Below are 144,179 nucleotides of genomic sequence, written 5' to 3'. Positions count from 1 at the left end.
CTGTTGCACAAAGTATGACAAATTGGATGGCTTAGAAAAATATATCTATTGCCTCATGGTTCTGTGAGCTAGAAGTCCAAAATAAAGGTGTCAGCAGTGCCATACTTCATCTGAAACTTGTAGGGAAGGATCTTTCCTTGCTTCTTCCATCTTACATTTTTTCGTCAGTGATCCTTATGTTCCTTGACAGGTAGATGTATCACTCTAACGTCTGTGTCCTCCATATCTACATAGTCTTCTTCCCAGTGTCTGCTTGTGCCTGTGTCCAAACTTCCTCTTCTTTAAAAGGACATGAGTCATATTATATACAAGGCGTAGTTTACTTCAATATGTCCTTATTTTAACTTAGCAAATCCCATATAAAATGACTATATTTCCAAATAAGTTATGAGGTTATGGGGATCAGGACTTCAATATATCTATATGGGGGGAGAGAGGGTACAATTCATACCAGAACAACCTCCTAATAAGCCAGGCATGAGACCTCATAGATTGGGAAGAGTTGGTGTAATATAAATTAACTTCTGTTAAGCATTTTCCTTAAGTAGATTGTCCTTTATATATGATAGTGAATAATGATTCCCAAGAACAGGTAATGATATCTTCTATTTTTAGTAAATTTCATAGTTTATAAAGGACTTCCATATATATTTTGTCAACCAAACACTCCAAGGCCCTTGCCAAATTTACATGGAAGAGATTTTGATCCATATTTTTGGAAGAAGATAATTAAAATCAGAGAATTTAAATTATTTATTCAGGATCAATTAGCTTGTCAACAGGAGTTAAAATTAGCACAGAACTTCTATTTTTCCCCGCTACACATCTCACATTCCCTTATGGAATTACTTCTTGAGAAATCTCCTCATGATATGTATCTTTATAAAATGATTTCAAATTCATGGACAAAATAAAAATATGCACATATAAGAGAATTTCATTGCTCAGTTGCACTTTGCTCTTTTCAACTAAACTCACTGTCCCAGACTTTACTATTGTTCATTAAAAATTTTTTTTTAATTTGATTTGCATGTTCCGGGAATCAAACCTGGGTCTCCCACAGGGAAGGCAAGTCTTCTACCACGGAACCACCCATGCACCCTGTGTTGTTCATTTTTAGATGGTCATTTCACAATAGCTTCTGGACTAGCTTGAGAAATTAAAGGCTAACTTATTCAAGTACTACCTAGGACACTTATTAGATAAAGCCTGTAACACTAAGCACTTAAAAAAAGGAAAGAGCTTATTATGAAATGGCTGATGATGTTGGAACCCTTCTTGGGCCATGAATTGACTGTTGCTGCACTTCCCAATTTCCATGTCTTTACACAGGCAATTTTACAATGATATTTTATGAGTATTAAAACAAATGAAATAGCTGCTGTGGAACACAGTTTCAATCATTCTGCCCTCTCGCATCTTACAGCTCCTCAGGAGCAATCTGCTCGGATTCTTCTCTCACAGGGACTCAACAGTTTTCTAGTACATTGAGAAACAGATTTTAGTAATATTTTAGGAATCAAAATATTTTTCTAATTATATATTTTATTATGCTACACACCCTTGATTCATTGTACATTAAACAAAAAATGTTTACTACACACTTATTTTTGAGTCATTTTATATATATATATATATATATATATATATATATATATATATATTTTTTGTAGGCTGTATAGTGGGGTCACATGTCATTATTTTTCCTTGTGAATATCCTGCTATTGCAGCACCATTTTTGTTGAATTTTTGTTTGTTTGTTTTGCTTGTTTGTTTGTTTTTTAGGAAGTGCATGGACTGGGACTCGAACCAAGGTCTCCTGCATAGCAGGCACAAATTCTACCATTGAACAACCCTTGCACCCCCAAGTCATTGTATATTTTAAACAGAAGATGTTTTCATAGCCAATATGACCCCTACTGCTCTTTCTTGCAAGGGCAGATAACCATAATAGTATTTTATAGAAAAATCTTCACAAACACAGGTGTACCTACATCCCTTTTCTTACCTTGAATTTGAGATCACAACAAAATTGAACTTAATGAATCTTGGACATAAGTGTTTGTTTTTTAATATGCACATGAATGATCATATACATCTGTCAATTATCATAGTGATTTTAAAATTTATTACTCAACTTTATTGAGGTACAATTAATAAATCATAAAATTCACCCATTTAAAGTGTACATTGCAATGGTGTTTATTATGTTTTTAGCATTGCGCAACCATCACGACAATTTAAGTTTAAAACATTTCATCAACCTCAAAAAAATTCAGAACTCAATAGCAGTCACTCCGTTTCCCCTCCCAAATCCCCAGCTCTAAGCAACTAGTAATCTGTTTGCCTGTTCTGGACTTTTCGTATAAATGAAATCATAGGACATGTGGCCCTTTGTGATTGATTTCTTTTACTTTGTATAATGTTTTTAAGGTTCATTCAAGTTATAGCGTGAATCACCTTTGTTTTCTTTTTTTTTATTAATTAAAAAAAAGAAAAGAAATTAACACAACATTTAGAAATCATTCCATTCTACATATGCACTCAGTAATTCTTAGTATCATCACATAGATGTATGATCATTATTTCTTAGTACATTTGCATCGATTTAGGAAAAGAACTAGCAAAACAGCAGAAAAAGATATAGAATGTTAATATAGAGAAGAAAATTAAAATAATAATAATAAAAAATATATATATATAAAAAGGAAAAGAAAAAAACAAAAACAAAAGATACAAACAAACAAACAAACAAAAAACTATAGTTCAGGTGCAGCTTCATTCAGTGTTTTAACATAGTTACATTACAATTAGGTATTATTGTGCTGTCCATTTTTGAGTTTTTGTATCTAGTCCTGTTGCACAGTCTGTATCCCTTCCGCTCCAATTACCCATTATCTTACCCTGTTTCTAACTCCTGCTGGTCTCTGTTACCAATGATATATTCCAAGTTGATTCTCGAATGTCGGTTCACATCAGTGGGACCATACAGTATTTGTCCTTTAGTTTTTGGCTAGACTCACTCAGCATAATTTTCTCTAGGTTCATCCATGTTATTACATGCTTCATAAGTTTAGTTTGTCTTAAAGCTGCATAATATTCCATCATAGGTATACACCACAGTTTGTTTAGCCACTCGTCTGTTGATGGACATTTTGGCTGTTTCCATCTCTTTGCAATTGTAAATAACGCTGCTATAAACATTGGTGTGCAAATGTCCGTTTGTGTCTTTGCCCTTAAGTCCTTTGAGTAGATACCTAGCAGTGGTATTGCTGGGTTGTAATCCATTCTGCTAGTCTCTGTCTTTTGATTGGGGAATTCAGTCCATTAACTTTTAGGGTTATTACTGTTTGGGTAATACTTTCCTCTACCATTTTGGCTTTTGTATTATATATATCATATCTGATTTTCCTTCTTTCTACACTTTACTCCATACCTCTCTCTTCTGTCTTTTCGTATCTGACTCTAGTGCTCCCTTTAGTATTTCTTGCAGAGCTGGTCTCTTGGTCACAAATTCTCTCAGTGACTTTTTGTCTATAAATGTTTTAATTTCTCCTTCATTTTTGGAGGACAATTTTGCTGGATATAGAAGTTTTGGCTGGCAGTTTTTCTCTTTTAGTAATTTAAATATATCATCCCACTGTCTTCTAGCTTCCATGGTTTCTGCTGAGAAATCTACACATAGTCTTACTGGGTTTCCCTTGTATGTGACAGATTGTTTTTCTCTTGCTGCTTTCAAGATCCTCTCTTTCTCTTTGACCTCCGACATTCTAACTAGTAAGTGTCTTGGAGAACGCCTATTTGGGTCTATTCTCTTTGGGGTGCGCTGCACTTCTTGGATCTGTAAATTTAGGTCTTTCATAAGAGTTGGGAAATTTTCAGTGATAATTTCTTCCATTAGTTTTTCTCCTCCTTTTCCCTTCTCTTCTCCTTCTGGGACACCCACAACACGTATATTTGTGCGCTTCATATTGTCATTCAGTTCCCTGATCCCCTGCTCAAGTTTTTCCATTGTGCGCTTCATATTGTCATTCAGTTCCCTGATCCCCTGCTCAAGTTTTTCCATTCTTTTCCCTATAGTTTCTGTTTCTTTTTGGAATTCAGATGTTCCATCCTCCAGTTCACTAATTGTAGCTTCTGTCTCTTTAAATCTACCATTGTAGGTATCCATTGTTTTTTCCATCTTTTCTACTTTGTCCTTCACTCCCATAAGTTCTGTGATTTGTTTTTTCAGATTTTCTATTTCTTCTTTTTGTTCAGCCCATGTCTTCTTCATGTCCTCCCTCAATTTATTGATTTGGTTTTTGAAGAGGTTTTCCATTTCTGTTCGTATATTCAGCATTAGTTGTCTCAGCTCCTGTATCTCATTTGAACTATTGGTTTGTTCCTTTGACTGGGCCATATCTTCAATTTTCCGAGCGTGATCCGTTATTTTCTGCTGGTGTCTGGGCATTTGATCAGATTTCCCTGGGTGTGGGACCGGGCTGGTTGAAAGGTTTTTCTGTGAAATCTCTGGGCTCTGTTTTTCTTTTCCTGCCCAGTAGGTGGCGCTCGTGGTGCTTGTCTGTCTGCAGGTCCCACCAGTAAAAGATGCTGTGGCTCCTTTAACTTGCCAATCCGAATCTCGCAGTTGGCCTGGGAAACCGCGTGTGGAGGGGGGGGGTCGCCGGCCACCGCGGTTTGGGGGAGTGCCGGTCCAAATTGCCCAGCTGGCCCGAGACACCAAGCGTGGCGGGAGGGCCCTGCTATCCAACGTTCCCAGTCGGACTGGGAAGCCACGTGTGTGGAAGGGACCCCGGTTGCCAGCCGCCCCGGCTGGGGAAAGCGCTCGCCCCTCGGGTATCTCACCACAGCGGATTCTCCCTGCCCGTTCAGCCATTCCAGAATGGGGTACGCTGTCTTTTTGGTCTCTGTCGTGGCTCCGGGAGCTGTTTCGTATTGTTTCTGTTTCTTTAGTTGCTGTTCTGGAGGAGGAACTAAGACCCGCGCATCTTACTAAGCCGCCATCTTCTCCGGGAGGACCTTTGTTTTCTTTTGAGAAAATATATCACATTTTCCTTATTTGTTCATCCCTTGATGAGTGTGTAGGTTATGTACCTCCAAAACACATTTTCTTAGTCTTAATTTACATCCATGCAGGTGGGACCCCATTGTAAGGAGGCCCTCTTAAAGATGTTATTTTTAGTTAAGGTTTGACCCAACTGAATGAGGGTGGGATTTACTCTGGATTACTGAAAACCTTAACAACAGAAAGCCACAGGAAGGAGCTAGAAACCAGACATCAGCAGAAACCAGAGATGATCACCATGTGAAGGAAGGAAGAGAAGCAAGTCAAGGAACACCCCAAGGATTGCAACAAGCCGTCAATGAAGCCCAAGTTGTCTAGCCTCTGTAGCCATGAAACAATAAATCCCCATTGTTCAAGCCAACCCATTGTGTGGTATTTGGGCTAGCAGATCTCCAAACTAAGAGAATGGGCATTTGAGTGGTTTCCCCTTTTTATTTTTATGAAAAATGCTACATTTGTATATAAGGTTTTTTTGTGTGTATGGATTTATGTTTTCATTTCTCTTGAATGTATACTAGGAGTAGAATTGTTGGAACATAAGGTAACTCTATATATAACATTTTGAGGAACTTCTAAACTATTTCTCAAAGCATCTGCCCAAATTTACATTCCTACCAACAATGTATGTGGATTCCAACTCCTCCACATCCTCACCAATACTTGTCTTTTTGAGTATAGCTATCCTCGTGGATGGAAAGTAGTATCTCACTGAACTATTTTTTTTAAATCATTACAAAAGTACCTCTATTATAAAATCTTTTTTGAGATATATTTTCTTTATTAGAGAAGTTGTGGGCTTATAGAACAATCATGCATAAAATAGAGGATTCCCATACTATACCACCACTAACACCCTGCATTGGTATGGAATATTTGTAACTATTAATGAAAGCACATTTTTTATCATTGTACTATTAACTATAGTCCATGGTCTGACTTAGGGTTCACTGCTTGTAGATTGTAGTTCCATGGCTCAAAAAAATTTTTTTTATTGTTACCCTAGATGCAATCTAACATTTCCCCTTTTAGTCACATTCAGGTATGTATTTCAGTGCTGTTGTGTCTACCATGTTGTGCTACCATCACCACCATCCATCACCAAAACATTTCCATCATTCTAAAGAGGAACCCTGTATATTTAAAGCCTTAACTTTCCATTCCCTATCTCCTCTCCAACTCATAGTAATCTATATTCTAGATTCTGACTCTATGAGTTTGCTTATTCTAATTGTTTCAAAACTGTGAGATCATACAATGTTTGTCATTTTGTGCCTGGCTTATTTCACTTAACATGACGTCTTTACAGTTCATGTATGTTGTCACATGTATCAGGATTTCATTCCTTTTTACCTTGAATAATATTCCATTGTATGTATATTCCACATTTTATTTATCCATTCAATGGTTAATGGACACTTGGATTGCTTCCATCTTTTGGCAATTGTGAATAATGCCACTCTGAACATTGGTGTGCACTCTGTCAATGATTACTTATAAATTTATTCGATCTTTTGCATTGCACTATATTGAGTGCCTTCTCATTTCTATTTGGATTTTCTTCATCTATTTTCCTTGTGGTTACATGAGGTTAAAAATTTAACATCCTAAATATATAACAATCATTTGGTTTGATACAATTTAACTACAATTGCATGCACATATTATTTTCCTATACCTCTTTGACCCCCCCACCTTTATATTTATATTTGTTACCATTTATTGTTCTGTATATTATATATCAAAAAACATAGATTAATATTTACTTCTATGCATCTGTATTTTAGCACCTTTAGGAAGTAAGAAGTGGAGCACATCTGAGGAAGTGCAGCAGCTTCAGGTCTTCATTGCTGTTCCTCCATGTGCAGAGGGTTGAAGCAATGGTTGCCACCATCTTTGTCCAGGGCTGACAAACAATTGCCACCGTTTCAGTTTGTTAAAGCTTCTGGAATGCAATATACCAGTAATGGAACAGCTTTTAAAAAGGAAATTTATCAAGTTGCAAGTTTACAGTTTTAAGGCCATGAATATTGTCCAATTTAAGGCACCCACAAGTGGTCACCTTCGCTCAAGAAAGACCGATACCATTTGGAACACTTCTGTCAGCTGGGAAGGCATGTAGGTGATCTCTGCTGGGGTCTCTGGCTTCTGGACACTTCTCTTCATTGGGAAGGCACATGGGGACATCCACTAGTTTTCTCTCCTCATTTCAAAAGGTTTCTCTGGGAGTGTTTTCCTTCTGCATCTCCAAAGCTCTCTGGCTGTTGGGGCTCTGAAGCTTTTTCCAAAATACGTCCCTCTTAAAGGGTTACCGTAAGCAACCTGCCTTGAATGGGTGGAGCTACATCTCCATGGCAACCACCTAATTAAATGGTACCACCCACAATTGAGTGGGTCACATCTCCATGGAAACAATCAAAAGATCCCACCCAGCAATACTGAATGAGGATTAAAGAGCATGGCTTTTCTGAGGTACGCAACAGTTTCAAACTGGCACAACCACCCTCTAAGCCGGGCTTCAGTGACCTGAATTTGCTAATCAAAAGTTCTCATCAGTGATTAGCTGCACCCATCCCTGTTCTTGGGGATTAGTATTTTTATGTCCCTTTCTGTCACCAGCAGGCTAGGCAGGGTCTGAACCCCATGGCAGCCTGCTGTAAGTGTGAGGGATGTGCATGGGTACCCATCGCTTATGGCAGAGCAATTTACTGCTCTTACTGTAATTTATCAGCTCCTTCCTCCTGCTATTCCCTAGATGCTGTACAGTGTTATTTTATAACTCTGGAGTTATAAAGCCATTGTTTCCTGCCTGTTTGATATTTTGTTTTTGTGGAAGGACTGAGTCCTGAAGTTCCCTATTCTGCCATCTTCCCACAATTTTCTCTTTTTTATTTAAACCTTTGAAGTTTTGATTTGCATTTGCCTAGTGATTAACGATGTTAAGCATCATTTCATGTGTTTATTGGCCAATTTTATATCTTTTTTGAACCGTCTATACAAGTCCTGTGTTATTTTTAAATTAGGTTGTCTTTTTTATTATTGAGGTGTTAGTGTTCTTAATATGTTCTTAATGCCAGCCCCTTATCGTATTTACGTTTTTTCAAAAATTTTCATTGATTGTGTGGATTGTCTTTTCACTTACTTGATGGTATCATTTGCATGACAAAAGTTTTTAACTTTTAAATAAATTTTCTGCAAACAAGGACATTTATATACATAGCCATAATACAAACATCAAAATCAGGAAATTAACATTAATGTTAATTTTGATGTAGTCTAATTTATATATTTTTTCTTTTGTTATTTATGCTTTCAGTACCTTACCTAAGAAACCACTGACTAATTCAAGGTCACCCAGATTTGACCCTATATTTTTCTTCTAAGAGTTTTATGGTTTTAGCTCTTATATTTATATATAAGTTCCATTTTGAGTTATAATTTTTGTATGTTATAAAGTATGGGTCCAAATTCATTCTTTTGTATGTGGTTATCCAGTTGTCTTAGCAACATTTTTTGAAAAGACTATCTTTTCCCCTTTGTATTGTCTTGGCACCCTTGTTGAACATCAACTGGCCATAAATGTAAGGGACACTGCTCTCTCTCCGCCGGACCGCCGCGCGGCGCACGCGCCCCGCAGCAGCCGAGCCGCCCGACCTCCCTACCCCCTCTCTCTCTCCGCCGGACCGCCGCGCGGCGCACGCGCCCCGCAGCAGCCGAGCCGCCCGACCTCCCTACCCCCTCTCTCTCTCCGCCGGACCGCCGCGCGGCGCACGCGCCCCGCAGCAGCCGAGCCGCCCGACCTCCCTACCCCCTCTCTCTCTCCGCCGGACCGCCGCGCGGCGCACGCGCCCCGCAGCAGCCGAGCCGCCCGACCTCCCTACCCCCTCTCTCTCTCCGCCGGACCGCCGCGCGGCGCACGCGCCCCGCAGCAGCCGAGCCGCCCGACCTCCCTACCCCCTCTCTCTCTCCGCCGGACCGCCGCGCGGCGCACGCGCCCCGCAGCAGCCGAGCCGCCCGACCTCCCTACCCCCTCTCTCTCTCCGCCGGACCGCCGCGCGGCGCACGCGCCCCGCAGCAGCCGAGCCGCCCGACCTCCCTACCCCCTCTCTCTCTCCGCCGGACCCGCCGCGCGGCGCACGCGCCCCGCAGCAGCCGAGCCGCCCGACCTCCCTACCCCCTCTCTCTCTCCGCCGGACCGCCGCGCGGCGCACGCGCCCCGCAGCAGCCGAGCCGCCCGACCTCCCTACCCCCTCTCTCTCTCCGCCGGACCGCCGCGCGGCGCACGCGCCCCGCTGCAGCCGAGCCGCCCGACCTCCCTACCCCCTCTCTCTCTCCGCCGGACCGCCGCGCGGCGCACGCGCCCCGCAGCAGCCGAGCCGCCCGACCTCCCTACCCCCTCTCTCTCTCCGCCGGACCGCCGCGCGGCGCACGCGCCCCGCAGCAGCCGAGCCGCCCGACCTCCCTACCCCCTCTCTCTCTCCGCCGGACCGCCGCGCGGCGCACGCGCCCCGCAGCAGCCGAGCCGCCCGACCTCCCTACCCCCCTCCTCCCCCTCCTGCTCCGGCTGCTCTCCAACCAACACGGTGCCCTCTTCCCCCGCCTTCACCGTGCTCCTCCGCCACCAGCCTCGACAGCCTTGCCGCCCTCACCTTTCCTCCTCCAGAACAACTACTGGGGGAGTGGAGATAATACAGAGCAGCTTCCGGAGCCACGAGGGAAATCAAAGGGACAGCGTACCCCATCCTGGAACGGCTGACTATCTGGGAGAACCAGCTCCGGTGAGATCACCAAGGGGCACGGGCTTTCCTGGGTGGGACAGCAAGCGACCGGAGTCCCTCCCTTCCACCTTCCCAGGCCAGCTGGTAGAATTGGACAGGCGGTCCCCTTAGGCCGCGGCGGCTGGTGCCCCCACCACACGAGGCCCCCCGGAACAACTGAGATAGTTGGGTCGGAAATCCCCAGACTGCGGAGAACAGTGACCGGGGAATCCCTTCCAAACACGTGACTCCCCCGTCGGCTGGGAGCAGTGCACTCTCCCGGGCTGCGACAGCTGACGCCCTCCCGCCACGCTTGGTGCCCCGGGCCGACTAGCTAATTTGGCCGAACGCTCTCCTGTGCTGCGACAGCCGGCGACCCTCCCCGCGTTTGGAACCCCGGGCCGGCTGGCATTCTTCCAAGACGCTTCGGTTGCCGAACCTCCCCTACGGCGAGAGTTTTCCAGATTGAGGGACCCACAGCAACTTTCGCTGGTGGAACCCACAGACAGGCGTGTGCCACGTGTGCCACCTACTGGGCAGGATAGGAAGAACAGAACCCAGAGACTGCGCAGAAAAATCTTTCAACCTGTGGGGTCGAACACCCGGGGAAATCTGACTAAATGCCCAGACGCCAGCAGAAGATAACGGACCACGCTCAGAAAATTGAACATATGGCCCAGTCAAACGAAGAAACCAATAGTTCAAATGAGATACAGGAGCTGAAACAACTAATGCTGAATATACGAACAGAAATGGAAAACCTCTTCAAAAACGAAATCGATAAATTGAGGGAGGACATGAAGAAGACATGGGCTGAACATAAAGAAGAAATAGAAAAACTGAAAAAACAAATCACAGAACTTATGGAAGTGAAAGATAAAGTAGAAAAGATGGAAAAAACAATGGATACCTACAATGACAGATTTAAAGAAACAGAAGATAGAATTAGTGATTTGGAGGATGAAACATCTGAACTCCAAAAAGAAACAGAAACTATCCGGAAAAGAATGGAAAAATTTGAACAAGGTATCAGGGAACTCAAGGACAATGTGAACCGTACAAATATACGTGTAGTGGGTATCCCAGAAGGAGAAGAGAAGGGAAAAGGAGGAGAAAAACTAATGGAAGAAATTATCACTGAAAATTTCCCAACTCTTATGAAAGACCTAAAATTACAGATCCAAGAAGTGCAGCGCACCCCAAAGAGATTAGACACAAATAGGCGTTCCCCAAGACACTTACTAGTTAGAATGTCAGAGGTCAAAGAGAAAGAGAGGATCTTGAAGGCAGCGAGAGAAAAACAATCCGTCACATACAAGGGAAACCCAATAAGACTATGTGTAGATTTCTCAGCAGAAACCATGGAAGCTAGAAGACAGTGGGATGATATATTTAAGTTACTAAAAGAGAAAAACTGCCAGCCAAGACTCCTATATCCAGCAAAATTGTCCTTCAAAAATGAGGGAGAATTTAAAACATTCTCAGACAAAAAGTCACTAAGAGAATTTGTGACCAAGAGACCAGCTTTGCAAGAAATACTAAAGGAAGCACTAGAGTCAGATACAAAAAGACAGAAGAGAGAGACATGGAGAAAAGTGTAGAAAGAAGGAAAGACAGATATGATATATATAATACAAAAGGCAAAATGGTAGAGGAAAATATTATCCAAACAGTAATAACTCTAAATGTCAATGGACTGAATTCCCCAATTAAAAGACATAGACTGGCAGAATGGATTAAAAAACAGGATCCTTCTATATGCTGTCTACAGGAAACACATCTTAGACCCAAAGATAAATATAGGTTGAAAGTGAAAGGTTGGGAAAAGATATTTCATGCAAACAACAACCAGAAAAGAGCAGGAGTGGCTATACTAATATCCAACAAATTAGACTTCAAATGTAAAACAGTTAAAAGAGACAAAGAAGGACACTATATACTAATAAAAGGAACAATTAAACAAGAAGACATAACAATCATAAATATTTACGCACCGAACCAGAATGCCCCAAAATACGTGAGGAATACACTACAAACACTGAAAAGGGAAATAGACACATATACCATAATAGTTGGAGACTTCAATTCACCACTCTCATCAATGGACAGAACATCTACACAGAGGATCAATAAAGAAATAGAGAACCTGAATATTACTATAAATGAACTTGACTTAACAGACATTTATAGGACATTACATCCCACAACAGCAGGATACACCTTTTTTTCAAGTGCTCATGGATCATTCTCAAAGATAGACCATCTGCTGGGTCACAAAGCAAGTCTTAACAAATTTAAAAAGATTGAAATCATACACAACACTTTCTCGGATCATAAAGGAATGAAGTTGGAAATCAATAATAGGCGGAGTGCCAGAAAATTCATAAATACATGGAGGCTCAACAACACACTCTTAAACAACAAGTGGGTCAAAGAAGAAATTGCAAGAGAAATTAGTAAATACCTAGAGGCAAATGAAAATGAAGACACAACATATCAAAACTTATGGGACGCAGCAAAGGCAGTGCTAAGAGGGAAATTTATTGCCCTAAATGCCTTTATCAGAAAAGAAGAAAAGGCAAAAATGCAGGAATTAACTGTCCACTTGGAAGAACTGGAGAAAGAACAGCAAACTAATCCCAAAGCAAGCAAAAGGAAAGAAATAACAAAGATTAGAGCAGAAATAAATGAAATTGAAAACATGAAAACAATAGAGAAAATCAATAAGACCAGAAGTTGGTTCTATGAGAAAATCAACAAGATTGATGGGCCCTTAGCAAGATTGACAAAAAGAAGAAGAGAGAGGATGCAAATAAATAAGATTAGAAATGAAAGAGGAGACATAACTACTGACCTCACAGAAATAAAGGAGGTAATAACAGGATACTATGAACAACTTTACGCTAATAAATACAACAATTTAGAAGAAATGGACAGGTTCCTGGAAAGACATGAACAACCAACTTTGACTCAAGAAGAAATAGACGACCTCAACAAACCAATCACAAGTAAAGAGATTGAATTAGTTATTCAAAACCTCCCTAAAAAGAAAAGTCCAGGACCAGACGGCTTCACATGTGAATTCTATCAAACATTCCAGAAAGAATTAGTACCTACTCTCCTCAAACTCTTCAACATAATCGAAGTGGAGGGAAAACTACCTAATTCATTCTATGAAGCCAACATCACCCTCATACCAAAACCAGGCAAAGATATTACAAAAAAAGAAAACTACAGACCAATCTCTCTAATGAATACAGATGCAAAAATCCTCAATAAAATTCTAGCAAATCGTATCCAGCAACACATTAAAAGAATTATACATCATGACCAAGTAGGATTCATCCCAGGTATACAAGGATGGTTCAACATAAGAAAATCAATTAATGTAATACACCATATCAACAAATCAAAGCAGAAAAATCACATGATCATCTCAATTGATGCAGAGAAGGCATTTGACAAGATTCAACATCCTTTCCTGCTGAAAACACTTCAAAAGATAGGAATACAAGGGAACTTCCTTAAAATGATAGAGGGAATATATGAAAAACCCACAGCTAATATCATCCTCAATGGGGAAAAATTGAAAACTTTCCCCCTAAGATCAGGAACAAGACAAGGATGTCCACTATCACCACTATTATTCAACATTGTGTTGGAAGTTCTAGCCAGAGCAATTAGGCAAGAAAAAGAAATACAAGGCATCAAAATTGGAAAAGAAGAAGTAAAACTATCACTGTTTGCAGACGATATGATACTATATGTAGAAAACCCAGAAAAATCCACAACAAAATTACTAGAGCTAATAAATGAGTACAGCAAAGTAGCAGGCTACAAGATCAACATTCAAAAATCTGTAGCTTTTCTATACACTAGTAATGAACAAGCTGAGGTAGAAATCAAGAAACGAATCCCATTTACAATCGCAACCAAAAGAATAAAATACCTAGGAATAAATTTAACCAAAGAGACAAAAAACCTATATAAAGAAAACTACAAAAAACTGTTAAAAGAAATCACAGAAGACCTAAATAGATGGAAGGGCGTACCGTGTTCATGGATTGGAAGACTAAATATAGTTAAGATGTCAATCCTACCTAAATTGATTTACAGATTCAATGCAATACCAATCAAAATCCCAACAACATATTTTTCAGAAATAGAAAAACCAATAAGCAAATTTATCTGGAAGGGCAGGGTACCCCGAATTGCTAAAAACATCTTGAGGAAAAAAAACGAAGCTGGAGGTCTCGCGCTGCCTGACTTTAAGGCATATTATGAAGCCACAGTGGTCAAAACAGCATGGTATTGGCATAAAGATAGATATATCGACCAATGGAATCGAATAGAGTGCTCAGATATAGACCCTCTCATCTATGGACATTTGATCTTTGATAAGGCAGTCAAGCCAACTCACCTGGGACAGAACAGTCTCTTCAATAAATGGTGCCTAGAGAACTGGATAACCATATGCAAAAGAATGAAAGAAGACCCATCTCTCACACCCTATACAAAAGTTAACTCAAAATGGATCAAAGATCTAAACATTAGGTCTAAGACCATAAAACAGTTAGAGGAAAATGTTGGGAGATATCTTATGGATCTTACAACTGGAGGTGGTTTTATGGACCTTAAACCTAAAGCAAGAACACTGAAGAAGGAAATAAATAAATGGGAGCTTCTCAAAATTAAACACTTTTGTGCATCAGAGAACTTCATCAAGAAAGTAGAAAGACAGCCTACACAATGGGAGACAATATTTGGAAATGACATATCAGATAAGGGTCTAGTATCCAGAATTTATAAAGAGATTATTCAACTCAACAACAAAAAGACAGCCAACCCAATTACAAAATGGGAAAAAGACTTAAACAGACACCTACCAGAAGAAGAAATACGGATGGCCAAGAGGCACATGAAGAGATGCTCAATGTCCCTGGCCATTAGAGAAATGCAAATCAAAACCACAATGAGATATCATCTCACACCCACCAGAATGGCCATTATCAACAAAACAGAAAATGACAAGTGCTGGAGAGGATGCGGAGAAAGAGGCACACTTATTCACTGTTGGTGGGAATGTCAAAGGGTGCAACCACTGTGGAAGGCAGTTTGGCGGTTCCTCAAAAAGCTGAATATAGAATTGCCATATGACCCAGCAATACCATTGCTAGGTATCTACTCAAAGGACTTAAGGGCAAAGACACAAACGGACATTTGCACACCAATGTTTATAGCAGCGTTATTTACAATTGCAAAGAGATGGAAACAGCCAAAATCTCCATCAACAGAAGAGTGGCTAAACAAACTGTGGTATATACATACGATGGAATATTATGCAGCTTTAAGACAAGATAAACTTGTGAACCATGTAATAACATGGATGGACCTAGAGAATATTATGCTGAGTGAATCCAGCCAAAAACTAAAGGACAAATACTGTATGGTCCCACTGTTGTGAACGGACATTCGAGAATAAACTTGAAATATGTCATTGGTAACAGAGTTCAGCAGGAGTTAGAAACAGGGTAAGACAATGGGTAATTGAAGCTGAAGGGATACAGATTGTGCAACAGGACTAGATACAAAAACTCAAAAATGGACAGCACAATAATACCTAATTGTAAAGTAATCATGTTAAAATACTGAATGAAGCTGCATCTGAGCTATAGGGTTTTTTTTTGTTTTTGTTTGCTTGTTGGTTTGTTTGTTGTTGCTGTTTTTTACTATTACTACTACTTTTATTTCTTTTCTTTATATTGACATTTTATATCTTTTTCTGTTATGTTGCTAGTTCCTCTAAACTGATGCAAATGTACTAAGAAACAATGATCATGCATCTATGTGATGATGTTAAGAATTACTGAGTGCATATGTAGAATGGTATGATTTCTAAATGTTGTGTTAATTTCTTTTTTTTCTTTCCGTTAATAAAAAAAAAAAAAAAAAAAAAAAATGTAAGGGACACTCAATTCTATTCCATTTCTCTCTCTTCCCATGTGCCAATATTGCATTATGTTGACTACTACAGTTGTGTTGTGCATTTTGAAGTGGGGAAGTATGATTCCTCTGGCTTTACTTTTCAAGATTGTCCTGTCTATTCTTACATTTCCATATGAATTTTTATCAGCTTGTCAATTTTTGCTAAAAATCAACTAGTGATTGATAGGGATCACTAGTTGAATCTGAGGATAAGTTTGGAGAGGGTTGCTGTCTTAACATTGTTGTTTTCTGATTCATGGGTATGAGAGGTTTTTCTATTTTTTTAAGATCTTCTTTGATTACTTTCAACAATGCTTTGTATTTTTCAGTGTAAAAGTCTTGCACCTATTTTAAAATTAATTCTGAGGTATTTTACTCTTTTCAGTGATATTTTAAATGGATATTTAAAAATTTCATGTTTAGATTGTTCATTGCTAGTGTGAAGAAATACAATTGACTTCTGTACTTTGATCTTGAGTCCTGCAATCTCTCTGAGTGGATATATTAGTTATAATGGTTTTGTGGACTCCTTAGAATTTTCATGTTATCTACAAATAGAAAACTTTTATTTTCTCCTTTCTAAATTGGATGCCTATTTCTTTTTCGTGTCTGTTTTTTCTTGCCTTTTTCTTCAGTATGGTCTCTAATACAATGTTGAACGGAAATAATGAGAATAAACATCATTGCCTTATTCATAACCATAAGCACAAGGATTCCTTCTTTCACTATTAAGTATGGTTATCATTTGTGGCCTTTTTTGTAGATGCCCTCTTTTAGGTGGAGGAGATTAACTTATGCTTCTAGCTTGTTGAGAGTTTTTTATCATGGAAGGGTATTAGATCATGCCAAATGCTTTTTCTGTGTCTAATGAGATGACCAGAGTTTTTTTTTTGTTGTTGTTGTTGTTATGTTGACATTACATTAATTATTATTCATATGTTAAACAAACTTTGTATTCTTGGCTAAATCCCACTTGGTCATGATGTATAATCTTTTTTTTGTGTGTTGCTGGATTTGGTGCTAATTTTTTGTTGAAGATTTTTGTATCTAAACTAAAATGACATATTAGTGAATAGTTTAAGTATCAGGGCAATACTGGCTTCATAGAACGAGTTGAGAAAAGTTCCCTCCTTTTCTACTTTTTAGGTGATTTTATAAATGATAATATTAATTCCTTAAATGCTTGGTGGAATTCACCAGTGAAACCTAGGCTCTGTGTGTGGGTAGTTTTTACATGACTAATCTAATCTCTTGTTAGCTCTATTCAGATTTTCTATTTCTTGTTGTGTCGGTTTCGGTACTTTGTGTTTTTCTTGGAATTTGCTGATATCGGGTAAGTTATCTAATTTGTTGGCATATGGTTGTTCATACTATACACATAACCCTTTTTTTTTCTCCTAAGGTTTGTGGCCATGTCTCCTATTTCATTCTTGATTTTGATAACTGAATCTTATTTTCAACTCAGTCAATTTAGCTAAAAGCTTGCCAGTTTTGTTGATGCTGTCAAAGAACCAGTGTTCAGTTTTGCTGATTTTCACTATTTTCCTATTCTCTATTTCATTTTTTCACTCTAATCTTACTATTTTCTTCTTTTTACTGGTTTTGGTTGGCTAGCTATTTTAGTTTGCTTTTGTTTTATTAGTGTCTTAAGATGGAAAGTAAGGCTATTGATTTAAGTTCCTTTTTAAAAAATTAGATAAGCATTTACACATATACATTTCTTTCTAGAATTTCTTGGCTGTATCTTTTAGCATTTTTTTAAAAGTCCATCTTAAAGTATTTTCTAATTTTCTCTTGTGATTTTTTTTCCTTTGACCCATTAGTTATTTAAGGATGTCTTTTTAAATCTTCATAGCTTTGTGGAAATCCAAAATTCATTTTCATTATTAGTTTCCAATTCCCTTCCTTTGTAATTAGAGAACATATTTTGTGTGCTTTCTATCCCCTTACATTTTTTCAAACTTTTTTTATTGTGAAATAAAACATATACAAAAAAGCAGTAAATTTCCAAATCCATTTTAAGAAGTAGCTATAGAACAGATTTTAAAATTTGTTATGGATGCAGTTCCACAATTTTTCATATTCTAGCTGCTCCAAGACACTGGAGACCAGAAGAAATATCAATATAATGATTTAGCAGTCATCCTCAGTTGTTAAATCTTATCTTCTCTGTTATACTTTTATTTCTCTCTTTTTTTGTGTGAAAAATAGCATAAATACATAAAAGCAATACATTTCAAAGTACATCACAATAACTAGTTGTAGAACAGATTTCAGAGTTTGGTATGTGCGCTGGTTTGAAAGGATTGTGTGCCCTAAAAAAGCCATTTTTTAAAATCCTGATCCATCTTGTGGAAATAGCTATTTTTTTCAATATTATAGGTTGGAAACTTGATGAAATTATCTCCAAGGAGATGTGATGCACCCAGTGGTGGGTATTAGAGGAGATGTGACTCCACCCATTCCAGTGGGTCTTGATTAGTTTACAGGAATCTTTTAGAAGAGGAAACATTTTGGAGAAAGCTTCAGATCCACGAAAGCTGAGAACCCATGCAGCCAGAGACCTTTGGAATGATGTAGGAAAATGCCTCTGGTAAAGCTTCATGAAATAAGAAGTGTGGAGAGAAAGCTAGCAGATGTCACCATGGTCACATGTGCCTTTTCAGTTGAGAGAGAAATGCTGAACTTCATCGGCCTTTCTTGAATAAAGAATTAAGGCACTTGTTGGTGCTTTAATTTGGACATTTTTATAGATTTGTTTTAATTGGGACATTTTCATGGCCTTAGAACTGTAAACTTGCAACTTAACAAATTCTCCTTTTTAAAAAGCCATTCTGTTTCTGGTATATCGCATTCCTGTAGCAAGCAAACTGGAGACTAAGAAATATCAATATAATAATTCAGCAATCATATTCATGTTAAACCCTACCTTCTCTATATAACTCCACCATCACCTTTGATCTTTCTCCCACTCTTTAAGGGTATTTTGACTATGGCCATAACTTTTTCATGTTGGAAGGGGCTGTCAATAATATGGGATGAGGGATAGAACTAGTTGATGTTCTGGAGAGGCTAGCCAATCTGCATTTCAGGACTTATCTGGTCCAGGGACCCATCTGGAGGCTGTAGGTTTCTGGCAACTTACCCTTAGTGTACAGAACCTTTGTAGAATCTTATATAATAATCTAGGTGTTCTTTAGGATTGGCAGGAATGGTTTTTGTTAGGGTTTGGCAAGTTACGATAGGTAGCAATGTCTAACTGAAGCTTGCATAAGAGTGACCACCAGAGTAGCTTCTCCACTCTGTTGGAACTCTCTCAGCTACTGATACCTTATTTGTTATCCTTCTTTTCCCCCTTTTGGTCAGGATGGCATTCTTGATCCCATAGTGCTAAGGCCAGACCCATCCCTGGGGTTCATCTCCCATGCTATCAGGGAGACTTTCATTCCTGTTTATAACCTTACATTTGTTAAAGCTTGTTTTATGGCCTAGGCTGTGATTTATCTGGAGACTTCCATAAGCAGTTGAGAAGAATGTGTATTTTGCTGTCGTTGGGTGGAGTGTTCTGTATATCTGTGTTAGGTCTGTTTGACTTGTAGTATTGTTCAAGTCCTCAGTTTCCTTGTTGATATTCTGCCTAGTTGTTCTCTCCATTGTTGAAAATGGGGTATTGAAGTTACCAACTATTATTGTTGGATTGTCTATTGGTCACTTTTTTTGCTTCATGTATTTTGGAATGCTGTTGTTAGGTTATCTATATTGATTTTTCACCATATTTTTCCCTCTCACAATATTTTACTGCAGTTCCTCTGTCATGGTCAGCTTCATATGTCAACTTGGCCAATAGGTGTACCTGTTTGCTTGTTTGGGCAAATGCTGGCCTGTCTGTTGCAATGAGGATATTTCATAGAATTAGATCATGATCACGTCAGCAGCATCCACAGCTGATTCCATTTGTAATCAGCCAAGGGGCGTGTCTTCTGCAATGAGTGATGCTCAATCTAATCACCGAAAGCCTCTCAAGGAGAATTCAGAAGAGACAGACTCTCTTCTTGCTTCGACCAGCAAGCCTCTTCTGTGGAGTTCATCCAGACCCTCCATCGGAGTTATCGGCTTCACAGCCTGCCCTGCGGATTTTGGACTCTGCATTTCCATGGTCACGTGAGACACTTTTATAAATTTTATATTTGCGAGTGTTCCTTGTTGATTCTGTTTCTCTAGAGAACCCTAACTAATACATCCCCTAAACCTCTCTATTTATAGTTGATTTGCTCACAGGGAAAGCATGGCATAATGACAGTATTAAGATAAATAACACTTAGTAAGGGAAGTATTTTATTACAACCATTCATTTGTTATTTTATAACATTTTATTGCATACCACTATGATGAGCTAAAACCTAAAAAATGTGTATATGTGTCTAAGTATCTGTTTGTATGTCTAGTTATAGACAGATATGTGTGTATATGTGTGTGTATGGGTGTGGATCACCCATGTTCTAGTTTGCTAGCTGCCGGAATGCAATATACCAGGAATGGAATGGCTTTTCAAAAGGGGAATTTCATAAGTTGCTAGTTTACAGTTCTAAGGCCAAGAAAATGTCCCAATTAAAACAAGGCTATAGACATGTCCAATCAAAGGCATCCAGAGAAAGATACCTTGGTTCAAGAAGGCCGGTGACGTTCAGTGTTTCTCTCTCAAGTGGAAGGGCACATGGCAAACACAGTCAGTTTCTCTCTCGGCTGGAAGGGTACATGGCAAGCAAGGTGTCATCTGCTAGTTTCTTTCCTGGCTTCCTGTTTCATGAAGCTCCCTGGGAGGCAATTTCCTTCTTCATCTCCAAAAACATTGGCTGGTAGACTCTGCTTCTCATGGCCATGTCATTCTCTGCTCTCTCTCAGAGATCTCTCATTCTCCAAAATGTTTCTTCTTTTATAGGACTTTAGTAAACCAATCAAGACCCACCCAAATGGGTGGAGACACATCTCCCCTACTCCAGTTTAACAGCCACTCTTGATCGGGTTACATCTCCAGGGAGATGATCTAATTACAGATTCAAACATGCAGTATTGAATAAGGATTACTCTGCCTTTATGAAATGGGATTTTGATTAAAACATGGTTTTCTAGGGTCCATACATCCTTTCAAACCAGTACAACCCACAAATAAGTCACAGTAGTTTCCAGTAGGTAGTAGGTCATATGTCTAAAAGACTATGGAGAACTCGAATTTTTTTCTGATGTAGGGGAGAGGGGTATAGAAAATTGATTTCCTCTGAAACAGTCTTTAAATACATATCAGTGTATTGAAAACATTCATGTAGATAGTTTGGATTTGACTACATCAAAAAAAACATGGAGTAGCGTATTTGTCTTGAAAATTAAAGATAGTGATATATATCACCAGATTATTTATTTATATAAAAAAACTCACAGCTCTAAAATACAGAATTTTGTTAGTTCTCCTCACCCAAATAACTTGTCTTTGAAAATTCATGCTTCTCCCCTCCTCTTACTGCTTCTCTTCTCCCCTAGTCCTCCTACCCCTTCCAGGCCTACTCTCCACCAGCAGAAAAAATCTTGCTTTAGATACGGTATCTTCCTTCTTCCCTTTTCTCTTTATCAAGTTTTATTTATCTATGCCATGTTGTAGTTGCTCATGGTTCTTATCTCAATTACAAAATAGCTACCTTATCTGAAAAATTAATCTGGGCCAAGATTTATGTGCTACTCTTGTTATGGTTGTCTTTTACAATGTATCCCAAGTTCCGAGGCTTAAAACAATGATATCATTTATTAACAAATCTACAATTCAGATAGGGCTCCTGGGGATAGCTCATTTCCACTGCACTCAGCTAGAATCAGCTAGAGTGGTTTGGAGGTTGGTAGCTGGAGTCAGCTGAAGGTTCACTTACTCAAATGCCTGGCGTTAACACAGGGGTCAGCTGGACCTCAGCTAGGGCTGTGGCCAGACACTTACATGTGACCTCTCCCTATGGCTGCTTGGCTTCCTCATAGCATGGTGGCTGGTTTCAAGGGTGCACGCAAGAGAGGAAACGTGTCGGGAGGAAGCTCTATTGCCTCTTTTTTTAGCATGAGCAGGCACCGGAAATCAAACCCAGGTCTCTGGCATGGCAGGCGAGAACTCTGCCTGCTGAACCACTGTGGCCCGCCCTGTATTACCTTTTATAAACTAGTCTAGGAAGTCATAAGTGTCCCTTCTGTTGGCTTCTATCAGTCAAGGCAATCACAATAGCCTATCCTGGTTAAAGTACAGGGAAAACAGGCTCCATGTATTGATAGGAGATGTAAGGCTCTGAAAAAGCAGGTGGGACCAGAAATATCGTTATGACTATTTTTTAAATTATGGTCTCCCAAAACTCCCAATGATAATATGCAAATCTTCAAAAGGCAGCGTCAAAATCTAAAGAAATAATTGTCCACATAGGAATTTCAGGCAAAAGAACACACCTCTGGGGGAAATACAGACAGCTCTTTCAATAACTTCAATTACATTAGGAAGGAAACCACATATTCTACAATTCTTGGCTAGTTCTGTAAGGGAATACAATATACTTTTTCTAGGGATTAAGCCAAGCAAGGTTTCCAGGCATAACCGTGAAAAGTAGAATTTATTTTTGCAAAATCACTAATCTCAGGGTACGAAAAGAGTGTTCTAATAAGTTCTCTTTTCATTGCTGCTTAGACTTGTACAGAAATATGGCCATACAAAATGGTCAGGATGTTATCATCATGGGTTCTTTTTAAAGACTCTGAAACTACTTAATCACAAAATTTGTAAAGATTAGAAAGTTTGAAAGATGAATATTTTAAAACGTAATATGCCAAGGAAAGTGAAAAACAGAATTAATTTAAAGTTCACCTCTATGGAGAAAGACTAATCCTGTTGCAGTTGAGTGCTGAGAATATTATCAGTGCTTTATTTGTGCTGTTTCCAAGTCTAAAGGATAAGTGATTGACATTTGTGTAATCAGGTCTGATTATTTCCATGGCCAACACATGTCTGTTGAGACAGTTAATCCTATTTAACTGGGAAAGTTAGTTTCAGCTTTGGAACTACTCCAAAACTGCACTGTTTGTCACCTTGTCATCCGAAAGTTCTAAAATCTGACATATTTGATATTTTTATGCAAATGCCAGTTTAATTACTTGATCTAAATGTCAAAACTCACTGGAATAGAGCAGTAAGTGAATATTGGTTTGAGAGTTAGTTTCTATTCTGGTCTGAGAAAAAATAAGTGTTGTTTCATACTCTTTGTGTCTAGGCTGTTGCAAACAGTTGTTTAAGGGCCTCCGAATAATATCAGTTAACCAGAAGGTTCGACTCACTCTCCCTTACCATCCCATGGGACATGAGAGCATTTACTCTATGTGCAAGTTCAAGGCTATTGTGGTAGGTCCAGGGCATTCTTGTTAAGTGAGTGCTCATGGTTCAGTGACCCAGTGGGTCAGAACATGAACACAGTCACCACTGGACTAAACACTCACAAAAAGTCTCATCTCAAAGGTCCTTCCACTCTTTAGCACTTGTCTATCTAACCCTCCCGTCAGGTCAAGGTCTCTGTCAAACGGAGCATTTAATGTAAAGAGAATGCAGGTGGGTTGTAAATGAAACTGCAAACCTTGTAAAAGAATGACGGGACAGATGACTCAGCAGGGAATGATTTGAACAGTGGGTGATAAGGAGAGGCCCTTGGGAAAAACTGATGAAGTTCTAGAATATTTGGCAAAAATCTGAAAACCAGTTATGAAGGGAAAATGTCTGACATATGTTCTCGCATACAATTCTATCAAAAGAATCATGCCAAAAATGAAAGAAAATCTATCCTTAATTCTTTTTTTTGTTTGTTGTAAGAATTGGAACACAATTACAATTGCGCTTATAAAATACTTTTAGTATAACATATGCTTATTTCATATTGCATATTTTTCTTCTCAATGTGAGAGTCTTTCTAAAATCTTTTTCCCCACTATTTAATATGAAATTACAATCCCCTTCTAAGTAGATTTAATTTTTTTCTGTTATCGATTTTCCTCAGGCAGCCAGCACTTCCTAAACTGATACGCTTCAAATTGGTAGTTTCCAGAGGGCCTGGGGTTTCAGTGGGTGATATACAGAAACAGGAGGCACGATTTGATTAACAATTGGAACAATTTACTGATTAAAAAGGGTTTTCCTTGGATTTTCTGATTATTAATTCAAGAGGGTTATATAAAATAATACATGCTTTGACATAAACAAGTATAACAAACAAGCAAACATAAGACCCTTTTAAAGCTGGCTAGCACACTGTAAAAGTGAAAGCAAGAGAAATAGAGAAAGAGAAAGAGTCTCACCACACTGGGGAAAGTCCCCACATCTGATACTTCTGGCTGAGGAAGTCCTGGACTTCAGCCAATCAGAACCCTGGTCATCCACAGGGTCCCAGGCAGAGTGCCCCCTCCTGGGAGAGACTTCCAAAGTCCACCTGGGCAAAGACCAACATTTATATGGGCTATTTTAGGAGCTGGATTGCTCCTGTGCATGTGCCCAGGAGGGGCTAGTTCCTGGTTACTGGCACATGGTCTCCTCATTGATTAATGTATCATGAAACATTCCAGAGGAGGAAGCCACTCCCGCATGAAGACATCATGATGTCTGTAGCTTATCTTTAACCATGACCTGGGCCAAGGGGTCTAATTAGCCATTTGTGTCCGTACTTTGTCAGAGATAATGTTGTTTAACTGTAACTTCAGGTGGAGACGTCAGTGTCAATGTGCAGTTGCCTGCTTGGGTTATGACTCAATTTCACTTCTACATTTATTGCCCCCATACCTGGATATTCACATGTTAATTTTTTCCCCAGGACTGGGATCCTGCAGACACTTTATCCCAAATATTGGGTTAACATGTCCCTCTTTTAAAATATTTTAAATTTACCGTAGAATCTTAGAATGATACTTTGCCATGACCTTGAAGATTGTCCCTCTGGCTTCTAGTTGAGGAAACCGAATTCTTTCCCAGGTTTACCTTTTACTGTTCCAGTAACAGGGATTCCATGGTCCTATTCTCCCAAATGCTTGGAGCTTTCCTGACTTGCATTCTTGATCTCACCTGAATGTAAATTCCTGGGCCTGAAACATCTCTGCTCTTATCTCTACCTTTCTTAAGTGTTACCGGCCATTTATGATTGTTTTCAAATATAGATTCTTTAGTGAAGATATCCCCAGTGCCCCAATTCCCAAAATAAAAGGAGCTTTTTCCCTTTTGAATTTTCATGACGCTTGACTACATGTGCATTTGGCAGTTATTTTCTTATGCCTTCTCAGCACTAACAGTAACAGGGAATGTCATATCCATATGAGACTCAATCTCCTACCCATCCCACCCCAGCCCTGATTTGTTCTTCAGAGACAAAAGCTCTGCACAGCTCAACTACTTCTTCTTGCAATTGGCTCTATATTTTTACTTGTGTTTTAACATTATTTTTTTAATTATGGAAAATTTCAAAGATTTACAAAAGTGCTTCCTTTGGTGTCTCTTGTTCTTGAGAGTTCCTTTATTCTCTTTGTTTTAATCTCTGTATTTACATTGGAATTTTTGCTAACTGTTCCTCTTTAGGAGTGAGTGATGACAAATATGACTGGAAACTGTATGTATGCCTGGGGTATTTGCTGGCCAGTGGGTTTTCCTAGAAAGCAGGATTCTCAAGTGAGTGTGATTTTGCTCCCGCAAAATCAGGGGACGTTGGGCAATGTCTGGAGAAATTTTTGATTGTCCTCACTCGGGACAGTGCTACTACCCGTTAGTGAGCAGAGGCCAAATGCTGCTAAACATACTACAATGCACAAGACAGCCCCCCACCACAAAGAATTATTTGATCCAATATGTCAATTTTGCCAAGGTGGTCAGGTAGGATCACTTCTGTTGTTTTGGTGATGCTGCCTATTTCACAAAGATTATTAAATACAGAACTTCTTGAGAGGGGGTTCGCTACTATTCTTTCTGCAGTTTGGTAAGTTTACATTAACAGTATTCTGGGAGTGCGGGGAAGGATGGAGCCCTCAGCCTCCTGCTTTCAGTTGGGTGCCTCAGCCCTACTTCCCTTTTCACCTCGTGTTCCAGAGTTCAAGATCTCTCTGGTTCAATGTCTGAGAATAAATCCTACAGCTTCCCTGTTGGATTGAGGAAGAATAACTGCCTGGCTGTGACGTGGGGATAGAAATGTGTGGGGATTTAACTGCTCCATGTACAAATTTTCAAAGATCACCCATGTCTCATTCTGCTTTCTGATATACCTGGAGCTTACAATACCTGTGGTCCTTCACTTCCTTCCTTCCATTAATATTGATATTTATTTATTTATCTACCTATTTATTTATTTATTGTTGCACGGGCAGACACCGGGAATCAAACCCGGGTTTCCAGCATGGCAGGCGAGAACTCGGCCCGCTGAGCCACTGCAGCCCGCCCATATTTATTTATTTTCTAAGGTTTTTTTTTTTTTTTTTTTGTGGCATGTGCAGGCTCTGGAAATCGAACCCAGGTCTCTGTCATGACAGGCGAAAATTCTAACACTGAACTACCCTTACACCGCCACTTATTATTTTTGACTGAATACTTTTTGTTTTAGTTTAGCAAACCTTCTTGCTGGAAGACATATTTTAAGTTTTCTCAGAGCTAATTGGTAAACTAGTTGCTATTCCTCTATCTACTTTCCATCTTTCAAAAACCTAACTTCTTTTTACTTGTTTCCTTTTCTAGTCTCTTGCTTTTTGGATGGATACTCTAAAATAGTTTCTATGTACTATTTTAAAATATTTTTAATGTTTTATTTTTGTTTTGGTGAGTGCTGGAAGGGGGCGGCCATAACATGTATTCACTCTGCTACATTGAAAGAAAGTCCAAGTAAGCTCTTAATCTTTTTGCATGACCTGAGAGTTTCAGATACTGGCGAACTAACATAAAAGAATGACGTGATTCTTACTCCAGTTACTCATCTTCCTTTCGTCCAAGATATGGTATCTGGTTTGCAAACAAGGACAAATGGCCAGAGAGCACACATCGGACTTGAGAACCCAGAATTCATTGGAGAAAATTCACAGAGGTAGTAAGCATGTATGAATCTTTTGTCCATTCATTTTAGGGCAGCACATGGAGATCTAACAAAGTTGACATCAGACTGTGTGACAGGGACTTTCTCAAGTTTAGGGAATCACTGGCCCCTCCCTAGAGTGATAAGAGGCCAGCATGCGATGAGACAGAATCTTGGCAGCAGCTCCAGCCCCTGATCCTAGAGCGACAAAACCTTAGTGGGGATTGTCAGTAGGTGTCCCAGGAACCCTGAACTCAAGGTTTACTTGGCTAGGCAAAGGCCCTTGGGCAGTGGAGCCATCTGCTTCAAGGAGCCATGCAAAGCAGGCAATGGAGAGTGTGGCAGCAATCACAATGAACTGAAAATTAGAGAGCTGTCATAGTTTTTTCCAGATACTTGTAAGCTCACCTGGTTCCCATGTAACTCTTTAGAAGGAAACAGAGCTGCAAGAATGGCAGAATTGGATTTAAAGGAAATAAATAAATGTAAAATTCCTTGTACACTTGAGTTGATGAACTAGGTGTTACATATCCTACATACGTTTGCATGCTGCCCCACTGTTTCACCATAGCCTGACATAAATTAACATAAAGCCAGGGTGTTTTCAAGGTTTGCTGTGATTCTAAACTAGAATTGATCTTATAGCAAGACTGTAGAGGCTATATATTGTTATGAGAATTTCAATGCTTTGGCCCCTTGCCTTGCAGAACCCCAGGGAGATATACTGATGAAGAAGTGGATTCAGAAGTTTACAAGGCACAATTTGAAGAGGGGCAAGGGCAACATTTTGATAAATCTACTTCACGTAGACCAGGATGGAGCCAGCAAAAGCTGGTGGAACACATGCTGTCTTGCTGAACTAGGGATCAGGTTTCTAACTTCAGAAATTTCTTCACCTTTGAGTTGACCAAGGGCTTCAGGGTTCTGCTTGTTGGTTTTACAGGTGAAGGAGGATCAGGGATGTGTGAGCATGAACTGGCATGGCCTGGAAAGTGGAACAAATCTGGACTGGTGAGGTTTGGGGTCTTGGGCGAAGTGTGGGTGGAGTTTTTGAGGAAAGATGATGGGAACTCGACCTGGAGGCTGAGAAAGATCATCTTCAAAATAAAATGAAAATCTCTACCAAGGTGGAGCCACAAATGGGCTAAGGGAGAGCATGTGTTTCAAATGAAATCATCTGAGGAATTCTTCTTTGGGTTAAAAATATAGGTGTTTATCTTGTTTTTACTTGAAATATCTTATTTTACAGAATTAGCTATTAGGCGTTTCTGTGAGGCAAGCACTATTTCATAATTAAGCAGATTGCAGGATCTCTCAAAGAAGCCAGTGTATTTTATCAGCTGAACATGTTCAAAAGCCTAGAATTCAGTCAGATTCTACAGTGCATGTTAGTCATGAAGTGGTTGTGATTTTTCATAGAAAGGAAAAAGGAAAGAAATTCTTTAGTACATGCGAAATTAGAAAGAAATACGTTCTACATATTGTGCTTGTTTACTTACCTTTTTAAAGGCACTCTTTGATGGGGTTGAAGGAGGGCAGTAAGTAGATGCAATCGTCGCACTCATTCTCTCCCTTCCGCACTGAAGCAGGTCCCAGAACCACGGCCAGGGAAGCTCCACGCTTGGAGCTGGGGGATAACCGTGGTCCCTCTCAGATTCTCTGTGATGCTGGGGTTTTTACTGCAACACAATGGCGAAGGCCGTTGGCCAGGGAGATTGGGACAAGGTCCCAGCTGGTAATAACGTGTTCCTTTTCTTTCCTCTGCCTGGGTAATAGCAATGTGTGAACTAAGATCATTTCTTATCCCGTAATAGCATCTGAATGCCTCCTTATAGGACCCTAATTCTACCACAGCATTATACTCATAGATCCTTACCTCCTGGCAACAGCCCACCTTTGAGCTGACTTAATTTCCTGTGTTCTATCATCCCACCTCTTGCTACCCTTGGAATACATGATACTCTCATGTTGTTATACTTTTGCTCTTTCCAAATGTGTTGCTCAACAGTTGGCTGTCAATTCATTCTACAAGTCCCAATTCATTTTCCTCCCAACTGCTTTCCTGGCCGCGTTGTTTTCTGGCCTCTGTGATCACATCGCGTTATTCTAATAGTTTGTGTGCTTTTCTCACCTGCGAGATTAGGAGCTCCTTAAACCTGCTGTTCCCAGGGTAGTGCGTGGCCTATCATGAGGCCCCAAGGGGCTTGTTAAATTGAAACAAAGTATTTCTTATGTTACATTTTTAGTTTAAGGCTGATTTATAACAGTGAGATATTAGTTACTTATAGCAGAGCTACACATCACTGTGAGATCAACGGGCTCCTACCAAGGCTGAATCTCTTCTGTGAATTGAAAATTGTGAGGAAATTGCTCATAATTGTTAAGCTCCTTTAGCTCTCATATATGGGATCAAGGGAAGAGGGCTGCTGCTTATGTAATACTCATTCATTCATTCATTCATTCATTCATTCAACGTAGACGGAAAACCTGCTCTGAGCCAGAGTCTTCACTACACTTGAGGTACAATGTGCACGGATAAACCAGTCATCCTCTACATTGAGAGGGGGGCAAAGGAACACTCAATTTGCATTATATTGTGGCAATGAGTTAGGTACTGAGGGAAAGATTAGATATTATGGAATTCCTAAAAAAAAAGGACCCAGAACCTAGACTGAGATGAGGGACATTTTTCTGGTGGAAGAGATATGAATTCTGAGACCTGAAGGACAGTAAGAAGCTATGATGGTGAGGGGATAGTGCTGGAATTTCCTGGGAGAGGCATACCCCGAACTGTAGCAGCAGGATGGAAGGTGTGGCAAATTTGAGAAATAGATGAAAATGGCCTGAGCAGTGGTTTTCAGACTTCAGCTGCTTCCAAATCATTTGGAGACTTGTTAAACACAGTAGGGCTGGGATGGAGCTGCAGGGTTTTGCAAGTGACGCTAATGCTGCTGGTCTGGGGACAGTATTTTGAGAACCACTGGGCTCCAAAGAACATAATGAGTATGGCACAGGGGTGGCTAGAATAGGGCTGGACGTGAACCAGGGGTCAGGTTAAGGAGGGTCTTAAAAGACACGTTTGAATTGAGTCCTGAGATCTTTGAGAAGTCTTTCTTGGGGTTATATGGTTGCATGTCTTTGAGATATTACTTTGACTGTAAACAGAGAATCAATTGCAAAGAAGCAAAAGTGAAAGCAGAAAAATCTCACTAGGAACCCAGGAGAGAGGCGGAAGAGAGATCGGGATGGAGAGAATGGGTGGATTTGAAAAATTCACAAAATAAGGGATAGCATAGAGAAGGGCTCAAAAGGTGCTTCTTTAAAAATTATGTTCCTCATCAGCCACATCTCAGTATGGAACTCTGTTCTAGAAATTGGTTATTAGTTCCTAAAGTGTAGTCTTCAGACTAGCAACATCACATTACCTGGAAACTTCAGAAATCCACATTTTTGGAAGCTGTAGGAATGGGACCCGGTAGTATGTGTTTAAAAAGCCCTCCAGCTAGAAGGAAAAACTTGAAATTGTGCAATGTTAACCCATACTAAACTTTGAAACCTCTTCTGTAACTTCTTGTTAAAATGGACTTTGAAAGTTATTGCTTTTTCTTTTTTTTGTATCTAGCTTATGAGACCCTATACTGTACAATCTTTTTATGTGAAATATCCAGAAAAGGCAAAACTATGGAAGTAGAAATTATAGTAGTGGTTGCCAAAGTGAGGTGGGGGAATGGGCATTAACAGTAAAGCTTCATGAGGGATCTTATTAGAACAATAAAAGTGTTCTAATTCTGATTTATGGTGATGGCTACGCAGCCTGGTAAATTAACTTAAAAATCATTGAATTGTATACTTGAAAAATGTGAATTATGTGATATTCGAAATTTTAAAAATATATTCAAGCACCGTCAACACAGCTTACCAGGTGCTCCTGCCATGCAGCCCCACGTTGCAGCTCCTAAGCGCCTCTCTCCCACGCCACCTTGCCCCACTCTCCCTCTGCTTACCTGCCATACTGGCCAAATTCTTCCCTCTCAGCCCCGTGGCCACCTTCAAACACGTGCGGTGCGCCCTCCACCCCACGAACACTCCTCCCCAGCCCTCCCCACCCCACTCCCCAACCCCTATTTAGCTGACACCCTTCAGGGCTCAGCTTTCTCTGGAATGGATTCTCTTGCCCACCTACTGTGCTCCCTTCAGACACCTGGGCTTTCTCTAGCGTGATGCTGGGATTATTTGTCTAGTGCCTGTCTTCCTTGCCCATCTATAAACCGATACATAATTTGTGACAGTGATATTCCAAGGGCCTAGCATAGTTCCTGGCGCATAGTAGGTCCTTAGAAATATTAACTGAATGAATAAAGACAGGCATGAGGTGCAGAGGCCAAAGGACCAGGCAGCCCTTCCAAGAGCACATGGATTTCTTCAGAAACCATCATTGCGCAACTGAAGACACCTTTTACCCTCCCCAAGAGGCTGCAGGAGGAAGTGGAAGAGGGAAAAGGGGGTGGGGCTGGAGGGTGGGGAGGGTCCTAGGTCTGGTGCCAGAGGCTCAGGAAGGGGGCAGTGTGACATCTGAGAGCTCTGGAGACCTGTGTTCTCACTGTGGCTGGGTGTAACCTGAGCTCCCAGCTCTTCTTCCTCTTCTGTTAATCTATAAAAAGATGTAATAATCTATAGGGTCTTTCCTAGTTGGAATGTTATGTAACTCCCGTCATCCTGCTAGACCACCCGCATCTCCTGGGTGTTTGTTACAAGGCCTCTTGATCAGCTCCTGGGCTTGGGAATCGACATTTTCACCTGCCCCTGGGTATGTAAATGTAGATTTGTGAGAGGATGGAAACGTCTGTCTTGTTCACAGTCACGAATTATCCCAGACACCTATGCAATTTCAGGGCATGGCTAGAGCTCAAATAAATAGTTCTTGATGGGTGAATAAATGAGTCAGTGAAGTTCATTGTCTTAGAAATATGTATATCTGGCTTTGACTTAGGCAGAAGAGGGAGAGGCTTCTGCTACCTCACTGTACTCTAGGCTAAATTCCCATTGTAAGATACAGTGGCAGTCAAGAGACCCTTTGACTTCCCAGAGTATAGTGAATCTGGGCTTTTATTGCCCTTTGTCAAGATGAAAATGAAGGACAACCTAAAGATTTGTTGTCAGTTTTACTAGGAGGAGTGGAGTCAAAATAGTTTAGAGGTACACATAAAAAGACCTTTTCCTTTTTTGCCAGGCGATAAGATGGTTTGTGTATAGCACATGCATATTTTTTAAAAACAGAAGCATCACATTTTACAAGCACGGAACTGAACAGTTTCTGGGTTTTCTTATCCATTGTACCTAAATTGGAGAGCTCTGCACCGGGACCTAGCCTGAGATACTTAGTGATTTACACAGAGAAAGAATAACATAAGGACACAGCGGTCTGAATGCTGGGATGTCAGCAGTTCAGTGAGGTACTCAAGTGTAGTTGTGTGCTGGTTAGCTGCACGGTGGGCTAGATTCGGGATCTGTTTGGGGTGCAATCACTCCCTCCTTCCTTTGGGGAAGAGGAAACCCCAGGTAAGTGCAGCCTGGGGTATTTCTATCTCTTCTTCCAGTCTCATCCCAGTCATTCCTACCTTTGGGGTTTTTCTGGGAAGTAGGAGAGTGAGTGTCTGGTTCCTGGGGTGGGTAAGTGGGGGCAAATATTAGAGACCCCCTTGCAGGCACAGGAGGGGCAAAGGACAGAAAATACCTCTTCAGTGACTCAGAATCTTGGGGAAAAGTACTGTGATAGAAAGCTGCAGGAATTTTCTAGCTATGTCCACATGAAGGGGAGAGAGGACAGAGAAGATGTCCTGGTGTCTTGGGGGCCAGTGACTGCATGTAAAAATAAAAAGCCTCCAAATGATGCTGATTCACATTAAAGTTTGAGAGACTGCAGAAAGGAATTGGGTCCTAACTCAAATGCAGAATAAGATGAAGCACACAAAATAAAATCCAATGAATCAAATTAAGGTGCAGATCCCTTATGAAATGGCTTTGCATTAGTTTGTTCTAATAAAATAGCAATGCCCTCAGTTTCTTTTCAACCTGACAGCTGGCTGACAGCAGGTTTTGACTGGGTGGAGGAAGATGAGACCAAAGAAAGCAAGGGCCCTGCCTGGAAAGGGGGGAATACAGATGAAGATAACTTGAAGACCATGTTTGTCTGTGTCACTGGCCTGCTTTCTGTGAATAAGGAAATTGTCACTTTGCTGTCAATTAAATCTTGTGTTGGGTGGGTGTTTTTAAGAGATAGATCTATAACTTCCATTCTTAAATACAAAGGGTGTGTTTTTCACTCATTTGACCACTAGATGGCAGCCTCGCGCCACTTTTCAAGCAGCCAGTGAAGTCTAAATTAAGGAGAAAAATATGAGTCTAGGAGTTTGAGAAGAACGCCAGCTTATGCTTGTGGTTTTGGTTTTGACATTCCAGTTTTCCTTTTTTTTTTGGACTTCTTCCATTAATTATGACACTCAAAGTTTTTTGTTCACTGCGAGGCACAGAGCCAAAGCTTTAATTAAACCCATGGGGGCACTGCCTCAAGGCAGAGATACTACTACCACAGGCCAGGCACTTTACATAAATCGTTTCATTTAATTCTCACGACAGTCCCTGAATAAGTGTTGTTATTTCTCGTTTTACACTGGCGCACACTGAGGGTCAGAGAGGGTTAGCAATGAGCCCAAGACCACCGGCCAAGTGACAAGGCTGAGTTTGGAAACTGCATTAGCTTTCTTGCCAGTAAACTAAATCCTTGAGGAGCACTGACTGGTATTAAAGGTGTATTGAAATCTCAGTAAATCACCGCTATGTCCAGCCTCAAATTTTATCATAAGAGGTCATTTTGATTGTGAATGTGGGGGAGGGGAGAGAAAGACAGAAATTGTATCTTTGTAGGAACCTAAATGAGCTGCTTTTAGAATTCTGATGAGTCTTTTTTGTGCTTCCCTTGCTTCTGTTTAATCAAGACTGAAAAAGAAAGCTGTGAGAAGACAACACGTATTTTATCAAGTGCAAAAGGGTATTCCTAGTTCTATGGATATCAATTTTGCTGTCAGATCATCCTAGTCAAGGGAAGTTATTCAAATAGATGTTAAAGTAGATAAGTTCGTTGGCAAATTTAAGTCAAGGAGCACAGGGTAGTCAAGATTTTCTTCCTTGATCCCTCTTGTTCTCAGCTTTGCTTACACTTTTTAAATTTTCTATCCACATCTTTTTCAAAAGTTGGGAAAAAAAGGTCAATCAATATTTACTTTGAAGATAAAAAGCTGTAGCTTCTTTAGAATATATCATTTAAGCTGATGCCATTGATTCGAGGATGCCTGGATCCCCTACCTTATGCCCTGAAAGCTTTTGTCTGTATTCACCACCTGTTGAATCATTTTGAAAAATTGCCTTATTAAAGAAATGATGAGCCAAGTTGGAAGTTCAGGCTGTAGATTCAAGTTTTTTTTCTTTTTTTTTCCCATCACAAATGAAGATTGACGGTCTAGTAAAAAGAATCCATTATCTTCAAGAATTTTGCCTGTGCCTATTAAACAATCAGTTGAATTAAATATCTCCTTAAAAAGAAAAAAAAAAGAAACTAGCCCAGAAGCTAAGGGTGTGAGTTTTTGGATCAGAATTCCTGGCTTTGAATTTCCGATACCTGTTTTACAGCTGTGAGACTTTGCGTCGTTTACTTAAAACTTCCTGAGCCTCAGTTCCTTCATCTATAGAATGGAGATAATCATATCTGTCTCATAGTGTTGCTGGGGAAATTAAATGAGGTAATTATGTAAAGGGCTTGGCACAGCTACAGGATATTTTAAGTGCTCAATAAATATTAATTTTTGTCATTGTTATTCAGCTGATTGGGCAACATGGGGTAGGAGCTGCTGATAAAGTCACTTCTGAAAGGGGATATATCAGCACATACATTTTTCCTGGGGTTGCTATTTTGCAAACTTTAATATTAATGCACTCAAGTCAAGGGATGAGCTTCAGAAAAATTGGATTGTTGAGAAAGAAAATTAGCTAATCACCAATACTGATTTTTAAAAGTTATTTCAAATTATGCAGACTGCTAATACTGAAAGTTTAGAGAATGAGAATATGAATGTATCAAGCCCTGAATTATTTCATCCTCTGATTTATTTGACCCCGGCTTTTACAGCAACTCTTGCAAAGAGTTTCTAGGGTATCTGAAGTTTCCAAATAGCTGGATACACAAGATACATAAACCCAGGTATTTTAGTTTGCTAGTTACTGGAATGCAATATACCAGAAATGGAATGGCTTTTAAAAAGGGAAATTTATTAAGTTGCTAGTGTACAGTTCTAAGACTGTGAAAATGTTCAAATTAAAACAAAGCTATAGATATGTCCAATCTAAGGCATCCAGGGAAAGACACTTTGGTTCAAGAAGGCTGATGAAGTTCAGGGTTTCTCTTTCAACTGGAAAGGCACATGGCGAACATGGCGGCGTCTGCTACCTTTCTCTCCAGGCCTCTTTTTTCATGAAGCTCCTACAGGGGTGTTTTTCTTCTTCATCTCCAAAGATCTCTGGCTGCGTGGGCTCTGTCACTGTGGTGGTTCTTCTGATACTCTGTGATTCTCGTGGCTCTTTCCAAAATGATTCCCTCTTTTAAAGGATTCCAGTAAAGTAATCAAGACTCATCTGGAATGGGTGGGGTCACATCTCCCTCTAATCAAAGGTTGATACCCAGAATTGGGAGTGTCGCATCTCCATGGAGATAATCTAATCAAGTTTCCAGCTACGGTGCTGAATGGGAATGAAAAGAAAACGGCTGCCTCCGCAAGATGGATCAGGATTAAAACGGATTTTCTAGGGCACATAATCCTTTCAAACTGGAGCACCAGGGTTAAATATTTTAACGTAATTACTACTGCCACCAAATGAGGATGCATGGAGATGTGGTTTAAGTAAAAAAAACAAAGAAACAAAAAACAGAGGCTATCTCTGGGCTTTTCTATATAACGTAGGTTCATATTAGCAAAAATATTCTAACTACTATTTGGTAGACCCTGTGTGTTAGGGCTGTCAAGCATCTCATTTCTATTAAGTCTTTCTCAGAATGGAGTCAGAAGCCTAGCCACTTTTTTACCCCAAAGATTAGATGTTGTTTATTTTATTTGCATGTCAAATTTCAAGATAATCCACCAGCAGCTTTACTGTAGAGGAATGGTTATCTCTGGAAGTGATCATTTCTAAATCTGAATTTTGCATGGATTAGGCACAGGTAGGGCTGATTTATCCACTAGGCACTACTAGAAGAAAAAAGATTAAGGCTCAGGAGGTTTTTAAAGGTACATTTTTGAGACGGGAAAAATGCTTTTTTCCAGTTGGCTCAAAACTGCTAAAAGAAAACTAAAATGTCATAATGAGTAAAAGTTAAATATCCACAAAGCATAATATTTTGTCAATTTTTAAAATTCATCGAGGCATAATCATAAAATCTCATTCAATTTGCACACATTTTTGTAGATTTTCTTACCTTGTAAGAATTCCTAAGAATTTGGAATAATTACTGTCATAAATGTGTTATATAGAATCCAATAAATTCAAGGCCAAAATTTGTAAATTGTTTAAGAACGTCTTTATAGCCAAAACCAGTTTTGTTTTGTTTTTTTAATTTTCTTTTTTTTTTTTTTTACATGGGCAGGCACCGGGAATCAAACCCGGGTCCTCTGACATGACAGGCAAACATTCTTACCTGCTGAGCCACAGTGGCCCACCCCAAAACCAGTTTTAATGAGGGATTAGGGGTGTAGTTTCATATGTTTGATATGACGTGAGGGAGCAAACTCTAAATGGAAAGGTGGTTTTGGGCAGGTAAAAATCACAAAATATCCTTGGGACAGGGATATTTTAGCTCGATGTCTTTTTCCAGTGTAGTTGTGGTTAGGCACTGTGATGGGATTTAAGATTAAAAGCTAAACTGGCAAGTTCCATTTGGGCCTGTCCCATCATTAACTCAACAGAAAATAAGCAAGGTAGTTGCTTTTCAGTCAGTTTTGTCAGCGGGGCACTGCATTGCTGTAATGGGCTTGTCAGCCCCGATTCACTTATATAGAAAGATAAGGTGAGGGGAAAAAATAATGCCACTTTAATCATTGTACTGGGAATCGACCTGCTCTTTCTCTGTAAATAAACAAGAAAAAAACTGAAGTGTAAGTGCTGATCTCCCAACTAGCAGGTGGGGTTCAATTTTCAAAAGAAACACAAAAATCCCCAATGGAATTATCAATCTTGATTTTGAGAGGCTTAACAATGAAACAGGGGCTTCAGGTCTAGGAGTGAAGCCTTCAAAACCCATCAACACGTTAAACTTGCACCCTGGAATGAGTTTAGCTAATAATTTCAATTTTAAATAATGAAGAAAGAAGACCAAATGCAATGAGTCATTTCCTAACTCTAGCAGGAGACAAGTAGGAAGGAGTCTGCCTGTGTATTCCTAATATGATAAAAAATTACTCTGGGTCTGGGGATATTTTAGGTTGTATATGCTACTTAGAGTAAAAATTAAAATAAAAACATGTAGAACTGTATAACACAATCAGTGAATCCTAATGTAAACTATGGACTCTAGTTAATAATACAACTATAAAAATGTTTCATCTATTGTACCAATGGTACCACCCAGTACCATTTTAATAATTGGGAAAACTGTGCCAGAGGGTTATATGGGAATTCTGTATTTCTGCATAATTTTCTGTAAACCTACAGCTTCTCTTATAAAAGAACAACAATAGAGAACAAATATACAGAGTTGATATAAAATTCTTTGTTTGAAGATTATTGTAACATCAGTTATTTAAAAGTGTTACTTCATTCTAAGAAATCTTGGAACCGTTGAAAGGGTTGAGAAGTCTGAACTCAATCTCATTCTTGTTTCTTTGTGGGAGATTTTTTTTTCCTATAAGGAGGTAGAGTTTTCTCTTTATTCTTGAACTTTTTATTTATAATAATGTTTCTAGATGGGTGTACAATTTTAAAAATATTTTCTACCCCTCTAAAACATTTGCTGTATTTCTTTTTTGTATTATCTATATAAGATAGTCACAGTATTTGTATCCCTTAGTATTTCTTTTATATTTTCTTTCTCTTTCCTTTTGCCTTCGATTCTCCTTCATCTGATCATCCAGCTTCTAAGTTAACTGTATCGATCTTGCTGTTTTTATCTCACCTAATATGGCAATAAGTCTTATAATTTATATCTAATATTTAAATTTTTACTTCTTATTGCTACACTTAATTATTACTATCCTACCTTTTATCTTTGAATGAAATATTACACTTTATTTTTATTTAATTATTAATCTATTGTAAATATTCTTTGTAACTGGTACATATAAGTAAAGTTGCATTTTTTTCTATTATAGCAGGTGTACTTCTCAGGTAACTAGTTATGCCTCCGTTGTGATCAATGCTCCTGGACAGTGTGCTGTCCAGTCCAATATCAAGGACGGCTTGGAGGCCAGGGACTAGTTAGAACTTCTTATAGTTGACTTACGTTAGTCTGGCCAGGTTGAGCCCCAAGCACCAAAAAAGCTCCTGGCTGGAAAGCCCATTTCAGTAGTTGGACATTTCTCTCATCAGACATTCACACTTTAAATACTCAGTGAGAAGCTAGCTGTCAATTCTGTTTATCAGAAACAATTAACAAGGAAATATTTTTAAAAGATTACATTTTCAGTAGGAAGACAATTGTAAATAATTTTTCAGAATTGAGTTAACAAAAATATACAAAACTTTTAGAAAGCTATATTGCCACAAAATCAACTGAATAAATGTGACAACATTGCATTTCCTTGTACAGGACTGTTAAAGTTCATAAATTTATCAAGTTTGTATTAAGTAAATAGAACATCAATTTTTTAGCTGTAATTTTTAGTAACCCAATACATATATTAGAAAATGTATTAAAAGTAAATTTCCGCGGAAACGAAGTGCCCTTTGATGCAGAAGTGTAAGAAGTAGTGACTCGCCGTAGCAGATATGCTGGGTCGTGGCACAAGAACCCCTGAATCAAGAACGGAGCAGGATGGAAAACTCCTAGGCAGGCCCTTGCGAATAAGAGAATCAGAGAGCTGTGCATGTGACCCAGGGTACAAACTGCAGCCTGGGCTCACAGTTTCCCATGTATTCTCAAGCCTTGCAGTCTCTTCTCTCTCTGCTCTCTGAGTTCCAGCCTCTCTGACCTTATTTATAGTTTTCAAACACACCAAACACATGCCTGTCTTAGAAACTTTGTCCTTATGGAGCCCCCGGACAACTGTTTGGCCAGATATCTGCATGGATTATTCTCCGACCCTCTTCATCAAATGAGCATTTCCAGTGATGCCTACCCTGAAAATCCTATATATAATGAGAACTTCCGATATTTCTCCCCACTCCATTTTCAGGCTCTATTTTAACAATAAAATTATGTTACCAGGGGTGCAAGGGTAATTCAGTAGTAGAATTCTTGCCTGCCACGTGGGAGGCCTGGGTTTGATTCCTGGTCTATGCACTTTCCATAAAACAAACAAACAAGCAAAACAAACAAACCAAAGAAACAAACCAAAACAATAAACAAAAATTCAGCAAACTGTGCTGCAATAAAGGGATACTCACATGGAAAAATAATGAAATGTGACCCTGCCTCATAGCATACAAAAAAAAAATTAATTACCATTTAAAATAAAAAAAAAGTTATATTGGCTATCTGGTTTGCATTTTTTTATTTGCTTTTTGAATAAATATTCATTGAGCCTTTTCTAGCTGCTGGGCACGGTGCTAGACCTGGGCATACAACAGTGAACAAGTTAGATAAGCTTCCTGTTCTCCTATAGTTTATGTGAAGTGCACAACCTGGTCATAAGAGTTTATGTAAAATGCATAACCTGTAAAACACATAACCTGTATCCTAGGAGCACAGGATAATAAGCAACTGGAGATTATAAACGATGGTCCAGAATGTCCTTTGTGAGGAAGTAGCCCTGAAGGATGAGAATGAATCAATCATTGAAGAAATGGGGAAGAGCATTCCACAGGGAACAGCGAATGCAAAGGTTCAGAGGTGGGGGAGAGCAACCATATCTTTGTTGAATGGCAAAGTGAGGAAGGAATCAGGGAAAAGTAGGGGACTCTTCCTGACGATGTGATGATTCTCCATTATTTATTTAACAAAGCATTTTACCAAGCACTGTTAGGGATACAAAAGAAAATAAGACATAGTTCTTGCCCTCTAGAAGAAGTTATTTCTCTGGTACAAGTTCATTCTGTAAATGAATAAATAAATACTATATATTATAGCATTTAGCTTTATGTATAAGTAATAATAGAACTTTATGACAAGTTAGAACAAACAGACAAACAGAAAAGATTAGACTGGAGTTATTTCTAAAGATTAGACTTGAATTATTCTTGGAGCTGAGCAGTTGCCCTACACAATTACTTTTTATCTCCCGGCCTTAAAATTTCATATTTCCTCTGCAATGTGACCCCAAAAGAGGACTTAAGCTTACTAGGCTCCAACCATATCATCTGAAAAATGGAGTTTTTTTCTGGAACCTAGCTTCTGGAACTGAAGCATGTGGCCCCATAACTATTGCCAAATGCCTTCGGAAAGGAGGGACACTTTCTTTGTTACTTCTTGGTGACATGATTCTGGAGAAATAGGAAGATTAGAATAGACATAACAATAATAAATATCATTTGTTAATCTAACAGTTCCTACAGTAAACACAATTTATCTCTTGTAATTCTAAAAAGTAACCTTTTTACATGTAGGTATTATTTTATTCCCATTTTAAAGATGAGGAAACTGAGGCTCAGGGAACCCAAGGTCATATAGCTGGTAAATAATGGAGCTAGATTTTGAACCCTGGTTTGTACTCTTTCCACTATAACTAAGAAAATCCTAAATGCAGGCAAATAGATAGATTACCGCTAGAGATCTCTTCTGGTACTATTTTTTGGGGAAGAACTACCTAAATGATATGCTTGTTACACTCTGGAATGGTTGTTAAGGGGAGCTGTGGCTTTGTTGTTTTTATTTTTTAATGAGGTCTTTAAAGGCAGAATAGCTATTTAGCCAGTCAGGTAGGGGAAGACACTAACATTTATTGATTGTATATTTTGTGCAGCAGTTGTACTTACTATATGCTTAATTTACATCTCATTTAAGTCTCCCAGTAAACCTTTAGGGGGGAGTATGATTATCCCCTTTCACAGGTGACAGTACCGTTCCTCATGAAGAAAGCAAAGCAAAAATAGCTTAAGGAACTTTGTTCTTAGATAGTTGGTAAGTAGCTGAGGTGACATTCAAATTCCCATTTGTCCGAACTGAAAAGCTGAGCTATTTTCATTAAGAGAATCCAACTTTTAGATAGGAAGATAGATCACTTCTAGATGTTTCTTCAGTTCCTTGTAATTTTTTGATCCTTTGGTTATATGTTTTACTTTGATTTTTTGTTCCCCATTCATATTTTTCACATACACAAAGAATTGTTGACATTTATTTTCCTTCCTTTGCTTTTTGGCTCAGCTCATTTTAATATATCTTTTATTCCTTTGGTTTTCCTTTGCTGTCTACGACCAAAGGCTGATTGATGAAAAGTTAACAATTCTCTAGTTAACATATTAAATAGACTTTTATCATTCCTGCCAATGTTGAAGCAACTAATTATCAGCCCTGTTTGGGGGCACAGAAAACTGACCTCAGAGAGACCAACAGCTCTTCAAAGAGAAAATGAAGAAGTAGAATCTTTCAAATCCCTCAGCTCCAAGTCAATCTGATATAATTGCCTGAGAAAAAGGACTCAAGTACTTGGAGTCTTTATGGATGCAAAGCATCAGAAATAATGATTACAACAAATCAGGGCTTATGAATATGCAACTTATTTCTGCTTAGAGATACTTGAGTTATCTAAATTAAAAATGCAAAATTATGTATTGCCAAGAAAGCAGCAGGGATTTTTTTTTTATTTTAACAATTGGAAAATATCACTGGAAATGAAGTCTTCCTGCCAACACAAAGCACATTATAATGATGCCAGGAAAAATGATGCCTTTCTAAATGCTTGTTTTAAATCATTTTCCCCCCCCAAATTCCTTGTTTAAAGATAAACTACGGAAGCTTTAACTCATGTGATTTTTCTTTTTCTGGATTTCAGTTGCAGGGTTATTCATTTTGGGACAGAGTCTAAAACAAACTCATTCATAAAATGTTCTCCATAATCAGCATCCATCCCCCAAAAACCTGAAATAAAAAGACTTGATTTTGGTGCCTTTCCCTTTGGATCTCCATTCCTTTTTTTTTTCAAGATTTTCAGATGTTTGATCTCTTTATTAACCCTGGTCTGCCAAAGATCTCCCATTCCATTAGATTTGTCTTCTTAGATCTGCTCCATACTTCAGACTTTCTCTTTTTTCCCTTCAGTTCTATCAAAACAATGTGTATGTTAATGTTTTAATTGTGTCATGCTACTATTGTCTTTGTGGCAGAACCACAAAGTTCTGCCAAAACTGTACACTGGTCTATAAAAGAAACTGGTTGAATCATCAGGGTCAGGAATATTAGATTTATGTATCTCCTCACCAAACTCTGAATTCCTTCTCTTATCTGGGCTGGATGCTAATGCACCTGAAACAGAAAAGTTGAGAAGATCAAATAGTCACCCAGCAGCTATGGGGTTCTTAGATAGAGTACTATAGGTGGTTGGTATTGTTACTTTTGCATTTCCAACACTATTTCCACACCCCCCCCCCCCCACCGCCACCTCCACCACTTGTATAAAAGGAACCATGAACCCTCAAAGAACTAAAATAGAGGACTAGGTCAGACACTGAAAGTAAGACCAAACTGCTTAGCAAGTTGTCCCACAACTTAGGAGAGGAAGTCCCTGCATTTTTATGGTTTCTTCTCTATGGGCCTATGAACAGAAACAGATGGAGGTGTCAAGTCTTTTTGGTCAAGGATGATCAAAATTTTGTTTTGGGGAGAACCACCCCATTATTTGAAATTAGGTTGACTTCACAATGATCAACCAGAGCAGAAGGTTGAGACAATAATCTGGAGGGAATCTAATTTGTTTTAATCAATCTAGTTTTATTGAAAAAAAATAGCGGATTTTTTGGCTTGTATTTTCAAAGTCATTACCCCAATTTCTGATGTTTATTTGGTCTAGGGAATATAGACTAAACCCCTTCTTTGTTAGAGTGAATGAAATAATAAAAGATTAAAGCTATTCTCAGAGTTAATGCGTTTCCTCTTTCATTTCTGAAATGAAATTTCTTGCTTAAATATATAGTGTGGATCCCTGAGATAAACAATGAACATCTAATTATGAAACCATATCAGATAATCAAAATGCCTTTGTGTTCATTAAAAGAGTTCAGTTGAACAAACTTTTCAAATACATTTTCCTCTTCATAACTTGAGATGAATTGAGAGTCAGAATTTATCAATATCTATCCAGCTTTGGTTTGGAACTGGGTTAATCCTTTTTTCTATCTTGGAAATAGACTGGGATGGACAGCTGGCTTCAGAGTTTGCATTAGTGATGAAGAGTACATAATCCTACTTATGTAACCTATCATATTTGCAAAGTCTGCACTGCTGTTTTGGGAGGGAATGAGATGTTTGTAAAAAAATATGCTGCACAGGAGTGGAAAATTTATCCATTTTTCACATTATTTTTTGTTGCCTATATTTTTCTTCTGCTTCTCAAGTGGTGTTTATCCTTGCCTGAACATTTTCCTATACATGACAGAAACTCAGAAATCGTGAGGTGTATTTCTAGGTGTATAACAAATATTTAAGCAGTCTTTACAAATGTAAAAGTTCATGGTTCAAATTGTAATTTGCCTAGCAAATTCAGTCATTATGTCTGTTTTTTAAGCAGTCTTGCAACAAATTTGCACACTGCTTCTGATTTATAACACTTCTCTCTTCTTTTGGAGAAAATACAATTCCTCCGTTATATCTGTATCTGCGGGGGTGACCAATTATATTAACTCACATCATTGGACACTGATTAATCATATTACTTTATCAACAGGTATCAGTAACTGGACATATGAACAAGCTGGCCAATCAGAGACCTTCCCTACAATTTTAGATACTAGTAAGGAGGGTTTGGAGGAAAGAAGCTTTCATTTTTTTCCAGACTTAATTTATTAAGATTAGTCCTGTCTGAAGTCATAGCCTGCTCAGCATCTTGTAGTAGAAGCCTCTGTATAATAGGAAAGGATGAGATCAACATAGAAGAAAGGATAGAGAAAGAGAATGAAAAAATCATTTGAATTCTTGGAGAACGTCAGTTCCATGTCTGAATTTTTAAGTTTCATGTCCAATAAACTTCTCTCTTCGCTTAAGTCAATTGTAACAGAAATAAACTTTTTCTAATTTAGCCCATAACCAAAGGGAAAAGCAATAATATTTATATTAAAATTCAGGGTATCTTTTTGTACTGTCAGGGAAAACAAAAATATTGTCAGTGATATTGATTGGCAATTAAGGTATTTTTTCATAACCTTATTTTAAAAATTGAGGCTAAATTTTTTAACAAGGTTACTCTTCTTTCACATAGCCTCTGTGATTTTACTTTTCAGTTCCTCCTTGTTTGTTTCCCCATAACTTGGGGGGAAGCTTCAGAATAGTTTCTGGGACTCTCAGAAAGAGAGCCGCTCTTCAAGCTTCTGCCGTACACTAGCTGGAATGCTTCTGGTTTTTTACTTATCCTTTATGCCAAGGCAAATACCACCTTCCTTGTGAACTCTTCTCCATTCTTTTTTTATTTAGAAATGAATCTCCACCTGTGCCCCATAGCACCCTATGTCTCAACACCCATCCCAGTCTGCCTCATATTATGTTCCAATTGCTGTGTAACAAATCACCCAAAATTAAAGGCTTAAAACAGCAATTATTTTGCATATGTCATCATTGTGTTGTTCAAGAATTGAACTAGGGCTTAGTTAAGGGAATCTTCTTCTTCATTTGCTATTGATTGGCATCACTTGATGGCATTTAGCTGCTGGTTGTTCTGGTCTGGAAGGTCCAAGACAGCCTCACTCATCTGCTTGGCATCTTGAAAAGGAAATTCTGGAAGGCTCGGCTCTGCTTCTTCTCCCTTATGATTTAATCTCTCTGCATGGTCTTGCAACAGATCTTAGTTCTTACCTAACACTGCAGTGCTCCAAGAGCAATTGTTTTTAAAAGCAGAAAGTGGAAGTTTCTAGTCTCTTAAAGGAGTCTATACAGAGAAACTGGCAAGGCGTTACTTCTGCCATATTCTATTGCTCAAAGCAGTTACAAAGCCCACTTAAACTCAAGGGAAAGAATGCAGACCTCCCCTCTTAAAACAAAGACTGTCTAAAACTTTGTAGCCTGCTTTAATTTGCCATACCTGTGTAAGTGTTTTACTTCTCTGCCTCTCCCACCCATATCTTCCATGAATTAAAGTATAGTGCCTTACATATAGTGTCTGCTCAGATTAATTTTTTTCCAGCAAAATTAGAGTTTTTCGAGTGTCATCCTCTCTACTTATGGCAACCCTTATAAAATTTGGAAGACCACTTCTTTAAGTCCATTATTTTTTAATCCTATTTCTCAGGACTCTTATATTTCCACCTGCAGCAGGGAATGTCACCAAGTATAGATCTCCCTTTCTTGTTTGCAAAAGAAAATGAAAAGGGGCATAAATTATCTTATCTGTAAATAGAAGAGTTTGGACTAAATAAGCTATAGGTTCCTTTCAGGTCAGACACTACTGTGTTCTATGATCAAAGCAATCAGTATTGTGACAATGACATATTTATAGAGATATAAGCTAAGGATGTATCTTCTTCCTGGAGTTTCATCAGCTGGATGAACTGATCAACTTCATACCTAAATTCTTCACCAAAGATACAATCCATATATAGAAATCACTAGAGGTTTAGAATCTAAACTAATGATATTTAATTCCTGATCTAGCTGCCAGAATGTAATATACCAGAAATGGAATGGCTTTTAAAAAGGAGAATTTAATAAGTTGCTAGTTTACAGTTCTAAAGCCGAGAAAATGCCCCAATTAAAACAAGTTTATAGAAATGTCCAATCTAAGGCATCCAGGTAAAGATATCTTGGTTCAAGAAGGCTGATGACATTCAGGGTTTCTTTCTCACCTGGAAGGGCACGTGGCAAAGTCTGCCAGCTTTTCTTGTTTCATGAAGCTCCCTGGGAGGCATGTTCCTTCTTTATCACCAAAAGTCGCTGACTGGTGGACTCTCTGCTTCGTGGTTCTGCAGTGTTCTGAAGCTTTCTCATGGCTGTTGTCATTCTCCAGCTTTTCCAAAGTGCTTCTTCTTTTAAAAGATTTCAATAAAACCAATCAAGACCCACCCAACACTTGATTGTGTCACATGTTTGTGGAGATAATCTAATTAAAGTTTCCAACATTCAGTACTGAACAGGGTTTAGAAGAAACGGCTGCCTTTATAAAATGGGATTAGGATTAAAGCAAAACTTTTCTAGGGTACATACATCCTTTCAAACCAGCACAATTCCATATTATTTTGTATGATGTGGCTGGCAAAAATCTAATGCATCAACCTTCTGCCCCTCAACCCCAGAATACCTACTTGATTGTCTTAGATCAGACTGCATGTATATATACCAAATATGTATATATATGTATATACCAAAAATAAAAATTGTACATAAAAAATAAAAATTGAAGCATTTACATACAATTTTGGGTGATTCATATATAGTAGTTTATTAAAAGAAAGAGTTGGTTTAGAAAAAAATTTCACCCTTGAAGAATTGATAGCATGGATAGCAAATGACACAGTATTTCTTGATATCTCTGTCAGAGACAATACATGTCAAACTCTAAACAAGATCTTTAAAAAAATATTATTCTAATGCTCTGTGTAGATCTTTGACTGTTTTTAGCTCATTTAGTTCCCTGGCTGATTTCACTTTTTTGGGGGAGGGGGGAATCCTTCTTCGTAATACTAAACTCCTATCTTTACTTAATTTTATTTAATTAATTAATTTTTTTGCGTGGGCAGGCATTGGGAAACGAACCCAGGTCTCTGGCATGGCAGGTGAGAACTCTGCCACTGAGTTGCTGTTGCCCACCCTATCTTTAATTTATTTTTGAAAATGGTACCAGGTACATAGTTTAGAGGGTCTAGTAGGTCTACACAGTTTGTAATGAGATCTAGCTATTCTTTTTCTCCTCCCCAAATGCTACAACTTTTATCTCTTACTGTTTATTTTGGTATTTCATTCCAGGTCTCTAAAAAAGATGTATGCATTGTTACTTGCTGATTTTTCTGTTTTAACAATTTCCTACTGAGTTCTCACTATGAAAGAAGGATTTATAATCAGTGGGATGTTGATAAACTGGCTCTCTGGGGGAAAATAAAACCCCCTGCTTTATAGTTTGCCAGTTTTTCTCATCATGGTTGACTTTGAACTATATTAGAGTGCTGTCCACATCACACATGCTTCTTCCATCCCCTTCATGCCCTGCCCTGGTAATATATTGCAAATTTGGTTTGTTTCTTAAACTCAGTATTTACATTTTTTGTGACCATAAATGTTACTGACATCCTTGGCTACACAACTTTTTATTTCCCAGGGGTTTATGATTGCTTTGCTTTTATTTGCTTAGCTTCTTTTGTACATACATTTTAAATTAAATTTCCAGCTCTGTTATTCTAACTCTCCTCTCAAGTCATATAGAAACATCAGATAGGTTATGAATTTTAGCACCCTGAAGAAGTCTCCCCTGGGGCCTTTTATGCTTGCTCCTATGTTAATTGATTGGTAAATAGCTGTCACCCAGGGGAATCCCGTCCCCTCTTACCTACTGCGGGCTGTAGCTCCATTTTCCTATCCTAGGCCCCTTCTTTCTTCATTTACTCTCTTGTTTAGGTGGAGCACATTCTCCAGGAGCTCCCTGGGAAAGAGCTTAGGAGGCACACATTTCATTTCTTGCATGACTGAAAATAATTTCATTTAATTGATAAAAGGCCTAAGGATTGGGGTCTAGGTTGAAAAGTACTTTTCTTCAGAAATTTGAAGGTGTTTTTATTTTCTTTCACCTCTTTTCCTTCCTCATAGTGTCAATTTCTTTGTCATTTTGTTCTGCTTTCTGAGAGATTCCATCAACTTTGATTTTCCATTGTTTTCATTTTTTTAGCTTTTAGATTTATGCTATCTTATTTTTGATTTCCAAAAATTCGCTATCTTTTTTTTTTTGTAGCAATCTTGTCCTTGCTTCATAGTAATACTATCTTCACTTAACTGTCTGAAGTTATTAATAATAGTTTTTGGTGTTTTTTTTTTTTTTTATTTTTCAGTTTGTCTTTGAAATCTTCCTTCTGTATGATTCTATTTTCTCTAACCAGCTTTAGTTCTGGGAGGTCAACATTGCTCTTTTAGAAGCTTTTTTTTGCTTCTTCTTCTAATGCATATGGATCCTTATTCATTTGTTTACATTTCAGAATGGGGGACTAAAAACCTGAGAGAAGCTCTGCTTATTTGAGTGGGGCTGCTACCTGTGAACCTCACTGAAGGGTGACCGGGCTGTGCTCTTTCTCTAGAGAATCCTGGAAGCCTGTGGCCATGGGTCTTCTCTCTTGGACTGTCAGCTCACTTCTCCAATCTCCTGCCCAGAGGGTGAAAGCCTGGTTGCCAGGGATCTGGGTCTGAATGAAGGAAGAGAACTGGTAGGGAAGGGAAACTCAATGTGTGTATAGTTCTCCCCCTATTTTCAGTACAATGCCCCACTTGCAAAAACTTTTGCTGCCCTCTAAGCCAGAGAACATCTGTTTTACCTTCTCCAGAAAATGTCTTCAGTTGGTGTTTTGCTGGGATGTGATGGTTAGCATTTTGAAGACCACTCTCTCTCAGATGCAGAGTGTCCATACATGATCATGTTCAAAACACTAGCTGCCATGTATTGAGTTGCTACTATATGCCAGATATATTACTAAATGCTTTATATTTGTACATGTTATTCTCATACCAATAGTAGTTACTATTAGTACAATCTCTGTTTTACAGGCGGGGCGAGGTTCATAAAGCTTCAGTAAGTTGCTTAAGGAAATTAATAAGTGATAAGGGGCAGTGGAACAGTACTGCTCCATTTTTCTTGGGAGAGCAGAGTTTTGTTGAAGGAGAAGGAAGCAAGAGCTATGAAATTAGCCCTTTTTTGTATTATTGTAAATTTGTTAGTAAATTTTCTTTTTCCAGGAGCTTTGGAATTTTAGGTAATTTTGGCCATGTAAGGGGTTCATATCTCTGAGTCCATTGTCTGTGATAACTTCCTGGCACTGCACCAACTCTCTTTATTGCCCCTTTTTGCAGTCTTGTGCAAATTCATATTCCAAAGTAGAAGAAAGCCAGCAAACCCGGAAGACATTGACTTATACTTCACTCTTCACAGGAAAATGACAAGTGGTTCTGCTCTGCAGGACTCAGCCTAGAAGAACTCACTACATTCATTGTTCAAAGCTATTGATTCACCTTGAGAAAGGCTGAAGGCTGAAGTTTGTTTACACAGTGACTCACCCTCAGCACAGAATTAGCTATTAGATCTCTATTACCTTTACTTCTTTTCTTAAGAAAAAAAGACCCCAGCTAAGTTATAGCAGTAGAATGATTGCAGTGTTTGAAGGTCTGTATAAAAAACTTCAGATGTTGTCACAGCTTACAAGTGATGAGGGACCAGTATGACTTCTTTCTCAATTCAGTCCTTTATCACTGGAAGAAAAAAGATACAGTTTTCTTTTCTTACTTAAATCTATTGCCTGGGCCTTCTCTGAGTCTATTGTGTGTATGTGTGTTATAGCTTTCCTCAAAAGCTACAAATAGGTCCTACAGTGTGGTGACATTTTTCTAGCCATATCTCTTTCTCCAAACCTTAAAATTTATTCCACAATTTCAGCTATGATTGAAAATGGGGAATAGCAGAGGCTGCCAAGTCTTTTAGCAAGGGGATATAAAGCTACATCCGAAATGAGTGAGAAAACTGGGCCTTTTTAAAACAGACGTGTTATGTCCCTTTAATTTGAATTGTTTCTTCTCTAGGAGACAATGCCAAAAATAAATAAATAAATAAATAAAAGGGTCAAGGACAACTCAGGCTGGCCTTAGTTTGAGCAATTCCTGCAATCTCTTTAGATTTCAGTTTTCTCAAAGAGAAAGACTGGGTTAGTTCAGTGTTACTCAAATTTCAGTCTTCTGCAAATCCCTTTTTTTTCTTCTTCTTAGTTTTGGTTGTATTCCATCATATCTATGCTTTTCTTGAGATAACATTTTAAAACATGTCTCTTTTTTCCCTTTAACTTAAATAAGTGAATGAGGAATAAAAACGAGGTGTGAGGGGGAGTAAAGACAGTGGCTTAGGAGAAAACAAGCTTCACTCAGGGAGAGTGGAGAGGAAGAGGGTCTGATGCTGCAGATCAGGGAGCAGAAGGAAAGAGCTTGTGGGAACTTGTGAGAAGCTGACAGAGCTGAGGTGTCTGGCAATTCTTTAGGGAAAGAAGTTTGGGCCAGGAATGGAAGGGATGAATTCTAGGGAACAGAGGGATCTAGGACTAAAGAGCATGCTGGGTTGAAAGGTTTGCCAGTCAGAGCTTAGGAAAGAGGAAGCCTGGAGAAGCAAGGCTATCAATTGCTTCTTCTTCTTTTTTTTTTTTTTAATAACAGTCGTTTTCAAAGATCAAGGCTCCTGGATTACAGTTCAACAATTTCAGGTATTTCCTTCTGGCTATTTGAATACACTAGAAACTAAAAAAAAATCCATATAATGAGTCAGTAGTCATAATCATTTGCTGAATCCTAACTTCTCAGACAACTCCTCCATCTCACTTGATCCTTTTCTCAATCTTCAGGGATGTCTGGGCAATGACCATTCTAATTTCATGATGAAAAGGGGTGTCGACCTTATGGGGTAGAGCAATGAAACTGGTTGATGCTCTTGGAGAGACTGGTACCTCTGGGTTTCAGGGGTCATCTGGTATAAGGCTTGCTCCATCTTAAAGTACACTGTAGGGACATGATATTAGGGGTGAACTCTCCCCGGTCGCTTGGGAGGTGACCCCCCAGGGATGAGCCTGGCCCTGGCACTGGCACTGTGGGATCAACAATGCCATCCTGACCAAAACAGGGAAAAGAAGTGTAACTAATAAAGTATCAGTTCAAATAGAGTTGAGAGACTACAATGGAGGTCACTCTTATGCAAGCGTCAGCTAGACATTGCTGCCTATCATAATCTGCCAACCCCCAACCAAAACATTCCTGCTAATCCTAAAGAACACCTAGGACAATAAACAAGAGTCTACAAAGGTCCCATGCACTAGAGTAGCTTTCCAAAACTTACAACTTCCAGATGGGTCCCTGGATCAGATAAGTCCTGAAATGCAGAGGGGCCAACCCTTCCTGAACATCAACTGGCTCTACCCCTCACCCCATATTATCGACCCCCTTCCAACACAAAAAAGTTAAAATGGGCATAGCCCAACTATTCTTAAAGAGTGAGAGAAAGATCTTAGGTGATGGTAGAGTTATCCGGAGAAGGGTGGGTTTAACAAATGAATGTGAGTGCTGAGTCATTATGCTGATACTTCTTTTAGCCTCCAGTACCTTGGAGCAGCTAGAAATGAAAACCCAAAATTGTAAAACTGTAACCCATATCAAACTCTGAAATGTATTCTACTACTAATTGTTGCAATGTACTTTGAAATTCATTGCTTTTATGTATATATATTATTTAAAGAGAAGGAGGCATAATAACAGAGAAGATAGGATTTAACAAATGCATATAACTGCTGAATTATTATAATGATATTTTTGTTGGTCTCCAGTGTCTTGGAGCAGCTAGAAGAAAAGCAAAAAATCATGGAACTGCAACCCATACCAAACTTTAAAATCTGTTCTATAACTACTTGTTAAAATGTACTTGGAAATTTATTGCTCTTTTGTATATATATTTAAATTTCACAATTAAAAAAGTTAAAAAAAGAGACCTAAAACTGTGAAACAGCTTGGCATAAGAAAATAAGGACAGTGGTGGACTGGAGAGAAATGAATAACCACTCTAAAGACACTGAAATTCAAGTTTTTAATGAACACTCCACAAGGGAAAAAGAAAAAGAAAGCACATTGAACATGCCTTCAGCCACCTCCTTTTCTCAATACTTCCCTGCTTTAATATTCTGTGTCTCTTTCAGGCTCTTTGGTCCCTAAGCCCTTACCTCCTATAGGCTCTCCTTAGGGAAGTGGTGGCTGAGGGAAAGTGCACCAAGGGAGTTGAGACCCAGGAGGACACATGAGGATGCTAAGGGAGGGGACGTGCAAGGGGGCTCAGAAGTAAGAGCTAAAGGGTAGATGGGGTTGAGGGCGGGGGTTAAAAAAGCTGGAGATTTTTGAGTAGGCAAGGAAGAGGTGGAGAATGTCGACCATACCAGACTGAGAATGTTGCCTCAAGAGTTACCGTGGTATTCAGTATCTAGCCAGTTATGTCCAAACTATCAAAAATTTTGATATTTGTTAGTATAATTATATCCACCTCAGTATGTCACAAAGAATGTTGTGGTAAGAAATGCCTAAGATAATATCCCTTGCCATTTGGGAAATACTGGGCTAGATGCAATTATATTGAACAGCTGTCATGTGTTAGTGTCATATAGACATTAATTTCATTTCATCATCACAATACTTACTATATGGGTGAGTCTTAGTCTGCACATTTTATAGATGAAGAGACAGAGGCTCAGAGATGTTCATTATTGCCAAAGGATACATAACTGGATTTGAACTCAGGTTTTTAGAATAAGTTTTGGCTTTAAAGAATGTTTCCACCTCTCTTGCTCTTTTCTCTCTAGAATGATGCCACTCACTGAAAGGGAAAAAAGACTTCTTAACTAGAAAGGCCAACTTGTACACACCATGTACAATGCCATTCATTTTGTGAATTTTCAAATTGGTAGATGTAAATGACTTGCTTAGCTTTATTTTAGGCTTTTAAAAAAAATCACAATTATTTCAGGTAAACTAGTTTTCTTTTTATTGTACTTTTATATTCAAGCAGCAAGAAAACAAGTTGGATTAAAGAATGGATAAAATAGAAATTGACCTTGTGCTTAAGACTTGGATTTCAGTTTCTGTTGTTACCACTTGCCATGACTATTGAAGAGCTGTAAATCTGAAAACCTCACCTCTTCCAATGTATGGTCATAATTGGAATTATATTGATAATAATACCACCTCATATGGTTGCTGGAAGGAGAGAAAAAGATAGGATGTACTTAGCAACACGTTGTTGAGAGAAAAGTAGTCATAGATAGAAGACTTTATATTGTGTTGGATATTGAAGTTATTATTAAGTCTTTCTCCAACAGCAAAACAGAGTTTTGTTATTCATTGAATTTTCTTGACCAGCACACTATGGATTTGCATTCCAAATTTGGTTTGAATAGCTCTCTTTTACAAGGGTATGCAAGGATTACCAAATACGTATTCATTTTGTGCTGTGTGGATACAGCCCAGGTTAGGAGAATTTAATATAATAAGAGCTGTTTTGTCAACCACATTGCCATTAAGAAATTCTGGAATCCAGGGCTTCTAATATCCTATTTCCTTACGCTGCTATGGCTGCTGTAACAAAGTACCGGAAATGGATGGCTAAAAGCAATAGAAATTTATTGTCTTATAGTTCTGAAGGCTAGAAGTCCGAAAATGAGGTGTCGGAAGGGTTGTGCATCCTCTTAAATCATATGGAGTAAATATTCCATGCCGCTTTCCTGGCTTTTGGTGATGATATTCTTGGAGTTCCTTGATTGTGGCATAACTCAATCTCTGCCTCCATCACTACAAGGCCACCTTCTCTCCCTCTCTGTCTGTCTCCTCTCCTCTTCTTCTAAGGACATCAGCTATGTTGGCTTCAGAGCTCACTCTACTCCAATATAACCTCATTTTAGCTTGACTAATTCCATTTGCAATGACTATGGTTCCAAATAAGATCACTTTCACCAGTACCGGATGTTAGGATTTCAACCTATCTTTTTTGGGGACACAATTTAACCCATAAACACTCAGCAATGTTCAACTGAGTCTGCTGCTGCAGAAACTATAGGCAACCAGAAAATATTCATGAGTGCTTACTCTGGGTAGAGCATCTTTATGAAATTGAGCATGTTATTGCTAGAGGTGAGGGTGACTACACACAGTGACTGCCATGTAGTAGAGCGCTAGGGCGATCATTTACAGGGATTAGGACACGTGGTACAGCCTGAAGGTATGAAATATGGTGGCCTGTTAGAGGTTGAAATACATGTTTTTCTAGTTTGGCAATTGAAGTCTAAATAATTGAAATTGTGTCCCATAGGACTTTTATAAACAGTGATAATTTGTATTTGGAAATTTATTTCAGGGGAAATTCAAACATTTCAACTCAGAATAATCTGGTAAGGCTTTTATAGTCTGTGTGAAATTCACAAAGGAATTCAAAACCAATACTTTTCAAATTCATCAGACCTCTCATTTCTTCAACATATAGAGATTTTCGCCTTGAAAGGACTTGGACAAATGAAACAAAACGTGATCACGTAAATACTCTCAAAACTTGAAATCTAAGTAGAGCATGATTACTATCTTCCTAAATTAGGGCAAGAAACCAGAGATGCCTCAAAAAACTTCAAAATGCCAGCATCAAATTCTACTATTTTCTAGGTCTGACACCTTTTAACATGTACAGTTATTAGCAGGTTGGTTCATTATTTGCAATTAAGAAAAAAAAGGTAAATTATTCATATTGAGTAGTAAAGGCATGTAATTACAATTTTATAATTAGCCATCACTCGAATATTTCAGGTTTCACCTTATTTAGGGCTATGTTTAAGTATATCCTCCAAGTTCAGATACAATTAGTTATTTTACTGATTGCAAGTTATATCTCCCTTCTAGTTGAAAAAATAGTGACTCTGAGTTTTGAAATAAGTTTAAGGAAAGAGAGGCAACATTAGATATGGCAAAATCTGTCTGCCTTATAAAAACATAACCTAAGAATCAAATTGTGCCAATAATAATGTAGCAATTGAATTAAATAGAATTTTTGAAAAAGAAAGGTATACAAAATTACTCATTTATTTATTTTTATTAAAGAAGTTGTGGGTTTACAGAACAATCATGCATAAAACACAGGACTCCCCTACACCACCCCATCAACCATATGTATGGTGTAGAATATTTGCTACAATTGATGATACCACATTTTTACAATTGTACTACTAACTAAAGTCCATGGTTTAATTTAGGACTCAATGTTTGTGTGGTGTAGTTATATGGGTTTTTAAAAAAATTATGGTTGCCATACATAGAATTTAACATTTCCCCTTTTAACCATATTCAGATATGTATTTCAGTGCCATTAATTGAATAGACAAAGGTGCAACTATCGCCACCATCCATTACCAAAACATTTCCATCATTCCAAACAGGAACCCCATACATTTTAAGTCTTAACTTCTTATTCTGTATCCCTACTCTGTCCCCTGGTAACTTTTTTTTTTTTTTTAACTTTTTATTGTATAGTATAACATATAAACAAAGCAAAAAAATAAAAAATAAAGGAGCAATAGTTTTCAAAGTACTCTTCAACAAGGAGTTACAGGACAGATCCTAAAGTTTGTCATGGGCTATCATACAATCCTCTCAGATTTTTCCTCCTAGCTGCTCCAGAATATAGGAGGCTAGATGGCTTAAACATTTTTTTATCATCGCAATCGACTTTTTCCTTTCTTTTGTGTAAAAAAACATATATACAAAAAAGCAATAAATTTCAAAGCACAGCACAAAAATTAGTTGTAGAACATATTTCAGAGTTTGGTATGGGTTACAATTCCACAATTTTAGGTTTTTACTTCTAGCTGCTTTAAGATACTAGAACCTAAAAGAGATATCAATCTAATAATTCAGCAATCATATTTGTTTATTAAAACCTATCTTCTCTGTATACCTCCATCATCACCTTTGATCTTTCTATCCCTCTCTTTAAGGGTGTTTGGGCTATGGCCATTCTAAGTTTTTCATATTGGAAGGGTCTGTCACTAATATGGGGTAGGGAGATAGAACTAGCTGATGTTCTGGAGAGGCTGGGCTAGGTTTCAGGACTTATCTAGACCGGGGACCCATCTGGAGATTGTAGGTTTCTGGAAAGTTACTCTAGTGCATGGAACCCTTGTGGAATCTTATATATTGCCCTAAGTGTTCCTTAGGATTGGTTGGAATGGTCCTGGTTGGGGTTTTGGCAGTGTGGTAGTTAGATTCAGTTGTCAACTTGGCCAGGTGAAGGCACCTAGTTTTGTTGCTGTGGACTTGAGCCAATGGTATGTGAACCTCATCTGTTGCTAATTACATCTGCAGTCGGCTAGGAGGCGTGTCTGCTGCAATGAGTGACATTTGACTTAATTGGCTGGTGCTTAAATGAGAGAGCGCAAAGTAGCACAGCCTAGGCAGCTCGGCATTCCTCATCTCAGCACTTGCAGCTCAGCCCAGGCCTTTAGAGATGCAGAAAGAAGTCACCCCGGGGAAAGTTGTTGGAACCCAGGGGCCTGGAGAGAAGACCAGCAGAGACCATCCTGTGTCTTCCACGTAAGAAAGAGCCTCAGTGGAAAGTTAGCTGCCTTTCCTCTGAAGAACTAACAAAATAAATCCCCTTTTATTAAAAGCCAGTCTGTCTCTGGTGTGTTGCATTCCGGCAGCTAGCAAACCAGAACAGGAAGCAACAAATACATATCATTGCTATGATAGGTAGCAATGTCTAACTGAAGCTTGCATTAAGAGCAACCTCCAGAGTAGCCTCTTGACTCTATTTGAACTCTCTATGCTGATGATACTTCATTAGTTACATTTCTTTCCCTCTTTTTGGTCAGGATAGAATTGTTGATCCTGCGTTGCCCTGGTAACTTTTATTCTAGATTCTGACACTATGAGTTTGTTTAATCGAACCATTTCAAATTAGTGAAATCGTAAATATTTGTCCTTTCATGCCTGGCTTACTTTATTCAACAAGATGACTTCCAGGCTCATCCATGGTGACACATGTATCAGGACTTCGTTTCTTTTTACAGTTGAATAATATTTCATTGGATTTATATATCACATTTTATTTATCCATTCCTAGATTGATGGACACTTGGGTTGCTTCCATCGTCTGGCAATTGTGAATAATCCCCCAAGGAACATTGTTGTGCAAATGTCTGTTTGAGTCCCTGTTTTCAATTCTTCTAGGTATATTGTAGTAGGATTGCCAGGTCATATGGAAGTTTTATACCTAGCTTTCTGAGGAATAAAATTCTTGGCTGGCACTTTAATTCAGCACTTTAATTATTTTAATCCACTTCCATCTTACCTCCAATGTTTCTGATGAGAAATTATCACTTGACCTAATTGAGACTCTCTTTTACGTAAAATGTAGCTTTTCTTTGACAACTTTCAGAACTCTTTCCTTCTCCTTGGCATCTGATAGTATAAGCAATATATGATGGGTGTATATTTCTTCATGTTTACCCTGTTTGGTGTTCTCTGAGCTTCTTGGACATATATTTACATCTATTGTTAACTTTGGGAAGTTCTCTCTCATAATTTCTTTGATTATTTCTTCTCCCCTTTCTCTCTTTCTTCTCCTTCTAGGGCTCCTATAATGCATATATTGGTGTGCTTGATCTATAGGCTCTTTTTTCTTTTAGTATTTCTTTTTTTTCTTTTTTTCTTTTTCTGCTTCTCAGTCTGACTCATTTCCAGTGTCTAATCTTCAAGTTCACTGATTCTTTCGTCTGCCAGCACCAATCTGATCTTGAAACCCTCGTAGGCATTTAAAGATTTCATTAGTATGGTCTTCCAATACTTCTGTTTGATTCCTTTTAAAAATTTTTATCTTTTTACTAAGTTTTCATATTGCATGTTCATTCTTGATATCCTTTAGTTCTTTCTCGGTACTATATTTTCTTTTGTCTCCTTGAGCATTTTTAAGATTATTTTTTGAAAGACTTTGTTTACTATGCCCACATTTTCATCTTCTTCATTGGTGTTTTCTGTACTTTTATTCTCTTCCTTTTGATATGCCATCATTACCTATTTCTATGTCTTATACTTTTTTTTTGAGTACTATACATTTTAATATTTTAAAGTGTTAACACTGGGATTTATTCCCTGAGATGTCTCTTTCTTGGTATTGTAACCAGCTAGGGATAAGACAGAGATTTTCTTGAGCTTCACCTCTCCTATCAGAAAGGTCTTCCCAAAGGGAATGCAGCAGAGTTTTCCCTGTGTTTCTGGCCACTTTCTTGTCCTGGAATGTTGTTTGTTTGTTGTTTTGGATTTCTACCATTTACAGGAGTTTGGTTGTACCCTCCTCTTCTCAGGAGACAGATTTTCCTCTTCCAAGTATTTAAGCTGGCAGGCCTTTGTCCCAGACTGTATACCTCTATAGTGTTTTTACACTCCTTTTTTGTCTGTCACTGTTTTTGCTTGGAGGGAAAATTCTGGGAGGAGGGGCACCTTGGAGAGGCCTTTCAAAAGTCAGTCTATATTCACCAATGCAGGACCAGAGATCCACAAATGGATCTCAGATCAGCTCCAAAGTGCCCTGGGGAGGGGATCAGAAAGGCCACCCAAATCTTCTCTGACAGTTTCCCCAAACAGCTTTCCTGGCCTGCAAATACAGCAAATACAGCCCTTCTGCTAACTGTCCCCTGCAACTCTGAGGCAGTGCTGCACCTGAAATCTCCACTGCCTCCTCTCCTGTCCAGGGAGGATTGAAACAATGGCTGCTGCCTGTTTGGGGTATATTGAAATAATAGGGACTCTCAGAGCTGGTATGCAGCAATCCAAATTAGCTAATCAGAAGCCATGATCAGAGATTGGCTATGCCCACCCCTGTTCTTGGGGAAGAGGACTTTTACACCCTCTTCTGACACCAGCAGCAAGCCAGGGATTGGACTTGGCAGGTGCCTACTGTGTGGTGGGGAATGGGTGTCGGTAGTTGTCACATGGAGAGATCGATTTACAATTCCTTACCATAATATAGAAACCTCAGCCTCCTGCTCTTCTCTGGTTGCTGCACAGTGTTCTTCTGGTTTCTGGGGTTTCAAAATAGTTGTTTCAGATAGTTCCTGTCTGTTTAACAGTTGTTCTGGTAGCAGGTCTGAGTCCTGGAACTATCTACTCTGCCATCTTTCCCAGAAGTCTCCAAACCTTACTATTAAAGAATGATTTATTTGACCTCAAGTTGAAAAAGTTTCCAGGAACTGAAAGAGTTCAGTGCAATTATTGTAGACAACACAGGACTAAGAATGAAGGAAAACAGTAACAACAGCAACAAACAACAAACCCTAAACTGGGTGATTCTGCTGGGTTTTTCACTTCATTTGTGTGTGTATGCATGGTGGGGTGGGTAAAAGCCAGTTCAGCTGGTTGTCAAGTCATCAAATCAATTGTCTGATGAGGAGGAAATCTCAAAGTCTTTTCTTTTTAGCTATAAACCATATATATATATGTTTTGAAGAAACTTTGCCATGTGGTAGGGTAAACTTTCTATTCATTTCAGAAATTTAAGCTGTTATATGGTGACCTTGAGTCATGTAGCCAATGAGGATTGGATTAGTTTTAGAAGGCAGGTCAGAATTTCCAGGTATCATGGGATTGTCTTACTGAAAAAGTATAAATTATACCAATATCCTCACAATCTATAGTTCATAAAAATGATTGCTTTTGAACAGTTCTGAACTTGTATAATTTCTGAGGTTAAATATTAAGTACATTCATTATAAATAATGAAGCAATTTAAAAAAAATTGTTTAAACAAATGAATACATACATATTCAAATAATTACTGCTGTGTTAAAAAGCTATTCCCTTCCCTAATCATTCTATCATTGAGCAAAACAGCTCTGGAATAGGGCTGTGGAAGGCCTTGATGACCATCTCATTCGGCTTCCATAAGTTGACTAAGGAAAGTAAGGATCACAGAGGTGGAGGTGCCCAAGGTCACAGAAAATATTCATTAAAACCCAGTTCTCCTTTTTTTTGAAATTGCCTTCAGAAGCACACAAGGAAATCACTGATTACTGTAGAGATAAATATAGTTTTCGACCAAAATGAAATACATTTTTTTTCTTCTACTTATTGTAATGCATGTATGACTCAACATTTCTCACCTTAACCACTTGGAAGTGTATAGTTTTAATAAACACCTCATTCATAAAACTTGCTTCCAAATTTTATTGGCCTTAAATTATTTTCATTATGGAAAATTTCAAATACATACAAAAGTAGAAAAATGTAAAAGACCCTAGTGTATACTTCATCCTGTTTCCACAATATCAGTACTAGTTAGCCTTATTTTCTCTCGTTCCAGTTCCTGTTACTACTATTACAGCTACTCTTGGTGATGGCTGTGTTGTTTTTTTTTTTAACATCTTTTATTGTGAAATATAACATATATACAAAGCAAAGAAAGGAAAAAAAAGCAATACTTTTCAAAGCACACGTCAGCAAGTAGCTACAGAACAGATTCCAGAGTTTGTCATGGGCTACCATGCCACCATCTCAGAATTTTCCTTTTAGCTGCTCCAAAACACTGGAAGCTAGAAGGAATATTAATATAGTGATTTAGCAGTAATGCTTATTTGTTAAATCCTATTTTCTTTGTATACCTCCCCTTTCTCCTTTGAGCCTTCTCCCAATCTATAGGGATCCTTGGGCAATGCCCATTCTGATTTTGTCACATTGAGAAGGGGTGTCAATACTAAAGGATGGGGGGATGTGATTAATTGATAATTTTGAGATGCTGGTCCCTCTGGATTTGGGGATTTATTTGGCCTAGGAACTCTCTGGAAATTATAGGTTCCAGGAAAGCAAACAGTGCATGAAATCTTTATAGAGTCTCAGTTTGAGCCCTAGGTATTCTTAAGAGTCAAAAGGAGTGATGTTGGTTGCTTTTAGCAAACCATGGCAATTAGTACTATCTAACTGAAGCTTGCATGAGTGTAGCCTCTAGAATAGCCTCTTGACTCCATTTGATCTCTCTTGGCCACAGATGGCTTATTTTATTACACTTCTTTTTCCCCTTTTGGTCTGGAAGGTCTTGTTAATCCCATGGTGCCAGGGCCAGATTCATGCCTGGGAGCCATGCTCCATGCCTCCAGTTTGCACCTCTGAATGTATGTCCCACATCTTTTCGGATTCTGAGACATTGAGCTCTATGCGTAGCAGCTGGTATTTCCCTGGGACTTTGAGCAACTCTGTAACACCTGGGAACCAGAAATGGATGGAGTGCTGCAGCCCTGAAAGTTCCCACAACCATTTATACTGACAGTTAAAATAACTGAAAAAGAGATCAGCCCTCAATTAGAGTTAAAAATGAAGCCAATCTGGGAGGGCCACAGTGGCTCAGCAGTCAGAGTTCTTGCCTGCCAAGCTGGAGACCCAAGTTTGATTTCTGGTGCCTGCCCATGCCAAAAAAAAAAAAAAAAAAAAAAAGCCAATCTGGCTGGGTCTAAGGTAGATCAGAATACAAGATAAAAGATGGTATAGTGTATGTACTCTACACCTTCACCCACTATATTAGACCAAAGGCAGAAAGTTTATTATGTCTAGAAACTAAATTTTATGTATCACATAATCTAAATCAACCTGTCTTGATAGCTCTTTCAAACAACTGAAACTCCTAGAGTCAAAAATGGGCTTGAGGCCTTGTAATTCTGTATAGCTTAATGTAATACCAGGATGCCAGGGTAAACCTCAGATATATGGCGGGCTCATAATTAAAAAGTGTTGGTAGAATCCTTTGAGAGTCTGAAGGGGAAAAGATATATATATATATGACTTTAACATATTCCCATTTGGGAAACCTGGGTACCCTCTCAATCACTGGGGACTCCCAAGAAAACAGGTCAAGCCCTTGATTTTGAGGCTTGCCCTTATGAAACTTACTTCTGTGTGGAGAGATGCTAAGACTGCCCAGAATGAGGCCTAAGAGTTGCTTCTAAGAAAACTCTTTGTTGCTCACATGTGGCCTCTCTCTCTTTCTAAGCCCAACTCTGAAAGGCAGAATTGTTTTTGCTGGCATATTTTGTATTTTAAAGCAAATCCCAAAGATTGTGTCATCTAACATCAGTTAATAGTTTAATATGTGTTTCTGATAGGTGGCATATTTTTAACACAACACAGTGCCATCATCACACCTAACAAAATTAACAATAATTCTTTAATATCATCTGGTAGTCAGTACACATTCACATTTCCTTGATTATTTAAAAAATGTTTTTCTAGAGTTGATTTGAATCAAGGTACAAATAATGTGTGTGCATTGAGTTTCCATATTTCTTTTAAAATTTTTAAATTGTTACTCTTTGCTTGAAATAATGCTACTTATTTATTGTATAAACTAAGTTAACTGTCTTACAGAATGTGCTACACCCCAGTTGTGGCTGACTGGTTTCTTTTAGCATTGTTTAACTTTTTCTCTACTGCCACACTTCTTGTGAATAGAAAGAAATACTGGAAGCTTCTTAGATTCAGGTTCTTTTTATTTTTAAAAGAAAGTGTTCTGTACTTCTTATGTCACAACAGAAGAAGCATACATTTGGATGTTTCACTTTCAGACAGTGTCAGCCTGAGTTCTTCCTTAGAAAGTTCCTCATCAAATTTTACTTAATAGCCTTAGCATTTATGATGATCATTGCCTTGAACCATTATTTCATTAGGAGTTGCAAAAATGGTGATTTTCAAATTTGATAATTTGTTCTGCATTTATTAGCTTCTATAAAGTACTTTTTCTTTAGCAACTATTGATTACACTGAAATATATTTCATACAGGAAAGTTGGCCTAAATACATGATTTATTCCCTTTGTAAATGTTTAGAGTAATGGGTTGGTGACACAGCAAATTCCGGTGATGATCAATGAGTTTTCTTTTTCCTTTAGTGTGGATTTTCAAATATTTGCTATATTTTAATCTCATTTTAAGTCAGCAGAAATCTCTTCAAGTTGGCTCTTGAGTCCTTTTGATATCTTGTTCTCTGGCACAAAAAAAGAATCTACATAAAGAAAAAGCCAAAATTTGTAACACAGAAACTCAAAGGAATATATTCTAGTTTTAAAAGAGTGGTTTTTTTAATTTGTTTTTGTTTTTTAAAGACAGCAGTGTTGGAATAACCATTCAAAGCTATTCCTCGGAAGTAGATTATAGTCATGTGGATAAGATTTTTAGAATATTTATTCTTAAAAACCCAACAATTCCCCATTATTTTATAGGCATACTCTAAAGTATATTCTTCATTTTAAACAAGTTTACACAAAAGTTCCAAATATTATGGGTTCTTCCCTCTTTATTAATGATCCCTGTCAGGCACTGAAGATTTATGGATAGAAAACAATGTAGAAGAAGTTTAATAACTCAAAAGTTTGGGCTATAATTTAGGTTCCAGATAAAATCCATTTTCTGATTGGTCTTCTGAAAAGGGGCAGGGGGGAAGCATGGTGATGAAGAATTTAGGTTCTGGATCCAGAAGTGCGTGAGTGTGAATCCTGGTTCCTCCGAATCCTGGCTCTGAGGCCTTACAAAGTCACCTAACCTTTTCAAGTTTCAGTTCCTCTCTGTGAAGAAGGGTAGTAATCCTGATTTCAGGGTGTGGGCTTTGGATTTAATGAAGTGATGGTTGTAAAGCATGCAGCACAGGGCATGTGGCAGTGGCCTGTGAGAACTGCATTTGGTAATGATTTCTGGCTGGGGTTGAGGGTGCTGAGAAGGAATTTCAGCATGTTGAAGGTGAGCCTTTTTTGGGGGTGTGGGGTGTGGGGGAGAAGTGCATGGGCTGGGAATCGAACCCAGGTGAGAATTCTACCACTGAAGGACTCTTGCATCCCCGAGGGTAAGCCATTTTAAGGTATAATCTTTTGGCTTTTCAAGTCTGGAATTCATTCATCTCCAACACTTTTTAGGATTCTACACTGATAAAATTTCTGAATCAGGAGGGACCTTATAGAAAGTCTACCTAATTTCCCATTTTACGCTTAAGATAATTAAAGCCCAGTGTGACTAGTGACTTGGAATAATATCACTAGCATGCGACTCTTAAATGGCAAAACTAAGGCCAGAGCAAAATGTCCAACAGAAATATAATGCAAATCACATGTGTAATTTAAAATTTGCTGGTAGAATTTGTATATTTTATGGTTACAGCATATCTCAATTCGGAAAAACCACAGTGCAAATGCTCAATAGCCTCACATGGCTATTGATTACTATATTGGACAGAGCAAGTCTAAAACTCAGTTCTGCTAATTCCCAAGCTTTTTCTTTCTCTACTTCAGCACATAACCTTCTTATTATTTTCTATATCAGAAATAATTGCCTTTAAGGCACATGGGCATCAAATATCATTTGAAAGAAAAAATGACACTGGTGGCCCTGGTGCATTTTTTTCCTCTATGATTTTAAAATGTTATTTTAGTAACATTTATACAATCTGAAATTACCTCTTAGGAATTTCCTCCATTTTCAGGAATCTCAATGTCCCCTCTAGTCCCTGTGACATAGACTCTTCCCCATGCCCAGGGGAGTATATCTCTAAGTCTGTGATAGTTTGCCCCAGGCCACTTTGACTTAATTGTTTCTTATACTGCTTTAGCTCTCTGCAAGCTGCTCTTGCCTACAGGGCAAGTTCTGGGAGGGTGAGCCTGAGACAAATTTCCTGGTACAGTCTTCCTGTTGGCACCAGCATCTAGGCACATACCAGTATGCACACGGGGGTTACTCTGCTTTCCTGCAAGAGGGTCAGGGACACACAATGGAAGTGCAGGCTACCTCAAAACTGTGCCAGGAAGGGAACATGCAAGGAGGGACCAGCAAGGGTGGTCCTACCATTAAAAATTTTTTTTTTATTATGAAATATAACTTATATACAAAAAAAGCATATACATTTCAAAGTACATTGTAACAAGTAGTTATGGAACATATTTCATTTGGTATGGGTTACAGTTCCACAATTTCTGGTATTTCTTCTAGATGCTCCAATCACTGGAGATTAAAAGAATATCTACATAATGATTCAACAGTCACACTCATTTGTTAAATCCTATCTTCTCTGTTATACCTCCTCCTTCTCCTTTGATCCTTCTCTCAATCTTTATGGATATTTGGGCTATGCCCATTCTAACTTTTTCGTGTTGAAAAGGAATCTTGACAATACAGGATAGGGGGATGGAATTAGTTGATGTTCCTGGAGAGGCTGGCCCCACTGGGTTTCATAACTTCTCTGGCTTAGGAAGCCATCTGGATTGCAGGTTTATGGAAAGTAAACTTAATACATGAAACTTTTGCAGAATCCCAGATAGATAGAGTCTTAGGTGTTCTTTAGGGTTAACAGGAATAAAGTTGGTTGGGGTTTGGCAATCCATTTAGCTAAAGTTTGCATAACAGTAGCCTCCAGAATAGGCTTTCAACTCTGTTTGAATTATTTTAGCCACTGATACCTTATTTTGTTACATTTCTTTTCCCCCTTTTGGTAAGGAAGGTGTTGTTGATCCCACAATGCCAGGGCCAGGCTCATCCCTGAGAGTCATGTCTCATTATCAGAGAGACTTTCACCCCTGAATATCATGTCCCACATGATTTTCCTTGCAGAGCTGGGCTTAGAGAGAGAGAGAGAGAGAGAGAGAGAGAGGCCATATCTGAACAACAAAAGAATTTTCTGGAAATAACTCTTAGGCTTAATTAAGTAGGCTTAGCTTTTCCACCATAGAAATAAGTTTCATAAGAGTAAGCCTCAAGATTAAGGGCTTGGTCTATTAACTTGGGAGTACCTAATATTTGAGAGAGTATCAGGGATTTCCCAGGTGGGAAAGTTCAGTAGTTCTAGATTTATCTCTTACCATTTTTAAAGCTGTGTTTTCATGATTTGATACTCACCCAGTTATTTTAACTTTTTAACTGATTTCCAGAGTTTTGAGGAAGATGGTTCTACCAGTTTTTGCTAGTTGGTCAAAGACTCTGTGGGAGAACTGCATTCTGAAGCATCTTATGCCACCATCTTGTTGACCAGAAGCCCCTTATGCATTTTGGGTGTTGGAATTCTAGGTAAGCTTTCCTTAGAGACTGTAATGGTCAGGTTCATGTGTCAACTGGGCCAGGTGGAGGTGCCTTGCTGTCTGGCCGGGTAAGTGCTGGCCAGTATGTTTCTGTGAGGACATTTCATGGACTTATAGCATGACCATGTTGGCTGCATCCATAGTTGACTGCATTTGCAATCAGCTAAGTGGAGTGTCTTCTGCAATGAGTGACACTTAACCTAATCACTGGAAAGCATTTAAGGAGGGCTCAGAAGAGACAATCACTCTTCTTTCTTCAGCCAGCCAGCCTTTCCTGAGAGTTTGTTGAGGACCTTCATTGGAGTTGTCAGCTCATGACCTGCCCTACAGATCTTGAACTCTCACATCACCTTGGGTGACCAGCCAGCCTCTTCTGAGAGTCCGCTGAGGATCTTCACTGGAGCTGCCAACTCGTGGCCTGCCCTACAGATCTTGGACTTTTATATCCCTGTGGTTGCATGGGGCACTTTTATAAATTTTGTATTTACAGATATCTCCTGCTGCTTCTGTTTCTCTAGAGAACCCTAGCTAATAAATACAGAGACCAAGTACTCCTATAAATTTTACCAGTAGTTCATCAACAAATAATTTCAAATGAGGACACATTTTTTGACAGAAGTTGTTCATTATGATCATAAAGATTTATATGTTTCTGAGTAAAAGATTTTTGGCTAAAAGTTCTTTCATAAATGATAGTAGAGAAGATCAAATTAGCAGCTCATCTCTAGAAGATACATAAAGTTTTATACTATACATTAGCCCCAATCTTATCTTTGTCTTATATTTCACATTTAATTTTTTCCTTTAGCACATTTAACAATATCAATATGCTGTTATTTTAAAATTAAGGTTCTATGTACCTGATCTGAAGATCAACTAATTTCTCAAGATTTCAAAGACAGCAGTCTCTTTCCCACCCCTATTTCCAGGTTTCCCCAAATCCACATCTTCCAGGAATAAATATGTTAACCTCTTACAGCCATTTATTTTGGTATTTATCTTCAAAATTCTAAATAATATATTTTTAGTGCTATGTCTTAATTATTCAGTTTTTGGTACTTTTTGTAACTTTTCCATTATGGAAGAGAATGATTTATTTCTCTTTCATCCCTCTCCCAACTTCTTCCCACTCACACATGAGATCACTCCCCTGTACTCCCACCCATCCACTACAGTTATGTCATAATTTTTATTAGATCCATGTTCAGTTTTTATATGATTGGTGTTCTGTAAACACTACTCTTGCCTTAGCAAACTTTTAATTTTTCTGTTAGAGTTAATAAACTCATTTTGTTTATTTAAAATTCGATATATTCATCCACCCCCAAACTCATTTACCTGAAGAAATGCTTCTTGAGCTTTCAGTGGCAGGATGAGTAGGTGAGAAGTTGCTGAAGAAGAAATGGAAAGAGGAAGGACATCTAGAAAGAGGGACTAGCATTCGCAAAGGCTCCATGGCTGGGGAACAATGGTATACTAACTGCGAGGCTCCCAGTGTGAGTGGAACTCAGAGATCAATGGGAAGACAGGTGGAATAAACTGCTAGAGAGGAAGGAAGGACCTCTGCTATGCAAGAGTTTATAGACAACAATAAAGGTTTGGACTTGAACTTAAAGTTAAAAGGATTCCATATTTTTATTGTCAGAATCCTTTTGTGTTGTTTGCAATCAATGGACTTTGCTCCAAGAGCAGCCTTGAATACTCATTTTGGTGTCATACTCAGTTTTATATGGATTTCCTTATACTGGGGTCTGCTGTAGTTCAGTTCCTCAATATAAAAAGTACTACAAATACACTGTTCATAAGATTCTTTTGTATCTTCAGGAAATACCTGCTTTGGGGTTCCTTTAATTGTCATTGTATCCAAATGAATTTGCAGCTGCCATTTTTCAGATATGTTCCTCATTTTAAACCTCTTTTTTATTATGGCTTTCTCTGTGTCAAAGAGAACTTTAATTTGTTTCTAGCATGTTATCTTTTTTAAGTCCTGACAACTCTAGGCATGACAATTCTTTTCACTGCATGTAATTCATTTGTTGTGGCTATTTCCAATCATTCAGAAAATTTATTTACAGAAGGGGCAAAAATTCATAATGTATAAGTATTCGCATGCTTTTCTTTCCAACTACTTTAAAATAAAAATTTTCCCCTGCTAACATCACTCTTGCTCCCCTTATTTATTATACTTTTGGACCAAGCAATGAATCAGGAATGGGGAAGGTGTCGTTTCAAAAGGGCTAAAGGGTACTGCACAATGAAAAAATGCAAAACGAAAGAAAGAGAGAGAGAAAACTAGACCAAAAGAGAATTGGGAAGGGAAAGAAACAAGAAAAAAGAAATGACTGTGAAGGTGGAAATATGGTGTAACATTTCCATTTTACAGGAAAATTAACATTTTCCTTTCAGAAAATGAAGAGTGAAGAATGGGGAGGATTATTTGGGACAATTGATTAGCTATGAAAGACGTTGTGGTTAGAAAGAAATGGGTGTAGGGGAATTGTAAGATGCAATGCTAGGCATTTGTTGTTGTTTTCTAAAGTAATCTTTAACTCCAAGGGAAGAATTACTCTTTTATTCTTTTGGGTGATATACTGTTGTGTATGGGCCATTCACCATGATGTCTTCAGAGCTTCTTCATATTGCAGTAAGGAAGAAGTCCCTTTCTTTTTTATGGCTAAATAAAATTCCATCATATGTATATATCACATTTTGTTTAAGGTAGTGAATTTTTATGCATATATGATGATTCTCTTTGTACAACTTTGATTAGTGCACTCCCCCTCCCCCTTCAAACAACAACCAACAAATTTAATCTCCACCTTAAATCTAACCTTACCTGCAATGTCTCCTTGTGAGTTCAGATGGCTTATGGTATCTGGGCCATTTCCATATATTGCTTTGTAATACAAGACTTTCACAAGGATATATCTTGTCTCCCTAACTAGATTTTGAGTACCTTCAAGAAAAGGACTGTAAATACATCTGCAACCACAGAGCCTTTGCACATGTTCTTCCCTCTTTCTAGATGGTCTTCCTCTTTCCATACCTTCTTCAACTACTTCTCACCTACTCATCCTGCCACTAGAAGCTCAAGAAGCATTTCCTTAGGTAAATGACTTTGGGGTGGATACATAGATAAAATTTTAAATAAACAAAATGAGTTTACTAATTCCAACAGGCATCTGACCAGATTTGGCCCAAGAAATGTAGTTTGTCAACTCCTGATATTGTCTATAACCTCATCTCATGTGTAAAGAAACTGATTCTCAAGAGAAAAAATTACTTTAGAATTTGAATCCAAGCATCCTGACTCCTAATATTTTGCTATACTCCTAAAAAAGCTTCGACTGATGATCAGAGACACTAGTGGTGCCTATAAGTCTTTGGAAACTAGAGAGTGATATAATTTCATTTATTTCTTAAAATAGTCAGGATAACTAAAAACAATATCTGCTTTTCCAAAGCTTGCCTTCCTTACAAACAGCATCAGTGTTACTAGATTGAACACAGCTTTGCTCTGGGAATGAAAAAGAGGTAAATATTAAAAAGATGGAATTGTCTTTTTAAAGAAATGATCTTGATGCAAATGGTTTTGGAGATAAATTCACTTTAAACAATCAATTGCATTTGTTGAGCACCTACTGTGTGCAAAGTGCTGTGTTAGGCTTCCCCATATCCAGAAAAGCTGTCTGACCTCCAACAGGTAAAACTGACCACTTTCTCCTGCATGTCCCTCCTTCGAACTCCCTACATTTTCATCACATTGAAGATCACTTTATCAAAAGATAAGTTTATCAAATCTATCACTAAGCCCAGCAATATAAGGGCTTAAAATGGCTATGCTCACTTTATTCATTCATTTATTTATTCTACAAGTATTTTTTGTTGGCTGTCAGATTCTGTGATTATTCATTGTCCTTTTTTCCCCAGAAATTTAACACAGAACCTAACTCACAGTAGATTTTTGAAAAATTTCTGATGAATAAATGAATAACATAGGAAAGAAGGAAGGGAGAAAAGAAGAAAGGAAAGTTTGTTATGAGCAACACAAGAAACACAAGCAAATGTATGGATCATATAGAGCTTCACTAATATTTAAGAAAGATGTTTGTTCTCAGATTGGGTAACATCAGAAGAGCTACAAATAATTTTATGTAAATAAATGTTTTTTTGGGGTATGAAGAAATCAACTTTGGGCATTATGGTGGTTTGGAATTGTATGTACTTGTACGTCAGCATTCTCTAGAAAAACAGAACCAATAAGAGGTATCTGTAGGAATGAGATTTATAAAGGTGTCTCACGCAACTGTGGGCATGGGGGAGTCCAAAATCCGTAGGGCAGGCTGTGAAGCTGGCAGCTCCAATAAAGGGTCTGGACAAAGTCCACAGGAGAGGCTTGATGGCTGAAGAAGCAGTAAAAAGTCTCTCTTCTTCCTTAAAATTCTTCAACTGATTGGATCATCTGAGTGAAAGACACAACTTAGTTGATCGTGGATGTAATCAGCCACAGATGCAATCAACTGACTGATGATATACTACACCAGCCTTCTGGTGTATCAACCAGCCAGGAAATATCCTTGCAGCAGTGGTCAGGTTAGTGCTTGCCTGACTAGAGAACTGGGCATCATTAGTTGGCCAAGTTGACATCAGAACCTAACCATCACACATAGAAAAACATGTTCTTAAATCTAATCCATTCCTATAGGTGTAAACCCATTGTAAGTAGGATCTTTCGATGATATTGCTTAAGCTAACATGTGGCCCATTTCATTCAGGATGGGACTCAATCCTACTACTTAAATCCTTTATAAATGGAATGAATACAGGAAGAGAGCAAAAAACTGAAAGCAATGAAACCTGGAAGGGAAAGGAGAGAAAGTAGATTCCACTATGTGCCTTGCCATGCAGCAGAGGAACCAAGGATTGCCAGCAGCCAGTCTTCAGGAAGAAAGCATAGTCTTGATTTGGATATTTTCTCACCCTTAAACTGGGAATAAATTCCCATTGTTTAAGCCAAATCATTTAAGGTATTTGTTTTAAGTAGCCTAGGAAACTAAGTCAGGTATGACGTATAAGGAAAGGGCAATAGAGTGAATCAATTCTTCTTCATAAACATTATTGGTATATGATTTTTGAGAGAATATAAGACCCCAGAAATCTATAGGAAGCTTTAGCAGAGCATTATGGCCTGGGGGCAGGAGTACTGGAGGCAAGAACCTATAAAAGCAGAAGCCACAGGGAGCAGACATATAGGGAACAAGAGTACCATAGTTTTTATTTCACCATCATATAGATATGATTTTTTCTTCGGCTGGTTTTCATTTTTTAATCAATGTGATCATAATAGGTATTCAGGAAAGAATTTTCAAAGGCATCCTTCCATTCCTGAATGAAGTAATAATTGAGATCAACTTAAAAAAATTGGTTATACTTCTAACAACAATGTTGGTAAAATCACAATATTTAATTTTATGGCACTAGATGAGCTCCTGGGAAACTCAGGGCTAAATATCTTGAACAATTTGTTAAGGTTTCTGCACTCTAAATAGCCTCTAGATCAGCAGCTGCAGGCAATTTGCTGGAGATTGGCAATGTGGCATGTGGACCCCATGGCACTGAATGCTAAACAAAGGTTGTACCCTCCAACAGCTTTTGCCATTCATCATTTTCATATCCAGATGACTCCCATTGTGTTTCTATTACTCTTTTTGTGCAAACTTGCTGCTCTTACACGTGGTATATTAGTGCTGCAAGCAATTTTATTATTCATCATTACTCAATTATCACTCTTTGCAGAAGAGAAAAGGAAATCCAGAGAGGAGAAATATCATGGTCAAAACTACCCAGTTACTTAGCATCACAGCTGAGACATGAACATTTGTCTCCTGACTCCTGGCTTGGTACTCCTTCTAGTTCACTAGGGATCTCATAATCTAGGGGAAAAACATGTGGCAAAGGCTTTGGAGATGATGGCCAGAAATTTAAATCTCATCTCTGTTATTTAATAGCTATGTGACTTTGGACAGTAAATGTACATTTTTCTCATCTCTAAAATGAGGATGATAATGGAGCCTCCCTCAAAGGTCATGACAATTAACTGCTTAGCATAGTGTCTGGCATGTAGTAAATGCTCAATTAGTTAGCATTTATTGTTGTGGTTCCAAATTGTCTCACATTGAAGTATAAAGAAGCAATTCTTTTTAGGGGGCATCAAAGAAGTTAGTATTTTGCTTATGAATGTCTGCAAAGTCATACTTTGATATTATATATGCTCATAGTGTAGTTTAGTTCAGTGATCAAGGCTTGCCATTCTAATGGTTGTACGTTTTCCCATAGGGAACCTTTTACCAGACATTAGAATTAAAATTCCAAGTTCTTGAATATCTATTGGCATTCAGCATACATCATTGATAATGATGTATTATTTCATTGATCATTGAAATCTGCTGCCAACATGGAGTACCAAATATAAATAAAAGTAGCTCTCTGGACTTATGACACTCTGAATATTTAAGGAGCAGTTTGATTTTTGAAGATTATAAAACTGGCTTCAAAATAAAGGAAAATTCAACATTTCTGAAACTTTATAGGATAAATGATGCATGTATAAACTTTCTAATTTTTAGAGACATAGGTCATGCTTTGAAAAATCTAAAATAGAAGACAAATATTCTTCACTAACTCATAGTTCTCCCCTAAATTAGTACATTAATTGTAAGTTAAGATAAGGAATTTGAAATCTTGAAAGATAATCAGTACCTGTAATATAATGGAAAAATATTCATTGGAAAATGTCAACTAAGAACAATGGTCTTTGAGATACTGACATTTACACTTTACTAAAAAGTGCCTTTTCCATGAAATCATAACATCTTTACCATTAACATAGAAGTTCAATTATCATGACAACAAAAGCCTAAAGCAATGTTCTCCATAGACTAATTGCAGTGGAATCACAGGAGGGATAATTTATTAAGAAGCAAATTCTCTGGTTCTACCCCATTAAATATTAACTCTATATTCCCTGCCCCACTGTGGCCCCTGGTAACTTGTATTCTAGTTTCTGATGCTATGAACCTGCCTGTTCTAAATATTCATCTCAGTGAGTTCATACAGTATTTGTCTTTTGTGTCTGGCTTGTTTCATTCACCATTATGTCTTCAGAGTTTCTCCATATTGTGGCATGTATCAAAACTCCCTTTTTTATGGTATATATCTTATACATAAGATATATACATCTTATGTATATATCACATTTTGTTTAAGATAGTGAGTTTTTATGCATATATAATGATTCTCTTTGTACAACTTTGATTAATGCACCCCCCCCCCCCCAACAACAACCAACAAATTTAATCCCTACTTTAAATCTGACCTTACCTACAATGTTTCCTTCTCAGTTCAGATGGCTTATGGTATCTGGGCCATTCCATATATTGCTTGGTAATAGAAGACTTTTACGAGGATATATCTTTTCTCCCTAACTAGATTTTGAGTACCTTCAGGAAAAGGACAGTAGGTATATTTGCTTGTGTTTCTTGTGTTGCTCACAACACATCTTTCCTTTCTTCTTTTCTCCCTTACTTCTTCCCTGTGCCATTCATTTATTCATCAGGAATTTTTCAAATGTCTACCGTAAATTAGGTTCTGTGTTAAATTCCAGGGAAAAAAAACAATGAATAATCACAGAATCTGACATTTTAACAAAAAATACTCATGGACTAAATAATGAATGAATAAAGATGGCATAACCATTTTAACGCCATTATATGGGAGGGTCTAGAGATAGATATGTAAACCCTTTCAATGAAGTTATCTTTAGTGTGATGAAAATGTAGTGGAGCGGAGGGTGGGACATGAAGGAGAAAGTGGTCAATTTTACCTGTTGGAGTCTGAGAGTCTTTCTAGGTATGGGGAAGCCTAATACAGCACTTTGCACACAGTAGGTGCTCAACAAATGCAATTGATTGTGTTTTTAAATTGATCTGGTATTTAAAATGAATTTATCTCCAAAACCATTTGCATCAAGATCATTTCTTTAAAAAGGCAAGTTCCATCTTTTTAATATTTACCTCTGTTTAGTTCCCATAGCAAAGCTGTGTTCAAAGTAGTAATATTGAAGCTGTTTGTAAGGAAGACAAGCTTTGGGAAAGCAGATATTGTTTTTCGCTATCCTGACTATTTTAAAAAATAAATGAAATTATATCACTCTCTAATTTCCGAAGATTTATAGGCACCATTAGCCTCTGATTCATCAGTTTAAGCTTTTTTAGGTATAGCAAAATATTAGACTAGGCTAGGTGTCAGGATGCTTGGATTTGAATTCTAAAGTAATTTCTTCTCTTGAGAATCAGTTTCTTTACATATGAGACGAGGTTATGGACAATATCAGGAGTTGACAAACTACCTTTCTTGGGCCAAATGTGGCCAGACGCCTGTTTTTGTAAATGAAATTTTGTTGGAACACAGCCATGCCCATTCATTTTGTGTTGTTCGTAGCTGCTTTCATATCACAATGGCAGAGGTAAGTACTTGTTAAAGAGACTGTATGGCCTGCAAAGCCATAAAATATTTAAAGTTTGGCCCATTACAGTAAAAGCTTGCTGGCTTCTGAACTATTTGATTCCTAGGGTTTTGCCAAGCTCTGCTGTGATTTTCTTTTTCCATAAGAAAAGGTAGCAGCGCAAGAGAAAGAGGAAACAAAATTACATAAATGGTATCAATACTATTGTTATTATATAGTGTATATGATGAAGTGGTTTGAGGCTTGAATCAAACTTAGTGGTCTGACACCTATTTCTGCAGGTAACTCAGTGTGAAATCAAATGAGTCATCTGACCTTTTAGTGCAGGAGTCAGGAAACTTTTTCCTTAAAGGGCAGATAGTAAATATTTAGGCTTTGCCAGCTCTACAGCAGCTGTTAGGACTACCCTCTCTGCTTGGTACAATGAAAACAGCTATAGACGATACATAAACAAAAGAGCATGATTGTGTTCCAATAAGACTTTCATTATGAATAATGGAATTTGTATTTTATATTATTTTCATATGTCATGAAATATTTCATATGTCTTTAAAATATTCTTCTTTTGATTGTCTTTCAGTCATTTAAAAATGTAAAAATGGCCTTAGCTCACAGGCCTTATAAAACAGGCAGCAGGGTGACTTTGGCCCAGGGGCCGTAGTTTTCAAGCCCCAGTTTTGGAGTCTTCCATTTCTCACCTATAAAATGGGGATAATTTTCTCTACCAACATTCAAGATGGTTGTGATCCAGTGAGAGACATTTGTCTTTGAAAGTTCTTTACAGAGGGCACCATATTCAGAGGGAAGATATCATCATTTTAAACTCACAAGAATTACTGAATTACGCGCTATTGCAGGACTCACAATTCTTCTTGGAGTCGATGAGAAATCCACCTTTTTCATGAATAATTTCTGCTGAAGGAAGAAAAAATGGGAATATATTTGCTTATGTAACAAGTACAAGTATGATCCTATTATTCCTTCTACTCCTAGAACACTGGCTGATAAATCAGGTAATTTCCTGAGGAGACAGAGCTTTGGGAGAATCACATCAACTTGGAAATCTTATTGTACATCTTTTTTTTTAAACATGGGCAGGTACCAGGACTCCAACCCGGGTCTCTGGCATGGCAGGTGAGAACTCTGCCACTGAGCCACTGGTGCCCGCCCTGTACCTCATTTTTACACCTCTCACTGAACTTACCATTTTCTATTATATAGTTGTTTTATTGGGCTGGACTTCAGTGAGTATAGTCAGGAACCAACTTAATTATTTCCCAAGCATTGCCTTCAACTACACTCTTTGGATTAGGTTTCCTCGACTCAAGATATCTTAGCAAATCCCATACACGTTCAGGTATTAGGATAGTCTCATCATCAGGTATTAAGAATTCTAGTATAACCTAAATAAAAACTTTAATCTCACCCAGTTCAAAGTTTCTCTCTCTCCCCATATCCCCAGATGTGACACCTGATTCCCCAGGCCACCAGTGGTGAAGGGCTACATCATTCATTCTTTGGCTCTACTTGCTCCACCTCTTCCCCTCATTCACTTTGCAGCTCTTGGTTCCCTTAGAATAGAGCATAGAATGTGTATGAGTGTGTGTGTGTGTGTGTGTGTGTGTGTGTGTGTGTTTGCTGAATTTACAGAGGAAGGGCAAAATATTACCCAACTGATGTTAATTAATTTGATTTCTGGTGTTTTATTTCATGACAAGGATAACCTTCTGGCTCTTTTTTTCATGGGACACTTTTAGGGACTCTAAATACCCCATGAGGAAAAGGCGCTACACTCTTAGCTATTGACAGCCTCTTAATTCCTACCCATTAGCACTGTGCTCCCGGCGTTCCTTTCTTCTTAAAGAAAGAAGTCTTCCACAGCATCCTTTCAAGATGACTCTAACCCAGCTTCTTTTCTATGTGAGCACATGCCCTCCTATGCCCTGCCTTCTCCCATCCCAGAAAACTCAGGATCTGTGGTCACCAGTGTTCCCTAAAGGGTTCTGTTCCTGCCCTTTCATGTGGCCTGAGGAGAGAGAGGGGAGAAATGTCACAGCATTTGTGGGAATCTCTATTCCCACAAATACCCTTCAAAGTATTCTCTCTACCTTAATGAATCCCTTGGCTTCATTATGAACTTTTCAACTGTGTTGGTTGTGTTATCTTTTAGCAAGTGCTTCAGAGGTGTGTCTAGCTTATTTGTGTGGAAGGTGTGGACATTGATTATTCATGGGCCTCAGCTTTGGACCCACAGGACACAACAAAAAATATCCCAGATAAACTGCTGTTTCATTGGTGTATGGCTGTTTGTTTACCTTGTCATATTTCCCCTTACTATATTCATAAATTACTTGAAGGGAATGTGTTTTTGAATTTTCCTTAGATCTTAACCCTTTCTCAATGGATAAGTGAATAAATAGAAATTCATTTCCTCCTAATTACCAAGTAAATTGGAATTGAAATCAGCAGGCTGGATTCATTCATTCAATATTGAATGCATGCTATGTGCCAAGTTTATAGTAAGTGCTGCAGCAGTAACCAAAAAGACACAGCCTGTGACTTCAAGACTTTATTTTAGTGAAGGAATTATATATTAAATAATGATAGAAATATACAATTAATTTCAAATTGTTATGAGTGCTATAAAATCAAATGCAGGGTCTTGTCAGGGGGCATAAAAGGGAAGTTAATTTAGATTAAGGAGATGGGTATTTAAGGCTGTGGTATTCAGTCTGCTATCTGGAGGATTTGTAAGAGCTGACAGACTAGGGCTGGGGAGCTAAGACAGAGAAGCAAAAGAAACAGCAGGTATAAAGTCCCTACTGCAGAGGAAAAGTTCGAGCTTTGTAGGAAGCTTTGAATGAAAGGAAAGAAGGTGAGCGTGGCTGGCTGACTGTGAGGTGGGGAGAAGAATGTGGTGAGTTGAGGACAGAGAAGTAAGTAGTTAGGGACCAGACCATTCAAAGAGCTGCATACATGAAAAAGGATTTGGGAAGCCACTGGAGGGTTTTAAGCATAGAAGAGCTATGCTCAGATTTTCATGCCCAGCTGGTTCCGATTTTAATAACTTTTTATTATAGGCACAGATAACGAAGATAGGAAAGTTCACTTATCAACAGAGATAAGTGCGTGAGGTTTAGTATTGCCAATGTCTTGCAAATCCTACCACAGTCAATGAAGACATTCTTCCAAAAGCTTATCATGTTCCCTGCTGATGTGAGACTGGATTTGATCAGATCAAGCTGTATTCAAAGGACAGTCTGTTGCTCTGAAGAAACGTGTTGGTGTAATCCTGCAGATTTCAGAACCTAATGGCGAGAGTGTTGTTCTTTCAGTGGGAAACCATAGCAACATGCCACTTAGGAGGCACACTGTATAATCTATCTGTTCTTTGGTTAGTATTTTGCAGTCCAGAAATAGTCATCATTGCCTAATGTGAGTAGGCAAAAGGTCAGGCAAACATAAGCCCCAATGACAGTGCAGTTCTCCTTGTAACCTTGGGCTGGGGGCGGGGACTACACCTTCTGTTGGAGACACATGATCCTGTGCACTGGGGTCAAGAAGGAGGAAGGAATTGGGGCTACCAGCTCAGTGTTTCAATATAAATTGTAAGCCGGTCCTCAGCCTTGTAGTAAGAGGAATGAGGCTATGATCCACATTGCTACTTTTCCAAAACCTGAAACATAGAACAACTCAATGCTCCTTGGCACAATTCTTACTGAACTGCGAGATTTATAGTGACAGCTTTTATGTTCCAGCACTTTTTGCAATTTCTCAACATTCTTCCACTCCCATTTTATGTACAAAATAATAATCCGAAAGTTCTTCAACGGTTACATGGAGGATTCCCTGTTATTTGCTAATTCAGGAATATAGAGAGCCAAAGCTGCTTAAGGGTGGCACCCATTAGATCATAAAAGTTAAAAGGATCTTTGCTAAAACACAGTCATAAACTGTAACATCTTTAAAGGAGGGGATTCAAGACAGATGGTCAGAGTAAGAATTTAGTTAGTATTTGTGCTGGTTTGAAAGGATGTATGGACCCTAGAAAAGCTATGTTTTAATCAAAATATCATTTCGTAAAAGCAGAATAATCCCTATTCAATACTGTATGCTTGAAGCTATAATCAGATCATCTCCCTGGAGATGTGATTTAATCAAGAGTGGCTGTTAAACTGGATTAGGTGTCAACATGTCTCCACCCATTTGGGTGGGTCTTGATACATTTCTGGAGTTCTATAAAAGAGGAAACATTTTGGAGAATGAAAGAGATTCAGAGAGAGCAGAGCAGAAGGACATAGCCATGAGAAACAGAGTCCACCAGACAGTGACCTTTGGAGATGAAGAAGGAAAATGCCTCTCAGGGAACTTCATGAAACAGGAAACCAGGAGAAGAAGCTAGCAAATGCTGCCATGTTCACCATGTACCCTGCCAGATGCTAGAGGAACTCTGACTGTGTTCGCCACGTGCCTTCTCACTTGAGAGAGAAACCCTGAACTTATTGGCCTTCTTGAACCAAGGTATCATTCCCTGGATGGATACCTTTGATTGGACATTTCTATAGACTTGTTTTAATTGGGACATTTTCTTGGCCTTAGAACTGTAAACTAGCAACTTATTAAATTCCCCCTTTTAAAAGCCATTTTGTTTCTGGTATATTGCATTCTGGCAGCTAGCAAACTAGAACAGTATTTGATAGGCAAAAAGAAGAGAGAATAGAGAGATATTATAAAATGAGCCACAGAATGGAAAAAGACAAGGAAAAGCATCTTTCTACTTTTCTCTGTCTTATATAGTCTTCCACTACTGGTAAGACTAATGAATATGTTTTGTTTTGATGAGTAATCACATCTTTTGGTGACATTTTCTGTTCCTTTCTGCCTCGTGATTGGAATGTCTTTCTTTTTCACCTCCTCCCCTGAGATCTCATTGCGTCTTGCATTTCCTTCTTGATTTCTATTGTTTTGCACTGGGGCTATTTTGTGACAGGGTTCCCCAAGCAAACGATCACTAATGCCTGCAATAGGCTAACTTATATCCATCCCTCCCTCCCTTCGGCAAGCATTTCAAAGCCTGGTTGCTAAGGAGAGTTACTTCCCACCCCCAATGGACTCACCTCCCCAATTTGTTAAGGGCTCACCAGGAATATTGATAGATGGTATCACACAGCTTGCATGGGATCTGGTACCATGGCAGAGGCCTAGGAGAATAAGGTAAGACTATTCCAATGTAAAATGGACCATTTGCTGTACTTGCTAAGTGCTCTATACATAAAGTATACAGAGAGAGGAGAAGTCAGAGTTTCTGGAAATGATGCCCAGAGGTATTTGTTTCATTTATTCATCTATTCCTTCATTCTTTCATTCATTCAAAAAATATTCTTTGAGCTCCTATGTATCAAGTGTTGTCCTAAGTACTGGGGATACAAGAACTTAATAAACATAGACCCTATCCAAAGGTAGCTCAATGTCTGCTAAGAAAGATAAACTGGCAATGACAATGCAGTATGATAAAGCCTACAGTGGGAGGAGTGCAGGGCTCCGTGGGAAATCTTAGCAGGAGCACCACATCCAGCCTTGGTCACCCGGATTAAACAAAATCACTCAAACAAGAGTGAAAAATAAACTTTACTTGGATGAAGCCACTGAAATTTTATAGTTGTTATTGTGGCATAGCTTATCTTATCTTGACAAATAGACCGTAGTTGGATGAAAAGGAATTAGATTTGCCAAAGTTCTTTCTCAAGCTTTTTTTTTTTTTTTTTTTCTGTAGGAAGCAGGAGTTATTAGACCAGGATTGAGGCCACAAAGTGGCTTTGATTCAGCCACAATATTGTGGGAATCAACAACAACCTTCTCTTGTCTTTCCAAAAAAGAAGCTCAGATGGCTATATCTGTTGTTTACCTTATGTTTCATGGACTCCTCCTGTGACCTGGCTAAACTTGGCATCTAGAGACATCTCACACCACCCATTTCAGAAACTAAGAAACAGGTTCTCTGTTTTCCCTGCTGCAGTGTACCTGTCTGATGCAAACACAGCTGAGTAATTTTCCCCCTGCTTGTGGCTCTTGGAGAGTGCCAAAACAGCCTTGGCTTTAACATGAATGGGATTACTCATCCAATGTAACTGTTTACAGCAAAGAAATCATCTACAGCTGCCTATCAACAGGGTTGGGGCAAGGAGGTTACAAAGGAGAAAGATTTTATTTAAAATGAAATCAGGCTGGTTTCTTAAACACCAAACACATGGCTGTCTCTTTTGGCTGTGCGCCTGAAGAGGGCAGTATAGGAATATGATTAGCTCATCCCTTACTGCATCAACTCATTAAAGAATCTGTACTTCAGAGTGATTATATTAGGAATCACACCAAGTGTTATGTGAAATTATTTTTGCATTTATTTCCAAGGCTGAGAAATTCCAGAGCACGCTGAAAAAATATATGGACATTTTTAAAGAATTTGGTGTAACCTTCTGGAAACCAAAGTGGAATTGTTTCAGTTGAAAGGCAGAATAAGAAGTGGGCTGAAGGGAGATTAGGAGAATGAGTTTAAACCCACAGTGGCCCTTCTGCAGCTTCTACTCTTGATGTAGTGGCTACTGCAGGGCTGTTAAAACTTCTGTTTGCAGAATTTGGCTGAGCTGGTTTGAAAGGCTGTATATAACCTAGAAAAGCCATGTTTTAATCTTGATCCCATTTTGTAAAGGCAGCTGTTTCTTCTAATCCCTGTTTAGTACTGTGTGCTTGAAACTTTAATTAGACTATCCCTCTGGAGATGTGACTCAGTCAAGCATGGTTGTTAAACTGGATTAGGTGGAGATGTGTCTTCACCCATGCCAGGTGGGTCTTGATCATTTTACTGGGATCCTATAAAAGAGGAAACATTTTGAAGAAAGAGAGTGATTTGGAGAGAGCAGAGGAGAATGACAGAACCATGAAGCGGAGTCCACCAGCCAGCGACTTTTGAAGATGAAGCAGGAAAATGCCTCCCAGGGAGCTGGAGAGGGAGCTAGCAGATGATGCCATGTTTGCAATGTGTCCTTCCAGCTGAGAGAGAAACCTGATCGTGTTGGCCACTTGCCTTTCCAATTGAGAGAGAAATCCTGAATTTCATAGGCCCTCTTGAATCAAGGTATCTTTTCCTGGATGCCTTAGATTGAACATTTCTACGGACTTGCCTTAATTGGGACATTTTCTCTGCCTTAGAACTGTAAACTAGCAACTTACTAAATTCCCCTTCTTAAAAGTCATTCTGTTTCTAGCATATTGCATTCCAGCAGCTAGCAATCTAAAACATTGGCTTTCTTATATCTGATCTCCCTCTGAGTAGAGACAGCTAACACTCAGCAATCCTTTAAAAAGGACTCATAAATCAGTGCAAATTTAGCAAATTCAAGCGCACCAACACTGGTTAATTTAGGGCAAAAATGCTGACTCTGACAGGTGTAATGAAAGAGCAGTGGATTGAGTCTGCCAATGAGAGCCTGAACATATCTTCTCATCTCTCTGGACTTCAGTTATCTTTCCTTTAAAGTGAGGGAACTGGATAAGATGCTCTCTATAGCCTTTTCTTGTCTTTCAATATCTGTGGTTCTACAATCTGGCATTATTAGTCTACTGTTACTGAAAATGATGTTTAATAGGCTACTAATATGTGCCAGGCATTGGGTTAAATGCTTCACATTTGTTATTTCCTTTAATCTTCTCTGCAGTATTATGAGATAGAAATTATTGACTTTATATAATAGGCAAAGAAGGTGACAATCGGAGAATTGCACAAGGTCACAAAGCTAGCAAGTTGTGGATACATGATCCAAATTCAAAATTCTGTCTCCTGAGTCCATAATCTTAACCATTGCCACAGATTTTTCTTTTATTTGTTCCAGCATTTGCTTTTTTCTCCAGTTAAGTGAGCCTCTCTCATTCATATGACTAATACGTTAGTCTCCAAAATCTTCATAGAGATTGCTCTCTATGCTCTCTAGCCTTGGCCTCTGCCCATTCCATTTTTTTTTGGCTTGGGCAGACACGGGGATACAAACTCATTCCATTTTCAATGGATTTCAAAGTCTTTTTCCTGGAGACCCAAATCTTTCTCCTCCTTCATCTTCAAATTATACCTATTCTTTTGCCTGGCGACTCCAGCTCCTACTGGAGTTTTTCTCCTGGAATTTTATTTCATGTATAATCTATTCTGTATAATTTATACTCAACATGATATCGTCCTTTATTTTGTTCTGTTTTAGATAAGTTAGTGTTGTGAACACTGACTACAGCGTAAGGCTCCCGAGTGTGGAGAACACATCTTTGTCTTTTTAATCTCCTGCTATGAAGCGAGCAGGGTTACATAACAAACTGGAGATCACTAATTTCTTCTTGCTTGCTAGAGACAGATCTCAGGCAAAAATGATCCTTTTTGCTTTTAAGAATTATGGCATTCTGTAAGAAAAAGTTTTCTAGTTTTGCTTTTTTAAAAAAATGTCTTTGAAATTCCAAACTTCCTTGACCACTATAGTCAATTATTTCATAAGTTTAACAGTCAGAAATTATGATGATGATATCGTAAGTATTGTTATGCAAAAAATGAACATTTATAGGTTACTTACTACATTTCAAATATGGGACTGATGTTTTACAGGACTATCTTTTTTATACTCACAAAAATTCCATGAGGAGGGTAAAGGTTTCCATTTTACAGAGAGCACAGTAGGCTTAGAAAGGTTTGAATGATTTGTCTAAGGACTCACAGAGCTTGGTAGTGACAGAACTAGAGATAGACCTGGTAGGTCTGATCCCAGCTTTGGTCTTCCCTGGTCTGGCCTCACTGTACTGTGCTGTACATTAGTCTGTTCCTCCAAATGACAAAGTGTGATTATCTGTCATCCACACTCTAGAAAGCTCTTTAGAGTCATATAATAGTTCATCTGGGTATTTTAAATTCCTATTTTAAATTTTTTTCCACTATCCACATGCCCAGTGGGAATTCTGTCTTCCTAATTGTAGTAGACTGAATAATGGACCCCTCAAAGGTGGCTACCTTCTGATCCTTACAACCTGTAAATGTTACCTTATGTGGCAAATGGGACTTTGCAGACCTGATTAAGTTAAGGGTCTTGAGATGGGGAGATGATCCCGGATTGTCTGGTGGCCCCAAATATAACTACAATGATCCTTATAAAAGGGGGTGTATTAGTCAGGGCTCTCTAAGGAAACAGAACTGACAGAAGATATCTAAATATTATGAGGTTTTATAAAATTGTCTCACACAACTGTAGAGTTGCATGGGTCCAAATTCTGTAGGGCAGGTTGCAAGCTGGGAACTCTGATGAAGGTTTTTGACGAATTCCCCAGGAGAATTTGGCCGACTGAAATAGAGATGATAATTCTCTCTTCTGACTGCTGAAATGATCACTTCTCCTTTTAAAGCCTTCAACTGATTGGATGAAACAGTTCTCATTGTTGAAAGCAATCTCCTCAGGTGACTGTAGATGTAATCAGTTATAAATGCAATCAACTTAATGATGATTTAAGTCCATGAAATATCTTTACAGTCACAATTAGGCCAGTGCTTACTTGACCAAACAACTGGACACCATGACTTCGCAGGGGGACACATGAACTTAACCATCACATTAAGTGAGAAGGCAGGAGAAGGCAATGTTAGGCGACTACAGAAGATGTTGTGGTGATGTAGTCAGAGGCCAAGAATGCCACGGCCCTAGTAACTGGAAGAGGCAAATAGCAGATACTCTCTTGGAGCCTCCAGAAGGAACCAGCCCAGCTGATACCTTGATTTTAGCTCCTTAAGTCTCATTTCAACTTCTGAGCTGCAGACCTATATGAGAATACATTTGCGTTGTTTTAAGCCACTGAATTTGTGGTAATTTGTTAGAGCAGAATAGCAAACTGATAAACTAATAAGATATACTGTTTTCAGAGGCCAAGAGGCAGGGCTGAGTTTAGTTGCTTAATCTATACCCATACTAAACTCTCTTTGAGATAGATAGGATGAATTCATCTGAAAGCTAGGAATAAACAAAGGCCAGTATCTGGGCAGCAGTACAGGGAAAATGTGCGACCAAGTCCACATTCCACTAGGGGGAAAACTGATGGGAAAACAAATAGTTTCATAATATATCACAGAATGAGATGGATTTACTGTTTGGATGGTTTGAATGAGGCTGTTTTTGTCTCCTCAATAGAATTCTTCCTGCTTGGATTTAGGTGTCAGTTTTCAAAATACCACAGCACCACCTAGCTCCAGCATTAAAATAAAAACCTTGTAATTAACACTTTTATATGCTGACATATGACATCCTTAAGCAGCCTGCTTTTCACTGTGTTTGTAAGCACTAGAAGATGAGTGTTGCTGACTCTGCTTCTGGGTACCGATATTACACATCCCTTTAAGCCAGGTGTTGAATGTCTATCTGGAAGCCACTCTTGTGTTTGAAGGAAAATGAATAATCCTGAACTACTTGAGTTTGTCAGTAAAAACAACTACAGCTGTTATGAACTTGTTGAGGAGTTGGCAAGTTAAACCTCTGATGAAATTTTTCCTAGGGACATGCCAGAGGGTCATCTGTGAATACTGCCCCATTCCATTTTGCCGCATTGTATTTAAATGTCAACTCAGAGCATGAGAACTGGGAACAATCCCAGGAAATCATCTGGAAGCCATTCAACCAGATGATTAAGAAAAAGATTGAGAGTTCAGGAGCTCTAAATTACTTGCTGTGACCTTCGACAGGTCATTTAACTTCCCTGAGTAACAGATTACCCGTCCCTAAAATGGGGATAATTATAGTTTTTCATGTTCTAAGGTGGTTGTGAGCATTAAGATAATACACATGAAAGGCTTAGCAAAGTATCTAGAAAAAGTCAAGATCTTCTTAGTTGTAAGTAAAAGAAACACAATTCAAATTAGATAAGCAAAAAGAGAGTGTGTTTCATATAATGACATATTCAAGGATTTGGCACTTCTAGGTTCAAAGAATTCAAAGGAGTCAAAGAACTTGATTAGAGAGAGACTCATTTCTGAGCTAGGTTCTCTCATTGCAGAGGGTGAGGAGAGATTGTTTAGCATCCCAGATGAAAGAAAGAAACTTTGAGTGCTAGCAAAACAGTCCTGGGGAGGCCCCTGCTTGGGCTCCTGCTCATCTTCACGAACTGCAATCACTGTAATCTGAGGGGTAGGTGTGTTCTGATTGGCTGATAGTTCCTATGCTGGTTCAAAATAGCTTTGTTTGCTAGTGATAAAAACCCAATTTAAACTGTAGTAAACAATAAAAGGAATTGGTTAGCTCATGATAGATCTGACTTCAAGTGAGGATTGATCTCCAAACCATGTCATCAAGTTAAGGTTTCTCCCCAACCCTCTGCCCTGGGTTCTGAGTCACTGACTTCATTATTAGGTTCCATACATGGTCCTGGCAGGTGACAGCGAGTACTATCCCCACAGGCTCAAAATGATTTCATATCTCACATGACACAATCCAGGGTAAAAGACTGTCTCTTTCAGTCCTTCCTCATGATTTCTGGCTCTCATCCTCTCTTTCATTGTCTGGCATTAGCATCCCTGGCCCCTTGAACCAAACTCTGTGGCCTGGATGATGGAATATATGGATTGTATTAAGCCAAAAGTAGCTCATTCATTCAGTGAGGAACATGACGACAAATAAAAACAAGATGGCATTAGAGGGAAAGGGAAGGCAAATGCTGAGGAGAAGAGTACTGGGGTGATGCAAAGTCAGTCCAGACCACTCGCATTGATTTTCTCACTTATAAGATGGGTTCTGTTACTATGAGGAAGGCGAACAGATACATGATAAGTAAAACTTACAGTTATCCATGGCAGCTTGCTGGTGTCCTGAAAGAGTAAGTGACTTTTTCAAGGTCACAGAGGTAGTAAGCTGCTCAACTGACACCAAGATGGTATTTTCTGAGATCCTAGATTTGAAAACCTTTTATTTGTCTTGACTGTTTCTCTGAGCACAATGGAAGCATTTAGAAGGGCCTCAATGTTCAACCTAGATGTCCATCAAATAGAGGAGGGAAATGCACCAATATAGAAATAAGCAGACAGAGAAACAGAAGTACTAAAGATGGGAAAGCAAGATGTCTAGAAAGCACTTTTATCTTTGAGGAGGGAGACCTTCTGATAACCATCTTTCTGGTGTTTTACTTGAGGATCTATAGTAGTAGAACTTGAGAAAACATACCATTTAACTCAACAGTTCTCTTGAGACATGTTTTTTCTTTTACCCACTTCCAGCTCCCCCTTAGCTAGGTGGGCTAGTTAGATAAGTGGTTAACTTTCAGATTCCATTTCCCTTCTCTTTTCCAAAAATGTTTGCTTTCCTTCTTAAGAAGCATCTACATCAATTTGTGGGAAACCACAAAATAATTGAAGATTGAAGTTCATCAGCACAGCCAAACAAAACATAACCAACAAACAAAAAGCTGAATTCCCTAACAACCAAAGCTTTTCATCCAAACCACTCAAAACATTTCACACTGAAGTAAAAATAATGGATTTATCCAGAAAAGGGGTTCTGAAACTTATTCAGTGTAGGATGAGGAATTCAATCAGTGGGTGAATAGACTGGTCTATGCAGGGATAGCAGCTAGATACAAAGCAATTACTACAGCAACCAGAGGAAAAAGATCCAGGCATATGGGACATGGTATTTATAGAGTATAATGACAGGTGGTAGGTCTTAGTGTTGATGGTTTTTAAAGGATGGATACAAGACTGAAAGAATGATAGAGCAAGCAGGCATTGGGTATCCATGGGAAGTTTGGATTTTTTTGCCTTGATAATTTTTGCACCTAGAATAGTACTTGTTACATAGTGAAATCTTAGTATTCCCTTTGAATATTGGACAAAAAAACTATTTAGAGATACAGAAAGGCACCCGGCACCAGGGATATTTGATAGAAGGTAGAGAGGGATCACAGCCATAAATGGGGTTTCCTGGGATGGTCCTGGGCACACAAAGGTGTTGGTCACCTGGCCCATATGACCAAAAATTAGGGGTTAGATTCTGGAAATATTAGTCAGAGCAAGCTGGGGTCTAAGCTGGGGACAATAAATATGTTGTACATATGTTGTACATATGTTGTGACACCATTTTCCTTCATGAATTGATGGAAGACATCACTAATCATTTGTCACACTATTTCCCATGCAGAATTTTTCTTTAGCCTAGTAGGTCAGGTAGCCAACAATTGACTAGAGTTAGTTCATGAGATGAGATCTCTTTGCCATCCTTGATGAACAGAATGGGATAGAAATCCAAACCCTAGAATTTATGACTTGTTTATTTTCTAGAAAATAAGGTCCAAATTAGGGCTTATGGTTGAATTGATCCTTCAAATGGCCAAAGAGTGAGTTCACCTTGTAGGGTTTGAGAATCCTAAGTGAGCAGATAGCTAGAGACATGTTCACAGGTATCAAGGGCTACTTAAGGTGTACATATCAGTGATGTCACTAATCCTTGGTGAAGAGAATAAGTACTATTTGTGATTCAGGTCAACCAATCCCATAGAGATAACTTCTGTGTGTGGGGGGAGGGAGGACGGGGGGTGGGCTGGATATGATGAAGTAAGATTTCTGTGTGGTGAACAAAAATGGAAGAAAAATTTGTAACTAAGAAGCCAATGTTATCACAAATATTTCAGTAGATAGGCATCCCTGAGCAACTTCCTAGTGTTACTTTGGGTTTAATCCAAGGCTTATGGACAATTGTGAGACCTGTTTTTGTGACTCAGATCACCTCTAGCTTGTAGCTTCCCTAGGAAGGGAGACTGGTTTCTTCAAGCCTCTGGTTTCTTCAGAGAAAAGAATCAGCATCCAGTTATCTGACTAAGATGGCCATCAGGAATGTACAATACAGACTGATTATTGGAGGGACTGATTCTATTATTTGGTCAATAATAAATTGATCTTAGGAGTCTGAGTAGCCTGAACTTTCTTTCACATGATAACTTGGCTGCGTAATTTCCCTAGTTACTTCCTCTGTGAAATGAGGATAATAGTACCTATGTCAAAGGACTGTATATAAAACACAAGTGATATAAAACACATACAAGCACTTAGTACAGTGCCAGCTACATAGAGAGGACCAATAAATGGTTGATAGATATTTTCTACGGTGAAGGTTTTCCATCTTCTACTGATGCAGATTTGTTGTAGTTTGCTAGCTGCTGGAATGCAATATACCAGAAACAGAATGGCTTTTAAAAAGGGGAATTTAATAAGTTGCTAGTTTACAGTTCTAAGGCCGAGAAAATGTCCCAATTAAAACAAGTTTATAGAAATGCCCAATTTAAGGCATCTGGAGAAAGATACCTTGGTTCAAGAAGACTGACGATGTTCGACATTTTTCTGTCAGCTGGAAGGGCATATGGCGAACATGGCAGCGTCTGTTGGCTTTCTCGTGGCTCTACCAAAAAGTGATTTTGTCCAATATGTTTCCTCTTTTAAAGGATTCTAGTAAGTAACTCCACCTTCAGTGGGTGGAGACACACCTCCATGGAAATCATCTAATCAAAAGTTCCACCCACAATTGGGCAGGTCACATCTTCATGGAAACATTCAAAATGCTCCCACCTAGCAATATTGAATGAGGATTAAAGGGCATGGCTTTTCTGGGGTCCACCACAGATTCAGACCAGCACAGGGTTTAATGATAATGCCTTAATATTTCCAAACATAACTCTGGGTTCCCCTTTAGGACAATCCAAAGCTGTACCAGGTACAGAAAGCAAATGGATATGATTAAAAAATAAGAGAGGCTGGAACATAAAATATGAGAAAATAATTCATACTGTTTTTTAAACAACAGTTGGAGCTCAATAGGGATGTACATTGTATGAATTATTAAAAAGCAATTCAAATCTAGAATGGTTTATGATTATGAAACTTCTACTTGAAAAAGATAACCATAAAATATAAACTTATCAATTAAAATAATTTTGTCTAAAGACTTAACTGATGTAGTAGTATAGTTAAAAAGCCAACAGTTGATAGAAGGTTTTCTGAAGGCTGGGAAAAACAATTCCATGCCTCAAAGAATATGTGTAAATTTAGTGTATCTGTCTTTCCAGTTAATTGGCATTAATTAACATTAACTTTGATGGGAATATAATTACTGTTATCTTTCTAAGTGAATAGTCATTTTCAGCAAAGCACATCAGCCAGGTGTTTATGAACCATGAATGTGCTTTAGATCTGTTTGTTGTATTTTGCTCTTCTTTCTACTCCTCCTAATTATATGCAGCCTTATATGTTCACTTAGGCTTGGTGCATTATTATATATTGGTGCATAATTATATATTATTCCTTATATATATATATATTTTTTTTTTTGAGGGGGGAAATGAACAATGTATTAAATGTTTACTATATAGGTCAGGATTCTCAATTGGATGTGATTTTGTCCTAGTGGATTTTTGGGAGTGTCTGAAGATACTTTGGGTTGTTAAAAGCAAGAAAGGGTGGTGCTACTGGCATCTGGTGTGTAAGGGACAGAAGTGATGCTAAATATCTTACAATGCACAGGATAGCCCCAGCTCCTCCCAGTCTCCCATCGAAGAATTACCCCAACTATGGAACTGGGTGAAGACTTTTTACTTTTTTCTACTGAAGACTAAGAGGAAATATCTACCTCACGTATTCCTTGTTTTACATAATCCTGAGATTTGAAAATTGGTTTGTAAAACCAGATTTTTATGCTGGGTACTAGTATTCAATGAAGAACTACCTAATTATTGTCTTTGTCTTCACATAGTTTAGTCCTGTGGATGAGTCTGACAATAAGAAGTAAATAAACAGGAGAATTTATACTAAAATTTAAGATAAATGTCATGAGGGAAAATAACCATGAAGGAAGGTGAACAGGGCAATTCTCTTTAGGGGCAGTGCTTAGGGAAGGCTCTTTAAGGAGGACATAGCTGAGCTGAGACTTGAAGGATAAGATGAGGCTTGTCTTTTCTTTTTTGCATGGGCAGGCACCAGGAATTGAACCTGGGTCTCCAATATGGCAGGTGAGGACTCTGCACTGAGGCACCATGGAGAACCAGGTGCTAGTCTTTTAAAGGAGGAGTAGAAGGATGTCCCCGGCAATGGGACTAGTGTCTTTAGGGGTCTTCTTGTGTTGGAAGAACTGAAAGAAACTAGCATGAAGTCTCTATAAACATTTTACCTTTAAGTTTATTTTTCTCAGAAACTTAAGATTTCCAGATTGTTCCCATGCTGCATAAGCCCTGAAACCCAGAGGTACCTGTCTCTCCAAGAACATCAACCAGTTTCTTACCTCGACCCCATCAGGTCAATACCACTTTCCAGCACAAAGACGTTAAAATGCTCATTGTCCATATATATCCCTGAAGATTGAGAACATGATTAAAGGAGAGGGAGGAAGTGTAACTGAGAAATTAGGATTTAACAAGTGATTATGACTACTGACTCATTATATTGATATTTCTTTTTCATTTCTAGTATATTAGGATAGCCTTAGGGAACTACCTGAAATTGTTGGACTGTAATCCAGTAGCCCTGATCTTTGGTAATGATTGTATAGCTGTATACCAAAACAAAATCACAAACTCAATTGCCCATGTTTGTTGGATATACTTCTCGATGTTTTATTTAGTTCCACTGATCTACATAACTATCTCTAACAATACTGTACTGTCTTAGTTAACTTACCTTTGTTGTATATCTTTAAATTGGGTAGAATGAAATACTAGGGTTCAATGAGGTTGGGGGAATAAGGGACATGGGATGTTTGGTGGTCTCTTCTTTCCTTTTTCTTTCTCTTTTCTGTAGAATGCAAGTGTTCTAAGATTGATCATGGCGATGAACGCACAACCATGTGATGACACTGTGAATCATTGGCTGTACACTTTGGCTGGATTGTGTGGTATATAAATATATCTCAGTAAAATTATATTTAAAGAAAAGAAGCTTGTGTGACTTGAGTGTTATTAGTGAGACAGAGAGATTAAAGATTGAGGCGACAGCAGCCACCAGAGTATGCAAAATCTTGAAAGCATGTTAAGGAGCTTGAATGAGTTTCTAAGTATCAGGGAAGGCCTTTGAAAGGATTTAAGCCAGGGCGCTCTCGTGCTATTATTTATGCTTTTACAAAGATCCTGCTGACAGCTGTGGGAGCATGGATTGGGTGGTGGCAAGAGTAGAAATCAGAGATGAATTAGAAGGTGATTGCAGTAGCCCAAGCAAAAGATGATCGTGGTTTAAACTTGGGTAGTGGTAGTGGAGGTGAAAAGAATGGATGGAATCCTGGTCTATGTTAGAAGTAGAGTTCATAAGGCTTGATGATGCAGTGGGTAAAGCTGGAGGAGTATGAAAGAAAGGGAAGAGTCAAAGATGACTCCCAGATTTGTGGTTTGAAAATTTGGTAGATGATTGTGCCATTTAGTGAGATACCAATGAAAGGGAATGGAAAAGGTTTTAGGAGAAAAAATTTGGAATTCTGTTTTGGCCATATTCATTTTGAGGTGCTTGTGAGTCTTCTAATTGGAGATTCTAGGCAAGCAGAGAATACCTGTCAGGAGCTCAGAAGAGAAGTCAGGTTAGAGATATAAATCTGTGAGTCACTTGCAAAGAGAAGTTAATTAAGGCCACAGGAATAGATATAATCATGTGGGAAGGAGCATAGAGAAAATCAATAGTAGGGGGTTTTGGAATGAGTGCCTGGAGACCTAAAAATGTATAGATCTGGCCCATAGAAATGCAAAGCAATGTATGCTCACATTCCATTTGTTAAAATTCTTATTCTACACTTTAGACCCCCCTTTTCAAATTTTAAATTCAAATTTTCAGGCATGTTTCTTTTGCTCAATGAAATAATTAATGTAATTCCAGCACTAGTCTTCAAATTGCAGTCCCTTCTAACTGCTGGTACAAGAATCTTAGTATAACAAGGAGAAAATTTTCCATCTTTTCTTGTAGCTGCAGAAAAGCAGATCCTGTTTTGCATTATAAAATTTTCTTTGCAATTGATGTTTTTAATAATGGAATCTTGTAAAACCCTGGGACTTCTCATATTACTAGACTCTGTGTAAATAACCTTTAACCTCTGAAATGTCAGTAAGTATCATTAGTTTTGCTTAACAATGTGTTGCCCTGGAAATAATATTTAAATTGACATCTTTCCTTTCAGAAGTATAAATACAGATGATTTTTCTCTGCCAAATTATAAGGTGAATATTCTCCCCCCCACATGTGTGAATGTGAAAAAAACAGAAACCTGTATTTCTGTTAGGTTTTTAAATTTGAACAAAATATTTGAGAACTTTAAATGAAATCTGTTTAAATTAACACAGAAAAAAGAGCCAACAAAGAAGATTGAGAAGGAGCCAACAGAAAGGCTGAGAGAGTTTGCAATGACTGAGCATAAAGGATAGAGTGCTTCAAGAAAGAGGTCAGCCGTGGTGAGGTGCCTAAAAAGATGAGGGTGGGAAAATTCTATTGGGGTTTGAATCATGTGCCCTACAAAAAGCATGCTCAGGTCCCAGTACTTGGTCTTGTGGGTGTGAACCCATTTATAAGTAGGACCTTTAAAGATGTCATTAGTTAAGGTGTGACAAACTAAATGAAGGTGGGCTTTAAATCAAAATGGCTGAATTCCTTATAAGCAAAGGAAATTGGATACAGAAAGAAACCATGAGGCACAGCCGGAGGACAGAAGAGAAAGACGATGCCTCCACATGCATTGCCTTGTGATGGAAAAAGCAAGGAACTCCAAAGATGGCCGGCCAGTCGGAACATGCCAATGTGCCAAGGAAGTGAGCATTAAAATCTGAAATCCTGAGCCAGTAAATTCCTGTTGGTAAGCCAACCCACTGTATGACATTTGTTTTAGCAGCCAGGAAAATAAAACAAAGTCCAACGCATTTTTATGGTATGAAGGTCATTGGTGATCTTGGAGGAGTAGTTTTAGTAGGAGAATGGAATTGGCAGCTAAACTGGAATACATTGTTTGGAAGGTAGAAAGGTGAAGAATTCCTGTGTGGAAGAGAAGTATGTGGATGTAGGGCACTGAAGGAGGGGATCAGAAAGCTTCAAGGCAGCATTACAGCTGCAGCTTTCATCTACAATACATGACAATTTTATAAGACTTTTCATTTTCATTTCCAGGACTTCTGTCAAGTCAGTGCGATAGGTCTTTTATCCCCATGTTATTGATGAGGAGATAGAAATTCAGATTCTCAAAGCCTCAAAACGAGTAAGTGCGGAGTAACTGAAGCCAGAGCTTGAAACCAGGTCTGCAGAAGGAAGGTCAGCGCTCTTCTTCTTGCAACACGTGTGAAAAGGGAGACAAGATCAGAGAAGAGAGGAAACGACCCCAAGAACAAAGCATCCAAGACACATTTAACCAAGAAAGGAACATTTTAACTGGGTCCACACATGGTTCCAACTTTTTGCATGTCAATGAACTAAAGGAGAATGCCTCATTTTTCCCAGAAGAAAGGAGTCTCCCTAGAATATATTTAAAAATGGTGCACTTCTAAAGGAAATTTCAAATAAACACCATTTAGGAGAAAGCAATGGCAGAGACTTAAAAAAAAAAAAAAAAGCAGCATATGAGGCCTTCACTTTTGTTGTTGCAACTGTACCGAAAAGAAATCCTGAGTCCTTAGAGTGTCAGCGTCAAATAAACCTTTGTTTTCTCAGGAATACAACAGCAGCATAATGAGAAATTGAGCATGCTAAACAGGAAATTGAGATGTTGAACCCGTAAACAACTTGAGATTAAACGAGGTATAGCATTTTTATGTCATATTCTTTGATTTTATTCCTTTAAAATAAGACCATTTGGGTTTGTTACAGGTGTAAAAACATTGAGATAAATGGAAAATCAGTCTATTGCCATTTTATAGTTGGTTATATTCTGACGGCAACTGTCAACAGGAATGCTCTGATAAATAATCAATTAAAAGAAAGAAGATGAGTCACAACCTTTGAAGCCTGAAGACATTAGTGGGACAGTGATCTTTGTCTAACATATCTAAAGAAGTTACTTCTGACAATACTGTGAGTTTCTACTAGTGAAATGGAATTTCTAGCCTGAATAGAGCTTCTGGTGTTAAATGGGCATGAAATGCTTTCTTTCCCCTTTACTAAGTCCATCCTCATAAACTTTATATCCTGGATTCAGCGTAATCTACCTTGGAGTCTTATTTATGGACTCTTAATGAACCTTAAAAAATCCTTTTATTATGGAACATTTTAGTCATTTGCGAAAATAGAATAGTATAAGGAACCCCTTTGTACCCATCACCAGCTTCAGCAAGTACCAATTCATGATCAATTGTGTTTTCATTTATTCCCGACCCACTTCCTGTATCTTACTGTATTATTTTGAAGAAATATCCAGTATCATATTATAGAAGGTTTTTTTGCTTTAACTCAATCAGACTTATATATGCTGGCTTTATATATATTAAATGCAGATAACAAATAATTTGCATTGCATTGTCAAATATTGTAAGTTCATATCTATTGTCTCCAATGCCTGAATTGTTAAAAATTTAAAATTTTTCTTTAATATTTATTTACTTTTTGAACAGGCAGTATATGTACGTGGCTCACAATTCAAAATGTGCAAAAGAATATCCACAAAAAGTATGTGTTACTCCCTTTCCCCTCTGTCTTTTCCTCCATGGAGGCAACCGCTGTTGCTGGTTTCTTATGATCTGTCCAGGATAGTTAATACATTTACGAATTTATGATTTTGTGTGTGTGTTTGTGTGTATGTGTATGTATATGAATGAGAGAAAGAAAATATTACAAATATGGTCTGACATTGCTGTTTTTCACATAATATACCTTGGGCATTCTTCCTTAACAGGACCTATAAAATATACAGCTGCCTAATTATTTTAAAAGCCTTTATAGCATTTCAGTTTGGTGCTATAGTTTCACGTTTGTGCTATCGTTTAACCAACTTCTATTGATGCTCATATAAGCTATTTGCAATCTTTTGCTGCTATATATTTTGCAAACTTCAGATTACTAGCCATTAAAAGAAAAAAGGACCCTAGGAACCAATGTCTTAGGTGCATTCTGACTTTCCATTTCTACTCATTCTTCATTCTACGTTCTCTACCCTAATTTCTTGTCTTTTTTAGTCTCTTCATCACTTTTTTTGTTGTTTGATTGAACATCAAGGGTCACATTTTGATTTTAGGATATAGAGAACAGTGAAGATCAGGAGACTTAATTTTCTGCAGCCCAGCATAGATTAATCTGTTCTAGGATGCCCAGGATATTAGAGTTGGATAATTTAATTCACCATTCGCATTGATGAGGAAACTGAAGAATTAATTACTTTACCTAGTTAGTTAGCCAGAACTCTTGACTTCTTTGCTTAATCAGAGGAAAAGAGTCATTTAATATAACAAAGACTGAAAAAATCTGATTATGATTCCTAAAGGGAGTCTTTAGGGGATGGGTTTTGTGCTTAAGAGGTAAAAGGGAAAACTATTCTGCTAACATCATTGGGAGGATGTTTTAAAATATGTGTGATATGCCTATATTTACATGGCACACCCAGCAGGACAAGGGGGATAGAACTCCTGCTGAGGTCTCCTTAGGTTTCCTTTATGCCCATGACACTATGTATTACCTAAATAACAACAACTTCCTCAACTGACGTGCATTCAGCCCTATAGGTCAGGCACTGTTCTAGTGCTTTATATATGTTCATGTGCTCCTTACAAAGATCCTAGGAGGGAGATGCTATTATAAATGGAAAAACTGAGGGCAGAGAGGAAAAATTACTTGTCTGAGGTCATAACCAGTAAGTGGTCAAGCTGAGATGTGGATTCCATCTGATTCCAAATCTGCATCCTTAAACCCTTTGTATAAAAACGTTTGGGAGAAGGTGAGCTCCTTGGTTGAGATGTCCAAATTCCTGCCCTAGAAGTAGGGGCAAAAGTGAACCTGGGGTTCTACAAGGATGGCATAGGACTGTACTGCTCAAGGGTTACCAAGGATGCACCACAGAAGATAAAACAGAAAGCTTCTCCACATATAGTCAGATAGGCCAGATACATGATTCAGCCAAATGAATAACCCAGAGGAGCTGGGCAGAAAGTCTGAAATAAATGGGAGATGGTGTACCGAAACTGGAGACACAAGAAAGAGTACACAGGTTTGACATTGAGGCAGAGATGTTACTCTCAGAGTGATTTCTAGAAATGCTGGAGCCAAGCTATAAGGGTTTTTTTTGAAAAGGAGTTCATAGCTTCCTTTGAAGATTGGAGAGGATCTGATGATGGTCTTGTTTTGCAAACACGGATCTGCACAGTAAGCACATGGGAAGCTGGTTACACATTCAGATTCCTAGGCCACATGCTCTGAGATTCTGACTCAGGAGGTCTGAAGTAGGTCCCTGTAATCCCATGTCCAACAAGCATTTCAGGTGGTTATGAAGCAGGAGTACCCTGGACCACATATAATATAAAATGAACACGATGGATAAGGTCTCTGGTTTCTTGTGACGACAATTTAAAAGACAACTGAGAGATGAGTTTGCAGAGTGGTTAAAGACTTAGTCTCTGGAACCGGACTGCCTGGGTGCAACCCCTGACTCCATTACTTATTCCTTGTGTGATCACTCTAAGCTTCAGTTTCTTCGTTTATAAAATGTAGATGATAATAGTGTCTCCCTCATAGGGTTGTTGTGAGGATTAAATGAAGGAATGGATACAAAACATTTAGTGTATTAAATTACTATATTTACTACTATAACCTGGCATATAGTAAGTGTTCAGTAAATAGCATTGCCACGGTAGCTCAGCCAGCAGAGTTCTTGCCTGCCATGCTGGAGACCCGGGTTTGATTCCCAGTGCCTGCCCATGGGAAAAAAAAAACATTGCTTTTCCAAGGCCAAAGCCTTGTTCTTTTGGAGTCTTTTGTCTATGTCTTTTAGTTATTTACCTCTTGGATAGCCTTCAGCCACTCATCACCTGAGTAGAGCCTGCTTTCCTAGTGTCCTCACTCAGGAGGAAGCACCTTCAGCTTCAAATTTGGGCAGCCATCGCAAAAGAAACATAAATATTGTGGTGGTTGGTGCTCACACAGAGTTTTTGATTAGTCTAGTCAGGGTGAGAAAATATTGGGGAGAAGAAAAAGAAGTGTATTCACTCCATGTGATTTTTAAAATGGAATCTGAGTGACTATTCAAGATTATGGCCAGTATCAGTGACAGCAGAGAAAGGTTGGCCTAACATAGCCTCCCTAGAGTGCTTCACACAATTTCGGGTAAAATATCTACATTATGAGAAGAGAAGTTAAAGTTGATTAGAGATGATAGGAAGGATGAGATGGAGCCATTGTGTGTTTTGATAATATCTGTGTTTAAGTAATTAAAGATACCTCAGATACCTCCAGATTTTTTCCAGTAAACTTCAGAATAAATCATTTCTCAAAGATATCAGTTCTAGAACAAATCCTTTGTCATGGACACACTTTTGCAAAGGAAGCCTATTCAAGGAAAAGACTTATTGAGAATTTTTACATATCATTTATGTGGGGATAGATGTTAGAGCCAAACTGGCTTAAATTGGAATATTCTTTCCTGATCTGGTCATAGCATGGTGGAGACAACTGGAAAATTGAGTATTTGCCACACAATGAAAATCCCTAAACCTGATGTCCTTTCCCTAAGGATTGCTCAAAAACTTATCCTTCAAAACTCTTTCCAGGTTCTATTTGTCTCAAAAGAGAGGGCGCATGCTGATCTGCATTCTGCAGCTGAATGCCCCGAGCCTCTCCAGTGTACAGGTTTGAAATTGACTTTCTCCCTCGGAGATGTTTGTTGGATGCAGGAGGGGAAGGAAAGCCAGCTAAACCAGGACATCTTTAAAGATCTTCTTTCAGAAGCAAGATAGAAACTGTGCTCTTTATATAATACATTTCCAATATTCTAAGCCATGACCTTCCTTACTTCAAATGACTATCAATGAAAATCAATTCCTCCCTGAGTGAGAAACAGAATTGACAGGGGTTAGAAGGTAGGTGAGAAGAAAATTTAGTGTATGAAAGGGATAATAGTCTTTCCAGGGGTTTTTAGATCTACAAAGTAAAATTTGCCTATGGGGAAAAGAAGTGAAATTCTTTAATTCAAAGAGCGTGCCTAATGAGATATTTAACTCAGCCTTAAACTTCAAGAAAGTTTAGGATCTAGTCACAAAATGGACATGCAGAGACCTCTGAGCATAAAAGTACGCCTTCTTCAATAGGTATACTCTTCTCCATGGTGATCATGTTTATCATTACTATAACCTTAACGCATGTTGGAAAATATCTATGTGTTGGACTGAGCAGACCTGGGTTAAATTTCCAGCTCTCTGTTTTAACCTTTCAGGGTCTTAGTCTCTTTAGTGTAAAGTGGAGGTAGTACCTTGCAGAGTTGTTTTGATGATTAAATGTGATTACTATGCAAGTCAATTTATGTGCTTCCAGCCTCATTGAGTACTCAAGACATGATTCTCTCTGTTTCTTCTTCTGTTTCTGCATCTCTCTGTCTGTGTCTGTCTGTCCCTCTTTCTCACACACTTTATTTCCTCTATAAATTGATCTATCCCCCATTGGTTTCTCTTTCATCCACTCATTGTTTAAGACTCCCATCTCCCATTTCCTTGGCTCCTTTTTCTATAAAGATCTCTCCTTTTCCCCTTCTTATAGTGTACATAGTTTAATCAATGACCTTCAAGAGTTTATTTGATTACTGTGGCAAGGCCATCATTTTTTGAGGGGGGTAGGGATGAGGTGGGGGATAGTGAATCACATCCCACACAAAAGGCATGCTCATGTCCCAGTCCTGGTACTGTGAGTGTAGACCTATTTACAAACAGAAACATTGAAGATGTGCCCAAACTCAGTGAGGGTGGGCCTTAACCAATAAGGTCAAAGTCCTTACAAGCAAAGGAAATTAGGCACAGAAGAGAGGCCATGGGAATAGCCAGAAGCTAGAAGTCAGTGGAACCCAGAAGAGAAAGAAGATGCTGCCATGTACCTTGCCATATATTGGGAAAGCCAAGGAATTCCAAAGATTCCAGTCAGCCAGGAGATACAACCACAGGAGGAAGCAAGCCTTCTAGGCTCTGAAACCAATAAAGTCCTATAGTTAAGCAACCTGTTGCACAGAATTTGCTTTAACAGCTAGGAAACTAAAACAGAGAGATTTTTTTTTTTTAACTTCTAATTTTGAAATAATTTTAAGCTTACAGGACAGTTGCATAAATAATACAAACCCCATAAAGAAAAGCCCACATACCCACCCCGAGATAACCAGATCCACTGATTTTAACATTTACCACCTTTACCCTTCCTTGCCTGCTTCCTTCCTTCCTCCCTTCTTCCTTCCTCCTTCCTCCCTTCCCCCCCCCCTCTCTCTCTACCTTCTGAACACTTGAGAGCAGGTTTCACATACTGCACTCCTTGAACATATAAGACTTGCATGTACATTTCTTATGAACAAGGATATTCACTTAAGTGCAGTTTTCCAGCATAAGAAACTTAACACACATAAAAATCTTATAGTCTATAGTTCATTTTTTTATGTTCCAATAATATCTTTTTTGAATAGTTTCTTGTTTGTTTTTAGATCACATCCAATATCATGTGCTACATTTCATTATCATTATCTCTTTCATTTCTCTTTATTTTTTTTAAATTGTGGAAACATATATAAATCATAAATCTTCCCATACTAACTCCTTCCAAACATACCATTCAGTGGGATCAGTCACATTCACGTTGCTGCAGAGCCCTCCTGCCATCCATTACTCTAACATTCCCTTCACCCAAAACAGAAATCCTAAATTCATCTTCCATTAACTCTTCATTACCCCTGAGCCCCAACCCTGGTAACTTATTCTCCACTTTCTGTCTCTATGAGTTTGCATATTCCCTGGTATTTTCTTCGTGGTAACATGGGATTTCAATTTAACATCCTAAACTATGGCAGTCTTGTTTGCTTTGAAAACAACTTAACTTCAATAATATACATAAACTCTTCTCCTATGCCCCCCACCCCTCACCTTTGTATAATTCTTGTCACAAATGACATATTTGTACATTGTAAGTCCAATACAATTACTTCATTATTTCCATTTCTTAAAGTTTTTTTCTTGGGAATCCCAGGTCTGGTCTTCTTCGTTAAAGGTTTCTAATGTGTTAGTCTTCTCCTATGCCTGGGCCCTTGCTTCCTGTTTCCCTCTATGTTTTGTAATCTTTTGTTGCAGTCTGGACATTTTGATATTTTAATATGCTATTTGTGGAATTTAGACTCTGAGGTGTCTGCTCCTTAAGTTTGTATCCAACTAGTTTCATGACAGAGCTTTCCTTGACTATCAGGAGATAACCACAACAACAAAAAAGAAGCAAAAAAAGAAAACATCTTTCCTAGTCTTTGCAGATTGACCTGTGCCAGTGCTCTCCTTCAGAACTTATCCATACAAGGTAATTAGACAGTAGATCCAGGCCAGAGCATAAGAGCTTCCCTGATCCTTTTTGATCATATGTCTTGTTTTGGGCATGCATATGTGACCCTAGGATTTCTTCCATTTACATGGATATGATTGTTCCCTCTTTCCTTGGAGACAGCTTCCTCATAGTACTTGGCACTGCATTATATGTCCTAAAGCCAGCAATCCCTTGCCCCAGGCAGCCACTTGTCTGTCCCCCCAGTGTTCTGTAGGAGAGCTCTGTGAGTTCCCTCCTATAGGCAGGATAAGTTCCGGGACAGTGAGTCCCTCAGATAATTGCCAGAAAGACTGGGTCAGACACAAATGCTCCCATTATGTGCACGAGGGTTCCTCTGTTCCTTCTGGAACTGAACCAGGTACCTGCACTGGGAGCATGACTGGCTCTTTGCTGAGCTGCTGAAAGTTGGGGGAGGGATTAGCCAGGGCACCATGAGATCCTATCAGTTTTAAGCAGCCTTATTCTTCATTTGGCTCACTCAGTTACTGTGTTCCTTTAACTATTTTCTGGTGCTTTGAGAAGGGTGCTTCTGCTTATTCTTGCTAGTTGTTCAAAGCTTCTGCTAGAAGATGGAGCCCTGAAGCGTCTCACTCTGTTGGCTTGTTCAGGGTAGGGCTCTGGGATTAATCAAGCTCATCAGTTTTAATACTCTATGACATTTAAAACATTGCAGGACATATACCAGGTCTACCACAAATTTTTATTGGTTGATCTTATTATTATATATTTCAGATAATAAGCCCCTCATTTTTTTCTAAGTTGACCTAGGGACATCATTAATGATATTTATAAAGTGCCCTGTGGTTTGCATATATCGACTCAAAGCTTCATAAACATTCTTTGAGGCAGGTATTATTATCCTCATTTTATTAAGGAGCAAGCAGAGTCAGAAATATTCAATAAATTTGCCCCAATTTGCCAGGGATAAATAGTTAGCATCTTACTCAGATCAGCTTGAATTCATGTTGTTACATGATCCTTCCATGAGGTTTTTGATTAAAATGTGCTAAGGGCACTAAGTCTTGACTTTAGAACAGACCAGATTTTCTAAGTAAATATTCTTCATTTACTATAACAGTTCATATCTGGGAACAGCTACAACCTCTCCTTTTGATTCTTCAGATATGATTCTCAGTCCCTGTGAGTAGTGGAAGAAGGTACTTGGATTCCTCTCCTATCCAGAAGCTGTGGGGACATGCCCCCACTCTCTATGTCATGTCTCATTTCATCAGCAAGAGCATTTCTTAGAGAGGCAAGAGAGAGCGCAATAGAGAGGAACTTTTTTCTTTTCTTTTCTTTTTTATAATAGGTCTTTTTTCAATATGAAGCTTTGGCATTTACAAGAAGAACCAAGTCAAACATCCATATACAAATAATTTGTTCCTTAAATACAAGTTTTCCCAGCTATAAAACTTTGATTAGTAGCTTAGGAAATGATATAAACCCATCTCCCTGGCTACTCCAAATTACAATATTTTCTCCCTTAGAATCAGTGAAAGGAATAGGACTATTGCAAATAAATTCAGTTTTTCCCCACAAATGAGAAGTGTTTTCTCTACTACAATGCTTTCCAATTATACTGGGTAGTTAATGTTGAATAACAATAGAAGCTCCCAAATGGAGTGCTTGTGGCCGGTATCTGAAATTCAATAATTTTAGCAACAGATATTTTTTCTGCTTAAATGGATATGTAAACATTATATTAGAGATTTTGGAGGATAGATATAATACACTTTTCTCTAGACCCTATAATTTATGTTCAGACAATGATCAGTGATTTCCCCATTATATTTCTAACTTTCCCATTATTTATATTAAAAGAAGGCTTGGTTCCAGAGCTGCTTTTTTATTCCTTTTTGGAGCATGATCAATTCATTAGGTTGTGCAACTTATTTAAGTGCTTAATGTAGTTCCTTTTGCTGTACATTGCTATAAATTGCTATGCAATTTTGGGTGAGGCAATTTACAATCTCCAACCTCTTTTCTGCATTTCTGAGAGGGCTGGAGAAACATATTTTCAGAGGTGAAGGAAGGGTGACAAGTAGAAGAGAAACGTTCGAGGGAGACACTATAGGGTCAAACCTCACCCTTTAATGCAGTTGATAACATATTCAGACTGGATTCCCGAGCAACTGGTGCACATTCGGTATGGGAATCAATTTTATGTCATGTCCTTCTCAATTTAATCTCTAATCTTTATTTATCTTCCTTTTGCTTGAGTGTCTCTTAAAGTGGGGTTTTGTTGGTTTGTTTTTGGAGACTTCGTACAGTTGAACATAACTTTATGTTACCTTTGTACATAAAATACAAGTGATCAGGATATTAGATTATTGGGTCACTGCGTTTCTCCCTCAAAATACAATTTAATGTTAAACTTCAGGCCAGCTTAATTTTTTATTCATTGTAAGTAGCCCATTTCCTTTCCCTTGCCTGAATGCTTTTAGGGCTTTTTATTTTATCCTTGTGATATGCGTGGATATGGGTCTCTTTCAATTGATTTTTCTTGGAACATAGACCACGATTCCAAAATTCATTATTAGGCTTATTAGGCTTTCCTTTTTTTTTCTTTCAAAAAAAGGAAGTTTTTTTTGGCTTATATCTTTATTAATGCCTTAGCACCAGGACTATTTCCTGTGCTCTTTTCTAGGTGCTAATTTTACCTAGAAGAAGTAATAATAATCTGATTCTCAGTGACCCATGGAAATTTTATTGTCCATGCCATGGGACAATGTGATGGTTTAAAAGAGTACTTTTAAACAAAATACATTTGGATTACAGAAACAGCTTCTCCCCAGTGTATAGCAGAAAGAGGAGACTTATTTTTGGTCCATGTTTTTTAGTCATATTCTTTTCTACATACATGGCAAAGAGTACCTCTGGGTGGTTTTCAATCATCTCCTAGTTTCTGAATCCCAGATTGGATTCTTGCTTCAGAAGATACCAAGTGGTATTACTTTAATGTGAAAATAAATCCCTAGATTTCTCTAGGAACGAGAAGACTATAGAGAGTGATGGTTAGAAATTGCAAGACCAATTGAAAGAATCAAGGGAAATAGAGAAATCTGAGAATTTAAGGTATTCTGCTTTTATCATTTCCAAATCTTGGGGAAGAATCAGAGAGTTCTTACTTTTCATGAGTTTTGCTATTTTTCTTTCATAACAAGCTTGTAAAAGTATAGCAGTATACACTAATAATTACCTTTGTTTTAATTGTTCTGTTTTGTTGCCTTGGAAGAAATATATATATTCTTAACTTGACTCACTATTCTCTCTTCTCCATATATGTCAATTTCTCTCTCATCACACTCATCATTTTATCCTTTACTTAATTAGAGACAGTTAATGGCAATGTAGGGTGGTATTCAATTTAATGTAAAACTGAGTACAGCAGAAAAAGGAGAGCTGTTTAAGTAAACTAAAAGTATTATATGAGACTTTAGAAAGGGTAGCACATGATCCAGTCCTATAAGGGTGTTTAGTGTCATACAGGCCAAGAGTGGACAGCTAATAGTGATATTTAGGTAGGTATCAAGTGGAAAAGATGCTTATTAAGGAGTGGTGCAATCCATGTGAGTAATTTAGTTAAAGGTATTTTGTAAATGGTTTTCTTTTCCAGGCTGAATACAAGGGTTCTTATTTTATGATTACTCTGGAGACTTCAGAGATTTTTGAGCAGAGGTGATGCTGTCTCAGAAGTAGGAAGTGATCATGGAAACCTAAGAGTAAGAAAAAACTGAGGAATTTAAATATTAGGCACAACTATTCTCTGAAGTCTTTTTGTTCAGTTTCTAGGAGATTTCTTCACTTTCATTATTAAACTCTTCTACTGATGTGTGTATAAATGTATATAGTTATATTTTCCTAAGAGCTCTTTTTTTTTAAGTGTTCTGCTATCTTTATTTGCCAACTTCTTCCTCCCCTCCTTCTCTACCTTATTCTTTTAGTAGTACTTTATTTTTATTTCATGTATATTGTAGCTCATCTAAACTTTTGAGTATAACAGGAATAGCTTTTTTGATATTTTATTCTCTCTAAAAAGTATTTGTTCCCTTTAAGTTGCTTTTATTTCTTTAAACCTTGTATTTCATGGACGCTTGTTGATGTTCATATGATGGAGTGGGACAGCAGAAAGTGACAGGAAGCCCCTGAGTTCATGGGTAGAAATTCTTGACTGTGGACTCCTTTATAGTTCAAATTCAATGGGCCCTTGCATTGAGGAAATTGCTGTTAGAGAATTCCTTTTTTTTTTTTTTTTTGTAATTGTATCCACTTTCAACTATGCCTTTTGTTCTCCTTCTTTCTTATCTTATTTTTCCAGGAGAATTTGCATTCTTTTTTTCTGTTGGGCCAAGAGGGATGCATAGTAGTGGAGAAGATATAGGGATCTAACTATTTCTAAAAGTTCTATAATTATTTTAATAGTCTTTCACACAATTCTCTTGTTTTCCATTTCACTTTCATGTCCATTCCCAGAGGATCTAATGTTGCCAATCCAGAGACTTTGTAGATTATGCAAAGTATATTGGGCTTCTTCATGGCTACTTCCACAGCTGGTTTAGGATTGAGCTTTCTTTAGGTTGTCTGGTCAGTTACCATTCATCTAGCTGGCAAATTTTTGCTTCAATCTTTTTTTTTTAATGTGTCCTAGTGGTTTTGTGCCCCTGTTCTAATTTGCTAGCTGCTGGAATGCAACACACCAGAGATGAACTGCCTTTTAATAAAAGGGGAGTTATTTCATGAGTTCTTCAGGGAAAAGGCAGCTAACTTTCAATTGAGATTCTTTCTTATGTGGGAAGGCACAGGGTGATTTCTGTTGGCCTTCTCTCCAGGCCTCTGAGTTCCAACAACTTTCCCTGGGGTGATTTCTTTCTGCATCTCCAAAGGCCCGGGCTGAGCTACAAGTGCTGAGATGAGGTATGCTGAGCTGCTTGGGCTGTGCTACATTGAACTCTCTCATTTAAGCACCAGCCAATTAATTTAAACATCATTCATTACAGCACGCCTCCTAGCCAACTGCAGATATAATAAGCAACAGATGAGGTTCACATACCATTGGCTCATGTCCACAGCAACAGAACTGGGTACCTTCACCTGGCCAAGTTGACAACTGAATCTAACTACCACAGCCCCTTAAGAAGTTCTTTTCTGTTGTTTCGGTGTAGTTTTGGGAAAGAGTAAAATAAATGGAAATTTACCTGGAAGTCTCTTAAGTACTTTAAAAATTATGACAACAATTCAAAAATACATGAATTGATGATTCAAGCAAGACATCACTATATCAATGACAATGTAGACATTTCTCTTCCCCATTTCACCTTCAGCTCTTCTGAAGTGAACAAAATTAACTATTTGATGATTATGTTTTACAGTCCTTCTGTGCATTTACATTTATTTATTTACACATGCATGCATTGCAAAGAATAATTGGAGTCATAGCAAATGTATTTATAAATATCTTAAGATGTAAGGCCCATCATCTGATTGCAACCAGTCTCAGCATGGGCTGTACCTTGTTCATATTGTCCTTTGGGTTTTCCTAGGATTACTGTGTATGCTCATTGGCTTTGTTGTGACATTCCTGCTTTTATATCTTTTTTTTTGCATTCTGGTGATTGTATCTTCCCCAACACACCATTCCTTCTTGATGACAAGACTTGGCTTTTCATCTTGCACTTCTTTATGTAGCCTCCTGATGTCTAGTACTGTGCCTTGTATGTAGTAGATGCTCCATCAAAATGAAGTATTTACTTACTTATCACTTTATCCCCACAAATTCCTTTGATAATTCTGTCACAATTAGGAGTCTCTTCTTTATAATACTGCAACATTAGGTAAAACAATAAAAGGAGGACATTCTAGTGGCAACTAGATGGCTTTCTATGAGTTTAAATTCATGATAGTCATGTTCGCTTCCTTAATTTGAAAGCCTAAACTCCCATAACATTTTTTATTTTTAACTTTTTAAATTGTATAGTATGACATACATACAAAGCAAAGAAATAAAAAAGCAATAGTTTTCAAAGTACTCTTCAACAAGTAGTTACAGGACAGATCCCAGAGTTTGTCATGGGCTACCATACGATTCTCTCATATTTTTCCTTCTAAAAGCTCCCGTAACTTTTTTTGAACTCTCTGATTCCCATGTTTCTGAGTTTCTTTTGGAACATGTTTTTTCTTAATAAGAATAACCCATCAAGTGAGGACGCCAGCAGTCTCCTCATTGTCATGCTCTGTATATAGGAGTTTATCTTTGGACTCCTAAACCTGAATTCTACACGGTCTGAATTTAGAAAATGGATTGCTTTTAATGGGTGAATTTGAGTGATAAAGGCAGAAAGCAAGGCATTGGCTTGTTCCCTCAGATGATAGGATTAGATCTGAATGAATAAAGACAAGTCATGGACTGTGGACTTTGGGGGAAAGTCTGCAGTTCACACTGGCGCTTCTGAGCGGCATTAACATTCTCCGCCTGCTGTACCAACTCTTTAAAATGCCATTTGCATTGACAATGGCATAATTGACATTGCTCCCTGAGGAGCTCAGAGGATTGTGGGGAGCTGGAATCAAAGAAAATTCATCTCTGCTGAAGGTTCTTTGCTACAAAATGCAGAGAGGAAAAGACTCTTGTTACTGGTGATGTCATATTAATAAAAATTTATGGACACAAAATTTATCCATCATCACAATTTTCCCAGTAGCATTTTTATCTCATTACCAGTCTTTCTTTCTTTTGTGCATTGTCTTTCTATTTGGCATTCATCAGCATTTTTCTGGATGATTGATAGAATTCTTTGCATTAAATATCTAAGATTCTTCATGATCCGTTTCCCCACATTGATTTCTTTTTAAAAAGTGAAACTTCTATAGTTCCACCAATAACATAATATCCTCAATACCCATAAGTGTGTAGGAATGAAGGAGGAGGCTTAGGCTGTGTATTCAGTACTCAGTCCCTGCCATAACTGAACAATTTTGAAATAATCACAAATTAGCATGTCCTTTTATGTAGGTCAAAGAACTGCAGCAAAATACAGAAAGACACATACACAGATATCAGTAAGTGTTTAAATGGATCTGTCAGATTTTCAACAAGGTTGGTTATAATGTATCCCTTAGATTAGTGCTGAATCAGTATATGTTAACAAATTTTGATGTGTCATGTGGGCAACTAGTAGTGGAAATAAGTGCCTTCTAACTAGCATTTTATAAAAGTTAAATTAGAAATAACTGATTTCTTACAGTATTTTATTGAAATTAAGTCAGGCAACAGACTATAGAAAACCAATGTGGAAGCAGAACCTAGATTTCTAATATTAGATTCTTACTTAGCAAGTAGGAACATGTTTTTTTTTTTTTTGGCAAGAGCCAGTAGAATCCATTTCTTTTCTTTCCAAATGAAGAATACTTAGTGTTACCAACCATAACTCAAAGGCATGACTTTTTCCTGAAGAGCTTTTTACATCATCCAAGAAAGATCAAAAGTGTGCTTGGTGATATTTTGAGGTTGTTCATTTAATTTTATTATATATTTTGAACTATTAATCTGTATGTGGTATATGTGTGTTTTATAACGTGTTTGGTTGCAAAGAAAAGAGAGCTGTTCAAATCAGCTTTAGAGATTTTTTTGAAAAAATAGAGGGGAATCACAGAGAAACCAATTTCAGGAAGAATAGCTAGGCTTCAAGGTTAGTAGAAGGGATAGAAACTCAAATCAAACTGGCTAAAGCAAAAGATGGATTGATTCCCAAATCTAAAATGTGTGGGTGAATCAGTACGGCTATATGCAGGTACACAGACATAATCAGGAATTTGTCTCTGTCCCTAAAGAAAAACACAGATTTCCTCTAAGTTGGTTTCACTGTTAGGTAGGCTCTTTCCTCATGGTATCAAGCATACAATTCCATTTTACATCCTCACATCTTAGCAATCCTAGCAAAAGATATTCCTTCCCCTCATAGTTATTGAAGTAATTCTGAGCCTCACCCTCTCTGTTCCAAATTGGTTTATGAGCCCTTGGTTTGAACTTTTATCAAAACCAATAATTATGAGCATGTTTAACAAAGCACATCTCGTGACAATCACTGGACTGGTGTTAGAGTGTGGTTAATCCAGTCAGAACAAGGTGAGAGTAGGGGAAGAGTGGTTCCCCAAAGGAACTACAGGGTTGATTATCAGAAGAAGAAGGTATAGTAGATACTATATACTCCCAGGTCCTTTTACCAAGCTGGGGCACCTATCCTCATTATAGCTGCTGTGAGTGTTGGCTGCTAATAACCACTCAGTGCTGCCCCTTCCCCTAGATATTTGCCCTCAACTAAAGGAAGTAGTTCATCCAGGAGGTAAAGCAGCCCCTACCCAGCAATCTACATCTAGGGACTGATTGACTCAAGTGGAGAAAAGGCTGCCCTTTGCACCAAGGGGGTGGGAGGTGGGGGAGACAACGCTACTGTATGTCATGCTTCTGAATTCCAGGAGAGAACACTTCCTTGATTAACCTTTCCCTCCTGCTCCATCCTGCTTTCAGCACACCCTTTTTTCCTGAGAGCACAGCCTCAATAAATAATTCCCTTCTCAGGGTCTGATTCTAGGGATCCTAAACTAAAGTCATTAGAAATGGATGCTGGACAAGGTACATGACTCATATCCACTCTAGACAAGACTAAGATCTTTTCGCTATCTCTCAAGGGTTTCAAAGTTTCTTTAATCCTTTCTTGCATTTTTTTCTGAATGTCTGTCTCATTTTTTTTTCTCTGAAGATAGCAACCTTTACTTGTACAGCCTCTGGTTCTCAGTTTCTTGCTAATTCTGCTGCCTTTTCCTGACTTCTAACTATTGGGATGCAGGAATTCTCAGTCCTCAGTCCTTTAAAAATATCTACCCTCATTTTCTCAGTAATCCACCCAGTTACATGTTTTCAAAATAGCCACCATTGATGACTCCCAAATTTCCATCTCCAACCCCATTTTCCCTTTGAGTTCCAGAATCCTAGATCTAACTGCATGGCTAACATTTCCACTTAGATATCTAACAAGTATGTCATACTTAAGAAACATCTTGATTTTTACCCTCCAAATCATCTATCCATTTTTTTTTGAAGAGAGAGAGAGAGAGAGAGACAGAAGCAGTCATTTATTAAGTGTTGCTCATACACACACCTAATCAGAGGATAGTGGGGAATAGATTTTTCTTCTTTTTTTAAACAGTTTTACTCACAGACCATACAATTCATCCAAAGTGCACAATCGATGGCTCTTGGTATAATCTGATAGTTATATACCCATCACCACAATCAATTTGAGAATGTTCTCATAACTGAAAAGAAAAAAAAAATCCCATACTCCTCTGACTCTCCTATTGCTGACATTGAACTTTGGTATAGTATTTTGTTATAATTGATGAAAGAATATTACAATGTTATTGTGTTGGTTTGAAACTGTTATATGCCCCCAGAAAAGCCATGTTTTTTTTAATTATTAATTAAAAAAAAATTAACAACATTTAGAAATCATTACATTCTACATATGCAATCAGTAATTCTTAATATCATCACATAGATGTATGATCATCATTTCTTAGTACGTTTGCATCAATTTAGAAAAAGAAATAGCAAGACAACAGAAAAAGAAATAAAATGATAATATAGAGAAAAAAATAAAAATAAAAAATACAAAAAATATATAAAAACAAACAAACAAAAAAACTATAGCTCAGATGCAGCTTCATTCAGTGTTTTAACATAATTACATTACAATTAGGTAGTATTGTGCTGTCCATTTTTGAGTTTTTGTATCTAGTCCTGTTGCACAGTCTGTATCCCTTCAGCTCCAATTACCCATTATCTTACCCTATTTCTAACTCCTGATGGTCTCTGTTACCAATGACATATTCCAAGTTTATTCTCGAATGTCGGTTCACATCTGTGGGACCATACAGTATTTGTCTTTTAGTTTTTGGCTAGTCTCACTCAGCATAATGTTCTCTAGGTCCATCCATGTTATTACATACTTCATAAGTTTATTTTGTCTTAAAGCTGCATAATATTCCATCGTATGTATATACCACAGTTTGTTTAGCCACTCGTCTGTTGATGGACATTTTGGCTGTTTGCAACTCTTGCAATTGTAAATAATGCTGCTATAAACATTGGTGTGCAAATGTCCGTTTGTGTCTTTGCCCTTAAGTCCTTTGAGTAGATACCTAGCAATGGTATTGCTGGGTCGTATGGCAATTCTATATTCAGCTTTTTGAGGAACCGCCAAACTGCCTTCCACAGTGGTTGCACCATTTGACATTCCCACCAACAGTGGATAAGTGTGCCTCTTTCTCCACATCCTCGCCAGCACTTGTCATTTTTTGTTTTGTTGATAATGGCCATTCTGGTGGGTGTGAGATGATATCTCATTGTGGTTTTGATTTGCATTTCTCTAATGGCCAGGGACATTGAGCATCTCTTCATGTGCCTTTTGGCCATTTGTATTTCCTCTTCTGAGAGGTGTCTGTTCTTTTTCTCATTTTGTAATTGGGTTGGCTGTCTTTTTGTTGTTGAGTTGAACAATCTCTTTAAAAATTCTGGATACTAGACCTTTATCTGATATGTCGTTTCCAAATATTGTCTCCCATTGTGTAGGCTGTCTTTCTACTTTCTTGATGAAGTTCTTTGATGCACAAAAGTGTTTAATTTTGAGGAGCTCCCATTTATTTATTTCTTTCTTCAGTGCTCTTGCTTTAGGTTTAAGGTCCATAAAACCGCCTCCAATTGTAGGATTCATAAGGTATCTCCCTACATTTTCCTCTAACTGTTTTATGGTCTTAGACCTAATGTTTAGATCTTTGATCCATTTTGAGTTAACTTTTGTATAGGATGTGAGATACGGGTCCTCTTTCATTCTTTTGCATATGGATATCCAGTTCTCTAGGCACCATTTATTGAAGAGACTGTTCTGTCCTAGGTGAGTTGGCTTGACTGCCTTATCAAAGATCAAATGTCCATAGATGAGAGGGTCTATATCTGAGCACTCTATTCGATTCCATTGGTTGATACATCTATCTTTATGCCAGTACCATGCTGTTTTGACCACTGTGGCTTCATAATATGCCTTAAAGTCCGGCAGCGTGAGACCTCCAGCTTCGTTTTTTTCCCTCAAGATACTTTTAGCAATTCGGGGCACTCTGCCCTTCCAGATAAATTTGCGTATTGGTTTTTCTATTTCTGAAAAATAAGTTGTTGGGATTTTTATTGGTATTGCATTGAATCTGTAAATCAATTTAGGTAGAATTAACATCGTAACTATATTTAGTCTTCCAATCCATGAATATGGTATGCCCTTCCATCTATTTAGGTCTTCTGTGATTTCTTTTAACAGTTTTTTGTCATTTTCTTTGTATAGGTCTTTTGTCTCTTTAGTTAAATTTATTCCTAAGTATTTTATTCTTTTAGTTGCAATTGTAAATGGAATTTGTTTCTTGATTTCCCCCTCTGCTTGTTCATTGCTAGTGTATAGAAACACTACAGATTTTTGAATGTTGATCTTGTAACCTGCTACTTTGCTGTACTCATTTATTAGCTCTAGTAGTTTCGTTGTGGATTTTTCAGGGTTTTCGACGTATAGTATCATATCATCTGCAAACAGTGATAGTTTTACTTCTTCCTTTCCAATTCTGATGCCTTGTATTTCTTTTTCTTGTCTAATTGCTCTGGCTAGAACTTCCAACACAATGGTGATAATGGACATCCTTGTCTTGTTCCGGATTTTAGGGGGAAAGTTTTCAATTTTTCCCCATTGAGGATGATATTAGCTGTGGGTTTTTCATATATTCCCTCTATCATTTTAAGGAAGTTCCCTTGTATTCCTATCCTTTGAAGTGTTTTCAACAGGAAAGGATGTTGAATCTTGTCAAATGCCTTCTCTGCATCAATTGAGATGATCATGTGATTTTTCTGCTTTGATTTGTTGATATGGTGTATTACATTAATTGATTTTCTTATGTTGAACCATCCTTGCATACCTGGGATGAATCCTACTTGGTCATGATGTATAATTCTTTTAATGTGTTGCTGGATTCGATTTGCTAGAATTTTGTTGAGGATTTTTGTATCTATATTCATTAGAGAGATTGGTCTGTAGTTTTCTTTTTTTGTAATATCTTTGCCTGGTTTGGTATGAGGGTGATGTTGGCTTCATAGAATGAATTAGGTAGCTTTCCCTCCACTTCAATTTTTTTGAAGAGTTTGAACACAGTTGGTACTAATTCTTTCTGGAATGTTTGGTAGAATTCACATGTGAAGCCGTCTGGTCCTGGACTTTTCATTTTGGGAAGCTTTTGAATGACTGATACAATTTCTTTACTTGTGATTAATTTGTTGAGGTCATCTATTTCTTCTGGAGTCAAAGTTGGTTGTTCATGCCTTTCTAGGAACTTGTCCATTTCATCTACATTGCTGTATTTATAGCATAAAGTTGTTCATAGTATCCTGTTATTACCTCCTTTATTTCTGTGAAGTCAGTGGTTATGTCTCCTCTTCCATTTATGATCTTACTTATTTGCATCCTCTCTCTTCTTCTTTTTGTCAATCTTGCTAAGGGCCCATCAGTCTTGTTGATTTTCTCATAGAATCAACTTCTGCTCTTATTGATTTTCTCTATTGTTTTCATATTCTCAATTTCATTTATTTCTGCTCTAATCTTTGTTATTTCTTTCCTTTTGCTTGCTTTGGGGTTAGTTTGCTGTTTTTTCTCCAGTTCTTCCAAGTGGACAGTTAATTCCCGACTTTTTGCCCTTTCTTCTTTTTTGATATAGGCATTTAGGGCAATAAATTTCCCTCTTAGCACTGCCTTTGCTGCGTTCCATAGGTTTTGATATGTTGTGTTTTCATTTTCATTCGCCTCAAGATATTTACTAATTTCTCTTGTAATTTCTTCCTTGACCCACTGGTTGTTTAAGAGTGTGTTGTTGAGCCTCTATGTATTTGTGAATTTTCTGGCACTCTGCCTATTATTGATTTCCAACTTCATTCCTTTATGATCCGAGAAAATGTTGTGTATGATTTCAATCTTTCTAAATTTGTTGAGACTTGCTTTGTGACCCAGCATATGGTCTATCTTTGAGAATGATCCATGAGCACTTGAGAAAAAGGTGTATCCTGCTGTTGTGGGGTGTAATGTCCTGTAAATGTCTGTTAAGTCTAGCTCATTTATAGTAATATTCAAATTCTCTGTTTCTTTATTGATCTTCTGTCTAGATGTTCTGTCCATTGATGAGAGTGGGGAATTGAAGTCTCCAACTATTATAGTAGATGTGTCTATTTCCCTTTTCAGTAATTGCAGTGTATTCCTCACGTATTTTGGGGCATTCTTTCGGTGCATAAATATTTATGATTGTTATGTCTTCTTGTTTAATTGTTCCTTTTATTAGTAGATAGTATCCTTCTTTGTCTCTTGTAACTGTTTTACATTTGAAGTCTAATTTGTTGGATATTAGTATAGCTACTCCTGCTGTTTTCTGGTTGTTATTTGCATGAAATATCTTTTCCCAACCTTTCACTTTCAGCCTATGTTTATCTTTACATATGTTTATCTATGTTCATCTATGTTTATCATTTTGGTCTAAGATGTGTTTCCGGTAGACAGCATATAGAAGGATCCTGTTTTTTAATCTATTCTGCCAGTCTATGTCTTTTGATTGGGGAATTCAGTCCATTAACATTTAATGTTATTACTGTTTGGGTAATACTCTCCTCTACCATTTTGCCTTTTGTAATATATTTATCATATCTGATTTTTCTTCTTTCTACACTCTTCTCCATACCTCTCTTTTCTGTCTTTTTGTATCTGACTCTAGGGCTCCCTTTAGTTTTCTTGCAGAGCTGGTCTCTTGGTCACAAATTCTCTCAGTGACTTTTTGTCTGAAAATGTTTTAATTTCTCCCTCATTTTTGAAGGACAATTTTGCTGAATATAGAAGTCTTGGTTGGCAGTTTTTTCTTTTAGTAATTTAAATATATCATCCCACTGTCTTCTTACTTCCATGATTTCTGCTGAGAAATCAACACATAGTCTTATTGGGTTTCCCTTGTACGTGATGGATTGCTTTTCTCTTGCTGCTTTCAAGATCCTCTCTTTCTCTTTGACCTCTGACATTCTAACTAGTAAGTGTCTTGGAGAATGCCTATTTGGGTCTATTCTCTTTGGGTTGCGCTGCACTTCTTGGATCTGTAATTTTAGGTCTTTCATAAGAGTTGGGAAATTTTCAGTGAAAATTTCTTCCATTAGTTTTTCTCCTCCTTTTCCCTTCTCTTCTCCTTCTGGGACACTCACAACATGTATATTTGTGCGCTTCATATTATCATTCAATTCCCTGAGCCCCTGCTCAAATTTTTCCATTCTTTTCCCTATAGTTTCTGTTTCTTTTTGGATTTCAGATGTTCCATCCTCCAGATCACTAATTTTAGCCTCTGTCTCTTTAAATCTACCATTGTAGGTTTCTATTGTTTTTTTCATCTCTTCTACTGTATCTTTCATTCCCATAAGTTCTGTGATTTGTTTTTTCAGACTTTCCATTTCTTCTTTTTGTTCATCCCATGCCTTCTTGATGTCCTCCCTCAATTTATTGATTTGGTTTTTGAAGAGGTTTTCCATTTCTGTTCGTATACTCAGAATTAGTTGTCTCAGCTCCTGTATCTCATTTGAGCTATTGGTTTGTTCCTTTGACTGGGCCATATCTTCAATTTTCCTGGTGTGATTTGTTATTTTTTGCTGGTGTCTGGGCATTTAATCGGATTTCCCTGAGTGTGGGACCCAGCAGGTTGAAAGAGTTTCCTGTGAAGTCTCTGGGCTCTGTTTTTTTTATCCTGCCCATTATGTGATACTTGTCTGTCTGTGGGTCCCACCAGCAAAAGATGTTGTGGCTCCTTTAACTTTGGAAGTCTCTCGCTGCTGGGTGTGTAGTGGAGACAGAGGAAATATTGTAGGTTGGTTTTAATGGCTTCAAATTGTGAAGTCCTGGGATTGAATTCCTTGAGAGAGGGATTCCACCTGTGTTGCGTTTCACCCCTTCTGCGGGGAAGGTTCAGGTGGTAGAGAGTCCTGAAAGCAGCCTGTTTTTGCGTTCGGGGTAGTTGCAACCTGTGTAATCCCAGCGCTGAGCCCAGAGGCAACCAAGCCTCCATAAAAACAGCCACAGAAGGCTCTGTTTCGCCCTCTTTCCTCTTTTTCAGTTAGCCCAATAGGTGACTTCCACCTTGATCAGTTTCACCTGAGCTGAGGGCCTATTTTTAGTAGTCAGAAGTTGTTCATTAATGCCACTATTGGTGTTAGGTTGGTCTCAGTCTCTACTAGTGTTGGAGACTCTTTCCTTTCCCTCCGGGAAGTCGCCTGTGGGGGAGGGGCGCCGGCCGCCACAGCTTGGGGAACTGCTGATCCGAGGCTCCCAGCCAGCCGGGGAAGCCACGTGTGTGGGAGGGGCGCCGCGGTTTGGGGAACCGCTGATCCGAGGCTCCTAGCCAGCCCAGGAAGCCGTGCGTGTGGGAGGGGCTCCTGCCGCTGGTCGCTGCGGCCCGGGGAAGTGCTGATCCAAGGCTCCCAGACGGCCCAGGAAGCCCCATGTGTGGGAGGGGCTCTGGTAGCTGGCTGCTGCGGCTTGGGGAACTGCCGATCCGAGGCTCCCAGCCAGCCCGGGAAGCCGTGCGTGGGGGAGGGGCGCCGGCCACTGCGGCTTGGGGAACCGCCGATCCGAAGTTCCCAGCCGGCCCGGGAAGGAGGGAGGGAGGGGCTCTGGCCTCCAACCGCCGCGGCCCGGGGAACCACCCATCCGAGGCTCCTAGCCAGCCCTGGAAGCTGCGCGTGGGGGAAGGGCGCCGGCCACCACGGCTTGGGGAACCACCGATCCGGAGTTCCCAGCCGGCCCGGGAATGAGGGAGGAAGGAACTCCGGCCACCAGCCGCCGCGGCCTGGGGAAGTGCGCGTCGCTAGGGGACCTCACCGCAGTGGAGTCTCCCAGCTGGTCCAGCCGTCCCAGACTGGGGTACACTGTGTGTCTGGTCTCTGTCATGGCTCCGGGAGCTGTTCTGTACTGATTCTAGCTATCTAGTAGTTGTTCAGGAGGAGAAACTAAGACGCCCGCACCCTATCAAGCCGCCATCTTCTCTGGAAGTCCAAGCCATGTTGTTTTAATCCAATCTTGTGGAAGCAGACCTATGTTTGGGTAAGACTTTTGATTTGATTGTTTCCGTGGTGATGTGACCCACACAAGCATGAGTGGGACCTTTTGATTGAGTTGTTTCCATTGAGATGTCGCCCTGCCCATTAAAGGTGCATCTTAATCCTTTTACTGGAGTCCTCTATGAAGAGAATAAAATGCAGAAAACATAGCACAGAGAGTTCAGGGCCAACACAGAATGCAGAGAGATGAAACTAAGACATAGATGTTTGGAGATGCTAAGCTAAGTGATGACACCCAGAGTTTGTCTTGGAGAAGCTGTGAGGACTTACAGACACTTAGAGAGAAAGCCACTGGAATCAGAAGCTGAAAGCAATGAACTGGGGGCAAGGATTAGCAGACACCAGCTATGTGCTTTCCAAGCTGACAGAAGTGTCCTAGATGTTGGTGGTCTTTCTTTGGAGACCAGGTATCACCCTGTTGATACCTTAAGTGGGACATTTTCATGTAAATTTGTAACCCAGTAAATCCCCTTTGTAAAACCCAATCCATTTCTGGTATACTGCATTTCAGAAGCTTTACAATTTGAAACATTTACTGTTAACTATCGTCCTTAGTTTGCATTAATTGTATTTTTCCCATATACCATCCTATTGTTGATACTTTGTAATACTGACATTCATTTGTTGTAGTTCATATAAGATCTTTCTTATATTTGTACAGTTGTCCACAATAGGTTTTTGTTATATTAAACAATCTCATGTTTTACCTTTTATCTTTCCTTCTAGTGACATACATAATCCTAGACTTCCCCTTTCAACCATAATCACACTCAGCATTGTTAATTACACTTATAGTATTGTGCTACCATCACCTCTATCCATTTCCAAACATTTACAATTAACTTGCTTAAACATTTTTACATCTTAGGCATCATCTTCTCATTCTCTACTCTTTTTCTATCTCCTGGAGACTTATACTCTAGATTTTAACTTCCAATTTGCTCATTATAATTTGTTCATATTAGTGAGATCATAAAATATTTGTCCTTTTGTATCTGACTTATTTTGTTCCATATAATGTCTTCAAGGTTTATCCATATTGTTCCATGCATCAGGACTTCATTTTTTTCTTACAGCTGCATAATATTCCATCATATATATATATAGTACAGTTTGTTTATCTACTTAGCGGTTGATAGACACCTGGGCTATTTCTATTTATTGGTAATTGTGAATAATGCTGCAAATATATTTGAGTCCTTGTTTTCATATCTTTTGAGTATATAACTAGTAACAAGATTGCTGGATCATATAGAAGTTCTATACTTAGTTTGAATAAGGAGTTTCAAGAGTGGTGAAACTGTTCTGTATGATACTGTAATGGGTGAAACTTGACATAATGCATAGATCTGTACAACACAAGGAGTGAGCCCTAATGCAAACTTTGGACTTTAGTTACCAATAATATATCGGGATTGGTTCATCAATTGTAACAAATGTACCGCACTCATGCAAGATGTCAATAATAGGGGAAACTATGTGCAGGGGAGAAAGGGACTATATAGGAACTCTCTATATTATCTGTTCAATTTTCCCTAAGCCTAAAAAATGCTCTCAAAATACAATTTATCAGTTAAAAACAATATTCTGGTTATTAGAGTGACCATAGTGTAGAAAACATGGTGGCCAATCTTCCTGTTCACCCTCTTGTGTTGAACTCAAACTTCCCCCTACAAAACATGCTGGTAGGACGTGAGGCAGGACCTCCTGCCTCTTGGGCAGACAGAGCTCACCAACCAGAAGTGGGAGATGCATCCCATATTGCAGGTGTGCTCAAGCTTGGTGCTAATGACATTTGGATTAGGCTATTCTTGGCTGTTTCTGTGGGTGGCTGTCCTGAGCAGGGTGAGATGTTTAGCAACATCTTTGGCCTTTACCACTAGATGCCAGTAATAACCTCCAGTCTTATTAATTACCAAGTGACTCCAGACTCTGTGAAATGTCCCCTGAGAGGCAAAATTGCCCTTAATTGAGAATCCCTGCAATATGGGAAAGGAGATGTACGTATGTCAGACTATTAACAAACTCCCCAACCATTTATAGTTCTTCCTCCTGTGGAGAGCATCTAATAAGGGGTGAAAAGAAAAGTGGAAGTTTCCTGTCTAGCTCTCCCTAGAAAAAGCTGGGGTTTCTGTTTTATAGACATGAGACTATACAGAGAGAAAGAATGCAAGAAGGTATTTCTGTGAGGCATTAATCACAGATATTGAGGTATAGTTTATTCATTTGCATCCAAATGTCTGTTCATCTAGATTCATCTTTCTCAACCAAGCTGTTGAAAGATTCAGCTATAAATCTGCATGCTAGTCATTTAATGTATCCTACGAATGTGGCAAACAAACTGTCAGTTTTTATGAGTTTATAATGTTTCAGCAAAAAGATTTTTTTTGCACATTGATTATATTAATTGTAGAAATCATTTCTATTAATAAACATATGACAAATGTGGAATATACAAGTAATCAATTCTATTCAATATTTGATCCCTTTATTTGCATTTCAGCCTGTTACGTGTTTATCTTTGGTTAGATGAAAAGCAAAATATAGCAAAACACAACCTCATGTAGATCCATGCCCAATTTCCACAATATTGTCAATCTCATTCTTTAATACCTCCACTGATTATTTTAATATTTAATATAATTATTTCATTGAATTATATTTTCACATCATTTAAAAATTATTCTCAGTCTATTTTACATTTGAATTGCTCCCCCTCTTTCATAAAGATTAGACTTTCTGGCATCCTCTTGAAGAATATTATAAAATTTATAATGATTTTTCTTTTGTATATATTAGTAAATCACCTTCAGAGTTATGCTGTTTTTGTGATTCTTCAGTAATGATATTTCCTTCTTAATGTTCTGCAGCTTATTTCAATCATCCTACGAGAATACTTTTTTTTTCTCTTCACCAATCCCTAAATTAGAGAGATTTATCCAGATTCAATATTTACCAAATTAGGAGAGATTTATTTATTTGCTTATTTATTTATTTATATTCAGTGTTTTGCCAGGAGAGCACCACATGCATTTCTCATGGTTCTACTCCCTGCTTATTAAATTCCTGTATCAAATTAATGACAAAAAGGTAGCTCATTTCCCGATGCTTCAGAGATGTAAATACTGGGATTCTTAAACCCTATTTCTGAGAAACTTAATGCTTTGAAATGATTCAATGTATAAAAATTATAGCTCCCAGCATATACTGCTTCAAGGTCCGCTAAGGAAAAAATGAAGAGTATGAAGAGACATTGTTCTGTCCATCCCAAAGTAGCATTTTTTTTCAGGTGTAATTGGTCATAGAAAGAAAGCTAAAATAATTTGTATATAAATCAACTTGCAAAAGGAATAGACTAGAAATTCACCAAATATAAAAACTAAATTTTTAAAAATATTTTTATTGAGATATCTTCACACATATAGTCCATTCATAGTTTACAATCAAATGGCTCACAATATAATCACATAGTTGTGTATTCATCACCATGATCATTTTTAGAACATTTGCATCACTCCAGAAAAAGAAATTAAAAAAAAAAGAAAACACCTCATACATCCCATACCCCTTACCCCTGCATCTTATTGACCACTAGTATTTCAATTTACCCTTTTCTTTTTTTTACCCCTTATCCCACTCATTAATTGCTTTTGTCCTTATTTTTTTTTTACTCATCCGTCCATACCCTGGATAAAGAATGAGTCAGCCACAAGGTTTTCACAATCACACAGTCACATTGTAAAAGCTATATCTTTATACAATTGTCTTCAAGAATCAAGGCTACTGGAACACAGTTCAATAGTTTCAGGTACTTCCCTCTAGCCACTCCAATGTACTATAAACTAAAAAGGGATTTCTATATAATGTATGACAGTAACCTCCAGGATAACCTCTCAACTCCATTGAAATCTCTCAGCCACTGAAATTTTATTTTGGTCCATTTTTCTCTTCCTCTTTTTGATCAAGAAGGCTTTCTCAACCCCACGATGCCAGGTCTTGGTTCATCCCCAGAAGTCCTGTCCCACATTGCCAGGGTGATCCATGCCCCTGGGAGTCAAGTCCCATGTAGGGGGGAGGGCAGGGAGTTCTCCTGCCGAGTTGTCTTAGAGAGGCCACATCTGAGCAACAAAAGAGGTTCTCTGGGGGGTGACTCTTAGGCATAATTATAAGAAGGCTTATTTTCTCCCCAAAGTAGTATTCTTAATATATGAAAATCACCCAGTTTTCCTATTGGTATAGATCCTAGATCTGTCAGGCCTAGAATGAAGAGGAATAAAATATTTTTCTAAGTTGCTCTGTATGATGAAAATGGGTTAGGCTTTTTTTTTCAATTCAGTTTCATAGACCATAGAGTTATGAGGACGTCCTCTCAGATTCTGGCAATAACATATTTGTTCATTTTTATTTTAAGCTTTTTAAAAAATTATCATTATGTGTGAATATTTATGAGATGTTAGAAGGATCTGTATTCAATTCTTTAAATTTCTCCATTACTTTTTCTATCTTTTAAATCATAGGCCAAAGTAAACAAGTTTACTGATTAAGGGCAGAATTGGTACCAAGCAAGACATCAGAAGATACCAAACTGTGATGTCCAAAATTTTGTCAGTTTGCTATTCCCTTTCTCCTACAATATGGAACAATTTGTTTATTTCTGGAAACTTTTAGATTATCTAGAGCTATTTCTACATGTGCACCACAGACTTAATTAACAAATTACAGAAATGAATTTTTCCCCATCTGTGCTATCTTGGTTTGTTAGTCCTTGAATTATGTAATATGTAAATAGCATTAAATCAATTTAAAGAACTTTGAAATTTAAATTATGTATTACAAAAACCAAGCCATCCGAACCAGTTAAAAGTAAAAAACATGTGGTTGCCTATAACTAATAATTCAAAGAATTTAATGGAGCTAAACTCCCAAACAAGTATCAGAGAACAAAGACATAACCTTGGACTTTGAAATACCTCAGAGAGCATTTTAACGAACAATTTGCTAGTTGGAAGTTTCTTTCAAACATCTACCCCAGGAATATAATGAACGCATCTATTCTCATAGAGAGGGTATTTAAAAATTAAGACTATCCAATATAATTTGAAAAGCAGTGAGACTTGATGAGGAGAAACAGATATTTTATTTTTGTATGCTACTGCTGTCAATCAACTGCAGAGAGAAACTGAGAAGAATGAAACAACAAAAGGACAAAGTTATTTACCTTTAAATGCTCAAAAGGTGCAGGTGCATCTCTGCACTGGTTTGCAAATCAAAGGATTTTTCCTCCTCCTCCTCCTCATTTTTTTTAGATCCCCCTGAACAAAGGGAAAAAGTGGTTTAGATAGAAAATTCAGAGTCAATGAAAATTTGTGTGTGTGGGAGCTAGTACAATTAATTTTAGTTACTAGGCCTTTTAATTCCAAACTGTGTCCTATGTATTGTGGTCTTTTAAATAATCCTTTTATGACATTCTGGGAAGATTTATTTTGAAAGTGGCACCTCTATTAATCTTAGCAGTATGCCTCTCAGAAAAAAAAAGTCAAGGGTTGTATTTTGAATGCCACCCAGGCTGAATAATTGTCACAGAACATTAGTTTAAAATAAAAATGGAGACTTGACTATTCTTTCCAGGTAGGAGAGAAACAAGGTAGTGAAGATAAAAATGATGTCTCTCTTCTTGAATTTCTACTGTGATATTGTAATGATATCTATAAGGTTCTAGAGAAAACTGAGCAATCAAGATTAGAACTTTAAAAGAAGAGAAAATTATCTATAGAAATCACAATGCCAGACAGCTAGACGACAACTCATTTTTATTAAGAGTTGTTACAGGAGGGCAGTGCAGCATCAAATACTTCTCATGCATTAGCTCACATTTCCTCTTAATAACCCTTATATTATCATTCTAATATAAACCCCACCTATTAATATCATCTTAAATTTACAGATGAGGAATCTGGGGCACAGAGAGGTTAAGAAATTTGGCTGAGTTCTCACCCTCTCCCTGGGGAAGCTAAGATTTGATCCTGCACTTTGCTTCCCTAGACCTCTTTTTTTTTTGGTCTGGTCAGGCTCCAGGAATCGAACCCGGGTCTCTGGCTTGGCAGGTGAGAATTCTTGCCACTGAGTCCAGACCTCTTCTTAAGTTCTCTACTCTCAGGTCTCCATGTATAATACCTGTATCTCAGATTTAATTTGGAAATGTACATTGTATACATTTGGGAGAATCAGCAGAATGATTTTAAATATCCAGATATGTGACACTATTTGCAGAAAAATGCAATGCACTGTGGTGAGCCTCTATTTATCTTGTCTGCTCAGCACCTCCTCCCTCTTATTTTCATGTCGGCATACTGATTTAGCTTAGGGGAGCCGTCCCTTCTTGATCATATTTGTCTTGATGTCCTGCCCTACCTCAAAGAAGCTGGTCAGATGCTCTTTAAGGTTTCATGGGAGCGACCTGGACTTAAAATAGTTGCAGTGTTTTCATCCTGATGGGGGTGTCTGGAGGAACCTAACCTGAGTTCTTGCAATGAACCATGATTTCTGAAGCTGCTCAGGTTTGAGCACTCCCATATCTGGTATTTCAGCTTTTCCTCAATTCTGTATACTGGGCTGTGTCCTTCCAATATATCCCTTTTTGCCTTAAGAAACGAAATTCTTTTTAACCTAAAAGATTTCTTTTTAATCAGACCCACTTAGTGGGGTTGTGGGAGAGCCTTTAGTGAATCAGGTTGGAACATCATGACCAGGGTTCACGGATGAAGGAAAGGTGTATGTGAGATTTGGCCCTGTGGTGTTTTGCTGTTTGGATCGATAGGTACCTTGGGCTGCCTTGAAAACAGCCATTTGACTTTTTGCATCAGAAAAGTTAATTTTTTTTGAAAGAAATAAATTCTGGTTTCACTCAGAAAACTCACATTGTCCAGTAGAAAGGAGCACAGACAAAAGATTAAAAATTGAGTTCTGATACTAACTTTCTATTTTATAATCCCTTAAAAACATTTGTGTCACACTTAATTTATCTTTGAGATGAGGGGGGAAAAACAGCCTAAGTGGGCAGATATAAAATAGCTTGAAAATTAAAATTATTACATCACAGGAGAAGGCAGGTAGATTTGTATTATCTGATGCTTCGTTCTTCTCCCTTCTTGCCTCTTTATCCCTGGCAAAACCAATCTCACAATTCCGTGAATTGGTCAGACTATATCTCATGTATCTCAGCATTTGCACCTGTGTTTTTCCTTAATGGGGGTGCCCTTCTCCAATATGTCTATCCAGCTAACTTCTATTGATCCTTCAAGACCTCGTTCCAGCATTTTCTCTGTGAGACAGTCTTCCCCTATTGTTCCAAGCCAAGTTAATTACTTGTTCCATCATGCTAATCTATGTGATCTTGTTAGAACATGCATTACATGGTATTTCATCAGTTATCTACATGCTTGTTTCAATATTTGACTCAGCTTCCATAGGACAGCCCCTTTCATTTTTCCCATCTCTAGTTTATATTTTGTGATATTGAAAATGCTTAATAAATATTGAGCATACTTTGAGAAAACTCCCAAAGAGATTTGTCATTTCAGGAAGTTCTGTTACTGATGCTCTGGAAATTTGAAACTTCTTTGGAAACGCTAAAAACTATCCCATAAAGGGTAAGTTTTATAAATAATTTTTCTTCACCATAAATGTATTTTTGGAGTATGGTACTAAATGTTTAAAAGCTGCAGCTCAATGATGAAAAATCACGTTTGCTTCCTGCATAGTTCATGTCCTGAGAACTTGATGACTGTCACTTTTCCTGTGGATCTTTCTATATCTTTTATCTCTGAATCCCTAGAAATGTCATTAGCCATGTTTTTTTAAATAGAAAACGCCACCCCATGTTAGAGCAGCAAGGGAAAAAAAAATTCTTAGCACATTTTGTACAAAGCTTCAAAAAAATGGACTATGAGATTGCTGGGGGCTATGCATCTATTAAAAGATGTGATTGACAATGGAAATTGTATTATTAAAGTTGTTGGAATTTCTAACTTCATCTCAAAGTGGCTTTGTATCTTTTCTGGGGGGACGATCATCTCATAAAGTCATCCTTATGTTCTAACATCCTGATTTTAGGAGCCACAGAAATATCTCAAGTAGCAGAATTGAAAGCCATAATGAGAGAGTGTTCTATCAGAAAAGCTTTACATTTACATGCAGTAAGAGACCTACTAGTATGTAACAACTCTTGGCATAGATTTTCCCTTTGTCTGCTCTCAGTTTCCTATATACATATGCAAGAGCTTTCCAAAGGGTGTTTTGAAAACATTAGTTTCCCTATGTATTAATTGGTATTAAAGAGAGAAGAAGAAAGTTTTCCAATGTTAAATAAGTTTGGAAGACCTGGCTTAAGGTAGAGTGAATTTCTTCACCATCACATTTGCTAATTCAGAGAAAGGAGAAGCATTCGTCCCAAACCTGATTGACCATGGACAGAGAATGTCCTATGGAGTACATGCAAATGCTTTACTGATTCTTTCTGTTAAAAGAATAAATTCAGGCTTACGCCTGTTGAATATTTTGTAGCGATGCTAAAATCCACCCAATTATTTTTACCCTCAAGAGACCCTTAGCATTAATTTGCTGTTTTCTGTTCTTTTGTGATGAATAGGTCTTGCTTAGTTTCTTACTTGCTTACCTCTTTTTCTAGGTGCTTAGGATCCTCTGCCTTTATGTCTTTTCTGTGTGTTTTTTTTTTTAAATGACTGATACTAATGCCAAAGCATTTTCTTCTGCAGAATAAAACAAAACAAAGCAAAGAAATGAAATCTAAATGCCATTTTTTCTTTCCTAATATGTGCCCTAGGATATTAGCCAAAACTCAATGGCTAAGTTCCATAGCCACAATTAGACTTGTGAGTTGTGATTCTAGTGCTGCCATTAATTTGCTGACTGGACTGATTCACTGTCTATAACATGAACATACAATGCCAGTGAGCCTCATGAGAAAGTTCATTGTCCATGAATTCAACACATTCATTAATACAACCCATATTTATTAAGGATCTTCAATCAGTCCTGTGGTAGTTAGTAAAATATAAGGGATCCTTTGGTGGAGATGTCCATATGATGGAGTACAACGAAGAAAAGTTTGAACTGCAACACATGCTGAGAGGTGCTGTGATGAGTGAAGTCTTATAAAAATACCAGAAAGGACACTACCTTACCTTAAAGATGAGTTATTCATAAAAAAGAAAAATGAAGTGGGAAGAGAAGGATATTCCAGGCACAGAAGAAAGAATATGAGCAAATTTTTATTGAGGATTGATTTTTGTGTAATGTTCTAGGTACCAGAGATAACACAGTCCTCAGTTTACATGGCGGCATCCATAAATAAGTAGGTATCTACAGTACAGTTTGTGAAATGTTAAAAAAAGGAGTAGGGACATATTTCTATGGGGGAACAGAGGAGGGAAGGATTTTGTGTCTAGATTATTATGAAATTTCTGACACATGGTTGCTAAGAATTATTTAGTTATCAGGTGTTACCTTAAAGTGCCCTTAAAATAGGGTGAGATGTATGTATTCAGAAGGTGTAACTGTTAAATTTAAATTCTGAGATACTGAGCTGTTTGTATATAACCTTGTCATTCCCAGAAACTTCAGATGTATATGTGACCCCTGAGACTCAGATTACAGCTCTGAAGCTATGAAAGTCAGCAGTACCCAATATAGGAACTATTTAAAAAGTTGAGAAAGTGGTCAGACATCGAGTAAAGATACAAATGAAGCTGACCTGGATAGGACTAAGGTATAGTGAATAAAGGATATTGTCCATATTTTAAAATTCCAATTTCTGTGTGAGACTAAAAGGGGAGATGTTTATGTGGTGCAAATTTTGTATTTTGGGTAGCACATTTCCCAATGTAACTTGTATGGTAGGTTTAGTTGAACACCATAAGTACATGGAATCTTTAATAGGGCATGAGATTTTGTTGGTTTGTCCAAGTTGGTGTGATGCCTAGATAAATCCTAGAACAATTTGGGCAGTGAATACAGAAGTATTTACAAAGTTTCCTAGGGGGAATGGGGAGAAAGGAGGAAATATTTAACTTTCCCATTTGGAGAATTTTTGGCATTCTCGCAAGCAGTGGGGAAAACCAAATCAATAGGCCAAGCTGTCAATCTTGGGGTTCACCCCTATAAAATTTATCACTGCAAAATATAGGCTAAGCCTACTTAAAACTAGGACTACGAGTCACCCCCAGAGAACCTTTTTTGTTGCTCAGATGTGGCCTCTATCTCTAAGCCAACTCAGCAGGTGAACTCACTGCTCTCCCTCCCACGTGGGACATGACTCCCAGGGTATAAATTTCCCTTGCAATGTGGGACAGAAAGCCTGGCATAAGCTGGGACTCAGCATCAGGAGATTGAGAAAGCATTCTTGACCAAAATGGGAAAGAGAGAAATGAAACAAAATAACGTTTCAGTGCCTGAGAGATTTCAGAGTCCAGAGGTTACCCTGGAGGTTATTCTTATGCACTAAATAGATATCCATTTTTAGTTAATAGTGTATTGGAGTGGCTAGAGGGAAGTACCTGAAGCTGTTGAGCTGTGTTCCAGTAACCTTGATTCTTGAAGATGATTGTATAAAGATTAACATTTACAAAAAAAAAAAAGAAAAATAGGGTGAGATGCATTTACAAGGCAGGAGTGCTCAGGTTCACTGGTGTTTTCCCCACATCGCTGTGACAGTTACCACCTACAGTGCAACCTTGCATAAGGAACCTGTTACTACTGTGCTGTCTCAAAGATTCTGTGCACTTTTTGTTCACTGGCTCATTGAGTAATTCACAGACTTGGGGACAATTGCTTGTTATAGTCCTTGTATGATTCATATCCAACCCTTTCCTATTATAGGTTTAATAGTGACCCTTTGTAGTGGTTTGCAGCTGTATGTACCCCAGCAAAACATGTTCTTAAATCTAATCCATTTCTGTGGGTGTGAATCCATTGTAAAGAGGACCTTCTAATGAGGTTGCATCAGGTAAAGTGTGGCCCAGCCCAATTAGAATGGGTCCTAATCCTATTACTGGGGTCCCATATTAACAGAATGAAATTCAGACAGATAGAAAGCCATGGGATGCAAGAAGCTGCAAGTCAACAGAACTCAAAAGAGAAGGGAGAGGCCAGGAGAGGCTGCCATGTGTGTTGCCATGTGACAGAGGAGCCCAGGACCGCAGGACTACAGGCAGCCAGCCCCAGAATTTGATAATGCCTTGATATGGACTTTCTCCTAGCCTCAGAACTGTGAGCTAATAAATCCCCATTATTTAAGCTAACCTGTTGCATGGTATTTGCTTGAGCAGATTAAGAAACCAAAATGCCTTTATCCCCCTGAGCACTGTACTTAGGCTACACTGGCTCCTACTTCTCAAATGTGCCAAAGCTTTTCCATTTGAAGGACTTCTTACCTGTGCTTAACTGTTTTCTCTGCTTATAGGTTCTTCTTGTTCTCCTTGCCTGACTAACTCATTCTACTCATTATTTAGGTCTCAAGTTGAAGGTGATTTGTTCAGGATTTTCTCTGATCACAGCTTCCCTAGAGTAGACTAGGTCCCTTTGTACTTTCTCTTCATGTACATACTTCCATAGCAATTAATAGAATATTTAATTATTTAGTTGATATTACTCTTTTTGAGAAGATTGATGAAGTAGGTACTATGATTGCATCTCTCTGTCTTACTCCTTATAGGCACCTATTAAAATAATTTTTGAATAAATTAGTGAAAAGTAAAATCATTTTTTTGCTTAGTTCCATAGAAGATCAGAAATGACAAAACAGTAGTATGGCATGAAACATCAGACCAGGATTCAGATAATAATAATAGCTACAATTATTGAGCATATATGGTGTGCCCATGAGGCACACTTTAAAAATTATTATAAATCTCAACAATAACTGCAAGGATGAAACTGAAACTCAGAGAGGTAAAACAACTTGCCAAATGCCATGCAGCAGTCTGTGGAGAAATAGACTTGGACTCAAATTTGTATGCTACCAAAATTCTTTCCACAGTACATGCAGTATTTCTTTGATAGATATTATGAGACAGAGGTCATGAAATGGGTTGGAGAAACCAAGGGCTGGAGGATCAGGCAGGTACAATAACTCTGATTAAATAAGGAGAATGCCCGGATACCAGGGAAGTCAGCTGAGGTAAAGAGGAACAATGTGCCCTCTGTCTACAGAGATGAAATAGAGAGTATAGGACAGTTGGGTGAATGATATCCAAAGCCTAGACCAGGAGAGCAGGATCCAATGGATTAAGAATCCAAATAGAGATTCTGTTCCAGAGGATATGGGTATCTCTGGGTCATGGTTTAGGTAACCATCCTGAAACCCAGGCAGCCACAAGAATGAGTGCCTCAGATTTGTCTGAGATACATTGTGCCTTGCTGACTCACTCATTCCCCCCCCCCACCACAGTGAGAGTCAAACCTAATCTTAGGCTAAAGACTATTACTCTATACATTATTACACATTATTATACATACTTGTGTGCTTAGAATCAGTTTTTCGTTGATCTCTCTTTTTCTCTCTATTCAAAATTCCTGAAATTTATCTTTTACTTTCCATTTGCTATATATGTATAGTGTCTCCTTTTCTTTCCCATCTTAAATGGGCTAAATTCCTTTTTCTGCAAGAGAAATGGCAGACCCCGTTTTAAATGTCCCACATCCTTTTAATAAGACATGAATATCATCCTTAGTTTTGCTTCTATTTGACCATCTCCTTAGAATATCGCTCTATCTATCTACCTATTTATCTAAATTTACATATTTGTTTTAAAACAATTGATTTCCATGGAGCAATCCAGATGCACAATTTTGATATACTGTCAGTTTATTTTTCTTTATTTTTATGTTATTTGAAACAGCTTCTCAATGAGATAGCACTTTAACTGAAAATAAAAATGAGCGCTACCTGATTTATTTTCTCCTTTAGGAAAATAGATTTCCCTTGGGACATGGTCTTCAGTTCAGTTTTTTTTTGCCATGGAATGTTCATATCATCGCTGCATGCATGCCCATACTTTCGTACCCCATCTCGATCTTAGGCTTATGGTGACCTTGGTGTAGTGAAGGTTTTCTAAACCCTGACCATCCTTCCTGGTTTTTTCTATGACTTTTTTTTTTTAACTTTTTAAAATATATAATATGTATATATACAAAACAAAGAAAGAAAAAAGCAATTTTCTTAGCATTCTTCAACAAGTAGTTACAGGACAGATCCCAGAGTTTGTCATGGGCCACCTGTGTTGGTTTGAAAGGATGTATGTCCCCTAGAAAAGCCATGTTTTAATCTAACTCCCATTTCATAAAGGCAGAATAATCCCTATTCAATACTGTATATTTGAAACTAAACAGATCACCTTCCTGGAGATGTGGTTTAATCAAGAGTGGTTGTTAAACTGGATTAGGTGACGACATGTCTCCACCCATTTGGGTGGGTCTTGATAAGTTTCTGGAGTCCTATAAAAGAGGAAATTCTTTGGAGAATGAAGAAGAGATTCAGAGAGAGTAGAGCAGAATGACATGGCCACGAGAAGCAGAGTTCATCAGCCAGCGACCCTTGGAGATGAAGAAAGAAAATGTCTCCTGGGGAGCTTCATGAAACACGAAACCAGGAGAAGAAGCTAGCAGATGATGCCATGTTACCCATGTGCCCTTCCAGATGAGAGAGGAACCTTGACTGTGTTCGCCATGTGCCTTCTCACTTGAGAGAGAAACCCTGAACTTCATTGGCCTTCTTGAACCGTGGTATCTTTCGATGGATGCCTTTGATTTGACATTTCTTTAGACTTGTTTTAATTGGGACATTTTCCTGGCCTTAGAACTGTAAACTAGCAACTTACTAAATTCCCCCTTTTAAAAGCCATTCTGTTTTTGGTATATTGCATTCTGGCAGCTAGCAAACTAGAACACTGCCATACCATACTCTCAGGTTTTTCCTTCTAGCTGCTCCAGAATATAGGAGGCTAGAAGGAATAAATATTATTTTATCATCACAGTTGACTTTTTTTCTTTTTTTGGGGAAAAATAACATATATACAAAAAAGCAATAAATTTCAAAGCACAGCACAACAATTAGTTGTAGAATGGATTTGATATGGGTTACAATTCCACAATTTTAGACTTTTACTTCTAGCTACTCTAAGATACTAGAGACTTAAAGAAATATCAATTTAATGATATAGCAATCATTCGTGTATTAAACCCTACTTTCTCTGTATAACTCCACCATCACCTTTGATCTTTATATCCCTTTCTTTAATGGTATTTAGGCTATGGCCATTCTAACTTTTTCATGTTGGAAGGGGCTGTCAATAATATGGGGTGGGGAGTTGGAACTAGTTGATGTTCTGGAGAGGCTGGGCCCTCCAGATTTCAGGACTTATCTGGTCCAGGGACCCATCTGGAGGTTGTAGGTTTCTGGAAAGTTACCCTAGCACATGGAACCTTTGTAAGATCTTATATATTGCCCTAGGTGATCTTTAGGATTAGCTGGGATGGTTTTGGTTGGGGTTTGGCAAGTTATGATAGATAGCAACGTCTAACTGAAGCGTGTGTAAGAATGATCTCCACAGCATTCTCTTGACTCTATTTAAACTCTCTCAGACACTGATACTTTATTAGTTATACTTCTTTTCCTATTTTTGGTCAGGATGGAATTGTTGATCCCACGGTGCCAGGGCTGGACTCATCCCTGGGAATCATCTCCCACATCTACAGGGAGACTTTCACCCCTGGATGTCATGTCCCATGTAGTGGGGAAGACACTGATCTCACTTCCAGAGTTGAGCTTAGAGAGAGTGAGGCCACATATGAGCAACAAAAGAGGTCCTCCAGAAGTAACTCTTAGGCATACCTATAGGTAGGCTAAGCTTCTCTGCTACCTACATAAACGCTACAAGAGTAAGCCTCATGATCAAGGGCTTGACCTTGACCTATTGATTTGGGCACCTCTAATGTTTGACACAGTATCAGGGGATTCCTTAATGGTAAAATTTAATAGTTCCATGTTTTTTCGCCCATCCCTCAAGGGACTTTGCCAATACTTTTTGATTATTTGCTTACTATATTCTAGGATGTATCCAGGCATTACATTAAGCTATGCAGGATTAAAGTTCCTCATTCTTATTCTGGGCTCCCTGTGTTTCAGTTGTTCAGATAGGCTATCCAGACAGGTTGAGTTAGATTATGTGCTACAGAAAATTTAGGTTCCAGACAAAATAAACTTTTCTTCCTTTGGTCTCAAAGCATAGGTGTGGTTCTAAAATAAAGACAATGTTTTCCTTATCCCTGTGTTCTGAATTATCTTAATCCTGACCTGACTGGCTTCATTCTTACCTCTAAATATCAGGTTATAAATATATAAAATAGCCTCTCAAAATCCAGAAATAATAATTACCATTCCAGACTAAATGTGTCTGCTATAAGACCTTACAATCTAGACCCCTGTTTTCTTATAAGGATTTTCTAAAAGAGACTGTACAGTAATTGTTCTTTTGTTTCTGGCTCATTTTGCCTCACCAAATATCCCATAGGTTCATTTCCATTGCAGTATGCCTCACAACTTCATTCCTTTTTGTGGTAGCACAATATTTGATTATTGTATACACCATCGTTCGCCAATCTACTTCTCAGTCAGTGCATCCTTCAGCCACCTGCATTCATTAAGCATCATGTACAATGCCCAAAGTCCACAGTCCATCAAGACTCTCAATTTAGGTAATTTCATTGTTCCCACGAGAAAGATAACCAATAATCATACCTTCACCAAATAGGAAATTTAAACCTCCCTTTAACTCTTGTCCATCCTTCCTTTATTTACCCCTGCTGTTGCTGTGGTACTGTCGATGTTTTCCTGTTAAACATAGCCCATAGCATGCAATAGCAGTTTTCCCACATACCCTCCACTTAAACATTCTTTGTACATGAATCGTACCTTTGAAGTAGTTCTTTTAAGAACTTATTTATATTTCTAGTGTTAATCGGTGGGACAGATAGGTCTATATAACCTCTTTCAATCTTGTACATCTTCAATATGTTAATACTTATAGACCCAATAGAGAATCACCTTCACTTCTATCTATTCCCTTATATTTGAGTTCAACCTCATTAGCTAATGACGCACCCATCTCTAGCTTCTACGTATCTGTAAGTCCCCTATATTCTGTATTTTAAGCCTCTGTTTTACCTTTATGCTGGACATAAAAGTGGAATCATACAGTACCTATCCTTTTGTGTCTGGCTTATTTCACTCAGCATTATGTTCTCAAGGCTCATCCATCTTGTCAGGACATCATTTCATCTTACTGCTGCCTAATATTCCATCGTATGTATATACCACACTTCTCTGTATGGTTCCAATTTTAGTACATGTGCTGCCAAAGTGAGCACAGTTCATGTTCTTCTAATCCATTCTTTTGGGTGTAGACTATTTTATATGGGACTGTTGATTAGGTTATTTCAATTGAGATGTGACCCACCTCATTCAATTAGGTTATTTCAATTGCGATGTGACCCACCTTGAATGCGGTGGGTCTTAATCCTCCTCCTGGATTCCTTTATAAGAGGATAAATGCCACAGGGAAGCTAAGTGGGATGAAACTCAGAGAAGTTTAGAAAAAAGTCCCAGAGAAGTTGAGAGAGGACCTGCAGAGGAAGCCACTGGAAGCAAAAGCTGAAAGCAATGAATTCTGGGAGTGAAGGGCCAACAGACACCAGCCACATACCTTCCCATGTGATACTGGTATCCCGGATGCCAGCAGCCTGTCTTCAGAGCCCAGGTATCATCCTGTTGATGCCTTAACTGGAACATTTTCATGGCCTAAGAACTATAAATTTTAAGTTAATAAATCCCCATCGTAAAAACCAATTCATTTCTGGTATATTGTACTCTGGGAGCTTTAGCCAAACAAAACAGGAAGGATTAATAGTTTTGACTAGGAGATACCACAAAATCTTTAATAGGAAGGTGGAAAATGTGTCCTGGGCCTTATAAAACTAAAGGGCAACATAAGAAAAGACACAAAATATTTTTATGCCCTTATCTCCTTTTTGAGGAGAACCTATCTTCTGACATTTAATAAATAACTGCAAGGTCAGAGTTCAGGTTTCTCGCTTTTCCCTAGAAGCTGCTTCTCCTGACTTAGGCTCCTGTTAAGGTGTAACTTTTCCTTTCACCGTCTTGTCATTCCAATCCTATGAACCTTCCACCGAGAGAAACTTAGCAGAATGAAGTGCCATCTTATTGCTCCAAAGCAGGAAATTTTGCTGAAACATTCACACTCACACTCAAATTACGCATCCACCAGGGACCTCAATGCAGCACAGTCATATTTATGCAGCTGAGAACCAGAAAAGATAGGTGACTGGTGGAGATCACTCGGCTAAGAGCTGTAGCCTTCCATTAACTGTGATAACCACAGAATAATTTCACTGCTGAACGCAGGCTGTAAGATAATTAGGAAAAATGCGCAACAGAATGATAGTGCATATTTCTCCTAAATTAATACAGCCTCGTCAAAGAGGTTATATTAAAACCAGACACCGTATGATACAAGATCATTGATTGGCCTAATTAATAAGAATCAACAGGCCAAGTCAGGGCCTGCATTAACCTTGGCAGCAGTTGAGGAAGAATTAGCTGGTGGGGAATAAATCTGTGCTCACAAAATAGCTTCTGGAATGGAGTCTGACTGCTGTGCGCTCACACCACACCTGAGCTCTCCATGTCTGGTCTCTCAATGAAACGCTGTCCTCTGGGAGTGCTCACGAGGGTGAACTCCACAGCAAGGGAGGGAGTCTGACCATGGAGAGACAAGATGTGCATTTCAAAGCCAAAAGAATCACTGACCGAGATGAATTAGCAAAATGAAAAAAGTTCAGGATTTTCTAACCCAGCTAAGCAAAGAGGATTCCAGAAATTAAAGCACAGGGATAATGTACAAAAATGAAGAGACAGCATTATATTGTCTGAACTCCTAAACAACACAGGAATCTCTTCTAAGCATTCCTGATAAATGCTTATCTAGCCCCAGTGTGAACGTCTCTTGTGAGGTTTGGGGGACTCTTCCTTACATGACCAGGGAGAAACGTGTCCTGTTTTGTGTGACATTCTGGGAAATCTCTAGTTATTTCACGTACATTTGCTTTAGGGTTGACAGATTTAAACAAAGAAAATTACAGGAGGTCCAGTTAAATATGAATTTCAAACAAAAATGCAGTATTTGGGGAATTCTTATAATAAAATAATTCATTATTTTCTGAATAATGAATTTTTAATTCATTTTTTAATCTGGCAACTCTAATTTGTTTTGATTCACTTTATTTTAAAGTAGAATATTTTCTGCAGTCACACAGTGAAGGAGACCAGAATGTCTTAAAAAAAGTCAACACATTTTTATCTACTATCTTCTGATTTAACAGGTGAGGGTGTGAAAATGAAGAAAATTCATTTCCTGCCTTCAAAGAGCTCAGTGTACATTAGAGGAGATGACTTCAAAGAATATAATCATACAATTGTTTAATATATAATCTGATAGTAGTATATTCAAAATAGAGCGATGCTACAAAATAGTTGAGGATTGCTGCCTCAACTAAGGAATAATGACATCTCACATTATTAAGTTTTTATGCTCTCCTCCCATGTCCAGTAAAAATGATTCACAAAAAATCATTTCTTAAATGATTTTTAAGAATGGGTTAACTTTTGAGTATCAATTCTTAGATAATAATCATACTTGCTATGACCTTTTAAAAAACATTTGGAAAGCAAGCAATCTTAAACTTTGTGAAATTTGGCTATTTTGCGGAAATTATTGGATAATTGCAGCTGATTAGATAATTATGGCACTGATACAACCATTGGGGCTGTTTTAATGTATGCAGATCATCACTGTACTCATTGAGATAAAATAGGTAGCTCTGGCATAAGCCAATTTTATAGCTGCTAAAAACTATTCAATATTATTTAAGTAAGAAAAAAATTATCCAAGAAAGTGAATCAATGTGGTTCTCTGTATTCTTAATATTAAATGATTTGACTCTTAACTCTTTCTTCTTAAAGATTTTTTTGGAGATTCAATCTCACACCTTCAGTGCCCCTTGGGACCAATTTTTCTTATTGCATACAAATCGAATATATGTATATTTTCTAACTCTGTCATTCTAGATTGACTGGTTGTTGCTCTTTATGCTTAGACTTGGCATGGGCCCAGAGAAAATAGTACCCTTGCATAGAGGCAGGGATTAGTTTATACGTAGTGCTCAATAAATATTTGTTGACTGAACATTGGTCAAATGAATACGCTTTTACACAGCAATTTCATTTTTAGGAATTTAAATGAAGAAAATGGTAATGATGGTACAATGAGTTAGTAATAAGGATAAGTACAACATTTTTATAATAGTTAAAAGGGGAAAACTCAATAAGGGGTGATAAGTTGCTGAGTAAAAAATATGGCTGCATCATACAATGAACTATTAACCAGCTATTACAAATTATTATACAGATTCACATTTATCAACGTAGGCCATATGTATTATTAAAGGGAAAAACAGTTTACAATAGCAGCAACTCTAGTAACTTAGGTCGTGGGTGTGTATGTGTGTGTATTCATGCGTGGAAAAAGCACTGGAATTGTCTACAGAAAATATTAAAATTATCTCTGGATGGCGTGAGCCATGATGATATTTTTCTGCACCCGTCTGCTTTTATTCTCTTTCTGGGTCTCCAGTGCCTGGAGTGTTAGCTCTTTTGACATTGTTTAACAGGTTGGAAGCTCTGTTTATTATTATTTTTCAATCTTTTATTTCTCTGTTCTTTAGATTGTATCATTTCTGTTGCTCTACCTTTACTTTCACTGGATCCTTTCCTCTGTTATTCTATTATGGAGTCCATCCAGTGATTTTTTTTCTAGTTTATTGTTATATTTTTCAGCTCTATAATTTCCATTGTGTTTTTACTTTTAATTTCTCCTCTGAGAACTTCTCTTTCCATTGATTCCAATAGTGTTTAACTTTACCTCATGGAGGATTGTTACAATAGTCACTTTAAAGTCTTCGTTTGTGGTTTCCAACATTTGGATCATCTCAGGCTTGGTAACTATTGATCGTCTATTCCCTTGAGTATTAGTAAATACTTTTTGGTTAATAAAATGTTAAATACTTCTGGACTGTATTATGGATATTTTGAATTTTTGTTGATAAACTCTGGGTCCTGTGAAATCCGCTGGAGAATGCTACTTTTTTTTTTAAGCAGGCAATCAACTCAGGTCCAGAAACAAGTTCTGATTCTACTTTTGAAAGTGATGGTTCCAGTACCACCTCAGTTTTCAAACTTTTGCTCTGCTTTTTGGATCTGCCTAGCACATGTGCATCTCAGGGGTTAATCTTAGACTTGGGCAGTTTTTTATATGGTACTTCTTCAGACTTTTGTGTTTTTCTTTAGGTCTGTTCCATGTCTGCACAAAATTCCTCTAATTTTGTATATGAAAGGACTTACGTTGTTTCATACACAAAATTAGAGGAATCCCCTTCTCTAGCTCACTCTATCTAGGATTACTCCCATACTCCCTAGTTCCTAGGGGTGTCTTTTCCTTATTCCTCCAGCTAGAAATATGAGTTTCTCAAAGACTTTTAGATTTCTTTGATGTTAGCAAGTTCCTTGTGACTAGAACCTCTTGCTTTACAGGCCATTATTTACTTCTGATATCAGCCTTCAATCTGTTTGTTATTCTTTAATTTCAATTTAATTGCACTTTTTACCTGTTCACAGTTTTTTGAGTAATCAGTAAGAACGTGTTTAGTTCTCTCATTCCCAAAGCAAGTGACTTGCAATGGGTTGGGTTAAACCATGGACTATTTTGGCTCAGAGTTTTAAGGCCAGGAGAAGTCCAAAATCAAGGGGTGCTAGATTGGATTCACTTTCTGGAAGGGGAGAAGTAAAACTTTCACTATTACATTTCAACGTCCCCTGTTCCAATTTTCATTAATTCCTTTGTATTACCATTTTTCATTGTTTCGCACAGGAGGCTTAATTTACATTTTGATATCTCTGAAATATTAGTATCTCTTACTATCATTGGCATTTTAGCAATGTTTCATAGTTTTATTTGCAATGCTTGATGTATTTTATAATCGACAGTATCTTAGATTCTGTGAAATAGTTATTTGGATTTCTAATGCTTTCATTCCAGCATTTTTGAGAACTAAATAGAAATTAGTGCTGTAGAAATAGCACAGGAATTGCAAACAGAAGAAATAACTCTAGTTTTGCTAATTATGTATGTAACAATGGGAAGCAATAAGAGGCCATTGGTCTAGTATTTTATTGAGGGATTATTTGGTTGCCAGAAACAAAAGCCCTAATTTAAGAATGAAAGAAGTGACCATAAGTGATCAAAGTGTCATCACCAAGAGCAGAAAGAAGAATTCATTCTCATGAATTACTAATATCTGGAACTAGAAAATGGTCAGGATCCAAGGAAGTTACTTATTTTTTTTCTCTCTTGTCTGATCCCTCTGTCATTCCACATGCTTACTCTTCTTAATTTTTCTGTTTTCCTTTCTTTTCCTCCTGTCCCATAGTCTCCCTTTCCCTTCTTTGGTATTCACACGATGAAAGAAGTCCTTCCTAACCTCCAGGTTAACTTCTGAGGCTGTCAAAGGTTTGAACATGTCTGAGGCCCACGTCTAATCTGATTTTTCACCTTGTCAAGAATTCTCCCCTGTGATGAGATGCAGCAGCATCATGGATTACAAACATGACTGAGAGGTCTGCTCCAGCATTTGGGGAAGTTACTTTTCAGAGAGGAAGTAATTAGAGCTAGGAAATTATTCAAAAGCTCTCTTGTAGCTAGATAATCTGTATAGTCTCTTCCAGCTTTACCACTGGATGAGTCATAATTTAGGGATTTATGTGGTCTAGAAGCCTTCTTCTAAAGAATAGCCTGGGTGAAGTATTTCCAGAAGTGAAAAATCGTCTTTCTTTAATATTGTTTCTGTAAAGAAAACCATAATACTGGTTCCTGGACTTGATTCTTATTTTAAAAAAGGGCCTATGTAGATGTGGCTTTTCTCCAAATCTGGCACAAAACAGAAAAGAGAGAGCTTGAAGAGGCATTAGTACCATGACTTTCAATCAATTTATTCAGTTGAAATAATTAGCCTATGGGTAATTATTTTTCATTGTTAGATTTTATTCTATCATCAGAAAGAGAGTACTTGTGAATCAAGCATCTTTCTGTAGAGATTGTATTTCTCTTATTTTCACTGAGTGAAACACTAAATGTCATGATGGTTGCAGATGCAGTTGAGATACTATATTTCTGTTTGTGTCTGTGTGTGTGCATGGTGTGTGTGTGTGTGAGAGAGAGAGACAGAGAATGAGAGAGAGAGAACAAAAGAGTTTGGGCCTTTATTTTATTTTTCCATCTGTAATAATCAGATACTTGATGACTCATGCTCCAGGCTCATTATTCCATGATGGTAAATTTTTGTTTGGGGCAAGTGAAAAACCAAGATTGCTAAAAGTTGAGAGGAGCTGGGATATTTGTTCATTGTGGATTAAATGTCTAAGGGATCCTAGTTTTCCAGGAATAGATACTACTACTAGTTGGGTGTATAATTTGTACCGGATTCCTTTTTATAGTCGCTCTAGTACTTCTTACAGCTTTGTCAAGCTATTATTCTTTCCAACGTATAGAGAACTGAGGTACAGCTGCGGTGGTTATGTTAATGCAGGTTACAATAGCTAGTGAGTGGTGGAACTGAAATTTGAAAGTGATCAGGTGTAATTCCAGAACCTGTGTTCTTTCATCATGTCTCCCTTCTTAGTGGTCAGGACTGAGGGCTGGTGCACTAGTTCTTGTTCCAGCTTTGGTGTAGGCTGAGATCCGAGACGAGCTGCTTAACATGTCTGTGCTTCATGTTCATTAAGCATAATGCCCGTCAGAAGCTGCTCAGAAATCATTTGTGGAATTGAATTGGATGCATATCAACATATAGAATTATTGTGGGGATTGTTGTGGAGTGAAATGTGTATAGGACAGAGGGATTTCTTAATTAATTGGTGTATTGGGGTGCATGGTTTGGGAATTGAACCTGGGTCTCCCACATGGAAGGCAGGCATCCTAACCACTGAACTACCAATGCACCCTTGAACTTGGTTTTTATTATTGCTCTAGGGAATGATAATCCCATTTGGGAGGCTTTGAAGCATGGGAAACTCATATTTCTCTGTTATGATTTCTGATTCCAGGCTGGTCAACAGCCTTGAAGGAAAAATAAGGTTTCAGTGTAGCATTAGAAAGCATATATAAACTTTCTAGGATTTAGCACCTAGGTTTAATTTTCCAGTTTTTCTTGCCTAGACACAGTTCTATAACTCTGAATTTCTGGGATGTATCCATTCCTTTCCCCCAGATCCAGAAATATGAGAATTTGACTGAGCCAAGAAGAAAACAGCAGGGAGAAAATTAGCAACAACTTTTGTAACATGGTTAGACTTTGAAAGATTCAGTATCTGTCTCTATGTGTGCAGTTATTTGTTTATAATCCACATTACCAATATCTTTTTTTCTTACATGTTACCAATATCTTCTAATGTAGAAAAAAATGACTAATTTCCCTCCCATATGCCACAATTTGTACAGAAGTTGGCAGCTTGTCACCTTTAACAGATTATCATAGAAAGATTATCTTCCACCTGCACTGTAATTATATAACCTACTTTAGAATTCAACTAAGACTTGGAAGTTCATTCTGTGGAATCTGATGGGGATATCTTTTGGTAGTTTGTTTTGTATTTTTTGTTTTTGTAAACCAATATTCCTTACCATTGCCCAGTGGCAGATATTAATCCTCAAGGCTCACCAATGCCCCTTCATAAAATTACATTTTATTTCCCTCTATCAAGATAAAATTTCCCCTCCCCAAATTGAAATTGCTCCCATTTATGAATAGTCCTGATGGGCAAGAATTAACCTTTCCCTTTATTACAAACCATAAATCCAATAGAGTGAAATCATAGGAGAATTAGAATGAAAGAGCTTATCAGACTCTGCTGCAGCTATAAAGAAAATGACACCAAGGTATGCATCTTAGAAGAATTTTTAATTCATTTGGATCTTGTCTATTTAATATCAATATGGTACACCATAAAACTTTCACCTTTTACCTATACACAGTAGATAAATATTCTGGACCGAAATATTTAAAAGTGAAAGGTTGAATGCTTTAAAGTTGATGAGAAGAGATTATATTTCAGATCTTCCTTCTTAAGGCTTAGAGAGAAGCGTTTTTTCCTCTTCAATGGGAGAGCTGAAGGTGGAGCCCTTGTGCTGTGTCCAAGAAGCATTCTCAGCATTAACTCTTCCAAAAATGTTTATGCAGTTCTAAAACAGACACATTGCAGAACTTAAAAAGTGGCTGCTTTTTAACTTGTGCATTGCCACCACTTTGGGTACCTTGTCGGGGAGGCTGGACTACACTAATGGGATTTCATGTACATGAGAAAACCAGCAATAACCCTGTTGGAGTTTGAAGTTTTTCAAGTGTTTTGTGGTTTTGACTAGTCCTAGAGGATGGGAGAAAACTGTCATCATTCACGTCTTTGGTGGATGTTCTGCTAGAAACATTCCTGCAGGACTTCAGTTTCATCATTTGCAAAACAAGTGAAACTTGTTTCCTTCTATTAGTGTTTCCTGTGCTCCTTTCCTCTTAAACCATTCTGAGAGTCTGTGGTAGGTTGAATTACATACACCCTCAAAAAGTGTCTTTATCTTAATGAGAGTTCCTGTGTGTGTGAATTTGTTAAAAGGAACTTTTGAAGATGTTGTTTTTAGCTTCGGTGTGGTCAATGGAATCAGGGTGAGTCTTAATCTATATTACCGGAGACCTTATAAAGAAAAGCAACTAGAAGCCAAGCCAGAGAAATTCACACAGGAAGAAAATGGAGAGTCAGTGGAGATTAGAAGAGCAGACAAGAAGAAAGAGATCACCATGTGATAAAGGCAGAGATTCAAGCCAAGAAAACCCAAGGATTGTGGCAGGCAGCATCAGCAGGCTACAGACTTCAGGGAGAAAGGGAAGTCTTGCTGATGCATGGACTTTGGACCTCTAGCCTCTGAAACCATGACCCAATAAATGCTTGTTTAAGCCAACCTATTGTATTGTATTTGTCATAGCAGTCTGACAAACTAAGACAGAGATGCTTTTGAAGTCTCTAATCCAGATCAATTTTGAAGAAATAGAATTGCACTCTAGATGTCTGGGCAAGGAAAGAAGAGGGATGCCAGCTTTGTATCTGTAAACTCAAAAATGTCTCATTTTCTTTCTAACAAGAGCCCTGAGAGATAGGTATCACTAGCACTCTTTTGTAGATGGAGATGCTTAAGCTCAGTAACATTAAGTAATTTATGCAAAGACACATTTTTAAAAAGTGGGAGAAGCTGATTATGAATCCAGCTCAGTCTGACTTTAATGTTAGGTATGTTTCCACTGCATTCCAAGCTTTATATCACCTGCAACAGAAAATAATGGAAAGTAGTCTTTTTCTCTTGAAGTAATGCAAAAGTCTGAGTTAAAAATACCTTACATGAAAATGAAAAATCGTGGAATTGTAACCCATACCAAACTTTAAAATCTGCTCTATAATTACTTGTTAAAATGTACGTGGAAATTTATTGCTTATTTTTATGTATGTTATATTTCAAAATTTTAAAAATATTAAAAAATACCTTGCATGAATTTAAATAATGGTGAAATATTTTTCATCTATCAGTATGGCAAAAAAATTTAACTCATATTAACAAAGAGGAACTCTGATGCACTCTTCCTATGTTTCACATTTTTGAGAGACATTTACATTAGAGACTATCATTTTAACATTAATTGCAAATATCTTTGCCAACTCTGTCTTTTAATCTTTTCTTTTAGGTGTTGTGTCATAGTTAGATCTTTCTCAATTTGAGGTTGTAAAAGGATTTGCAAATAGTTCTTTTTTTTTTTTTTTTTTTTTTTTTTTAAAGAAAGACAGAGAAGGAAGGAAGGATAGAAGGAAGGAAGAAAGGGAAACATCTTTATTTTATTTATTATATTTTGTTTGTTTGTTTGTTTGTTTTACATGGGCTGGGGCCGGGAATCGAACCGGGGTCCTCCGGCATGGCAGGCAAGCACTCTTGCCCGCTGAGCCACCGCGGCCCGCCCACAAATAGTTCTTTTTAATACTTTTATGATTCATAAAATCCTTAATCTTTTTGGAATTTATCTCGGTGTAAGAAGGGTCTTAGTTATTTTATTGTTTCCCAATAAATGGTTATTCAGTTGTCCCAACATTCCTTATTGCATGAACCAGCCATCTTTTCCCTACAGATTTGAGGTGCCCTTTAACGTAAACTAAGTTACTCTATGCATTTGGGTCCATTTTTGAACTTTCTATTCTAATCCATTGATAATCTCTATTTTTTCACATTTCCATACCAAATTGCTCTAATTATTGTAGCTTTGGAATATATTGATATCTCTTTGGGCTATCCTTTTAAATACTCATATTTTTCATCACAGATTTTTGTCCTGCCTATGCTTGCTTGTTTATTATTCAATATATATATTGGAATTAAGATTACTCTATATTTATATGTTAATTTAAGGACAAAGAATATTTCTGTGATATTGAGTCTTTCTAGCTAAGAACATGGCATCCTTTTATTCATTTTCTAGATCCCCCAAGAACAGTTAATTTTTTTTCAGTTCTGAGGAAATTCTTGTGATATTTATTCTTGAATATTTT

The 144,179-nt window shown here is 38.1% G+C and overlaps 1 long non-coding RNA gene across 2 annotated transcripts; it reads right to left on the bottom strand.

The window, feature by feature from the left end:
* Window positions 1–62,205: 62,205 nt before the first annotated feature.
* LOC143664074 (uncharacterized) lies at window positions 62,206–130,093 on the bottom strand. 2 transcript variants are annotated; one of them, XR_013166300.1, is made up of 9 exons: window positions 129,875–130,093; window positions 128,791–129,075; window positions 127,915–127,950; window positions 126,015–126,108; window positions 122,559–122,652; window positions 90,917–90,986; window positions 77,764–77,905; window positions 75,462–75,512; window positions 62,206–63,021 (listed from the first exon to the last, which is right to left on the bottom strand). It is a non-coding gene; the product is annotated as an uncharacterized LOC143664074 (long non-coding RNA). The 2 variants fall into 2 exon arrangements; XR_013166301.1 differs by lacking the exon at window positions 127,915–127,950.
* Window positions 130,094–144,179: the final 14,086 nt, after the last annotated feature.

This window comes from Tamandua tetradactyla, chromosome 20 (assembly GCF_023851605.1).
Source record: "Tamandua tetradactyla isolate mTamTet1 chromosome 20, mTamTet1.pri, whole genome shotgun sequence".
In the NCBI taxonomy this organism is placed as follows: Eukaryota; Metazoa; Chordata; class Mammalia; order Pilosa; family Myrmecophagidae; genus Tamandua; species Tamandua tetradactyla.
This window is presented reverse-complemented; position numbering and strand designations above follow the sequence as displayed.